This window comes from Rosa chinensis, chromosome 5, assembly GCF_002994745.2.
Source record: "Rosa chinensis cultivar Old Blush chromosome 5, RchiOBHm-V2, whole genome shotgun sequence".
NCBI classification, from domain to species: domain Eukaryota; kingdom Viridiplantae; phylum Streptophyta; class Magnoliopsida; order Rosales; family Rosaceae; genus Rosa; species Rosa chinensis.
In genome coordinates this window covers 22196099-22297942 of record NC_037092.1, presented here as the reverse complement: position 1 = coordinate 22297942, position 101844 = coordinate 22196099, and the positions used below count along the sequence as shown (strand labels likewise).

General features: G+C 38.5%; 10 protein-coding genes, 2 long non-coding RNA genes and 1 other non-coding gene across 24 annotated transcripts; 4 read left to right on the top strand and 9 right to left on the bottom strand.

Moving 5' to 3' along the window:
- Positions 1–22128: 22128 nt before the first annotated feature.
- LOC112164775 (F-box/LRR-repeat protein At3g26922) lies at positions 22129–24849 on the bottom strand. The gene is made up of 4 exons (XM_024301081.2): positions 24718–24849; positions 23381–24318; positions 22708–22839; positions 22129–22617 (listed from the first exon to the last, which is right to left on the bottom strand). The coding sequence occupies exons 2-4, from the start codon at positions 24311–24313 to the stop codon at positions 22303–22305; spliced, it is 1380 nt and encodes a 459-aa protein (XP_024156849.1). The 5' UTR covers positions 24314–24318; positions 24718–24849; the 3' UTR covers positions 22129–22302.
- Positions 24850–25215: 366 nt separating this feature from the next.
- On the bottom strand, positions 25216–26695 carry LOC112203440 (F-box/FBD/LRR-repeat protein At2g04230). Its single transcript, XM_024344406.2, has 3 exons — positions 26327–26695; positions 25660–25791; positions 25216–25568 (listed from the first exon to the last, which is right to left on the bottom strand). Exons 1-3 carry the CDS (start codon positions 26693–26695, stop codon positions 25263–25265), a joined length of 807 nt encoding a protein of 268 aa, XP_024200174.1. The 3' UTR covers positions 25216–25262.
- A 19-nt stretch (positions 26696–26714) lies between these two features.
- Positions 26715–30550, bottom strand: LOC112164773 (F-box protein At4g22280). Its single transcript, XM_024301078.2, has 5 exons — positions 30496–30550; positions 29340–30303; positions 29021–29152; positions 28887–28931; positions 26715–27239 (listed from the first exon to the last, which is right to left on the bottom strand). The coding sequence occupies exons 2-5, from the start codon at positions 30294–30296 to the stop codon at positions 26715–26717; spliced, it is 1659 nt and encodes a 552-aa protein (XP_024156846.2). The 5' UTR covers positions 30297–30303; positions 30496–30550.
- A 6492-nt stretch (positions 30551–37042) lies between these two features.
- LOC112164779 (cullin-1) lies at positions 37043–41241 on the top strand. 3 transcript variants are annotated; one of them, XM_024301084.2, is made up of 9 exons: positions 37043–37157; positions 37904–38047; positions 38225–38321; positions 38956–39141; positions 39285–39332; positions 39414–39617; positions 39694–39771; positions 40243–40329; positions 40958–41241. In XM_024301084.2, exons 2-9 carry the CDS (start codon positions 37920–37922, stop codon positions 41063–41065), a joined length of 936 nt encoding a protein of 311 aa, XP_024156852.1. In that variant the 5' UTR covers positions 37043–37157; positions 37904–37919; the 3' UTR covers positions 41066–41241. The 3 variants fall into 3 exon arrangements, with proteins under 3 accessions (XP_024156852.1, XP_040362139.1, XP_040362140.1); XM_040506205.1 differs by having other exon boundaries at positions 37904–38321; XM_040506206.1 differs by having other exon boundaries at positions 37052–37157; positions 37909–38321.
- A 316-nt stretch (positions 41242–41557) lies between these two features.
- On the bottom strand, positions 41558–45118 carry LOC112164776 (F-box protein At4g22280). Of its 5 annotated transcripts, XM_040506203.1 has the most exons (6): positions 44982–45118; positions 44408–44547; positions 43275–43524; positions 42538–43115; positions 42100–42231; positions 41558–42013 (listed from the first exon to the last, which is right to left on the bottom strand). In XM_040506203.1, the coding sequence occupies exons 2-6, from the start codon at positions 44522–44524 to the stop codon at positions 41729–41731; spliced, it is 1362 nt and encodes a 453-aa protein (XP_040362137.1). In that variant the 5' UTR covers positions 44525–44547; positions 44982–45118; the 3' UTR covers positions 41558–41728. The 5 variants fall into 5 exon arrangements, with proteins under 5 accessions (XP_040362137.1, XP_040362134.1, XP_040362135.1 ...); XM_040506200.1 differs by having other exon boundaries at positions 42538–43524; XM_040506201.1 differs by lacking the exons at positions 44408–44547; positions 44982–45118 and adding an exon at positions 44209–44384 and having other exon boundaries at positions 42538–43524.
- A 23-nt stretch (positions 45119–45141) lies between these two features.
- On the bottom strand, positions 45142–48730 carry LOC112164777 (F-box protein At4g22280). 2 transcript variants are annotated; one of them, XM_040506204.1, is made up of 5 exons: positions 48648–48730; positions 46917–47823; positions 46246–46374; positions 46019–46124; positions 45142–45275 (listed from the first exon to the last, which is right to left on the bottom strand). In XM_040506204.1, the coding sequence occupies exons 2-5, from the start codon at positions 47814–47816 to the stop codon at positions 45223–45225; spliced, it is 1188 nt and encodes a 395-aa protein (XP_040362138.1). In that variant the 5' UTR covers positions 47817–47823; positions 48648–48730; the 3' UTR covers positions 45142–45222. The 2 variants fall into 2 exon arrangements, with proteins under 2 accessions (XP_040362138.1, XP_024156851.1); XM_024301083.2 differs by lacking the exon at positions 45142–45275 and having other exon boundaries at positions 45574–46124.
- Positions 48731–49913: 1183 nt separating this feature from the next.
- LOC112167914 (F-box protein At4g22280) lies at positions 49914–52501 on the bottom strand. 3 transcript variants are annotated; one of them, XM_024305011.2, is made up of 4 exons: positions 52369–52501; positions 50905–51852; positions 50410–50544; positions 49914–50327 (listed from the first exon to the last, which is right to left on the bottom strand). In XM_024305011.2, the coding sequence occupies exons 2-4, from the start codon at positions 51841–51843 to the stop codon at positions 50004–50006; spliced, it is 1398 nt and encodes a 465-aa protein (XP_024160779.1). In that variant the 5' UTR covers positions 51844–51852; positions 52369–52501; the 3' UTR covers positions 49914–50003. The 3 variants fall into 3 exon arrangements, with proteins under 3 accessions (XP_024160779.1, XP_040375510.1, XP_024160780.1); XM_040519576.1 differs by having other exon boundaries at positions 50905–51880; positions 52369–52478; XM_024305012.2 differs by lacking the exon at positions 50410–50544.
- Positions 52502–57990: 5489 nt separating this feature from the next.
- Positions 57991–60194, top strand: LOC112167025 (chlorophyll a-b binding protein CP26, chloroplastic). Its single transcript, XM_024303980.2, has 6 exons — positions 57991–58287; positions 58403–58487; positions 58909–58959; positions 59068–59188; positions 59346–59480; positions 59691–60194. The coding sequence occupies exons 1-6, from the start codon at positions 58074–58076 to the stop codon at positions 59949–59951; spliced, it is 867 nt and encodes a 288-aa protein (XP_024159748.1). The 5' UTR covers positions 57991–58073; the 3' UTR covers positions 59952–60194.
- A 644-nt stretch (positions 60195–60838) lies between these two features.
- LOC112167026 lies at positions 60839–62435 on the bottom strand. Its single transcript, XR_002923561.2, has 3 exons — positions 62164–62435; positions 61608–61662; positions 60839–61096 (listed from the first exon to the last, which is right to left on the bottom strand). It is a non-coding gene; the product is annotated as an uncharacterized LOC112167026 (long non-coding RNA).
- A 9490-nt stretch (positions 62436–71925) lies between these two features.
- LOC121053068 lies at positions 71926–73465 on the top strand. Its single transcript, XR_005810639.1, has 2 exons — positions 71926–72236; positions 72951–73465. It is a non-coding gene; the product is annotated as an uncharacterized LOC121053068 (long non-coding RNA).
- Positions 73466–74473: 1008 nt separating this feature from the next.
- LOC112201579 (60S ribosomal protein L18a-like protein) lies at positions 74474–76572 on the bottom strand. Its single transcript, XM_024342487.2, has 4 exons — positions 76183–76572; positions 75637–75712; positions 74880–75000; positions 74474–74734 (listed from the first exon to the last, which is right to left on the bottom strand). The coding sequence occupies exons 1-4, from the start codon at positions 76385–76387 to the stop codon at positions 74675–74677; spliced, it is 462 nt and encodes a 153-aa protein (XP_024198255.1). The 5' UTR covers positions 76388–76572; the 3' UTR covers positions 74474–74674.
- An 11540-nt stretch (positions 76573–88112) lies between these two features.
- TRNAR-UCU lies at positions 88113–88185 on the bottom strand. The gene has a single exon. It is a non-coding gene; the product is annotated as a tRNA-Arg (tRNA).
- Positions 88186–90330: 2145 nt separating this feature from the next.
- LOC112201520 (C2 domain-containing protein At1g53590) lies at positions 90331–97604 on the top strand. Of its 3 annotated transcripts, XM_024342412.2 has the most exons (13): positions 90334–90940; positions 91251–91325; positions 91663–91806; positions 92481–92576; positions 92691–92822; positions 93615–93767; positions 93884–93925; positions 94284–94331; positions 94871–94919; positions 95215–95307; positions 95389–95572; positions 95963–96089; positions 96255–97604. In XM_024342412.2, exons 1-13 carry the CDS (start codon positions 90815–90817, stop codon positions 97224–97226), a joined length of 2241 nt encoding a protein of 746 aa, XP_024198180.1. In that variant the 5' UTR covers positions 90334–90814; the 3' UTR covers positions 97227–97604. The 3 variants fall into 3 exon arrangements, with proteins under 3 accessions (XP_024198182.1, XP_024198180.1, XP_024198181.1); XM_024342414.2 differs by lacking the exon at positions 91251–91325 and having other exon boundaries at positions 90331–90940; XM_024342413.2 differs by lacking the exon at positions 94284–94331 and having other exon boundaries at positions 90335–90940.
- The last annotated feature ends 4240 nt before the right edge of the window (positions 97605–101844 follow it).

Here is a 101844-nt window from a genome sequence, read left to right as displayed (position 1 = left end):
AGGGAGGCAGCATCCTTAATTGCATGAATAAAAGATATATGCATATCCAAGAGTTTAATTGCGTGTGCCACTAAGCTACGGAATGCTCGCGAAGGCAATTAACCTCTGCCTATATTCCAGCCATGTACAGAGTATCTATACGATAGTTATCAAAACTATTAAGAGTTTTGATTTGATTCAAGGCCAATAACTGTGGCCTAAAATATAGTATTTCATTCCTCTTAGGAAGGTGAATCTGCAGTAGCCTATATATAGAGGCTGAAAACGATACAGAAAAAGACCTCTCTGAACTCAACTAATCCCAGCGATTACAAAGCCTCCCCGGAGCAAACTTCCAACCTCATTGAACCCCGGTGACCGCCCTCCAGTCCTAGTCTCCTCGCGAGCCGACTGTCAGCATCTCCAGATCAACCCGGCGACCGTACTTCCAGTCCTAGTCTCCTCGAGAGCCGACTGCCAGTACTACTGCCACCGATACAACCAGCGAAGCAAGGGTAACGCCCTCGCAACCCAGCGAAGCTAAAGTCACGCTTTAGCAAAACCCGTGCTTCTCCAGACTTCCCAGTGATTGCTCTGCTTAACCTACAACGTTAAGTATCGATTCGGTGAACGCAAAGAGACCACAACCAAAGCCCTTACCAGTAAGGCAAAAAGTCATTTTCCGAAATGCATAGAAAAGAACCTTGTGACGAGGTTGGTGCTCTCCTCGTCCACATCGTTTGAGAAGAAGTCAGGTCAAGGGACGCCCCGACGACTGCACCCCACGGTGCTGGCACGCTCGCGCATTCAAAAGAGATAGTTTGCACCCCTACAGGATTTTCGCGTCAAATAGAAAGAAAGTATGTGACAAAGAAGCGCATCTGGTAATCCACTAATCCTATCATGTTCTGGTAATCCACTGACCCTATCTGGAACTCTCTGTTGACGCTTTGTCTTCGGTTTCGTTTCTCCCTGATGCTAAAGACACAGTCAAATTGCAGGAACAGTTTGAACTTTGGTAGCAGATGAACATACATTTCTCCAAAGTAAACCGCTACTTGTTTTGTTAGACGGAACAAACAGAACCGATAGTAAAAACAATATATTTGCGTACCATAAACACTTCTACCTATCGCCGAAAAAACATGCATGCATTTTATCAAAGTCAAGGAACAAAAAGGCCATGGGTAGGTATTGCCTCTTTTATTCCTATTTCGATCAATTTTGTTTGGAACCAAACACATGGCAAGGAAGAAAAGTACCCTTTAAGAGCTTCTAAGGTCGGCCGGGTACTCACGGATCGCCCTTAGGATCATCCTCACAAAATTATACAAAGATCCAACGGTTGGATCGTCCCGGATCCCCTTTAGAATCATCCTCACAAAATTATACGACAATCCAACGGTCGGATCCTCCCGAATCGCTTTGAAGGTGTATTCTGGATAGGAAAGATAAATACCCCGTATAAGTTTTCTGTTTTTTTTTTTTTAGAATAAGAAAATTATAAAAATGCCCCATATGTTGGTTGAAAAATAATAGTTCTCAATTAAAAAAAAAAAAAAAAAAAAGATAAACGGGGACCCCGCATGGGTAATGGGAAACCCCGCCCCCACCCCCGCAACCCCGCGGGGGAAATAAGTGCCCCCACCCCCGCCCCCGCACATGTGATGGGGAACCCCGCCCCCGCCCCCGCTTGACAAATGCGGGGAAAACCCGCGGGTACCCCGCCCCCCACCCCCGTTTGCTCATTCCTAACTCTGATCGGTTGCTAAAAACCTAGAGAGAGCAGAAGAGTTTTCTGTTCGTTAACGTTTCCCTAGTTTATTTTGAGGGCGAGGTTGTGTCTTCACTGTCTTGTGAAATAGAACACCTAGGATCATGAATTTTGTCTGGGTTTTGGGCCTCTCAAAGTTTATTTTATAGAGAAATCGTGGATATCATTCAAAATTGATATTGGGCCAATAATACCACATGGAGACCTATTAAGCCCTGCGTGACAATGTAAATTTATCTAGCTATAACACTTGGGAATGGACTCGGTTCAACGGGTTTCTATTGAAATTGGACGAAAATTTGGGTTGTAGTGATTCGGTTATGTTCTATTTTGGTTATTTTTTCACTGCATTAAATTTTACAGATTGATCCCTATTTTTGACGAAATATTTTATTCTTCATGCTGTAAATGATATGATTAGTACTTGTAAATTGGAGTGAAGAATATGCATTAGAAGATAAAAAGGCAAGCAAAATCTTCTACAATTGACTAAAGAATAAAATAAGTATAGGAATTGAAGAATAGTTGATGGTAATCCAATGTTTAAGAGCCTACCATTGAGAGTACTAAAAACAATGGGAATTGGTCAGTTATAATAAAATAGTTTGTAATGGTTCATTTTGTTGTAGAATGAACATAAAATAACTTTGGAATGAACATAAATTAACTAGAGAGGGAGAGAGTTTAGATGCAGAGAATGAAGTGTAATGTGTGTATTATTCTTCTCTCAAAGGAGGGTTTATATAGGAGTACAAACTAGTGTGAATTGCCTTATAAAAATTATCATGCTTGATACCAAACTTCTCCACTCATAAGTGTTTTCACACATAGCATTATCGTGCTTATTGATACGAAAATTCTCCACTCATAAGTGCTTTCACACATAGCATTATCATGCTTCATACCTATATCTATTTTCATGATATAGCCATTATACTACAACACTCCCCCTTGGATATTTCATGTCAATAGTGTTGTTTGCCTCGTTAAAAACATTGTCAAGTAATAAAAATCCTATGGGAAAAAAACAACCTTGGTTGAAGGAGAAAAAAAGCACAACGCGCGTTGAGTGTGGAGTATGTTTCTGGATACTCCCCTTGATTGCTACAATCGTGGGAGTTGGATAATTTTCTCAATCCGATGCTCTTCACATGTTTCTCGAAGGTGGATTTAGGTAACGACTTAGTGAATAAGTCCGCTATATTATCCTCTTATCGGATTTGATTCACTTCAATCTTTAGAAGTGATTGTTGTTGTTGATTATAAAAGAATTTAGGCGATATATTGTTGATAGCATCACAAGTATGAAAATATGTGCAAATTTGTGTATGATATGCCCTATTCCCAAGTATAGGAGGTCAAGTTTTAGTAAAGGGGAAAAGTAAGAGTATCATACCCATGGGATTGAGTAACTCTACCCTAGCTAGATTACCGTAAAAATAAACCTAGAAAACACATGTAAAGTCTACCTTTTTACAAGTTCACAACCTTAGCCCTTTGGAAGCTAAAGATCATGAGGATGATATTAACAATTGTGGTAGTGAGCGGCTTAGTTGATTTTAATTTGGATAAAGAAAATTAAACGCATAAAATAAAATAAACAAATAAAAATGTAGAGACTAAATCAATGAGAAGAATAGAGAATTAGACATCGCACCTAACCTTACTCATGCACAAAATGTAACCAATATTTGATATAATAACATGCTTTGATAAATTTCCCCTTAGTGCTTTGGTGAAGCTACCAAGAAACCAACTAGTCATGCAATTTAACAATCTCTTTTGAAGCAAAGCTAAATTACACAACCTTTATACCATTCAAATCTTCCGGATCCTAAATGGCCTATGGTGCCGTAAGCCTAAATTCTTCCGGAACCTAAACTCACAATATCATGCTTTAATTTCAAGGTAAGAAATTCAAGCAACTTAGTTCTTCCCATAGGAATAAGCTAAGCCACCACCCATTTAGCTACACATACTCACGGAATCAAGAGTTTATCAAGTTCATGTTTCCGATTCATTAATTTCCTAAAGCATGCTTCTAGGTGATAAATCTATAAACACAATTAGGATACATGAAAGTATAGTAGCCAAAAGATTCAAAACATGCATAAACATCAAAGAACATAAAGATTACATTGTTTTGTGCACAAGTTTGGCTAGGGCTAAGCCGTAACCCCAAATTCAACTACTCACAACTCATATTTACACAATTACAAGCCATAAACATCATAAATAACAAATAAAAGAGAGCAAAGAGTAGAGAACAAGTGATATACCCTTGGGTTTGGCTCTTTTTGGAGCCAAACCAAAAGCACAAGATGTCTCCCTTGCCTCCTAGATGCTATATGAGAAGAGAAATGCTTCAAAGTATAGGGATTTCGGTTTCTAGAACCCAAATCACTATACAAATCCACAAAATCTCAAGAACAAAGTAAGAACAAGGCTTGAATGTGTGAGAAACAAGAGAAGTGATTGATCAAAGTGTGTAGAAACTTCGGTTTTGGTGAAACCCAAGTGGCTACACACCTTTCTCTTACACAAAACTCAAAGAACTATGTACAAGGTATGAAAAACTAACCTAAAACTAAAGAAAAGAGAGATTTTGATGCTCCAAAATGAGGGAGCCAAGGGGGAGCACGGTTTTGGGGAGAGAGGAAGAGCTATTTAAAGGCCAAGGCAATTCAAATCAAGGGTGGAGATAAAAAGGAATGAAGGGCTAGATGTGATTGACAAATGTGTAAGCACAAAATGTGGATCTAGTTTTTAAATCCACATAGAAATGACTTAGAAAGCCCATAGATATTTTGGTGGAGAAGAAAAATTAAGGGTAGAATGGTCATTGTGTAAGGGAACAAGGTAATAAATGGGAGACAAAGGTGTAAGGTGTAAGAATTGGACCACTTGTTATCTTTCAACTTTTGAATTTCAAAATAGCCTAGACCTAAAGTCTCTAACCCTAATCAGCTCTTTCCTATCCTCCACACATGTTCGCGGCCGGCCAACTCGGCCGGAAATGTCTGGAATCCGGCGTTGATCACGGTTGACCCATTTTTTGTCCGTTTGCGCACTTTCTTCTCCTTTCTTCCTTCAATTGAATCTCCACCGAGAGTTTGGAATTAACCTTTTACTTCTTCATACCAAATGTTCCTTTATGAGTGTAGATCATCCTAGTAAAATTTTAGAGCTTAATTCATTATGCTTTTCCCGGAAATGCTGCCGGAATCCGTACAGGTCCAGTTTTGCAGTTTTTGTCTTCTAGTGCAGAAACTTGTACCTATCTTTTGAAGGCCTTCCACTCCGAACTAGCTCTTATACTATTCATAACAAATGATCCTTAGGATTTCTAGAATGAATATGGAAAGTTTCAACTCATTAGGAGTTCATTTAGTCAGTCTGAGGCTCCTCATTCCTTGCCTAGCTCGGTTTCTCCTAGCCGGAGTGGGAAAATATCCTAAGATTGACTTTTTAGTGCATTTCCAAGCTTCTCCATCATTTCTTAGCATGATAAGGAAAACATAATAAATAGATATAAATAAACACAAAGATTAAGCAAAAGTGCAAGATTAGGGGAATAATTACTAGGTAATTATGGACCTAACAAAATACCTCACACTTACACATTGCTTGTCCTCAAGCAAAAACATAAACTAAATTAGCATAAACAAACTAAAAGGCTCACTTGAATCCTTGATGAATTTCACCATTTTCTCGTAGAGAACCATGACTTAGTGGAATGACTTTCAATTGAGCAAGCTTAGAAACCAAATTTTCAAAATGCAAAGCTAATAATTGGATTTGGAAAGTCATGCTCAACAAAACAGATTGAATGCATATGCCATGTGTGCCACCGTAAATGATTCACATGGGATTAACTTGAACAGCATTTGTCTCGCCATCAAACTCACATGGATATCACTCATTTTTTCACTCAAGTGTTTAATGGTTCTTGTTTGCACTCAAAAGCAATTCAATTAACATTCTTTCCATAGGCTTGCTCTTCCATCTTTTCTCCACATGATCATTGCATGAGTTCTCTTGGATCACAAGGTCTTTTATTTAGGTTGTAATGGGGCTTAGGTGAGGGGTTAAAGAAATGAAGGGTAAGATAAGTACAAATTCTAAGTCTCCTAGTAAGCAATTCTCTTGTTGAGTTCCTCTTTCTCTTTCTCTTAGGGTAGAATTCCTCTTTCTCTAAAACTCTAGGTGCTTTGTAAAACCTTCTTTTTCTTTTCCACAAACCTAAACTAAAGGACTACAAAAAACTATTATTCCCCTTTTGTACAACCCACACTCTTTTTGTATTTTTTTTTTCACTCACACTATTTTTGCACAACACTTTTTCTATTTTTCCATTTTCTGTTTTTTTTTTCTTTTCTTTTCTTTGGTGACCCTAGTCCATATTGATTTTGAATAATTTGTTTGATATCTTTGAACATGTTTCTAGGGTCACCCTTTTCTTTTCTTGGCTACAACCCGTAGCTCTCATTCACACAAATATTCTATCCCACCTCACACTTATTCTTTTGTAATATCCTCAAACCCATTTACAAGCACCAAACTTCACATTACTTACCACTTGGCTTAAAAAGGGTAGGAAAAGTGTTTAAGTTTTATAAAGGTAGACATTTGTGTTGGTGGAGAAATGAAAAGGCTAACACTTTTTTTTTTTAAAGGCTCGAAATGGCTTACTAATGGATTTTTTTTTAACATCAAGAACAAAAGCTATTTGGCCATGGTGGATTCCTAATGCCTTGGTCTTCCCCAATAACAACTCATACTTTGGATATAAAGTCTTGAAATATTTGGAGCAAGTTCTAGATTAATTACATGCATAATGAATTGATCACACAATGAAAGAACTAGTGCATTTTGACTATGCATGCACTCTCTTAGGCTCAAAAGCTCACATAATTAGGCATAGATATTTTCAACAAATTTAGTCCTCATCTTTCCCACATGAATGCATCTAAAATTACATAGGCAATATGACTTTAAATGCATGTGAGCACAAAACGCCAAATCCATTTATTAAATAAGCATTGATCTTCAATCACTAAACATGCTCAAAATCAATCAAACCAATTAGGCATAAGTTTAGTCTCATCCTCAGGGGTTATTTCGGTTTAGGAACCACGCAAGCAAGCCAAAATCTTTTTGTATTTTTCAAAATTTTTCAATTTTTATGGATTTTTCAATAAGGGTAACAAATGAAGAAAAGGATAAGGAATGTAATTACTTAGTCTTACCACCTCACACTTAAATCACACATTGTCCTCAATGTGCCGTTATGAACAATTGTGAAACATGTGCAAAGCGTAGGACTAAATAAAAACTTCCTAATGCTAGTCAACATAATTTATTAACAAACTAAACATTGGCTTAATAAGCACCTCACACTTAAAACATCATATAGTCCTTAATGTATAATGAATCTATTAAGATCCTATCAACATTTTGGGGAGCATGCATCACTAAAGGCCAAGACTAGCATTCAAAACAATTAAACTCACACAAGGCAAGAGAGAAAGGGTAGCCACCTCACACTTGAACTTTGGATAATCCTTTCAATAAAAACTAAATCTTTTGTGTCTTATCCATTGACCAACGGTGAAATAACCATCCAAAACTCTTGAAGCCACAAGTATATTAACAGTTAAACAACTAAACAACAAATCATGCTAGGAAATATCAAGAGTAGAGTTAGAGAAATGCAAACTCTTTGAAGAACGATCCTCCACTTAGCTCCATTATCCAAAATAGGTGATAACCTCACAAGGCCAAGTTAGGCATTTGCCATCCCTAGCCCCATGCATCACCAATCGAAGGAACCTCACACTTAAGCTTTGAACACATCAACCCATGCTCTCGGCTCCTCCCAAACTCCCAAATTCTTCATCTTGGATTATTTTTTCTTCATTTTGGAGTCCGCCAATCCGGATTTAAGTTTAAGGACATTAACAAGGTCCATAATGCCTCAACTCAAAACAAACTACAAAATTACAACTTTAACAATTTCTAGAAAATTAGAACTCAAATTAGAATTTGTAAGTAGAAAAGCAAAAGGGAAGAGGAATCCAAATTTAGGTGTTGTCTAACACTCAACAGTTCGGTAACTCCTCATGGAATACGACCATGTAAGAGTAGGGAGAGATTTTGGTGGAGCCGAAGCTCACTTGAGTACACTTCTCTCATTCAAATCTTACCTAGACATCGTATCCAATCGAATGAACCTACTTGTGAAGAGTGAATAAACTCGACGTTACAAAAATGGAATCCAAATCCTATTTACTTAAAAACTACAAGCTCTAATCAAATTCCAATTGAAAAGAAATAAGTCAAAGCACTATTTATTTAAATAACGAATTTTAAATAAGTAACAAAATGGTGAAATTACACAAGTAATAAGCAAATAGTAAATAGGCAAGACATGCTTAAATTTTTCTTTTTTTTTCTTTTTGTCTTTTTCTTACCACAATTTACCAATTTACTTACCCAAAGTACTTATAGCAATTTCGAAAATTAAACTACCACAGAAAAAACTACCAAATAAAAACAAAGTAAAGATAAACTAAAAGAATGGGGTTCTCTAGTTCCACGGCAACCTAATAGAGATTGAGTTTTACCTCAATCCCCGGCAACGGCGCCAAAAACTTGTTGATAGCATCACGAGTATGAAAATATGTGCAAATTTGTGTATGATATGCCCTACTCCCAAGTATAGGAGGTCAAGTTTTAGTAAAGCAGAAAAGTAAGAGTATCGTACCCAAGGGATTGAGTAACTCTACCCTAGCTAGCTGGAGTAGGAAAATATCCTAAGATTGACTTTTTAGTGCATTTCCAAGCTTCTTCATCATTTCCTAGCATGATAAGGAAAACATAATAAATAGATATAAATAAACACAAAGGTTAAGCAAAAGTGCAAGATTAGGGGAATAATTACTAGGTAATTATGGACCTAACATATATGCTTGGTGTTGTCACCCTTGATGAAACCTAACTTCATTCATTTGCTCAATACAAGCTGCATTATCCTCATAAATGCATGTAGGTTCATCTGTGGTAGACTTCAAACCACAACTTCCTTGAATATGTCTAATTACAGACCTTATCCATATGCATTCACGCACAGCTTCATGTAGAGCAATAATCTCTGCATGATTTGAGGAAGTAGCAACAAATGTCTGTTTTGTAGACCTCCAAGATATCGCAGTACTTCCCATGGTAAAGACATAACCCGTTTGGGAGCGATCTTTGTGAGGGTCAGAGAGGTATCATGCATCAGCAAAACCCATCAAAACATCATTGTCGTTTTGATGGAGAGAAGTAGGGGGATGCCGGCCATCATGGACGGTGGCGGCGCCGGCGACGGTAGCATGGCCGGAGGCAAAGTCATGGACGGCGGCGTTTTGCCTCTTGGGGTCCAATCCCAAATTTCCGTCATTTCTTTTCTCTCTGTAGGGATAAAATAGGCCCATATCAATCGTACCTTTTAAGTATCGAAAGATTTTCTTTACACCGATCCAATGATAGCGTGTTGGCGCAGAGCTATGTCTATCTAACAAGTTCACTGCGAATGAGATGTCCGGTCTTGTGCATTGAGCTAAGTACAATAATGCGCCTATTGCACTTAAATAGGGCACTTCGGCCTCTAATAATTCTTTGTCCTCATCCTTTAGACGAAACGGATCTTTTTCGGGCTCAAGACTACGGCCAATCATGGGAGTACTCACAGGCTTTGCTTTATCTTCATTAAAGAGCCTTAGAATCTTCTGAGTACATGCAGACTGATGGATCAAAATCCCATCACTACGGTGCTTGAGTTCTAAACCAAGATAAAATCGTGTTTTCCCAAAATCTTTCATCTCGAATTCGGATTTCAAGTATTTAGCAGTTTCCTTCAACTCATCTAGAGTTCCAATTAGGTTCATGTCATTGACATAAACTGCTACGATTGCAAATCCGGAACTTGTTATTTTAATGAACACGCATGGGCATATTTCATTGTTAATATATCCCTTCCCAATCAAGTAGTCACTTAGACGGTTATACCACATCCATCCGGATTGTTTTAATCCATATAGTGAGCGTTTTAATCTTATTGAAAACGCGCTCGGTCGTTTAGAGCCACTTGATTTGGGTAATTGAAGTTCATCTGGAACCTTCATATATATCTCTGAATCTAGATCCCCATAGAGATATGCTGTAATCACATCCGTAAGCTACATGTCAAGTTTTTAGGAAACTACCAAACTGACAAGGTAGCGGAACATTATAACGTCTATTACGAGAGAGTATGTCTCCTCTAGTCGATTCCAAGGCATTGTGAGAACCTTGCGCCACGAGGCGGACTTTATATCTAACCACCTCATTTTTCTCATTACGCTTTCTAACAAAGACCCATTTATGGCCAACAGGTTTTACATCTGGGGGTGTCTGTGTTATAGGCCCAAATACTTGTCTATTTGCTAGTGAATCTAATTCTGCCTGGATCGCTTTTTTCCATTTAGGCCAATCCGCTCTTCGCTGACATTCTTCGACAGAGCGAGGTTCGATATCATCATATTCTATAATTCCTTTTGCAACATGATATGCAAATGCATCATCAATAGCCATAGAATTTCTATCCGTCATCTCATGTAGGGGTCATCATGGGCCGGGCTAGGGCCAGCCCTACCCTAAATTTTAGACCGGGCCGGGCCTAGTCAAAGTCAACAAAATTTAGGGCCGGGTAGGGTCGGGCCGGGGCTTAAATATGCTAACCCTTACCCGCCCTAAAAGCATTAGGGCCGAAAGGGCCGACCTTCCGAATATGGCCAAATAGAGCCGAAAAGGGCCTTATTTTGTTTAATAAAAAAAAAAACTTACATTATTTTTTTTCCCTCAAAATATGGCTCAATGGTTATATAGGTAATATAAGACATTGTTTTTAGTTGATCATATTTAATATGTGTGTGTGTGTGTGTGTGTGTGTGTGTGTGTGTGTATAGGAATTAACTTATAACATTTATTAATATTAGTTAAGGTGGTTATATTCAATTAACTATCTCGCTAAATCTCATAATATTAATTGTTATGTAACAAAGAAAATAAAAACTAAATAAAACAAAGCTTAAGAAATCAATTACAAAGAAAGAGATAAATTGCATATTGTAGAAAAAAGAGAAACATATTAAAAAATAGAAAAAATAGAAAATTATAAGGGCTTATTCGGGCGGGCCTAAAGGGTCAAGCCGGGCTTGGCCCTAAAGGGCTCAAACGGGTCGGGTTTCATTCTCATGGCCCATACCCTACCCTATTTTAAAAAGGGTCGGACCAGCCCTCCCTAATATAAGGGCCGGGTCGGGCTTAGGGCGGGTTTAGGGCCTAAGGGCCAAATGATGACCCCTAATCTCATGTACACTAGTGTAATTCATGGAGACCTCTCTATTCTCTGGAATTGGTTCTGACATTGGAGCGTCCCCCAATGATGTCTCTTGGACATAACCATAATCCAGAATATTCTCGTGAGATAGATTATTTACATCGATGATTAATTGATTATTTTGTGTCAAACTCGCTTTCTTTCTTGGGCGAGAATCCATCAAACCTATGGGCCTCCCGCGCTTCATGGCAGGAGCCGTGGGCCTAACCACTGCGTCACCCATATAGGGGACGTTGGCGCCATGCTCATGTACTCTTGAGGTGGCGTCATGTCCTCTAGTTTTAGGGACATCAATCCTTGCAGACACGTTTGCAGCATGTATGTGTGATATCGTCACTTTAGCGATATCAGAAAACGCATCAGGCATCGATTCTGCTACATTCTGAAGATTTAGAATTCTCCGCACTTCAATTTCGGATTGTGCGGTTCGGGGATCAAGATGAGACATAGTGGGGACAGACCACGACAATTCATGTCGTTCCTGTTAAACATTTATGTTCTTATCTCCCCCTAACGACGGGAAGACTATCTCATCAAAGTGACAATTCGCAAATCTAGCAGTAAAGAGATCGTTTGTCAAGGGTTATAAGTAGTGGACAATTGTTGGAGAATCATATCCAACATAAATGCCTAATCGTCGTTGAAGACCTATTTTAGTACGCTGTGGCGGCGCAATTGGCACATAAACTGCACACCTAAATATGCGTAAGTGTGAGACATCAGGCTCATACCCAGTCACCATCTGGGACGCAGAAAAGGGTTGATTGGCAGTGGGTCTCAGATGAATAAGCATAGCTGCATGCAATTTTGCATAGCCCCAAGCAGAAATAGGGAGATTGGTGCGCATTACCAATGCTCTAGTGACTATTTGTAGTCGTTTAATGGCGGCTTCTGCGAGACCATTTTGGGTGTGAACATGAGGAACTGGATGTTCAACTTCAATCCCAATGGACATGCAATAATCATCAAAAGTTTTTTATGTAAACTCCCCAGCGTTGTCTAATCTTATAGACTTAATAGGATGATCAGGGTGGTGAGCCCTTAACTTAATAATTTGGGCTAGGAGTTTAGCAAATGCAGCATTCCTTGTGGACAATAGCATGACATGTGACCGGCTTGTCGATGTATCAACCAATACCATAAAATATCTAAATGGTCTGCAAGGTGGTTGAATAGGCTAGGTCCACAAATATCACCTTGTATTCTTTGCAAGAAGGGTATATTTTCTTTAGTGACCTTTGCATAGGATGGTCTCGATCCTAATTTTGCTAAAGAGCAGGATTTGTAGAACGAATGATGGGCTTTAGAAACAACCAATGAGGATTTTGGTTGAGCCATGAAGTCACAATCGACTTTAGAAGTAGAAGGAGGAGTCAAAGAATGGTCCATGGCGTCAAAGCCATGTTGTTGCCGTAGGGGGTAGACGACGCCGGCCCTAAGTGGCTGGTCTTGCACAGTCTTGGCGCCGTGAGGTGTAGATGCATCTCCTCGAACCAATTTTTGGTTCTTACTTCTCTTTGTTCTGAAGAATGGATGTCCGTGTGAAGTCTTTAATATACGAATCATCATATCACGACCTGGGTGTCCCAGACGGTCATGCCAAAGCCTATATCTGTTAGAATCCCATAAATCATCTCTCATAACATGATTGGATTCAATGATTCGAATAGTGGTTGCATACAACCCACTAGAACGACACATAAGTTTCTCTAATGCTCGTTTATGTCCGTAGTCATTAGAGGTGATGTAAAGGAACTCTTGTCCATTCTCAAAGTGTGTTTCCACATGAAAACCATTGGCTCTTATATCTTTGAAGCTTAAAAGGGTTCTTTCAGCCCTAGGAGCGTAGAGAGCTTCAGTGACATTAATGATTGTGCCATGTTGCAACAAGAATTGAGCTGGTCCTCGACCATGAATCAATTTAGATGACCCTGCCATCATAGTCACTGAAGATCGAGTAGGCGTCTTCTCAAAAAATAACTGCCTATTTCGAAGTATGGTGTGCATAGTAGCACTATCCACGAGGCATTCTAGCTCTCCGGGAAACATACTTGAATGGATAAAGTTCGAATCAAAATCGACACTTTATTTCAATGAAAGCCAATGATTATCTCAAAGTTTCTAAATTTAATCCAAAAAGGATAATCAAGCTTAGACAAGTAGTAGTTACTCAATCCGTTTGGTAATTCCAATTTGGTTGTGACCAAGTAAGGTAAGGCGAGATTTTGGTGGAGCGTTGCTCACTTTTAAACCATTCTCTCAGTTCAAACTTTTCCTAGACATCACAATTACTCTTGAGTACGCCTAGTGAGAAAGAGTTATAACCACTGTCTTTGTTGATAGTTTCCAAATTTTTTGGATTTGGATTGAAACCAATGACGTTTATATGGTCAAATTTTTATGCTTACGAACGCTCTTAGTTTGTAAAAATTGATGCTCACGGACGCTCTTAGTCTGAAGATCATGAACACTCTTAGTTCATTGATTACGAACGCTCTTAGTTCTTTTAGCGTGAATCCCTATAATTCCGATTTTTGATTGCAAGTCCCGAGAAAAAGAAGAGAAAGGAACAAAAACTCAAAAACGGGAACTTTAATCTTTAAAACTTACTTGTTGAAATTTGGAGCAAATTCACTTCTGAATAGATCCCACTTTAAATGGTGTACAGGTCTCAAAGTGACTCCAACATGGCTGAAATTTGGAGATCAGATAGAAGAGACAAATATGAACAACTTTAATGAAGAAAGGATTTTGAATAGAGGTCCCAAAAAAGACGTATCTCGGCGTGCAAGCAGGCTGATTTGCACAGGAAGGAGCGTGCTGAACAGCTCCCACTTCGAATGGTGTTTAGGTCCCAAAACTACTCAAACAAGGATAAAAATTGTAGATCAGATAGAAGAGACAGATATGAACAACTTTGTTGAAGAAAGGATTTTGATTAGAGGTCCCGAAAAGGATGTTTCGGGGTGTGCAAGAAGGCTAGGGTTACAGCTCGTGCTGATAACGTGTTGTAGAATGAACATAAAATAACTTTGGAATGAACATAAATTAACTAGAGAGGGAGAGGGTTTAGATGCAGAGAATGGAGTGTAATGTGTGTATTATTCTTCTCTCAAAGGAGGGTTTATATAGGAGTACAAACTAGTGTGAATTGCCTTATAAAAATTATCATACTTGATACCAAACTTCTCCACTCATAAGTTTTCACACATGGCATTATCATGCTTATTGATACCAAACTTCTCCACTCATAAGTGCTTTCACACATAGCAATGTCATGCTTCATACCTATATCTATTTACATGATATAGCCATTATACTACAACACATTTTGTTTTTTGTTTTTTGTTTTTTTATTCATCATCTTAAGCACTATCTGAAAACTACGCTGCAAAGAGTCTGTCAGGTTCGACGAAAATGTTCACCTGGTCAGTTATTGACCAAGAAAATAATGCTCAACCACCCTTAGATGTAAATCCAAGGGCAGAGAAAATTATTATTAAGTTGAGGTGTTTTGTTTTTCACCATTGAATGTAAATCTAAGAGTTATTGAGCATAAATTCTTTGGTCAGCAACTGACCAGGTGAACACTACTGCAGGTTCGATTAGTTCGGTCAATTAGTTAGTTTTCAAAAAGTCCACCCTAGATGAAAAGGTGCGACCAGGAAAACTGAAAAACTGATAACCAGTATAGCAAGCGTCCTTGTCCTTGTTCATGTTTCTTTCCTAGGTAGGTGAAGCGCAATGGCACTGATTGTCTATTAGCCTTTTGTTTTGTTAAGGTTATGGAGTTTATGGACAGGAACAATCTATCTGATTGTATTACTGGCTATATCTGCTTGATGGATGGAATCAGAATCGAATTCCCAAAGAGTAGAATCAGATTCAAGAAAATTGCTAACAAATTTGAATTATTGGAAAGAAAAAGAGCACAGATCGATTCATCCTCAATCATTAATGGAGATGTTATTACAACTTCAAAAACAGAATCCTCTAAAACCAAGAATTGCACATAGAAAATAAAATCCAAAATTTTCATCTTAATAAATATCAACTGTACAAGCCTTTGAAACCCTTGGAACCATTAAAAGTTCCTCATATGGGGGCCTGATTTTCTTCACACAGAGGAGCTTTGGAAATTGTTATCTTCTTCAAAACTGCACCATTCCTCAGGAAATATTTTGCCACTTCCATTGCATGCACCTGTCCCTTGAATCCCTTGATGGAGACAGTCTTGAGGTGTGACACTAAACAAATAGGCAGAACCTGTGGGGGATGCCATCGAGGCTTGGAGGGTTCTTTATGTTCTGAGTCATACTTCGAGTCATCATCATCACAACTAGTGAGCTGACTATATGCAAAAGAATTAACGAAAATGATTGAGAATAACAACTGCATTTTGGTTTTATGTATCATAAGAGAAACACATCTTACACTATGCTCTAAGACAAGAAGCTCCAGATGAGGTGATCTCCTGAGTATCCACGTTAGCAATTCCCAGGGAAAGCATTCAAGAAGAACCAACTTCAATTTGGTCAGATTATTAAAATCAGGCAGATGACCAACCTTCACCGAAAAATTAGGTATCAATCAAACAGACTTAATGCAAATATTAAACGTGTACTAATTAATGAAGCATAATACAAATTCAGAGCACTATGGGTTGTACTTGCCTTAAAACGATGAACAAAGACAGACAGATACTTCACATTGGATACACCTGCCAGAAGTGCAGATACGCGAGTAGGAAAGGTGGGATTGACACTTGACATTGGATCATAGAGATCAAGAATAGCTTTGACTAGGGAATTTTCACTCCTCAAAAAATAATTTGACAAGAAATCCTCCGCAAGATCAAGGTATTCAAGCTTGGGACATCAAAAAAAAGAAGTTGTACGCCTCATGATCATCATTGCTGGCTTGCTGCCAAAGTTCATTCTTTGAATCTTCAGTCTAGGCGCCGAAAATGTTGACATTCAGAACAATATCTGCTTGAAGAAAACCCCGTATAGTAAACTCTTCAAGTATAGGACACTTTGTAAACAGCTTCAACATAAAGTCATTATCTTTACGCAAATAAACTGTAACAAGGAGACATTTCAGATTAGGGAAACACCACTCCTGCCTCATAAGGCAGGAGTGTTGGTAATAAAATGTGACATTAGCTTCAAAACTGTCAGTGTCTGGCACACAAAAAGGCTGCTAGGCAACTCAAAAATTTGGCTTCCTTGTGGATCAACACGGAGATCAAGTTCAACAACGTTACATCTAATGGAAGTAAGAATCCAACCATAAATACGAGAGTAATCCTTATCCCTGGAGCAGTGAAGCAGAAATTTTTGAATGTCTGATGAGTTGCGGAAGAAAAGTACACGCTCAACAAACGTCAAAAAACTGGCGGTCTTTAAAATCTCTATCATGGAAGTCTAGTTGTGAATAGAAAACCAAATGTTCTTCCATCTTGGTGACAAAATGCCCATCCTCACAGCATTTTTTGTTTGAAGGGAAGAAAGCGTGTGGCACAAAACTGCATCCGGTAATGCACTGATCGATCCTATCTTTAACTTCGGCTCCTGCTTGATGCTTTGACTTTGAATCCATTTCTACACTGATACTACGAAATACTGTGAAACTGCACACAGCCCTTGTAACTTCGATAGCTTAAGAAGCTTTCTATGCTTAAGAATTCAATGAAACTGAGCAGAGGAAAATGTATTATAACAAAATGGAGACAAGAGATTTACGCTATTGATTTCTCTCAGGAATTGACAAGTCAATAATAAGTTTAGCAAGTTTGCCTTGAATACACTAATGATTTCTTATCATTAACAAATCAGCATCGATCACATTCTACTTTCTTGAGGAAAGTTATTCAATGGAAACAAACAGAACCAAGAACTAGTAAAGAGAATAACATATTAGACATTACACTTTGATATACCCTAATTAACTCACATGTTCTCCATGGATGAATAAGAAATGTGCAACAGCTTTTTTCTGGGTAGTGGAAAAGAAAATAGAAAACCAGGTTTCATCTACCGAATGAAGGATTACAATTTTTCCAGAAATTATGAATTACACTTTGTATTACAGTTTTACTTTTTATCAGTCTAAAGGTAACCAAACAAATCGTGAGGAAGAAAGAGTACCTTACACGAGCTTCGGTTGAAAAATTCTAGTACCGAGTTCTAAATGTTTGATTCCTTGCAAAGAAAATGAGAACTAGGAGAGCCACCATCTCTTCATATGTAACTCTGAAATGTGGACCTTTCACATTCATTTTGAGTTGAAACTATATGTTTATATTTGTATATTTGTTAAGATAAAATTATCATTATGGTAATGTTTTATAGAATAGGTATTTATTTATTTCGTTAATTATATGTTATTAAAGTTCATTCCCATTGGATAGTTAACCAAACATGGGATGAACTGTAGGGCTGGGTTCAGATCGGTTCGATCTGAAAAAGATGGAAACTGAGTCCGAAACCAATACTATCGGTTCGGTCCGGATCGGTTTTTTTTGCATGTAAGAACTGATTAGAAACCGACCCGAACACTATCGGTTCGGTCTATCGGTTTTTCGGGCCAAGAAACCTATTTTTCCAGATTCATTGATTCACAGACTGCAAACTACAAACTGAAGCAAAAGCACATCCTTGCAAACTAAAGCTATCCAAATTACAAACTACAAAGTACAAAGTGCAAACTGAAGCAAAAGCACATCCTTGATCCTTGCAAAATGAAGCTATCCAAAATTCCAAATAACAAAGTTAACAAACTGTCCAAAGTCCAAACTGAAGCAAAGCAGCAAGTGAGCAAACTGCCATTTAAAATTCCAAACTATCCAAATTGAAGCAAAGCAGCAACTAGCAAACTGCCAAATTATGCAAGATTGCAAACTGAAGCAAACTATGCAAAATTGGAAACCAAAGCAGTAAAGCCGACTAAAGCCATCCAACTATGCACACTTAAGTAATTAAGACTGTTAAGTGACTTAAGTCATCCAAATCTGCAAACTACGTACAGCCATAAACAAATAACAAATAACTCAATATCTCAAGTAACTCAAATAACAATCTGCATATGACAAATTGACAACAACAAATCGACAATAAGCAACAAGTCAACAACATGACAATAACTCAATAAGCACTTCCACAGTAGGCACTTGGCAGTTCATTATTAATTATTTCACTCAAAAAGAATATTTAGAAAAAAGTTTAAAACAATAAGCACTTGCACAGTAGGTAGTTCTTTATTTTCTTGGCCTCTTTGAACTTCCAGCAGCCTTTTTTGGTGCTGCCATAGCTCCTTGCTTGTTCACTGGTGAAACACCTGCTTGCTTTTTTGTTGATGGAGTTGCTTCTTTGATTCCTTTCCCTTTGGCAGCTTTGACTTGCGCACTGTCTACTGTGTCTCGAAGCACATGGTCTACGAAAAAACAAATTCACATTATCCCGAAAGTGCAAAGTTGCAAACTGCAAAGTCATTAAACGCAAAACTCAAATATTCAAATGATTAAAAATTTGTACCTCTCTCAACTTCTTCATAGAAGTTCATATCCTCAACTGTTGGAACATATTCGATGCTTTGAATGCTTTCTGACCTCAACCAATTTTGGAAGCATATCAATGCTTCCACTGTTTTTGCAGATAGTGAACTCCTGAATGGATCGATTACCCTCCTCCCCGTGCTGAAACAGCTTTCACTAGCAACTGTGCTTACTTGAATTGCAAGCACATCCTTGGCGACTAATGCAAGATTGGGGTACTTAGAACCATTAAGCTTCCACCATATAAGAAGCTTCCAATCTTCATGTTCTGGAGGGTCTTCAATAGGGTCCAGCAAGTACCTATCCACCTCGTGTGAAACTACAGTCTGATCTGAGTCTTCCAACTCTTGTTGCCAATCAGCTTGCATGGCAGCCATCTTCCCACTCATTTGGGTTCTTGAACTTCTTGTGCTAGAGCTGCCGGTACCACTTGCTGCAGTATTCTCAGCCTCATTGCCATTTGGTCTCGACTTTTTAGTGCCCAAAGACGATGAATACAAGTTCGTGAGGTTCACCACCAATTCCTACAACTCAGCAGACCTACGCTTGATTGTTGCAGGATCAAGTTTAAGCCATGTTCTACATACCCTCTCAAAATTGCGAAGCTTGTATCGTGGATCTAAAACCAAAGCCACCAAAAGCAAGTGATTCATGTCATCGAGGCTTGCAAAATATTTTTTAAACTTGCATCTCAAACAAGATCTTTTCTGTATTGCTTCCATTACACGTCTCAGGCCGGTCGAAGAGGTCGTCAATCTCAGCTTCAATTGCCACGATATCATGGAATGCTTTCTGAGCCGTGGGACTGTTTGTGGCCGATATCCTCATTGTCACATCATAGAATACTTGCATATATAAAAGTGTAAACTAAAGCAGAAATGCAGAAACCTGTAAATTGAAGCAAATGCAGAAAGCTGAAAGAGTGAAAGCTATAAACTGAAGCAAAATGCAGAAAGCTGTAAACTGTAAAGTGTAAACTGAAGAAGAATTGAAATGCAGAAAACTCAAAACTGTAAACTAAAGCAAAATGTAGAAAGCTGTAAACTGAAGAAGAATTGAAATGCAAAAAAATGTAAACTGAAGCAGAAATGCAGAAAGCAGTATTGACGATTATAAACTGTAAATTGTAAACTGAAACAGAAATGCATAACTCAAATTTATTAAAGAAACTGTAAATCGTAAACTGAAACTGTAAACTGAAAAGTGGCCAACTACCTTGAGGAAATTCACAAAAACAGTTGCTCTTTCCCAATCAGTTTCGACAGGTGGCCCCACCCTTTTTAGCTTCTCTTTTGTGATGTTTGCAACTTCTGTTTCCGGCACTTCTAACCACTCATCATCCTCAACTACATCCTCAGCAAAATAACCCTTGTATTTCAAGTCTTCCTCTTCCGCCATGCGATCAAACCCTTTCCGAAGCTCAAGGGCTACATCCAACATTAAGAAGCTGGAATTCCACCGAGTTGGCACATCCAATATGCACACCTTCTTGCAATCCAATTGTTCTATGGCAACATATCACTTAAAAACATCAAGCCTTGCAGACGAACTCCTAACATAACGAACTGCGTTTCTAATTGCAGCCACAGATTTATCCATCATTCTTAACCCTGATTTCACAATCAAGTTGAGAATGTGAGCTAAACACCTCACATGAAGCCACTTGCCTTCTGAAAAAGGCTGTTTTTTCCAAGTCAGCATCTTTTTCCTAATGTAATCAATAGCAACTTTGTTTGCGGATGCGTTATCCACCGACACAGTCAACACTCTCTCGATTCCCCATTCAAGCAGGCATGTTTCCAACAGCCTTCCTATGGTCTTCCCTTGATGGTTAGAAATTACACAAAAGTTAAGAATTCTTTTGTGTAAATTCCAGCCACTATCTATGAAATGAGCCGTAACCACCATGTAATTTATGTTCTGCACCGATGTCCACGTATCGGTGGTTAAATTAACACAGTGGCTAGCTAGCTCCTGCCTAAGTTTCTTCTTCTCAACATCATACAATTTCCAAAATGTGCTTACAACTAATCTCCTAGAAGGAGTCTTAAACCTAGGACATGCAACTTTACAAAACCTCTGAAACCCTTCCTTCTCCGGGTGACTAAATGGCAGCTCGTCTATTACTATCATCTCAACACAAGCTCTTACACAAGCATCTTGACTAAATGCCTTCATAGTTAAAGAAGGTTCATTCAAGTTCCCTCCAGCTACATACACTTGCTGAAACTCTTCCAGATCTATCCTACTAGGGTATTTTATACACACAACCTCTATATGCCTCTTCAAGCTACTGGTACCATTATCGTATGGATTACAAGCAAGGTCTGTAGAGCAGTACCTGCATTTGGCCCGCTTGGTAGTCCCAACCTGGACCTTCTTTCCATCTTTGAACTCGTACAGTAGCTTGTCAATCTTCTCATAGTGCTCCCATACCATTGAACGCTCCCTCGACCCTATGGATGTACTATTTGTCCCTCTCTTTTTGGGTTTTGGTGGTCGTGACGATGTCATCGTAGATGGAGTTCCAGCAGAAGATAGAGTATCAGTACTTGCGGTTGCAGGGACGACAGCATTCTCGGCAACTTCGAGCTCGGGATCGGACTTGGAATTGGAGTTTGCTGGACTCGAATCGGAATTTGAATTGGGTTTGGAATGGCTTTGAGATTGGGATTGGGTTTGTTCTGTGTTTCCAGTGGAGGAATCCATGGGTGAATGGGTGATTGATCGAGAGTTCGAGACACAGAGTGACAGAGCCCAGCCCTAATCGATGGGTGAAGAAGTGAAGAACAGAAGGAATCAAGGAAATAAGGGCTGGGGTTTTGAGGTTTTCTCAAACTGAAGAGGTGATTAAGTGATAATTAGGTCGATATGTGATCTATCGAAGACTCGAAATGAAATTGGGATTATTGGGTGATTGCCTGCAAGTGAGTGTATGGTATGCTCTATACATACATATGACAACCAATTAAAATTTGACACGTATACATGTACAAATAATCGGTCCGGATCAATCCTAATCGGGCCTGGAAATATGAAAACTGAAACCGACCCGAGGAACCTTGTAATCAGTTTGGTTTAACCCGAACCGAGGAAATCTGCTTTCAAAACCGACCCGAATTGTCTGTTTCAGTCCGGATCGACCCGGTTTCTCGGTCTCTCGGGTGAAAACGCCCAGCCCTAGGATGAAGTATCCATCATTCAACCAAAAATAGGATAGATTTCCTATTTCATTGCGTTACACCAACCACAAACACAATTTGTATCTCATTAGTTTCAGAGCTCAAGATCCTACGTATCCACCTTTAAATTTCCTACTTGGCCATTTACATAAATGGAGAGGAAAATAATAGTTCAATGATATTGAATTTAACACTTGCTTTTTCCAACCACCACAAGTGGTCGAGTTGGTAAAAGCAAACATACTTTTTCCATTGCAAATTGGACCATGACATGTCACAATGAGTTACGAAGCTAAACAGAGATAGTTATACAAAGGAAAACGATCAACCACAAATAGATTCAACTTGTACCAATACTGACGATACATCTACCGTTGTGAAATTGATCCTAGAACATACCGAAAGAAGCACAATTTGCTTCTCTTATGTCTGAGAAAAGTTCAACTTGACAAGTCACTGAAGCCCACTGAAACATTGAGAATTGCTTGTGCAACTCTTCTTTCTTGCACAGATGATCATTATAGTAAATAGTCATCTTCTTCAAACCTTCGCCATTTTCCAACAAATACTTTGCCACATCCATCTCATCTACTTTGCCCTTGAATCCCCTTATAGAGATAGTCTTGAGTTGTGACAGCAAACAACTAGGCACGAACCGTGGTGGGATCCATTGATGATCCGAGGATTCTCCACACTTGCATTCCTGGAAATTATTTAAAGAATGGACTAAATAAGAATCATAAAGGGCTTGATGCAAATGGTATCATGCAGCATAAGTTGAAACTCAGCTTACATTAAGTTCCAAGACGAGCCTTTCCAGATTAGGCGATCTCTTGAGCACCTCTTTCAGCAGTTCCCAGTAATAGCAATTGTAAAGAATCAACTCCAATCTGCTCAACTTGTCAAAAGTAGGCAGACAACATTTCTACAGCAGAGAAAACTTATTAATAAGAATAATAAACTTATGCAGAAATTGAACATTTTCTAAGTTATGCACAATATACAACTTTAATCTTAATTGCCACAATCCAACAAACACTTGGTTGATATTTTTTATTATTTTACAAAGACTTTATAAGGTACAAAGAAAGAATGATAAGAACAATAAAGACACAAGTAGAGGAACCAATCTTAATGCAAGGGATGTGTTTGTCTCCAGTACTACAATATCATGGAAGGAGAGGTGCATATACCTTTACTCATTTGGTATTTAATGAAAAAAAATAATAATAAAAAGGGCAAATTACAAATTTAATACTTTCAAACCAACATCAAATTACTACTTAAATTTCTTTGATTCCATCAAACTGTACAACTTTTAAGGCAATAAAAATGATGTGCCTCACTCTTCCTGTTCCTGTTTATCAAAAGAAGGTAACTGTATCTGTTCTTCCTCTTTTCCAACCACACATTTTTTCCCTTCCTATACCAAATATAGTGCAAGGAAGAAGTTAGGGCATACTTACTTTCAAACGATGTGCTGAAAGATACAAGGACCTAGCACTAGATATTCCTGCCAGAAGAGCAGTTCCACGGATAGCAAAGCGATGATCTGCTTCTGCAGAATTGTCATGGAGTGGGTCACAGAGAGTAATAGTAACTTTGACTAACGTTTTTGAATTCTCCAAAAAACAATCTGTAGGAGGATCCTGCCAAAGATGAAAGTTTTCAAGCTTCGGGGCATTAATATGAAACTTGCAGCACTTCTCATAAACATCACATGAACTCCAATATATTCTTAACGTCTTCAATTCAGGCGCAGAGACATTAAAATTCAAAATCGGATCATCTCTTTGCATTCCATGTGATCCACCTATGCGTAAATTTTCCAGTACAGGGCAGCAAGAAAAAAGCTTCTCCACAGATTTATTGACTGGATGGTCAATCTGCACATTGAGAGACTTGAGGCTTGGGAAACACCCTGAAGTGGGAGGATTGGTAATAAAGTTTGAAGACAACCCCAAAACCATCAGTGTTTTGCATGTGAAAACACTCTCAGGCAACTCAAAAACCCGAGGGTGATCATCATCACCTGCAAAATCCTCTACAGAAAGATCGAGTTCAACAACATTACGCCTTATGGCAGTGCCAATCCAACCATAAATACGAGCGAAATCCTTAACACAGCAAGACTGAAGATGGAACTTTCTAATGTCTGTTGAGTTGCGAAAGAAGAGTACATTATCAACAAACCTCACAAAAGAAACACAGTCCGGGTTATCTTCATCGCAAAAGACAAGACTGGGTGCAGAGGCCCAGATTTTCTTCCATCTTTTGGACAAAACGCTGGTCGTCACAGCATCTTCTGTTCTATCAAGGAATGAAAGGATGTGACAAAGGACTGCATCTGGTAATGCACTGATTCTATCTTTAACTCTTTTTGCTTCAAGCTCTGACATCAAACCTGTAACCAGATTGAAATCCATGGTAACCCTCGAAACTTCAAAGAAGATTTCAACATTATGTTTTAGTACTGAGAAAATGAAAACATGATGAACATTTAAGCCCTTTACATGTAATGTCCCTTTATATTTCAATTGAAACTAACGGAATATGCATGAAACTCTTCTCATATTTTCTTATAACATTTCAAGTCCATCATTTCTCCTAGTGAATTGAAAAAGTTACAAACTTTGCATTTAACAATAAAATCTGTGGATGCCCATTTATCTTCACATATACTTAAGCACGAAATTCTACTTTATAAATGTAACAAATCCATAAAAACATAAAATGTCTTCCTTCAACTTTTCTGGGTAACCAAACAGATGTAAGAAAGCCAAAGAGTTATGAAGACAAGTACCTGATGTCAGTGAATACTGAAAACTCTGACAAACAGTCTCACCGTCTGTATGAAAATGAGAACCAAAATACCAATGCTAACCTCGGCGTTTCACCATTTCTGCAACTCTCGAGTGTGAAAGATTCTGAATATGAGGGTTTTGACTAACTGAGACTACCGGTGAAAAGAAGATCTTTACGGTCTTTATTCTTAGTTGGGCCTTGTGAGTTACCGGGCCACCTTGTTCATTTTTAGGTTTTGGGGCCTGTTTCAGTGAACAGAGTTCCCCAAGAAAATTTCGTTTTTGGAGAAACTCATGAATCAGAGAAAAATCAAACGATGAATGAATTGGAAAGAAATCATCTTCAGAAAAAGAAGATGAGAAATAATAGTTCGGTGAGATTGAATCAACCACATACATTTTCCATTTCAAAATAGACCATCACATGTCATAATAATCAAATTCCTACAGAATTATAATGCCAGAGAACAATCAACTACCAATATATTCAACCCCTATCCACCCGAGACACCTCTGTGACAATCCTAAACCCAAGAACGCATACCTAAAAATGACAAGCCTTCGTCTTTTTGGCCGGGAAAAATTCAACTTGGCAAGCCTTTGAACCCCATTGACACATTGACAACTCCATTTTTAACTCCTCTTTGGTACGAAAAAGATCCTCACTATAAAAAGTCGTCATCTTCAAGATTTCACCGTTGTTTAACAAATACTTTGCCACATCCATCTCATCCAGTTTTCCCTTGAATCCCCTTATAGAGACAGTCTTGAGATGCGTCAACAAACAGATAGGTATCGACTCTGGTGGACTCCATTGATGACTCGAAGGTGCCGTGGAGCATATGATGTCCTGAGGAGTATTAAAGACAATGGATGAAATAAGAATCATTAACAGCTGCATGTAATTCCTATTATATATATGTTGTTGAAATATATCTTACTTTCAGCTCTAAAACAAGATATTCCAGTTTAGGTGATCTCCTGAGAAGCTCTTTTAGCAGTTCCCAGTAATAGCAATTGCAGAGAGCAAGCTCCAATCGGCTCAACTTATCAAAGACAGGAAGACAACACCCCTACATGGAGAAATCATATTGATCATGCAAAAAGAAGCAGAAACTAAGTCCTTTTGCAATAAGTACTATTCGATCATTAATTGCCAAATGGAAAGATAGGCTTTCAGTAGCAAACACTATGTTTGGTATAAGCAAAGAGCCAAAGAATAATAAGAACAAATACAAATAGCAGTACAAGTGTGCAACAATCTAAAGGTTCAGGGTCCTAGTTCAAATGCAAGGGAAGTGTCTTTCCTCATGTACTTTAGAATATCATGGAAGGAGAGAAGCACAAATCTATCCTCATTTAGTTTTGCAGGGAAAAACAGAATGAAAAAAAAAAATTACTGCAATTCTGTTAGTTTATCAAACCAACATCTAATTTAATGTTTAATTTCCTTCATTCCTTCAACATGTATAAGTTTTACAGCAATAAAAATGATGGGCCTCATGCCCACCATTCCCTGTTCTTCTCTATAAAGTAAGGAACATATAGCTATATTTCCTCTATTTCTCTCTATCAAATTATATTTGGAAGAACTCGAGGCATACTTACTTTCAAACAATGTGCTGAAAGAGACAAGTATCTAACATTGGAAATTACTGCCAGAAGCGCAGTTCCACGGATAGCAAAGAGACGGTCTTCATCGGCAAAGTGGTCTTGTAGAGAAATAGTAACTCTGACTAGAGATTTTGCATTCTCCAAAAAACAGTCTGTTGAAGGATACTGCCAGAGATGAAAATTTTCAAGCTTTGGGGCAACAACATAAAAGTTGCACCTCTCATAATCACCATGCGTTGTCCATTGTACTTTCAGTGTCTTCAGTTCAGGTGCAGATACGGTGAAATTCAAACCATAAAATCCATGATTTCCATGTATGCTCAAATCTTCCAGCACAGGGCAGCAAGAAAAAAGTTTCTCCATTGAGTTAATAACAGGATGATCAAAAATGAACACAGAGAGATTTGAGATTCAGGAAACACCCTGATTCAGGAGCATTGATAATAAAATTTGACCACAATTTCAAAACCCTCAGAGTTTTACATGTGAAAACACTCTTAGGCAACTTAAAGATCTGCTGGTGATCCTCATCACCTCCATAATACTTAACAGAAAGATCAAGTTCAACAACATTGCGCCTAATGGCAGCGCCAAGCCAACCACAAATACGATCAAAATCCTCAACTCTAATGGAATGGAGACGAAACTTATGAATGTCTTTTGAGTCACGGAAGAAGAGTACATTATCAATAAACTTCGGAAAAGGAATAGTGTCAGGGTTTTCTTGGTCACAGAAATCTAGACTCGGAACAGAGGCCCAAATGTTCTTCCATCTTCTAGACAAAAAGATGGTCATCACAACATCTTCGGTTTTAAGGAACGAAAGGATGTGATAAAGGACTTCATCTGGTAGTGCACTAATCCTATCTTTATTAACTCTTTTTGCTTGAACCTCTGACATCAAATCCTGTACCAAGATGCTTTGTTAAAAACCTCCTCAATCCATGGTGACTTTGTAGTATTTCATACTACATTGTGTTTCAGTAACTGAGTAAAATGTTTAAGCCTTTCATGTCACTGAAAATATTAACATGTTCCCTTGCAGTATTTCTAGTCGGTAATTTCTAAACCAGTAACAAAAGTAACAAACTTTGCATTTAAAAGTACAATCTTTGCAATACCCATTTATCAAAAAGTTATGATAAATTGTACCACTTAGAATTTATCAAATAATTCTCAGTTTTCTTCGTAACCAAATTTAAAGGAAGCCTTAGGGTTATGAAGACAAGTACCTGATACTTTAGCCCGGGAAGAATATGTGATTGAATAATGAAAGCTGTGACTGATCGTTGAGAAAGGACACCAACTCTAAGAAAATGAGAACCGAACGGGCATTGCTAACGACGACGTTTTATCATCTCTGCAACAATGATGTGGGAAGCTACCGCACAGTAAATCAGGGTTTTGAGTTTTGACTATCCGGCCAGAGAGAAAAGGAAGATAAACTGTCTCTTATTTTATTTTATTTTTCATTGGGCATATGGGTTACTGGGCTTCCTTGATATTTGGAATTTGGGCCTGTTCAATTGAATGTCTGCTGTAGCGCAGAAAAAGGAGAGGGCAAGTGTGTAGGAACTAGTGAAAATTAGAATGTGAAGATAGTAACCCCCTTGTTCATAACTTCATATTGTTCTATTTGCTTATATTACAACTCAAATGGAAGTTCGTTGGAGTAGAGGGCACTGGTTGTGAGGTGATGAAATTCGTACTACAAGACGAAGTTATGTTCTCATCATTGTGAGAAAGATGAAGAGGAGCGTCGGCCGTATATTAATGGATTTCAAGGGCATACTTTTGTGAGAAGAAATAGTATGATGGAAGAAGTAAAAAGAGTCATTGCAATACATAACTTGAGGAGGTATAGGGATTTAGACCTTCTCGGCTCGTCTGAAGCTTGATGCGTCTGATACATTTTCTAATTTCAAAGGAATTCAACACACTTGGATATATAACAAAAACAACACAATGGTGGATTCTGCCAACCACTGAATCTGCATTGTATTGATGAGTCTTAGGTGAATTTGTTGAAAATATAACAAGAGTGAATGACTACAATTTCAAAGCATGCATGCTGTTGATAACGCAGGTCACCACAGTAATAATTAATAAAATTTCATAGTTATAGGAAGATACAAACAGTTGATAAGAAACTTATACAACAGAAAGCAAACTAACATAAAAAAGAGTCATCTTATTCTTTTACAATGTTAACAAGACGCACGTTTGAAAGTCTCTTATACTTCTGAACCGATTCCCTTATCTCACTACAGCTTATAACATTAGTATACCTTGTCCAATTGTCATCATAGATAACTTCAACTTGACAAGTTTTTGAACCCCTTTCATACATTAAAAGTTTATTGGATAACTCTTCTTTTGTAGGCTCACCTGTAGATCTAGGATTCATAATATAGATCTTCATTGTTTTCAACACCTCACCGTTCTTTAACAAATATTCTGCCACTTCCATCTCATCCTGCTGTCCCGTGAATTGCTTAATACAGATAGTCTCTAGGGATGAAAGCAAACAATTTGGTGACACTGGTGGACTAACCAGATTACTTTCAAGCTCATCTAATTCAAAATATGGTAAACGGCCCTGGAAATTATGCAGTGGAAGAATGAAATGAGAGTAAGTATAGAGATGCACATTGGTATTGCATATCTCAAGTGAAAACATTATCTTACTTTATTTTTTAAGACGAGATGTTTCAGATTTGGAGATTTCTTGAGAAACACTATTAGCAATTCCCAGTTATTGCAACCACCAAGACTCAGCTCCAATTGGTACAGAGTATCAAAAGTGGAAAGATGAAAATCCTTCATGAAAGATAAAGTATTCATTAGATAAAATCATCAAATAGAAACTCATGCAAAAAGGCTCCTTATGTCTTAACTATTATCAAGATTACCTCTCCAAAAAAAAAAATCATAAATTACCGAAATGGAAAAACTTTCAATCTCACAGAAAAATAGTGTGCAAGGAACATATTAAGAGATAGTTTACCTCCAGAAATGCAGCTGAAAAAGACAAGTATTCAACATTTGAAATTCTTCCTAGTAAGGCAGTTGTACGATCAGCAAAGTCGATAGGATCATAATCCTCTGAGTCGTTGAGTACAATTTTAGCTTTAACTACAGAATTTCTATTCTCCAAATGATAGTTTGAAAGAAACCAAGGATCCTTAAGACTGAAGTTTTCCAGCTTTGGAGCATCAATTTTAAAAGTGTATGCAGGGTCATACATATAATATTCATTGCAGCTCAAATGTATCTTTAATGTCTTCAATTCAGGTGCAGAGATAGTAATATCCAAAGCATCTCTTCCAGGATATCCATATATAGCTAGATCTTCGAGTACAGGGCAACAAGAAAAGAGTCTCCTAACTGGATCAGGACTATCAGGATTCGTAAATGAAACAACAAACACCTTAAGCCTTGGAAAACAACCTGTGATGGGAGGATCATAGGAAATACAATTTGATTCTACCTTCAAAACAACTAGTGTTGTGCACGTGTAAAGGCTCTGAGGCAAATAAAAATTCATTCCCTTGCAGTCTACAAGAGAAAGATCAAGTTCAACAATGTTATGCTCAATGGCAATGTCAATCCAGCGATGAATATGATATACATCCTCAACCACAAATTCAACTTCTCTATGCATACGAGAAAGAGAGAATTTTCGGATGTCTTTTGAGTCATGAAGAAGCATTACACGATCAACAAACGTCATAAAAGGATCACATTCATATTTGAGCCACGAATATGATGTAGGGAAATATTTGTCATAGAATTCAAGATTTGGAAGTGAAGTCCAGAATTTGTTCCATTTTTTTGACAGGATAGTTGTACGCACTGCTTCATGTGTAACGAGTAATGAAAGAATATGACAAAGAACATCATCTGGCAGTTTGCTGATCCTGTCTTCATCAGCTTCTTCTTGAGGCTTTGATTCGGAAGCCATTTGCAACCTTATTTTTTTTTTTTATGAACAAACACAGTAAATTACAGTGACTGTAATCAGTGCCTTTGTAGCTAAAGAAACTTTTCTATGTTAAACATAGGAGATAATCATGTACATGCACTCATGCAGATCAAGGAAACATACTCCTAATTAATGTGAAAACTTGGTTAAGTACATAGAAGTTAATGAAGAGTAATACCTGGTAAGAGCTTTTAAATGGCCCGAGCAGAAGATCTCCCTGCTACTGACTAGATGCTGAGAAACAGTGGGAATATTGAAGAAAATTAGAAGTGCGTTAAAAAGACTGTGAATTCATAAAGGTCATCAACTCCGGTTGAGATTTTTTCCGTAATTTATTTTCATTTGTGGGAAGTGTTCCAAGTTGTAACTTCTAAAGCAACATTAGAAAGTAAAAACCAATCTCTCATAACTAATCTAATCAAGAGATATTGCTGAAGAAAGTGAAAATAAATTCATAGGCTTAAAATAAGGAAGCATCTAGTTAGAATTTGTATGCCTTCTGATCTGAGAAAATGAGAGTGACAACTCACAAGTCACGATGCCTAATAAGCAGTAATCTTAGCCTATTAACAAAGTAACTTCCTGTAAATCATTCCTCTTTGAACACTAATTTGTTGAACTACCACAAAAACATGCAACAGATAACGCTAACTGATAGTTTCACTGCTTTGGAATGATGTCAAAGAAACAAAGACCCTCTTCCTGTTTTATACATAGATTAGAATTGTTTATAATGATCATGCTCAAAAGCAGAGCGTGAAGGAAACGCTTTCGGACGTGAGAGCCACTTGTCATTTCTCTATGGCGAGTGGTCTCGCAGACTCCAGTCGATAATCGGCTCCTAAACAAAGCGATTAGCACTATCTTACACAACGCATAAAGACAGAGAAATGATTAGATTTAATTAAAAGTGAATTAAAGATTTTCTTCTTGTGATGTAAATCTTTTAAAAATTAAGCATTTTCGTTGTTTTCAGTGTCTCAGAATATCGGATTTCAGGACATTGCTATCTAGTATCAAAGCAATTGGAAAGCCTAGGCAGTAGGCACTCTTAACTATTTTTTTCGGTCGAGGGAAATCCGGAACATGGGGCGTGGGCGTGGGCGTGGGCGTGGGCTTGGGCTTGGGCTTGGGCTTGGGCTTGGGCTTGGGCTTGGGCTTGGGCTTGGACAATTGGGCCAGAAGACCCAAAGCTGCCTCATTTGATCTCAGAAAAAGTTATTGTTTAGTTCTGAATCACAATCATGTGGGTTTAAGTTAGGGTTAATTACATATAAGTGCATCTTAGAATGTTTTTTTAGCCATAGGGCCACTAACTAGTTTTTTCCTTCATAAGGTCATTAGATTAAAAAATGTGTTATATTTTGGATATTAAAAATCAATATATTTACATAAATGCCACTAGAGTACAAAATCAACATTCATTCTCTCTCTCCCCTCCGGCGAGGTCTTCAGTCAATTCCGGCAGGTCTCCGGCCAACCTCCGGCGAATTCCGGCCGACCTCTGACCAACTTCCGGCGACCACAAAAGCCACTGTCACCAGCAACAAAAGCTACTCTGATAAAATTTCCGGCGAGATCACAAAAGCTACTGTCACTAGCAACAAAAGCTACTATGATGAAATTTCCCGCGATCTTATGTGAGGTCACAAAAGCTACTCTGATGAAATTTCCGACAATCTTATGTGAGGTCACAAAAGCTACTGTCACTAACACTAAAAGCTACTCCCACATACAACAAATATTACTGTCACCAGCAACAAAAGCTACTCTGATGAGTTCTCGAAGAGGTCACAAAAGTTACTGTCACCAGCATCAAAAGTTACTATCACTAGCAACAAAAATTGCTCTCAGCAACACTAAACGCTACTCTCACCAACAATAAAAAACTACTGTCACCAACATCAGAAACAAAAGTTACTCTCACCAGCAACAAAAACTACTGTCACCATAAACAAAAGCTACTGTCACCAGCAACAAAAAACACTATCACCAATATCGAAAAAACTACTCTCACCAACACCAAAAGCTAATTTAACCATCACTAAAAGCTACTCACAGCAACACCAAAAACTAGTACCACGCAAAACAAAATCTATTCACAAGATTGAAAAACTACTATTAGAGACTAACAAAGTTACTATCACTAACTGAAAAAGCTATTACCAACCAACACAAAAACTACTATGAAACATTAAAACAACTATTTACAATGTCGAAGGCTTGCAATGCTCAACCTTGCGTATATTGCACATATCATAATCCATCAACATAACTTGTATCCATGAGCATCATTCACTAGAGTAAGCCGTAAAATCCATAGGAATTACCAAATTGTAATACAAAAACTGTATCCATGAGCCTTCTCTTGCTCTATGCATGACTTGCAGAACTCCAAAACCCTCTTCTGCTCCACTTCGCGGCACGCAACACTAGAAACCATAGACAAGTGCAATGCCTCCTTCACTATCCTCATCTGCTCCTTATCTACAAATTCAACACAATTTGCTAATTTAAAAACAAAATAAACACATTTTCTCCCAAAACTCAATCTGACTTTGCTTGAACAAGGCTTGCCTCTGGGATTCCAGTTCGGCTTAACAACAACCAATGGCAATTGCAGTAGTTATTTGACAAGAAAATCATTCATCACAATTAGCAAATAAGATAGTAACTATCAAAAGCATCTCTATCCTAATGATCATAGTAGAACAGAACCAATTCAAATAATGCAGTAAACAGAGAAAAGAGTTTTCAATTCTATCATAGTCTAGACTTCCAATCAATGTATCAATAGGATCCCCAAATTTAATTATAATTATCCAACATTCTCACTCTATGCATATCAAACAAATTGGAGAGAAAACCCTAATATGCATCGTAGCTCCAGAAGAAAATTTAACTGAGATTCACAAAATTCCAAAACACAAATAACATCAAACTCGCCCAATATCAAATTCAAATGAGCATGTATATGTGCGCGTGAAGCTGTGACTATTAGAGAGAGAGAGAGAGAGAGAGAGATAGATAGAGAGAGAGAGAGAGATTGGAAATTACAAGCATGGTTGTGGCCAGCGGTGGAGGAGAAGGGTCGCTTGGGCGGAGCAGAGGACTGAGAGCCAACGCGCAGGGCGGTTCGGAGAGCACCAGATCGGAGCATCGCATTCACCATTTTCTCGGTGAACCATCATGCTGCGCCGTGAAGATCTGTGATCGAGGAGAGAGTGTGAGAGAGAAAGCACCGTGCCGGTGATCTGCGAAATTGGAAGTGGAGACCAAGAAGTGATCTGTGATCGAGGAGAGAGAGAGCGCCATGTCGGTGATCGCAAGAATCAGAGGCGGAGGCGGAGACCAAAGACGTGAATATCTGTGGTCGAGGAGAGAGAGACTGTGATCGGGTAGAGAGAGAGAGAGATTTGGGATCGATGTAAGTACCGTGCCGGCGTCATGAAGATCTGTGATCGAGGAGAGAGAGTGCGCCATGCCGGTGGTCGGCAGAGGCGGAGACCAAAGACGTGAATATCTGTGGTCGAGGAGAGAGAGACTGTGATCAGGTAAAGAGAGAGAGAGATTTGGGATCGATGTAAGTAGAATTTGGTTTCTTAAGTGGAGGGTAAAATTGTCAAGTTTGAAATAATTCGTGGCCTTATGTGTACAAGAAAAATTAAGTGGCCTTATGACTAATTAAAGTTTCAAAAGGTCACGTGTGTAATTTTCTTTTTAAGTTAATGCGATTGGTATATATGATATTTCATTATGGGAAAATTTTGCAAACAGTACACCAAGTAAATGCCACTAATAATTTCGATACATAAAGTTTCAAACCTAACATTTTGGTACATGGACTTTTGAGTCCGACCCACTATATGGACACGACGTCAATGATGTCGTTAACTCTTATGTCATTGTTCATTTATTAAAGGGTAATTTAGTACTTTCATACTCTTATTCATTTTTTTGGTGTAAAAAAAAAAGAAAAGAAGGAAAAACAGATCTCTCTCGCTCTCCCACCCCCCCCCCCCCCCACCCAAACCCAAACCCAGAAAGCTCAATCCCGGCGACCACCGCATGTCCTCCACATTCCAAATCCCAATCCTCTCTCTTTCTGATTCTCTCACCCCCAATGGCGTCACCCACTCCCGGCTCCTCCAGTCCATGAACTCCGCCACCAAAGTCACCGGCGACCACTGCTCTGCCCTGCTCCAAGTCATCGGCATAGTCCCCGCCCTCGCCGACTCAGACGACCTCTGGACCAACCAAGGCTTCTACGTCCAGCTCTCCGACTCCCTCAACTCCACCTACGTCTCCCTCTCCGAGAAAGACACCGATCTCATCCTCGCCAACTGCCTCCAGTGTCCAGCTCGGCCAGTTCGTCTACGTCGACTGCTTCGATTTCGACTCTCCGGTGCCACGCGTCGCCGGAATCAGCCCCATCGTTGGCCGCCACCCCTTTGTCAGTTCGCCGGAGCCTCTGGTGGCGAATTTCTCCAGGGAGAAGATTGTCTGTTGGGGGAGTGAAGGACTCTGCTGCAAGGAAGAAAATGGCTACAATTGTTGCCGGAATTTCGAAGATTTCGGATTCAATCGGGATGTGCCGGAGTAAGAGAGAGAGATAGAGTTGGGTGGCTAGAGTATGAGAGAGAGAGATAGACATGGGTGGCCAGAGTAAGAGAGAGAGATAGAGTTGGGTAGCCAGAGTAAGAAACAGATAGAGACCAATTTGCCCCTAAAAATATGCCAGCTGGCAGAGATTTCACGGTGTCATTGACGTCGTGTACGGAAAGTGGGTCGGTCTTCAAATTTCGTGTACCAAAATGTTTGGTTCGGAACTTTATGTATAGAAATTATTAGTGGCCTTTACTTTCTGTACTGTTTGCAAAATTTTCCCTTTCATTATATTTCTAGTTTGGGGACTTGTCAGAAACTAGTTTATTTCCCTGTTGTCTTGCTTGTATTTTTCTGCCACCTTTTTGTGGTTTCAAATGAAAATTTCTCCTGTAAAAAAAAAAATAAATAAAAAATGAACGTTACAATTGAGCTAGAAATGAAATATGTATCAACACCTATTGTTATTGTTTCTGGAGAGAATATCACAAATAGTCACTCAACTTTTATCTATTCGACACTTTAGTCACTCACCTTTTAAATATATCACTTTGGTCACTCAACTTTAACTCTGTTATTCACTTTAGTCACTTTGTTAATTTTTTTCATTAAAAAAAAATTATTTGCCATAATATTAATGATACTTTCGTTAAACCAATTGTGAAAACTTGAGAAATTTGTATTAGAATGATTGGAAGAAGTGATTAAAGTGAGATAAAATGCACTTTGAGTGACTAAAATGATTGGCAGAGTAATAGTTGAGTGACCAAAGTGATATATTTGAAAGGTGAGTGACTAAAGTTAGGGCTGGGCACGGTCCCAGACCGGCACTGCTTTTACAGGGACCGGGACCGGAACTGGCAGAGCTACTTCGGGCCGAACTTGTAGATGCAGAGAACGGGGACCGGCCTAAGCCCGGACCGACACAAAACAGGCTGGTTTATCCGGGCTATCGGTTCCTCCTCCTCCTGCTTCTTCTTCTTCTTAATTCTTCCTCCTCCTCCTCTGAAAAACCCACCAATAACAAAGACTCAACCTTTGCATCACACCCAACACCCAAAGACTCAACCTTTACGTAGTTTCCTCACCTCACGATGCGCCCAATCACCCAACCCCGTCACTCTCAGCCGCCGCAGCCCCATCGCACCCATCTCCTCGTCCCACTCGCCGTTGCCTTCTCCCTCCTCCTCTTCCTCCTCGTCTGCTTCCCCAAAATCACCCCCAAAAGCATCGCCTCCGAAGTCGACTCTAAGCCCCCTCAATCCCTCACCACTTCGCGGTCAAGCTCATGGACTTCGGCCCCCTTCAGGACAGAATAGAGGCGAGAGAGAGAGAGAGAGAGAGAGAGAGAGAGAGAGAGAGAGAGAGAGAGAGAGAGAGAGAGAGAGAGAGAGAGAGAGAGAGAGAGAGGAGAAAATAGGACAGAGAGAGAGAAGGCCATGTTGATTTTGTGAAGGATGGTTAATGATTAAGAGAATAAGATCGAGGTTTCTGTTGCTCTCTTCAACGAGAGATGGAGAAAAAACAGGAAGAGAGAGAGAAAGAAGAGAGAATAGGACAGAGAGAGAGATGGAAAGAGATGAAGGGAGGGAGAGAAAAAAAAAAAACTAAAATAGCACTCATGATTGAGTGTTGTCACCATTCACCAACTTGAGATTAATTAAGACGTGGGGTATAAAAAAATATAAAATGGTATCCAAAGCAATAATTCAAAATAAAAAAAAACCCACTAGTGGTGGTGTTCGGGTTTTTCGGTCCAAGAGGTTAGCATAAATCAAGGACAAGGACCGGACCGACAACTCTGATATTGAGACTGAACCGGACCGAAAATAGTAGTTTTCAGTGTAAAACCCGACCCGGACCCGACCCGGACCGTCCGGTCTGGATCGTTTCCTTCCGGTTTTTCGGTCATTTATGCCCACCCCTAACTAAAGTGTCGAATGACCATTTGTAGAATTCTCCCCTGTTTCTGAGTGAATTTTACAAGCTGAGCGACATGCCGTTTTTATCTTTCCCCTCCACTTTTCCCGCCCAAAGTATTATTCAGAGAAAGAAAAAAAAGAAACAAAAATTAAAGAAGTGACACTCTTTTAAGTAGAAATTATATAGAAAGATTAACAAAACGAAAGACTAAACCTCTGGAAAATGTGAGTACACTCTCTCTCGGGAAAGTGCATCACCAGCTTTGCTCTTCCAAAATCGAAAGGCAGGGGCTTCTTCTCCAAACCCATTTCGGTAACCCCAACAATTCTTACTCTCTCATGCTCCTCCTCTTTTCCTTTTTCATAAAACCCAATATTTTTTACATTTCGAATTTTCAAAATTGTATCACTGAGGCAATGTGGTTCTCAAAATCTTTTGGGGTTTCATGTTCTTGCTTTTGTCTTAACATGAGGGTTCTACTTTAGGTTGTGTTTCTTTGGTTGTGTGTGGTAAAATGCCTCAATTTTCAAAGCAATTTAGGGTTTTACCTTGAGAGTTTTGTTAGAACTGTATCTGTTTGACTTATTGTATGCATAATTGTATTATCTGATTCGAAAGTAACAATCTTTGGTGTGGTATGTGCTTGAAATTGAGTTAAAGTTTCCGGCTTTCGGGGTTTTGTGTGTTTGCGGCAGGAATGGAAAGTATTTTATTTACTTGTTTATTTTCACATGTCTGTTTGGAAAAGTGAATGTAAGGAATGTGTTGCCTTATTCTCAAAGATTTCGAGTCGTTTGATGGTTTCAGTTTGATAATTTCTCTTTGGTTTTCTTATTCTTTGGCAATGAAGTGTAGGAATTTACGTTTCCAATCTTTTTGTTTTGTTACACTGCCATACTGGGTTACATTCTCAAATGCAAGATTATCCAATGCTCTCTCTGGTTCGATGACTTTTTAGCATGAATCAACTTTATTATGTATTGAGGTGAAGAGATCTGTATAGATGTGCTTGATTGAAATTCATATCAACTGATCTAGTTATTTGTAATATACTGAAGTGAAGAAGCGGCAAAGATGAATAGATCTATGCAAGTTGATGAAGGGTTAATGATCATAGAAGAGGCAATTCAGAAAGCAAAGAAGATTGTGGAAGGATTCCCAGAGACAAAGTTCACCACGGAAGAATATATGAAGTACTATGCGTATCCTTTATCGTCTGCAAGCTTTACACCTTCATGCAAACACATAAACTATATGTTGCCATATATGTGTAGCTGTTTAGTGGACATTGTCATGCATGCATGCATTTTTTGTATAGGGGTTTATGTAATCCAAAACTGCTGGTTGAATGGAGGAGATTTCCTTCACCCTTTCCTTAGATGTGTTTATATTATGTGCGATAAGCCTGGGGCAGGAAATGAGGCGTTGCTATATGAGAAATTTAAGAACAGCTTGGAAGACATCATCAGCTCCTTGGTATGTGGTGTTCTGTTTGTAATGGTTTCATGTTGTGATACGGTTAAATGGTGTTTGACTGTGCTTGCTATCCTCCTGGGAGGTGTTGAAAAAGGATTTTGTTGATGATGATTGAGAGTTTCGATTCCAACAGGCAGGCAGTTGGCTTTCAGGTTCTTGAGAAGTTTCTTATTTCTCACTATAGGTACAGGATATCAAAAAGTTTACATTGAAGTTTTTTTTTTTTTAATAAACATTGAAGTTTTATAAGTCAATAATTGAGCATGCTTAAAAGCCATCACATACAAGACACAAAAGCTTTTGTTACACAAATATCAACTTTTGTCCTTCGCTTGATATTTTTAGAAAACTTCGGTGAGGTTGTCTAAAAGTTTTAATTGTTTAGGATGTCGGTGCAGTCCAGTAGTACTATTGCCATATTAGTATCTATTTTCCACGAGTTCCTTCTATAATAAGGGTGGAACGGAACAAATTTTTGATAGGAAACATATCATCATTATAAAGGGGAAACAAAAATTATTCAGCTATCCTTAAAATTGTTTTCTCTGTCTTGCCAACTACTTTGGTCATTACTTGTTCAGTAGCCCTCCTGTTTTTTTGGTCTATTGATCTTTCTCTTGTTTCTCACTCTTAGGCACTGCCCTCGTTGGCAGCGAAAGAAAATGAGCTTCTGTTAAGGGAACTTGTACAGATGTGGTCAAATTACAAGATAATGGCAAGATGGCTATGTAGATTCTTTGAATACTTGGACCGCTATTATATCCCCCGTCATTGTCTTGTTTCACTTACTGACACCTCAATTGATTGCTTTTGTAATCTGGTGAGTATTACAACTTATAAGTTTCAAAGCAGTTCCATTATGATTAAGTACTTTTGCAAGTATAACTTGACATACGTTTGTCCCTTTTCTGCCGTCGGAATTGAACTGGTTGGATGCAATCAATAGTTCTCTTTTGCTTTCAGGTCTTCAATGGGTTGGCTAACAGAATTCAGGCAGCTGCAATGTCTCTGGTTTGTTTATTTGCTTCAAGTATAATTTTCAAATGCCAAATGATCTTGTTGGGAGTTGTGTTTAACTCATATTTGCTGCAGATTAATCAAGAGCGTTATGGACAACTGATTGATGCAAAGATGCTTCAAGATGTCATGAGTATCTTTATGGAAATTGGTCAAAATAGATCACCATCATACTACGAAATCATTGAGCAGGCTGTGCTCGGAGAAACTGCCACTTTCTATTCCCAATTATCTTCACAGTGGCTTTTGTGCGATTCGTTGACTGATTATATCCGGAAGGTTTTCTTTTATTGAAGCTTCTGAGGTTTGATATTGACTATGATACATAATGTAAGCGATACCATGTATTCTACAGGTGAACTTGTGCATTTTGCAGGAGAAAGAAAGAGCTGGCCGGTATCTACATCCCACATCTGTGGTGAAGTTAATACAGGTACTGTCTTCTTGTTGGAGCTCTGGTTATTTGTAAAGGCTTTTTGGGATAAATTAGAAAGAAAAGATATAATAATAAATAATAACAATAACAACAACAACAACAACAACAACAACAACAACAACAACAACAACAACAATAAGAATAAGAATAATAAGACTGGCTGGTTGAATATATCTAAACCAACTGGTTATAATAGAGATGAAAATAAGAAAATGATGTGGAGCTGTCCAGCTTGAGCTGCAGCACTTGTGCTTTCTAGTGTGGGTTTATCATGTTGAATACATTCATTTTGATTGGGTTAATTGGGTTTCAGTTTTTCATTGCTCATTTAGTGGTATAGGATGGCAGCGTCATGGAGAATCCTACAGATTCATGTACAAAGAGAGCATTCATGATTATGAATGATTTTGAGTAGGCAGTTTAGAAATTTTTGCCATTCATTTTTGCTTAGTCTGATTCCTTGTGCAGGTTGTGCGATTCCAGTTGCTGGATCTGAATGCAAATAAGTTGCTTGAAAAGCAGAAGTCTGAAAACTGCAGTCAACTGGATTATCAGGTGTGGAAAAAACCTCCCAGATGTTTTCATAGTCACCAGTGACAGTATTTACTATTTAATAATATTTAGAAACTCTGGCACTAGTGATATAGGTTCTTACATCTGTGACATTTTGCTATTTGCATTGATGTCTCATTTCTCCAGTACAAGAATAGTAATCAACTAATGCTTCAAAACAAGCATATTAAGGGTTCAAAAAATAGGTGACACTGATCTATTTGCTCTAGTAGCGATCACCAAAAACATGATATCTAAACATGACCGGAGCTGCATACTAGTTAGTATGTTTCTTCTTATTGCTCAGATGATATGCCGAACTGTCCACTTAGTGATCTAGAAACTGTTGCTGCTCAGCTTGAGCAGAACCTTTCGAATCAATCATGTTCTTTCAGTTTCCATGATGAATTTTCTTCATCCTAGATATTTTTCATACTGTAATAGACAAAAGATAGTAGGTTTTGAGTTTGTTTCACTACTCCGGTTCACATTGAGCATTATTATTATTGGTCAAACACTCGAACTAGCTGGCTAGCTGCAATCTTTTTTCCTTTCAATCCATATCTAAATCGTGCCAAACTTTACAGAACTGATCATCTGTTTTATATCTGTTATTGTGGAAATTTGTTAGGAGATATTGTCAAAGTGTGCCTGCTTAAATCTTGGAGAGGACAGCTCTACATCAACACTAGTGGAAAATCTCTGTTCTTCAATGGCACAATCAGCTCATATTCATTAAGTTTACCCAGAATTTCTATGAAAAGATCACATCTGTTTGTATTTTGGGCAGAGATCAAATGATCATGATTCATTTGTCAGGGGGTGTAGAATGCTTTATGAAAGTTTTCATGTAGATTTTGGAACATGAAAGAAAGTTACTATTCTCCTTAATCAAATGACCCCCTTTCTTGTGCTTGTTTCTTTTCCTTAATGCTGTTAAATACAACTGCATTTGATTTTTCACTAAAATTTCAATAACCTATGAGCTGGATTCACCAAAAAGCAGTGGGCGTGGCTTATTTTTCATTAAGCGATGGGATTGGTTGACCTAAATCTTTGTTTTGTATTCAGCGAAAACAGAGTAATGAACTGGTATTGCTGCTGGAGCAAATAAGATTAGTGCAATTACTAGACAGTAGAATCATCAACTTTAGTAAAAGCTAGCTGATGTTAAGACAAGCAGTGAGAGCTAAGAGAGGAAACAAACTGGAGAAATACAAGTGAAAATTGAGAGTGACAGAACGTAGCGATTGAGAAACCAAGATCAACAAGGCACTTTTACATCCTCCAGTTGAACAATCTGTCTAACTGGATCAAATAATTGTAATTATTGTAGAAACTAAAATTGCATATCATGAATTCAACTTCACAAGCATTCAACATAAAAGAACTCACAAAGCCTTTAACTAAAGAGAACTTTACAAGCCTTTGAACCCCTTTGAAACATACCAAATTCCTCAATAAACTCTTCCTTTGTACACTGAAGATCACCTGTATAAATAGCCATCTCATTCAAAACATCACTGTTCTTTAGCAAATACTGCGCCACTTCCATCTCATCACGCTTTCCCTTGAATCCCCTTATTTTTATCGTCTTAAGGCGTGAGAGCAAACAAATAGGCACAAAGTCTGGTGGATTCCATCGACTTTCTGATTGCTCTGGGTATTTGTTATCCACATTGGTGTGCTGTTAAGAATTTCGAATTGAATGAAATGAGAACAGTTCAGAGCTATATGTTGGTATGATGTATCATAAGTGGAAATGCATCTTACGATATGCTCTAAGACAAGATATTTCAGTTTAGGGGATCTGATGAGCAACTCTGTTAGCAGTTCCCAGTGGTAGCAGTCATGAAGAACCAGCTTCAATTTGGTCAGATTATCCAAAGCAGGCACATAGCAAACCTAAGTGAACCATAATATCAATCAAACAGAAATTCAGTCAATATCAACATCATTTTGTTCTTAATAAACTAGTTCAATCATAAATTACCAAAATGTAAAAAATGCATCCATCAGAAATGTATCGTGTGTCTAATGTCTAGTTTGCTGTATCATGGAAGAGATTATTTCCTCATTTCCCTTAAGAAAATTCCTTTTCTTTATTAAGAACTAGTTGGTATTTAAAAATCATGGGTGATCTTCACCTTATGCATGCTTCACTATACTGTAACAACAAATTTAAAAGAACAAATAAGGAATAAGCAGTACCTCCAAACAATGAGGCTGGTTATCAAGAGACAGATATTCAACATTGGAAATTCCTGCCAGCAGCACAGTTGCACGATTAGCGAAGCCAGGATCTTTATCATAAAAGGCTCCCATCTCATCTTGGTATTGAATTTCGTCAAGAAAATGGACTTTGGCTTTGACTAGGGATTTAGTATTCTTGAAAATATAATTTGAGAAAGCATCCTCCTTGAGATCAAAGTATTCCATGTTTGGAGCATTAATAAAAAAAGTGTACCAACTATCATAATATTCATGGTAACAGCGCAACGATATTCGTAGCCTCTTCAATGCATGTGCAGTGATATTGATATAGTCAATGTCATGAAAACAGATGCTTCCAGCTATAGTTAAATCTTCAAGTACGGGGCAGTTCTGGAAAAAAGATTCTGGTGCATTCTCATCAGACCATAAAACTGAAACATGGAGAACCTTGAGACTTGGGAGGTTCCCTGTTGTGGTTGGAGCACAAGTATTAAAATCTGAGAAGACTTTCAGATCCTCCAGTGTTGTGCACATGAAAAGGCTTTGAGGCAGTATAAAAGGATCCTTCATATAATCTTCAGCCCAGAAAGAAAGATTCATTTCGACTACATTATGCCTAATGGCAGAGTAAATCAAACTATTGATTCGAGAGAGATCCTCAACACTGAAGTGTTCTACAGAAATAGAAAGACAAAACTTTCGAATGTCTGATAAGCAGTGAAGGGAAAGTGCACCTTCAACAGCACTCATAAAATGCTTGAAGGACTGGATTGGAGACATTGTATGATTTGTAGGAAAATCTTTGTTATCGAAGCTAAGGTTTGGAAGAGATGTCCATAAATTGTTCCATCTCCTAGACAGAACAGTGGTCCACATAGCATATATTGTAGGAAGAAAGGAAAATATGTGACAAAGAACTGCATCCGGCAATTCACTGATTCTATCAACTCCACTTTGACGCTTGGACTCGGAAGCCATTTGTACCTTGATAATTTTTCAAAAACATAGTCAAATTGAGATCACATTTTAATATTTGCTTAGAAAGATTCTCATCGTAAAATTTCAAATAGCATAGAAAGGAAAAGCTGCAATTAGTTGCTGAGAAAATGAGATGGACAGAGACAAGCATTCCTAAAAATTTTAACATAAGTAATTTGAAGTCCCACAAATGCAAGCAAACTAGAACACTAATTTTAACCCCACCCTTCTTGTAAATTTATTCAAGCTACCAAAGCCTTAAAATTACCCTGAAGAAAAATAAACAACAAAGCATCAGAAACTGCAATTGAGGTAGAATATGCTATCCATTTCTTCACCAGGATTTTCTCAGCTACTAGACAGTAACAGAAGAAAAAAAGCAAAAACAGATATTCCACGGGATTTTTTTAGGTTTATAGGAACTAGTAAAGAATAGATGATATAGACAACAGAAATTTACTAGATCAGCCAAAATTTGTTTCAGAAATCAAACATACCAGATTACCAGAAGGAGTACAGGTTGAGAGGAAGTCTAGCCCTGAGTCTTGGATTTGAGTAGAAGAGAGAGAAGGGTTTTTATATTAACTCTCTTCTGAGTCTTGTTTAGGAAGTTTTATAATACTACTATACTCTACTCTACAAGAAGCAGGGAGAGTGAACAACAAGAAGCAGAGAAAGGCTTTGAAGTACCTGAAAAGAACACCGTACCATGAAATGTGATGATCTTACTCCGTCGCAGCCATCAACCTAAAACAGGTCTAGGTTGGATGACGGAGAAAGACCACCACATGCATTATTTTTTTGGGTAGTCTTAACATGTAAGAAATAATGAACTATATATAATTTTTAGTTTAGGTAATGTATGGCATTTGAGTAGAGCCAGCACAACCTGATAATTAAACTCAGTGGAATTTGTGCTTTCAGTTTTCTTCTTGATCTGATCTGTAACATCATAGTCAGATGATGTCTTGTCTTGCTTGTTTCTCCTTTGTTCAACCAAAAACATCAACCAATGCCTCTGAGTCCACCCTGCATCAAATAATTTTGTTTCGAAGGATGCACAATCGTCTTACTCTACACAGAAATGTATGTGAAAAATACTAGTTTAGCATGATAGAAATTCCTTGATCTAACAAAATTCCATAATCCTTAATCTTCCTTTTGGACCAAGAGTTTATTATCTTACCAACAGGTAATAAAACAGAGCTTTAGACAGGGTATATGATAATTTAAGCAAATTAGGAAATCCAAACAGCACGGGAGACCAAAATAGAAGGCAAAGGCATATTACTTGAACCATTTATACAAATTCACATCTGCAGTAGCTGCTGAACAAAGAAATTATGGCAAACAAATCAAGCCAAGTTCCTTACTAGTAAAAAGCATGATTTAGAAGGAGATCTAAACAACCTTATCAGATAAACTCCGATTCCTGTAGAGCAGAATTTGTTTTTCGTACTTACAGAGTTCGTCAGATCGGAATCTCTAAGGTTTGCAGAATGACTAGGACAATTTTCCGTGCAACAAATATCGCCTACATTCATCCCCACAGGGAAAACCTCAACCTTCTATGGTATGCAGGAAGTCATGAGAACGGAAGAGAACTTTCAATTGTGTGTAGACCATTAGGATGCCCTGGCTTTTATACAGGTGAAACGCGACAATATGCATACAACAGACTGCCATGGTTATTAGACATGTCGATCACGGGGGAAAACACTCGACTGGTAAATGTCTGCTCTTCTCTAACGCATTCTCTGAAAAGACAGATAATGTAGATGAGTTTCTAATTAATGAATGTCCGTTACTCTTTGGGTCACAAAAACATTGCGTGAGAAACTGCACACCCACAAAACTCATCCTGCTTTCTGAAACTTGTGTTTTCATGATTTTCAAGCTCTAAAATATATAATCTGATCCTGAAGCCTTAATTAACCTGCCAAATAGATAAAGCTAGAGGGAAAACCATTGTATTTGACCTTCATAGGTCAAGAAAGTTTCAGCAATTAAAAGAGTTTTGGATGGCAAACTGCCATGAACAACAATTAGAATAACTTAAATCTCCTGAAAAGAGTTCAGACATGGAAAACATGTACATCATTATGTTACAGGATAAGTGCATTGGACAACGATAAATATTTGTATTACTTATGTCTCATGCCAAATCAAATTCCCAAGAGCTAAATAAAAAACTAAAAAAAATCTTAACAATTTTAAAAACAACAGACTGCACAGACTGAAAAAAAAAAAAAAAAAAAGAAAAAAGAAGCCTGCTTTATTCTAAGCACAGCACATATGGTGCTTAGAAAAAGTTTGTAACCATGCGCTGCATCTCAGATGTATTCAACTTTGCAAGTCTTTGAACCCCTTGTAAACATACAAACTTCCTTGTTTAACTCCTCTTTTGTATGCAGAAGACCACCAGCATAAATAGTCATCTTCTCCAAAACTTCACCATTCTTTAACAAGTATTTCAACATTTCCAGATCATTGGACTCACCCTTCAATCCCCTTATGGAGATACTTTTGAGGTGTGACCTCAAACAAATAGGCACAGACTCCGTTGGTATCCTTTGATACCCTGAATCTCCACCTATAAATATCACCTGATCATCATTTAGAAGAATCTATGATAAGTGAATCTCGAGCTGCATATTGGAATAACATAGCAAAACTGGATATACATCTTACTTTATATTCTAAGACAAAACTGGATATACATCTTACTTTATATTCTAAGACGAGATATTCCAATTTAGGAATTCTCTCGAGCAAGTCTGGCACTTCCCAGTAATTGCAATAGTTAGCAACCAGCTTCAAGTGGCTCAAATTACCAAAAGTTGGCAGACAAAGATCCTACGTGAAAGATAAAGTTCAGATTAAACAGAAACACGTACAAAAGTTAAATGTTTCCTATGCACAAGATATACTATTTCAAAAAATCTTTGAAATGGGATACATTGAGTACAGAAAAAAAAAATTAGTACGAATGATAAACACAACATCAGTAGCACCCTATTTTGAAAGCAAGGAATGTGTGTTTCCTTCATGTAGTTTAGAAAATCAAAAATGAAAGAAGCACTGGCTTTTGATAGTGAGATGGAATAGTGAAAAAAATGCCTAACTAAAACTCAGGTTCTTATCATTCCTTCCAAGCCACAACACTATTTAGATTTCTTTCCTTCCTTTAAACCTGTCTAACTATTAAAGGACTAAAATCATGAGCCCGCATGACTGCGTCACCCTTCAGCTCTTCCTCTCCTCAAAGAAGGCAACACATACGTTTCCTCCCTCATTCCCAACTGCCCCTTCTTTTCTTTCTACAATCTTCTCTACCATACACATTCTATATATTTTTTACCAAACATAGAGCAAGGACAATGATAGCACATACTTACCTCCAAGTACATAGCTGAAAGAGACAGATACTTAACATTGGAAATTGTTGACATAAGCACAGTTGCACGGTTAAGAAAGTCACGACCTCTAATTGTAGAATAGTCAATGACACGAGCATGGGCTTTCACCAGTGATTTTCCATTCTCCAACTTATAATTGGACAAAATATCCTCCTCAATATCAAGGTATTCAAGCTTTGGGGCATTAATCGAGAAGTTGTGTGCATCATGAAGAACATCTGTAGTGCTCCTCAATCTAATTCTTAAACTCTTTAGTTGAGCCGCCGAGACAGTGACACTACGAACATGATTTCCAAGAGTTCCATCTACAGTCAGATTTTCAAGCACAGGGCAGTAGGAAATGAGTGTTCCCATTGCATAACTATCTGGAGAATCAACTGTAACGTGGAGGAACCTGAGACTGGGGAAACTCCCTAATAGAGGAAGATTAATAACATAATTTGAGTCCAACTTCAAAACCTCTAGTGTTTTCGAGATTAAAAGCGGCTTAGGCAACTCAAAAATATGCTCTCCATGTGATTCAACACAAAGATCAACTTCAACAGCATTACGTTGGATGGCACGGCAGACCCAACTATCAATACGAGAGAAATCGTCAACAGAGGAACAATGAAGACGGAATTTTGGAATGTTAGATGATTGAGGAGAGAACAGTATTCGATCAACAAATGCCATAAACCCAGTTTTGTCAGACGTGGCTTCATCGCAGATGTCTAGGTTGGGAACAGAGGCCCATACGTTCTTCCATCTTGTGGATAAAATGCTGGTCCTGAAACTGTATTTTGTGGGAAGGAACGAAAGTATGTGACAAAGAACTGCTTCGGGCAATTCACTGATCCTGTCTTTAGTTTTTGCTCGACTCTTAGACTTCGAATCCATATGTAACCTGAAGCATTGTGAATAACTTGTTCAACACGTCACCATCATCGCAACTTTCAAAGCTTAGAAAGCCTTATATGAAGGGAAAGAAAAAAAATCCATAGAAAATTGTCATAAAATGTTCTGCGCTAGTTACATAGAATCTGAAGCAGAGAAAACACTTGATCAAGACTATGTCACTATGCAACTCGATCAAAACTTTCAAACAAATAATAATCACAGGAAATACTCTTTAGGGCCCCATTCGGATAAAGAGATGAAATTGGCGGTTAACATTAGATATTGAAATTGCTTGATTAGATCAAGTAAAAAAAAAAAAAATTTATGCCTTTCAACTGACAAATTCCACAATTGTGATTCGAGAATATTACATTGTTTATGAGTTTCAAATCCAATATCACTGGTGTTTTATATCTTTCAAAACTAGTGCCAATTATATTTCAAAATCCAATCCCCTTCTTCATAATGATCATATCCAATAAGAACCTCATAGTATAATGCACACACATTCACCCACAACACTTCAATCCAAAAATTTCCACTTGAATTAATGAAAGTATTTATTCTGAAAAGTCCTCGAATACCCATTTCAATTCAGAGATTCAGGCAACAAATTCAATTTTCTCGATCAATAAAAAAAGAAGAGAGATTTTTGCAGAAGCGATATTTCGCTTTAAAACTAGAAACAAAAGAAAATTCTACATCTTTTCTCTACAAATGAACAACAAAAGGGCGTAAGATTTCAAATTTGTATTGTTAGAATCAGTGTTCTCAGTTTTGTTGGTAGCTGAGATAACAACACGGTAAAACCAAGTTACAGAGGAAACGTACCTGAGATAACAAAAGCTGACGACTACCGAAATATACAGGTGCGGGTTCAGGAGGCGAATATAAACCGGAGGTTAACGACGTCGTTTCCGTGTAACTCAAATGGACCTCACGGCTAGGACCCGGGCTCAATAGCCCAACCATCTCTTCTTCTTTTTTTTCTTTTTTCTTTTTTCAATAAAGGTCCGAAACTTTGAACTATAAACGTTTATAAAATATTGTGTTGGTAAACCCAATTGCGAGCATAAGACACAAAGACAATCACTAATCCACTAAAATGTGTTTTGCTAATCCGAACAATATCTGAACGCAGTATTTGATGACTTGAAATTAGGGGTGGGCATTTTGTACCGAAAATGCAGTTACCGACTCGAACCGCACCAAAAAAAGGGTTCGGCAACCGCGCTGAACTAAAACGGTGTTGTAACATCACACCAAACAATATAAAAGCGGTTCGGTTGCGGTTTCGGGTCATAAACCGCCCGATCTAACCCGACCCACACCGAATTTATTTTAATTACATTTTATTTATTTATTATTTCTCTATTGATGGATGTTCGTTTTCAATATATAAGAAATTCATTTTTGATTAGGTTTTCAGTTTGTAATAAGTTGCTGTGTTTGCTTGATCATTGATATATATATATATATATATGTGTGTGTGTGTGTGTGTGTGTAATAAGTTGCTATGGTCTTTCTGCAAGTTGTTTGATATTTGGGTGACATTTGCCTATTTGTGTGGACTCTAAATGCAAGCAAAATTTATTTATACCTTATTCAAATTGTTAGGTAAAAATAAGCCTGATTTTGGCCCTCTCTTTCTAGTTGAAATTAATAAATCGCTTCAAACCGAAACCAACTCGCACCGAAAAATGGTGTAACCGAAATAATAAGTTCAGCCCTTTTGTAATGCGGTTGCGGTTTGATATATAGGCCAACCGAAAAAAACGATTTGATTGCCGTTTGGGGCTCAAACTGCACTGCGCCCACCCCTACTTGAAATACTCTGACATGACCTTTATACCAACATGTACTTATATTTTGCCACTTCCATCCCATTCGGTTTCACCACCGGAACCGTGGTACCTATGTATGACTAGTCACGTGGTTTTGTTGAGAAACAAATAGGCAATGCTGATGATCTCCTAAGAAAATCTGATAGAAATTCCCAGTGATGACATTTCATATCCAACCTTTATCAAGTTAGAAAATACAATCTTGTAAAAATGAAAACTAAGATTAAATGAATAATGATGAGGCACAGAACAATTACTGCAAAGAGATTCAGAATAATGGCGCTTTTACTACTTCGATGTCAATATCGTTCTAAAACGAAAAAAAATAGACTTAAAGAAAAGCTTAATAGTCTAGGGACCTACGAACTTTGTCCTTCACGAATTTAACTACACAGGTCTTTGAACCCTTTTGAAAGGTACATAATGTCTTCTGTAATTCCTTCTCTGTTGCATACACAGAAAGAAGATCCCTGTCACTTGTAGTTGAAACGGTCACTGTTTCCAGAACTTTACCAGTCATTAACAAATACTTTGCCATTTTCATTTCATCAGGAGCTCCTCTTAATCCCCTCAGGCTGATAGTCTTGAGCTGTGACAGCAAACAATTAGGCACCTTCTTTGGTTGACTCCAGCGACAGTTGTTGGTATGTTCTCCACAAGCGTACTCCTGAAAATTTAAAAGAATATATGAATGTGAATCTTATTAGCATATGCTGATTATCAGAAGCAAAATTGGAAATACATCTTACAAAATGATCTATGATGAGAGATTCCAGTTTAGGTGATCTGATGAGAAACTCTGGTAACAGCAATTCCAGGTGATGGCAATCTTGAAAAACCAGCTTCAATTTGCTTAAGTTACCAAAAGCGGGGAGATAACAAGCCTACGTGAATGATGAAGTAATGATCAAACAGAAACCAGTCCACGTGCATATGATTTTGGATTATAAGAAAATACAAAAGAGAACCTTCTTATGGAATTACAACTATATTTCTTTAGCATTTCCTTTCCAAACAAAACTCTTAATAGGACTTAATTCATTTCATCCTCACAATCTATCCAGCAATAAGTTAACTGAAATTAATGGACCTGCATGCATTCCTCACCCTTCCACTCTTCATCTGACTGGAAGAAGAAGGGAGCGCACACCTTTGTTTTTCATCCTCCAACACATCTATTTCTTTCCTTCCAATAATCTTCTATGCCAAATACTGTAAAAGGAACAAGTTAAGACATACTTTACCTTGAAACAATGAGCTGAAAGAGACAAATCCTTGACATTGGAAACTGCTGCCAGAAGTGCAGTTGCACAATTAGCAAAGGTACGCCGTTCACTTGAATCATGGACAGTGAGATTAATATTGGCTTTCATTAGTGATGCTGCATTTTCAAAGAAAAAATTTGACAAGATATCGGTATGGATATCAATGGTTTCAAGCTTTGGGGCATTAATGAAGAAGTTGTAGACATCAATGCATTCAGGAGCTTCATCTTCATCTTCGCTGTGATATTCATTTTCATCTTTATACGCATTGAACAAATCTACCTTAAATGTCTTCAGTTCAGGTGCAGACACTTTGAAATTCAAAACCTCATCTCCAATAGTTGCCCTTATAGACAAATATTCTAGTGCAGGGCAGCAAGAGAAAAGCTTCTCCATTGAGTCATTGTTAGGATGATAAAGACAAGCATCGAGGACCTTGAGACTGGGAAACCTCTGTGATGGAGGATCAAAAGTAATACATCCCGATACCACCTTCAACACCTCCAGTGATTTACACATAAAAAGGCTGTCTGGCAACTCATAAACCTGGTCTCTGTTGGATCCAAAATTAAGATCAACTTCAACAACGTTTTGCCTAACTGCAGTACGAATCCAGCTATAAATATGAGAGAAATCCCCAACATTGGAACATTCGAGACGAAACTTTTGAATATCCGTGTCACGGAAGATAAGTACCCTATCAACAAAATCCACAAAACCAGCTTTGTTCTTCGTAAATCTATCGCGGAAGTCCAGATTGGGACTAAAGGCCCATATACCCTTCCATCGTGTGGACAAAATGCTGGTCCTCACAGCATATTTCGTTTCAAGAAACGAAACTATATGAATAAGAACAAGATCTGGCAATTCACTTATCCTATCTCTAACTCTTTCTTCAAGCTTTGATTGAGAATCCATTGGCACTACCTAGTATATTCGGAAAAAGAGAAAATGGCTGCGAATGTTATAACTTTGGTTCATCAAGAAGCTTTTATCAACAACAAAAAGAATCACAAAGGTTATAAACATCCTCAGCATAGAAACTGAAGCAGAAGCAAATGCATGAAATTGTCTAAACCTTGATGTCTCTATCTATCTGTGCATAGTAATAACTAATAAGAATACTCTTAGTCATTTTACTCACAAAAATAGAAACTTCTTGTTTCACCATATTTTAAATTCAAGATTTTCCAGATGGGTAGCAAAACTGTAAAAGTATTCTTGGCATTTATCAGCAGTATCCTGTAATACCCACTTGTATTAACATATATATATAAGAAGGAAATTCTAATATCTCCATGAATCAAACAATAAAGATTGAATATTATCCCTTACACATAGAACTACGGAAATAAAGACCACTTTTTTCGGCAGAGATAAACATCCCAAAGAATAAGACTTGAGCGTTCTCAGTAATCTTGGTATAAAAACAGAGATACTTACCTAGAAGAGATTCCGAGAAAAACCCGGAAAATGTAGTGAGGCCCTGAGAATGAGTCGGAGTTTGAAGCTATGAAAACAGAGAGAAGAATCCTAAACGACGTGGTTTCACCATCTCTGCAACTCGCTCTCCGACTTTGAGAATTTATACGAGGCGTAGCGTATTAGAGATGGATTGGGCTTGGGACGATTTGTGGGCTTAATCACTACGGGCCTAAGTTGTAGAACTCAAATCTTTTTATTTATTTATTTTTATTGAATAAATAGAACTTGACCTTTTGTGAACTTCAAACAAACGAGATTTCATGACACTTCGACAACCTACTTCCATCCAACTTAAGAATGAGGTTCTTAAGACTCATTAAACAGATTTTTCAAGATGCCCAAACTGCAATGAAATTTTTGTGGGGGATTTCAAACGTCTAGTTTTTCTTAACACTTTTTCCCTACAGAGCCAACCTCTCGTCATTTTCTGGTCGACGAACACCAAGGATATATGTGTAAAGTTTTAACAAAATCTTGCCATACATGATGCAAGATCGAATAATTTGGTGGGTGGTAACAGAAAACCTATTTGCATTGTCAAAGTCATACATTTGTTGAGAAGACAGCAAAATCTTGCATAATTCTTGAAAGAAATTTATATTACCTTTTCGGAGGTCACTCAAGCCCAGTTTGGCAAAGCATAAAAAGCTGCTTAACTTATAAATTAAGTAGCAAAAGATGTTTGTTAAAATAAATAAAGCAGCGTATTTCAAAAGTTACATCATTAAGCTGATGCTTATAGAAATTGGTAAAAGAAACATTCATAAGCTAAAAGCTACATTGGCTTACCATCTAAATCAGAATTGGGAAGGCAGTATGAAAAGAAATAGGGTAAAATGGGAAGTTCAAAAAACCAAAACAAAAATAACAGTTGAGAGTTGCACAAAGCTACTCACTTAAGGGTCAATTTTTAAGGAATTCTCAAGAACAAATGAATTTATTCTAAGCCATCTGATTTGGTAACCTCTCACATTTCCTTAAAATTGTTTCTTATGTTAGCAAGACTGGAGAGTTGCAAATGTATAAGCCCTAAACCCTAAAACGAAAGCCATGTAAAAGAGGTATATGTATCGAGCTTGCCAATAGAACCTACCCTTCCGAAAATTTGATGCAATGGAAAAACAGAAACATCGTTCACCAATAAAGAAAGGTTTCACAGAAAAGATTCTATGGAGGGAGATAGAAGTATTTGTTTCATTCGATCACATTTGTAATTTGTGTCACGTTTTGAAGACGGTTGTGCTTTGTCCAGTTTCCCTGCTCATGACGGTTCCAGACGTTCACTCACGCAAAGTGGCATGGTAACCATCTTCAGGTAACTATGAATAAAGTCTCTTTTACACCCCTTGACTACCACGTTTCATATGAAAAAGTTTAAATTCTAATCCCTATGTATGCTTCAATTGAAAAGGAAAATGCTTCCAACTAAATCTTGGTTCATGGGTCCTTTTTCTGATTAGTAACAAAGTTTCTCAAATCTTGGTTGATTCTGAATCTCTGATCGATATATTGTCATTAAAGAAAGCAATTGCAAATCAGTTCAAGCTGGAAACTATCCATTCATGTGCACAGAAAAGGAAAAAAGCCATCTTGAGCCATTCAAGTTGTTCATGTTATTTGTTCATTCAAACTTTGGTATAGTTGGTGCTCAGTGCTTACCCATATAACTTATTCTTGTATATATTCATTCATTTCAGGCCTTTCAACTTTGGGTTTGTTTATATTCATGTATCAAATGTGTGAACATCCCATGCCGTTATGTTTGAAGTACGTTTACCACTTGCCAGTTGCCCAACTGATTGTCATATCGTTGTGTGATGAGTTATAGAGTTTTTGAACCCTATCGATTTTCCACAGAAGTTGACAGTCTTTTGCTTCATTGCTTGAGAAATCTGTAAAATACAAACTTCTCATTTTTTTTCCCCACACTTGATCAGCAGGTTTTCTTCTCCATTTTAATCATAGTTCAGAAACATGACACAAACTTCTCCTTTTTTCCCCCACACTTCATCAGCAGGTTTTCTTCTCCATTTTCATCATAGTTCAGAAACATGCATATATGTTACTTTTGAGACATAGTGGAGAATGGAATGTTAATACCTTCTCCTGGCTGTTGTGTTATCTGTTAGTCTTGTGATGAGACTATATAGCTCTGCATCATGCAAAATTTGCTTCTAACTTACAAGAAGATTGTAAAAATGTGAAGGACTTATATGAAGGACTTATATGACCTAGTCTCTAATGAAATCCGCCTTTGAGTAGTAACTTACTTGTATACAAATTTCTGAAAATAACAAACTTGATTTAGGATATGCTAATTTCTGTGCTGCCATTTGTTGTTAACGTAGTTCACTCATCTTGCTAGCGCTCTTGAGTATTTTACTTATGTAAAAGTACATATCCAGATCCTTCTCTAAAAGAGCATTTAGCTCAAATTCATATTCCCCAACAATGAAATGTCACTAGTGAATATAGTTCCAAAACCAACTCAGGAATCGTTTTTACATCTAATAACCCTTGTTATACTTTTCCAAACAAAAATTATGTAGCCTTCTAATGTTAGGCTAGCTAGTTGGCCAATGCACTTACTGATGTTTTCCATATTGAAACTTTTTCCAGAGACTGATGTAAAACTAATCCATATAAGATGTACCATTCTTGATCCTATGTCTTCACTCATGCTTTATTATTTTTGGCATATGTTGAATCCTGTTCTTGAATAAAGTGAACTAAAACGTAATAGAATGGCTTATGATCAGATTATAATCTTTAAGTGCCTGAAGGCTGACTGGATGGCCAAAACATATTTAATTTCAGAAAGCAGGACAAGTTTCGTAAATGTTCAGTTTCTCTTACGCAATGCTTATGTGATTAAAGGAAGAAAGAACATAAATGATAAATTCAGTTACTTGCGCTATTTGTCTTTTCAATGTATGCGTTGTTCCACGTTTTCCAGGTCGAGGATTTTCCTCCATTGGCGACACCTCCATAACCGTTGAGGCAGGTGTAAACACATAGCCATGGCTGGTTGCATGTAATTTGTCGATTATCTCGTTATGAACTCTTTATAAAGCCAGGTTATGTTAAAGGGTTTCTTCACAATCCATAGTTCACGTTTTCCTTCCTTGTGTTGCTATCGAATTTAGTTTCATATCTTCCTATAGATCCTAGAAGCAGCTGAAATTTTTGTTGTGGTGATGAATCAAGCGATACTCTTTGTCATATAAATTTCATTGTTAATCTGCACAGAATTGTGATTTTTGGCGATTTCTGTAAGTACTAATAACCAAGACTCCTTCTGATCTTATAGTGTTGTGTTCCTAACCTTCTAAGCATCATGATTCTTCCTGATGAGAAGCAAAGGTTGTCTTGGTTTTTTCAGCATTGATATTATAATCTTAATTACTCAAGTTATCAGGATCTCCGGCCAGCTGGTCTTCTGTGTGCTGTTTGGATTGCCTTATTTACTCGAATTATTAACCATAGGTTCTGTCTACGGTCCTGTTTAATGTTCTGTTTTATGGGATCGTCTACAGTACATTAATATACCGATACATCAAGTAGACTACGTTCAATATAGAGGTAGACTAGCTCAGTACATGAGTAGACATGCATAGAGTTAGTCTACCCTTGCACCGAGCTAGTCTACATCTGTATTGAACCTAGTCTACTTGATGTATCGGTACATTAATGTACTGAAGTATTTTCCCTGTTTTCTTACCATTTGATAAGATATTAAAATCTTATCTTGCTCTAAAAGGAAGATTATGAATTTTATCAAAACTTTTATAGTTACGTTTGTCTTTGCTGAATAGCCATAACAGTAATAATAAAATCAGTAATCTGTCTTTATATTGCAAATATATGCAAAAATTATGCCAAAGTTGGAGATTTTAATTTAATATCTTTGTTATAAATGCAGGCTTAAGTTGAAGTGTGCAGCAAAGATTGCAGAAGCATGTTTCCACCGAGCCGTATGTTTTTGCTCTTCCAATTCCAACAGCATCTTTGGTTTCTTTTAAGAGAGGGCATCATATTAGTATGGATTTTCGCACAAACCAACTTCCAAACAGAAAATGAACATTGGAACATCATATACTCCTCTTTGCTGCTGTAGCCATAATATGTGTAGTGTTTTGCTTATCATGTGAGCAAAGTTTGTAATAACAAGCAAAATAATGGTGTTTTTTTTTTTTTTTTTTTTTCATCTCTATGCAACTGTTTCCTTGTGTGAGATTGTATTTAGTGCTGATAGTGGTGTAACGACTGCTCTAGTCGCTTGAAGCAACATTAATAAAAAATAAAAAAAAAGCAACAGTTTCTTCTTCGATTCCTGTTGGTTTAATTTGCTTCCAGAACAGTATCTCATAGCACCAAACATGTATGTATGGGCTTTCACAAGTTAAAACACCGGTAGAGAAAAATTGATCCCTGTGGTACTGCGTTTAGCAGCGCATTTGTAGAAGGGTAAAACAACAGAATTAGCAGAGCTGCAGAGTAAAACCGTTGCCACTTCCATCACATGCCTTTCACCACCGGAGAACTGACGTGTACACACCAACTTTTGTTGAGAAACAAATAAGCAATGCTGATGATCTCTTAACAAACTGTTTGGTTTCACAATAACAGCAATCATGATCGGAAACCAGATCCGGGCTTGTTGAAGTTACAAGTCAATATGTTTTAATGTATCGGTATTGGCTCTCAGTCTGCCACTTTTCAATTCCTTATGTTGCCATGAAGTTATGGAGCAATTAGTAGTACAAAATTTACTATGTTATAGTTAGTAGTACGTAATTCATTTCTATGTTGTAGTTAGTAGTACGCATTTCACTTCTATGTTGTAGTTTATCACGTCACTTCTTTGATGTGAGATTTTTTTCATTCTTTTACATAAACAAGGTTAATAAGAAAAATATACAGATTAGAACAGATATACTTCAAATAAAATATTAGTAAAATTCACGGGGATGTTGCTATATGCTTTTGCAACTTTTTTTTATTAAAAAAAAAAAAAGAGAATTCTTATAGAGCACCAAATTTAAATAGTAGTTTAATGAGGCTTTTTCTTTTGTTTTTGATTACATTGGAAGAGAACAGATCGAGTCTAATCCTACCTCAATTCTCAACCCCCTACTGTTTGAGTTAACTCTAAAGGCTTATGATTTTACAGTTCAATAACAGAATCCTTCTAAAACCAAAATTTAAAAGTTTCAAATAAAATTACCGTACAATTAATTTTCAGTGTGTTTCTGTGAGTTGTCTTATTGATTGATTTACTCGTCCATCTGTGTGTAGGGATCACAAACATTTTCAGGACAGACTAATGACAGATGAGAAAGACATTTATTTGAGACTAACAAAGAAAAATAGTCCATAAACATTGGATAGAACATGTTATCCAATAAATTCCACACCTCGGCAGCATCATCTGCCAAATCAGCAAATCCACCCTATGAAATCCGAGCAATGGATTGCGTAAGTTCCATAGAAACCAATCACCGGACACGGACAAGAAATCCAAGGTGGCAGGTCCACATCCACCAGCTCAAGCTTATAGCATAACGTTTCTCAGCCCCATAGTTTCCACTACTAACACTTAGTCACGTACCACCACAACCTTGCTATCACTTGCAGCTTCAACACTCCACTCAGTTCATCAAATGGCTTCTCTTGCAACATCGCCGGTTGGTATGTCGGAGTTGCTCGGAACTCCCTTGAGCAAGAGCAACTTCAGCGGCGCAGCCCGGTCAGCTCCCACAGCCACCACCCCAGCCACCTTCAAGACCGTCGCTCTTTTCGGAAAGAAGAAGGCTGCACCTCCCAAGGCCAAGGTAGCCGCTGCTCCCGAGAGCGATGAGCTCTCAAAGTGGTATGGTAAGTACTCTATGAACACACTTCACTTCAAACATATATAATCACTATGGTTTTGGTTTGGTTGGTGTAACGGTAATTGACGACAATGCACATTATGGGGGTTTGTTTGTTTCAGGTCCTGAAAGAAGAATTTACTTGCCTTCGGGGCTCTTGGACCGATCGGAGATCCCAGAGTACTTGACCGGAGAAGTTCCCGGAGAGTAAGATTCTACTGGCTACTTTGTGAATCTGTTATCTTTATTTCTTTTTAAGTATCGCTGGCTATGTGAAGGGTAAACCATATAATTATGATCAAAGAAATGTACTGTTCATCATGGTAGATTAACTCCTTGAAGCAAATGACCAGCTCCTTATAGTTGTATACTAGCTCGAGATCTAGCCAAACTAGTCTATGAATGCATGGAGCTGGTCTACTTTTGTGTATCGAACTAGTCTACTTAATGTATCGATACACTAATGTACCGAAAACGAACCCGGCCCCTTCATCTGTAATTAAGCTATGTTAAAGTTAAACCATAAAACTAACTTGAATAAATGTACTATTTAGTCTATGAATAAATCTGTAATATATCTTGGATTGTCTTGTTGTTATAACGTTTGTGCAACTGTGGATATATGCAGTTATGGTTATGATCCTTTTGGTCTAAGCAAGAAGCCAGAAAACTTCAGCAAGTATGTAACACTATACTTATCCTCTGTCTTTCTGTCCTTAAGAGTTTGTTATATGTAATCTATAAATAGAACAGTTTAATTTATGAGGACTACTCTATTTGATTGCAGATACCAAGCATATGAGTTGATCCATGCTCGTTGGGCTATGCTTGGTGCAGCTGGGTTCATCATCCCAGAGGCCTTCAACAAATTTGGTGCTAACTGCGGGCCTGAAGCCGTTTGGTTCAAGGTTGGCTCTGAATTAGAAATCTGCATGTAGATTCTCAGTTTTTAATTCTCAAGTACTAGGACTAATTAAGATGAAGTTAGAAACAATTTGATGACAATCTCATTAATCAAGTGTACCAACTTAAATCATGACTTTTGTATACATGACATGAACGCAGACTGGAGCTCTACTCCTTGATGGGAACACATTGAACTACTTTGGCAAGAGCATACCTATTAACCTGGCTGTTGCTGTTATTGCTGAGGTCGTTCTTCTTGGAGGAGCAGAATACTACAGACTCACAAATGGTTTGGTATGTTACTAAAACATTTAGTACTTACCCTTATCTAAATCAATTATTCTCTTCAAACCAAGAACAGGATGTTGCATCTCTTGAATGTTAGTCCAACTATTTCGGTGTTCAAGACAAGCATATCAGAATCAGAAAATAAGTTGGTCTGGTTATTGTTTACTTACCTGTGGCCTTCAATCAAATCTTATTGTTGTGTTATTCTCCTGGTAGGATTTGGAGGACAAGCTTCACCCAGGTGGTCCATTTGACCCATTGGGGCTCGCAAAGGATCCCGACCAGGCTGCACTTTTAAAGGTGAAGGAGATTAAGAACGGTAGACTGGCCATGTTTTCCATGCTCGGTTTCTTCATCCAAGCTTATGTGACCGGAGAAGGTCCTGTTGAAAACCTATCTAAGCATCTCAGTGATCCTTTTGGCAACAACTTGCTTACTGTGATCTCTGGAAATGTTGAAAGAGCCCCAACCCTGTGATTTCAAATTTTCTCTTGCTCTCTTGCTCCACCAATCAAAATTCAAATGCATTGTATATCACATTGAGTCTTTCTTAAGGCATTTAACCTTAATCCATGAATGAAATTGCAACTCTGTTCAAATATATATAGCTAGAGACCTAGCTATATATATAACCTACGGGTGCACTGTCGTAGGGCTAGTGCTGTTTACATATGTAATTCCTGAGCACTATCAATCCAACCATGCATCAACATAATCATCTTTTACCATTTTCATTGCACTAGTTCACATGCAGTTTGAGCTATATAAGTATATATCACAGTATCCAACATCAATCCTCAAGACCATACTGGCTTTAACAAGTTCAAGCAGTGTTATAAGATAATTGAACAATTATCTTCTCTCTTTGGTACGTTTAGCCAGAGTATTGAAGAGCAAAATAACTCAATTATCCGAGCAATCAATGCTTTGCCACTTTTATCGCCTGCTTCCACGGTTTCACCACCAGAGTATTAACATCTCTAGAGTCTTGAGGTTCTGTTGAGATGCAAATAGGCAATGCTATGGTCTCTTTAGAAATTCTGTTACGAAAATTCCAAACAGCAATCATGAAAAACCAGGCCAGGCTTGTTCAAGTTAAAGATCCAAGGCAACCAAGTAAGCCAATGTGTTTGTGCCTTCGAGTATGGAAGCTTAAGGTAAGCATGTCATCATGATCAAATTTCCGATAACCTAATTTACACAATTAAAAACAAAACGACTGCAAATAGATAAGGTCAAGATGGTCCTTTTACAACTTCAATACAGAATTAATCCTCTGAAAACAAAAACTTCAATAGAGACTTGTTTTAGGCCTCGGTATAACCTGAAGTTGCAGCTCATCTAAACTCAACCTGACAAGTATCCGAACCTCTTGGAAACATATGTAAATTCTTCTGCACCTGCTTTGCATCTCCACAATTCCTTACCGTAGAGATGGTCATCGTCTTCAAAGCTAGACTATTCTTTAAGAAGTACTTTAGGACTTCCATCTCTTCTCGGTGTCCTTTGAATCTGATTATGGCGATAGTTTTCAATTTTGACGTTAAACAAAGAGGTACAGCTTCTGGAGTTTCCAATGGATTCTCCAAGCATTGTTCAGTAGTAGAGGCATAGCTTTCAACCTGATGGTCATTTAAACAATGAACGCTATTAAAGAGATTTGTTAAGAGCTGTGTGTAAATACTACGCAGTCATCCCAAATTGGCCAATTCTTAAAATATAAGATTAAATATGAAGAATAGAGAGGAAAAGGATTATGACATAAAATGAATGTCTGATATCAAAATGTGGTGCATGGATAACTAATATGACCAATCCAGAAATGCACATTACACAGCCCATTAATCCACTTCAAATGAAAAAAATAAAATGCATACTATATTGGCCAAGCACGTACAAAGGAACAAATGTGTAATGAAACCTTGATAACCGGGTGAAGAATATGATTCATATGCATAAGTCTAAGTTATATGTACTGTAAAAGTAGGAAGGACTTACATTTAAGTTCATTGACCCAATTTATTCAAAAACAGTATACATGTCAGTGTGATGCCACTTACAATACCAAACTTATCTACCTTTGCTTCTCCTAGGGGAAAACAATATATGCCACAAACTACAAAATTAACATACCTTCCACCTCAAATGCTCGAGCTTTCAGCAACTCTATTGCCCTCATATAAAGTCCCTGTCAATAAGGTCATGGAAATAAACATTATTGTAGTAAGAAAATGGCAAGAGGCATTTCGACTTATAGAAAAACATGTGGATAACATGCAATTTGTAGTTCTACTAATGGATCTATCTACTACATGTATAGCACAAAAAGACACTTACAACAGAGTATGTTTAGTGAAAGTGAAACTAAAATTAAGTGGAATAATAAACAAACAATGGTTCCTATACACTTCACATTTCTTTTTTTATTTCATTCTTAGCATAGCTAGTCACTTTCTTATAGGGTAAGCGCAAACTGCTTTTACAGTGTTCATTATATTTGAAATGAATCACCAATAACAAACCTATAACTATAAGGCTATGGAATCTTGGGCTAGAGCATGCATTGGTTTCTTCTACTTAGCAAACCTGAGAAGTGCCTTCACTTGGACTGGTATTAACAACCACATGTCAACTCTTCAACTTGACCAAGCAAAAACCTATAAAAGAAAGAGAGTAAGAGATAAATTACCAGCATTTTAGCCTTATCCCGAGTTAATCCTGTTTTCCAAGATGTACAACCTGAAATATGAAACCAAGAGAATTAGAAAGAAAGGGGAAAAAGTAAAAGCAAGAAACATGCCAAGGAGATTAGAAGTGGTCCTTAAAATCATACAACTCCCATGATACCACTACTGCCAAATCATATAGCAAATACATATAAATGCATCGATAGCATATCAATCAAATCCGAATCAGAAACATTCCCAAATCTTATGAATTCAAGAGGGAAGAGAAGAGCAGTTACTACTCACTCCAACTAACATACGACATCAACAAATCTAGTATTCAGTCCAGAAGCCTGTCTGGATTATCCAAATGCCAGATTAAGAATTAATGATCATATCTACACAGTTAGCATCGAATTGAGAAAAGAAAACATATATCACTTTCAGACATTTGTGGAATCATCCATCCCTTCTGTTTCTTTATCAGTGTATTTTACAAGGGTGTTCTGTGATTATTTATCCATGTTCATAGTTTACAGATTATCATTGCCCAGAAAGAACTAAACTTGAATTTAACTACACCATTCTAAGCTTAACCTCTAGCATTGCTTACCAATGAAATTGGCAACAGAAGTGAAACAACGAAGCAACATCACCATCCAATCACTCTAACAATAAAATAACCAGAAAAATTCAAAATAATTTTAATTACATTATCAAATTCAAAGCTTTAAAGCAACAAAGAGAGTACCTTAAATGATCAGTCTGACCCAGTGCCCTTTCCTACAGAGAACAACCATGAATTGAAAAACTTTTAGTTCTGAAGGCGTCATTTTTTTTACTAGCCCAACCGTCACAGCAGCGAGGATAAAGATGAAGGAGGAGGTTTGTGATGCTGACAAGGAGCTCAAGTTTGGGTATGGGTTACCCCAAAACTAAAACAGGAACCCTAAGCTCAGTCTCGAGCTCCTTCCAAACTTGAGCTTCTTCTCTTCCTCACTGAAACTCGCCGCCATCGTTACCCTCATCGCCTCCTTCATCTACCTCCTCTGCTTCTTCAGCATCCACTTTGTTCAGTCCTTCATCTCACGACTCCCGCTGCTACGACGCCTGGGACGACGATGACGACCTCATTGGCTCCTGCTGCTGACCTCATCGACTCCCGCTGCTGCCCTCCCCCGACGACAACGTCGATGCCGACCCTGAGCCGTATTGTGCTTTGAGGAGGATGCTAACATCATCCAGGCCGTTCTAAAAGGCACCATTGCATCTTACTCTCTCGAATCGAAGCTCGGCGACTGCAAGAGAGAGGCGGTGATTCGGCACGACTGGCTTCTCATCTCTGATCGGTGTATGAATTTCTAAACCCACCCCCTTTTTTTCTTTTTCGTTCTTCCATGTTTTCAATTGTTGAGGATCTGATTGTTTTTGTTTAGAGTTTACGAAAATTGGGTTCCTGCAAATTTTAAAACAAAAATTTTAACATCGGTCATTTTAAGAACTGATGTTAATGATATAGGTTTAAATCGGTATTTTTCTAAAACGATGTCAACTTACTTTTTACATCATGTGCAAGTTTGACCGATTTAAATTAGGTGATGTCTATGAACAAAATTCTAGTAGTGAGGAATCAAATCTTAGGTCTTAATTAAGGTCAACAATTATTTTCAACCCCGTATATTATTGCTTTCTATAATATGATATTATTTTTTTGGAAATACAATAAATTACTTCTTATTTATGTTTGTTTCATAATGTTTTCAATATTTGGCAAAATTTATTGTTCACATATGGCAGCCAAGCACAATTACGGTAACCTACTTGCCAGAAAGAGAAAATGATCCTCAAGAAGGATTGGAATTTTTAGCAAATACTAATTAATGCTCTAAATTTGATTTAAATACATGAATCTGTCAAAACTAAGTACAAGTACATAGAGATATGTTCTGACTTTTTGATATAATGAAGGGTGGTTCTATTCAGACCTCCTAATTTGCTATTTGAACCTATCAAAATTTTTGTCAAAATTTAATCCCTATTTTAAGTTTTTAACCTTCTTTTATTAAAAAAAAAAAACTGAATATATAGAATGAATGTCATCGATACGCAAGAGTCATTATTCTAAAAACACTCTCTTTCTTCGCAATTGTTCTTAGCCAATTGACAAATATGAATCATAGAGTTTTTATTTTTTTTATTCAAAATTTGTGATGCACTTCATAACTCCGTAGCCATGAGAAATTAAAGAGAAAAAGTAGGATGAATAAAGAACAGATTACATCACTTGAGATGTGCATGTGGTTTTAAATTATGCAAGAACCCAGAAATTTTTGTGGGTTTTTGGGTTGAGAACGTAGCCTCCAACTTGGCCCTTCTTCTGTACTCTAACACAATTGCACTTGTAGTTCTCAATTAAATACTCTGTTGTATGCCTGTATTTATCCCTTTTGACAAACATGTCAATGGCCCTCCACGCCATGTATAGAATTTAGACTTTAAAGTTGGTAGTGTGGTCATATATTAATCCTTCCTCTCCTCTCTATGTATATAGTTCCTTACTGGACAAAGATAAAAAAAATTGATGTTCAAAGGAACTGCACGTATCATAATAGGAGGTATAAAAAAAAATTAAAATTAAAATACAAACAAAGACAAAATAGGAAGTTTGTTGAAAAAAATTGGGATGGGAGATCCAAAGAGCAAATTAGGAGGTCTAAGTAGAACCATCCTATAATGAAATATCTATTTCTTCTTCTTCTTTTTTTTTCTTTTTTTTTGAAACAGAAGTTGAATTCATTAGATCAACAGCCAAATGCTAGAGTCTACCATAACTTACATAAGCAAAACTCGAAAGAAAATCCGAACAAACCTATCTAAGTTAAAGCAGATCATTAAATCTCTGGAATGCTCGCTTTTAAGCAAGCCTATCTAAGAATGAATAAACCACGTCCTCTACAGAAAGGAAATCATTCAACTAGCTCTCTCTTGCCAATCACGCAATTGTGGTACAAGCAAGAAACTAGAAATGTCATAGAAGACTCATAGAAGCTTATCCAAACTCACAAAGGCTTGCGCCAATCTTATTCCAGATAATTACCAACTCTCGTAGCAGTCTTGATCTGGCAACAATTGGTCCTGGACCATTGCACGACCCAACTGCCCAAGAAGGTCCACCTCTTAGGCCAGACCCACCCTCATCAGTCATCAGTAAGTGATAAATGAGGGTGGTAGGACACCTTTCTCTAAAGCCCATTGATCTAGCCCAAGAAACCCATATCGAAGCTCAGGCCCAACAGTCAAAGCTCAAACATGAGCAACCCTAGCAAAGGCACAGGCCATTCTCTGCCACGCAGCCATTGATGCCGCTGCCGCCGACCAGACCTCCAGTGGCCTTCCTCGCCACAGCATCAGTGGCCTCTCCAAACCGGTGCAACATAAAACTAGAACTACCAGTCAAATCAATCCTGCAAATATTACAAAATAGACGCTCTACAATCTGAGCACTTGTAAACCAACCAGCGATTCGATGCTGCCTCCGGCGACTCAATGACGCAACTCTGCAAATTCTAATCACCAACACATCGGCCAAAACCAAGGAGATCGAAGTTGCCCTCGACCCACCTCCTCCAAACCTATCGAAACCAGCCACCCAGAATGACCCTCGGCTACTAAATCTGACAGAGATCAGAGAACAATCGCCGCTAACGCAGCAGGACACTCAAGGGTTGACTCAAACCCAGAAAAAACATGGTTAGAGAGGCCTCCAATCAGAAACCTCTTGCCGCAACCCACGATCAACGTTGAGGACCGCTGCGCTCAGCCATCGTACCTTGCCGCTCCACTGACACCGCCTTACCTAAAGGAATAACGCTGCTGCCAGTCGAAACCTAAGTTTAGAATCCAAAGTCGCTCCAAGAAGCTCGGAGACGCTTTCTCTTATCCCATGAAGTCTTTATTTCTTCTTAAAGAAATAAATACATGAATGTGTCAAAACCAATGTCACCCTTTGTTTTTAATTTATCAACCAATTCAAAGTATATAGAACACCCTTTTTTACTTCCAAAACCATTGGTTCTAGAACCCTCTCAGTTCGCCTATAAAAATGACCTAAAGACAAGTCACATTCATTTGTGCACAGATCTTATATACTTCTCAATTCTTTATTCAGTTAGATAGGTTTTGAATTTCATAAAGGGACTTGCCAAATCTTTTGGGGCATTGTATAGGAAAATGTTGCTAAGACCAAAGAATCAGATTATGTTTCTAAATTACTCATCGAATCATTGATTTATCAGAGGTAAATTCTATAACCAATATCTTCTAAATCATCATTTTGCAATCATTTTGTAGCTCTAGCCTTCTACCTTTCAATTCCTTAAATTACCACGTAACTAATATATACTTCAATTCTTCATCTTCACTTTCAATTTCAATTTCAGTTTCACTGCACTTCCTTATTTTTTTATTTTAAATATTCTAAGCTGAGGCTCAATGATGTTCAATTTCACCACGTCTTCTCCTATTGTTCATCGATACTCAGATCTTGAAGTCTAGAGGAGCATGGATAAGAAAAGTCTCCATATCAAGTTGTTTTGGATCTGGTTGCAGATTTGATCTAGTTCGGAGATGGAAAAGCGTAGGTGGTTATGGTTGGAGAGAAATGCTCCAGATCGGGTAGAGTGGGTGTTGTTAGTAATTGTTCACGGGTGATGGTTGTTTGACTATAGCGGTTGCGATACCAAAGGGGTGGGCTGGCCCAATGGGTTATTTTCTCAACAATATGTTGGATAGTTTGTGGTCCTGAACTCATACTTTGGGCCCAAATTGGGGTGAAGTATTGTCTTTACTGTTTTTATTTATTTATGTTTTTACTTTTAGTATGATATGGCTTTAATTAAGTCGGCCTCTACTGAGTTGTGGTAAGGTGATGTGGGCTCTATGGCAGAATACGCACCTTGTGTGCCCTAATTAGGCTGTGAATTCCTTACTTTGTCAAATGGTTACAACCTCCTAGTGACAGAATAAAACTAAGTGTCAATGGATTTGTTTTTTTTCGGTGGCTACATAGTGAAAAAGCTGATCTTATTAGTATATTATGGTTTCGAGTAAGCATTTACTTTTCGGTATGTTACCACCTTTGTAAAGCGAATAGAGTTGCGAAAAGTACATTCTTCGCTAATTATGCATGTTAGAATACATACTTTTTGTACAAACTCTCATAATTATCTCAGGATTATAATTTGCACTTTCATTAATGATTAAGGCTTGAGAACAGTCGTACTGGCCTGGTTTCAAAAATATAAAAGAATATAGAGATCAAGCTCAATAACATTACACATTTAGCTTTGTGCAAATCCAGCTCTCAATGTGAAAGAAATCCTCAACATAACTACATAGACAATCTTAATGTTTGAATTATGTAAGGAAAGTACTTTTTGTCATTGAAGTCTAGAATAGCGCGCGCGCACGTATATATAGTCATGGATTTTTGTTTACTTGGGAGGGCAGAAAGATTCGAAATTTAGACCTCCACCAACTTATTGTTGGAGATCAAGAAATGTCATATACACAAAACGAGTGCTAATTAGTATATTTTCTTCCATCTTATGCACAAAATGCTGGTCCTCACAACATATTTTGTTTAAAAAAAAAAAAAAAAAAACATGTGACTAAGAATTTCATTTGGTAATTTACTTATCCAATGTTTCACTCTCCGTTAAAGATTTGAACTCATCTATAGCTATTTTTTAAGGGTAAAACGGTTCATTAGATAAATGAAAACAACCTCAAAGGCTGGAATAGTACATACACCAATACAAGACATAGGTCTACACCTACTTTGGTACATAAACTACTCCAACAAACATTAAAGCACAAGAGCCCAAAACTAACAAAAGAAACTTCGCCTTCAAAGGAAAATATAGGTTGTTACTTAATATGCGCTGAGCACGCAATTGTAGTACACATATTGTGCAACATTTCTAAGAAGACTCATAGAAGATCTTCAAGTAGGATAGACTAAACCAAGACTAAACCTTAGGCAAGCACTATCTCCTTCGATTCCCCTTAGGGTTGGAGTGCCTATCCTCACCAACATTTCTCTTCAAAACCTTGCGCCTAATCGGCATAGGACCCCAACATCAAAATTGTTGAGCCCAAAATCGTTAGACCCCCTAATGGACCCCACAATCCCTAGCCCTAGATATTTTAGGCCCCAACCCAATAGCTCTGAATTGGCGGTTGCAACACCACTACCGCCATAACCCATGACACCGCTGTCAAATGGTAGGAAGAGGATCAGACCTAAAAGTCTTGAGATTCGAAGCTGGCCACCTTGTTCATCGTGGACACAAGAAGGCGGCGATAATGTTAGCATGAGAACGAGCGCTGCTAGAGAAAATAAGGTTTCCTCCTATACCAAATAATTCTAAAAAAAAAGTTAATTATATTATTTCCAATAATAATTTACTAAACAAGCCAATACTTAAACTTTTCAACTTGTATGCGCTCCACGTGCCTAAACCCTAGAAAACTTATAGCTGGTTTTACTGGTTCTCGTCCGGCTGTGTCGTGGAGTGGGAGCAAGCCTTTGGCCTCGCCGACATACGTCGAGTGTGGCCGGACGGAATGTTGGTGTAGGAGGTTGGTCTGGTAATCGAAGTTTATGGCTGAAAGGTTTGCTCTTGCCTGGGTTCCAGTTGAAAGTGACGGAGGCACAGAAGGAAGGTTCATGGCTGAAGAAGGTGACCGGTTGCGTGGCCGGCGTTCGCATCTGATCTGGAGCTTCGGTTTGTAGGCGGATCCGATCGAATCTTGTAGCGGTCGGCGTCGATGAGAGGCTTGGTACTGGATCTCTACCGGAGATGGCAGTTCCTCGTATCAAACCCTCGTGGTTTGGGGTTGTGATGGTGGAGGAGGAGATCTGTCGGAACTGTGATGGAGATGATGAGTTGACAGTAGTCGGGGTCTGAAAGAGGCGACTGCGTGCTGATCTGGGAGACGCGATGGTGGTTGAGACAACTATGCCCAAGTCGTATCAGGCTGGAATCAAGGTTTGGGCTCTATTGGCCATTATCCGATGTTGGGACTATCCTGGGCTTGGTGTGGCTTGGGCCTGGGGTTTTACTCTAGGTCTAAGTTTGTCACATTGGGCTGGTAATTTTGATCTCTGTTTTAGTTTTATTTGTTTTAGTTGGTTAGTGTTGTCTCGCCTTTGACGTGAAATAAGTCGACCCAACATATATTTTGTAGGGTTAGTCGGGTTAAATGCCTGTGTATGCACTCTAAGTGCCCTGTCTAGCCTAACGAAGTGACGATTCATTGTTAAATGGTTGCAGCCTCCTTGTCGCAGGATGAAATTGAGTGGTCGGATTTATTTTCCGGAGGTAACATAGTGGAAAAGCTGTGATTTTGGTAATTATACTTCATTGTAGTCGGGTTATCTTTCTGGTATGTCATTGCTCTGTCAAAGAAAATGGAGTAGCCAGTAGTGCACTCTTAATTTGCTAATTGGTGCTTGTTTGAATACATGTATTTTGTAGAGACTTCTGATATTATTTCGGGATGTCCTCTAAATGCTTATTGTAATCAGGGGTTTAGGCTCCATGCCCCTCTTGTGTTCAACAGTTTCATTAATTAATGCTTGAGGGAAGTCGCATCATCCATTCTTTCCAAAAAAAACAAAAAAACCAATTTACTATTAACTTTTTTCTCATTCTAGTCATAATATTTCACGTTAGGGATATTTTTCATTTACGTGCTTATTTTTCTTTAAAAAGTAATGTTATAGCCATCAAAAGTTGTAGTAACACGGTAAAAAGACAGTAAACTTCTATAGATGACATTCCCTAAAAAAGATTGATAAAATTAGCTAAATTTACAATAAAAATAGCAACGAAATAGACCCGACCACCATTTTTGTGAACATCATTGAAGTACATCTTCATGTGTTTGGCCTAAAAATATTAAACTCAACTTCAACTCTACACTATTATTAAGAGAGTATTGTTCACTTGAGAGATAGTTTTTCAGGTACTATGAGGGATAAGTGAATCTAATAGCTGAAAATAAATGCACAGTTTTAAGTTATATATAATTTCAATTTTAAATTTAGAGTAATGCTAGGTGAACCACCTTTTGGTGTACCACCTAAAGCCCATCTTTTGTGGCAGCAGATCGATATGGTATAATCATTCACGAATTATAAACTTTCATTAAATGATATGACAATGTCAGATATGTTGCCACATAAGATAAGCTCTAGGTGGTATACCAAAATGTGGTTCACATTACTCTAAACTTAAAACATATGGCTAAATTCATTTGTTCCTCATAGTTCCTTAAACTGACACTTAGGCGAGCATAACATACCATTTTCCCAAATATAGATCTCAACTTCCAAATATTAAAAGAAAAAAAAAATTAATTAATGTCTATACTATTATTAAGAAAAGAGGGCTTGTCACCCAAAATTGAATTTTTTTACGAAAGTAACCCTGAAAAATTTAAATACTTTATTGATAGTGAACAATAAAGTCAATCCTCAAAATAAAATAAAAAATGAAAAGCAACCACAAGATTCATGGTCATTAGCGACCAGGGTTACATCCTTATCAAAACCGATGACCACACAGATTTGATTTGTTACCCCGTTGTTTTTCACCAACCAATTTAAAGCATATAAGAAAATCCATTCTACTTTCCAGAAACGCTTGTTCTTGAATTGTCTCAATTTGCCTATATAAACGACCCAAAGATTATTAAGTGTTTTAATCTCGACCATATATTATTCGTCAAGGGTGGGTAACAACAAGATTCATGGTCATTAGCGACCAGGTTTATATCCTTATCAAAACCGATGACCATACAGATTTGATTTGTAACCCCATTGTTTTTCACCAACCAATTTAAAGCATATAAGAAAACCTATTCTACTTTCCAGAAATGCTTGTTCTTGAATTGTCTCAATTTGCCTATATAAACAACCTAAAGATTATTAAGTGTTTTAATCTCAACCATATATTATTCGCCAAGAGTGAGTAACCACAAGATTCATGGTATTAGTGACCGAGTTTACATCCTTATTAAAACCGATGACCACAGATTTGATTTGTGACCCGTTGTTTTTCACCAACCCATTCTACTTTCTAGAATTGTTTGTTCTCATATTGTCTCAATTTGCCTATATGAACAACATAAAGGTTATTAAGTATTTTAATCTCAACCATATATTATTCGTCAAGGGTGAGTAACTACAAGATTCATGGTCATTAGCGATCAGGTTTACATCCTTATTAAAAGTTCAAAACCGATGACCATACATTTGATGTGTGACCCCATTGTGTTTCATCAACCAATTTAAAGCATATAAGAAAACCCATTCTACTTTCCAGAAACGCTTGTTCTCGAATTGTCTCATTTTGCCTATATAAATAACCTAAAGATTATTAAGGTGGCGTTCGGTAAGGTTTTCAAGTCATCTTTTTCATTTTATAAAATGAAAATGGCTTGAAAATGCGTTCGTTGTTCTGTTTTCAAAAATGCAGAAAATAATTTTTGAAAATAATTTTTTATTTTACTCGTAAAACAGGAAAACGACAAATAGACGTTTTCACATTTTCATTCTCATATTTTAGAAAACACGGAGATATATCTTCCAAAACAAAGAAAAAAAGAATGTGCTCTCTTCTTCCATATTCTCAAGTCGCTATCTTCTGCTCAGGTCTCTCTCTCATCTCTAGTCGCAATCTTCTCTCGTTTTTGAAAATTGTTTTCGGAATAAGCTACCGGACACATTTTTGGATCTCAAAAATCCAATCTTGTTTTCTTGTTTTTATTTTCAAAATTGGTTTTTGAAAAATCATTTTTAAAAACGTTACCGGACAAGAAGTGTTTTAATCTCAACCACATTTTATTCGCCAAGGGTGAGTAACCACAATATTCATGTTCATTAGCGACCAAGTTTACATTCTTAGCTAATGTTCGGATAGTGCATACAAGAAGAGATGCAAATAAGGCAGCGAATCTAATGGCTGCACAGGCATCTGCTACGGGCCAAGCTTCCTTTTATTCTTTTGTTCCTTCTTTTCTTCATAAGGTAATTACTCATGAACTTTGTAATCACTAGCTACTTCTTTTTAATAAAGTTTGACACCATTCATCTCAAAAAAAAAAAGTTTACGTTCTTATCAAAACCGATGACCACACAGATTTGATTTGTAACTACAAGATTCATGGTCATTAGCGATCAGGTTTACATCCTTACTAAAAGTTCAAAACCGATGACCATACATTTGATTTGTGACCCCGTTGTTTTTCACCAACCAATTTAAAGCATATAAGGAAACCCATTCTACTTTCCAGCAACGCTTGTTCTAGAATTCTCTCAATTTGCCAATATAAACAACCTAAAGATTGCCCTAAATTCATCCATGTCAATCATTCCCAATTCTCTATATACTGGATAGCCTTTTGATTTCATATGGGACCTTCTGCTGCATTAGACCATGGAATATGGTTCTGAAATGCTCACCGAATCCATGATTTACCAGAGGAGGTAAGTTTTGTATATATTATACACAATTATCTTTTCAATCACCATTTCACTTGGTCAATCCTTATGTTGCCATCTAAGTAATTAAAAAGAAGGCTTGACAAGGTGATAAGAAAATATACTATTGCAAATAGATTCATAGTAAAGCTGAACAGAGATGGTGCATGCGTGCCTACTTATACAATATGATATAAATATACAGCTCTTAACAATTCAGGTTTTGTTCATTCTATGAATTAATCATCATCAGTTTGACAGCTGTGACTGTACTACTCAACAATGCTCGGAGAATCCATTCGAAACTCTACAAGCTGTGCCTCTTTGTTTAATGTCAAAGCTGAACACTATTTGCACAAGGACATCCGGAAGAGATGTAAGTCGTGAAGTACTCGTTGAAGAATAGTGAAGTTTTGAGGACGATGACCATCTCTACGTTAAGGAATAATTGTGGAGAAGCAAAGGAGTTGCAGAGGAATTTACGTATGTTTCCAAGAGCTTCAGAGACGTGTGAGGTTGAGTCTATATGAGCTGCAACTTCAGGTTATAAATTCACTGAGGCCTTAAACACGTCTCACAGTAATTTTACTTTGAATTGTCCAGCTTTTGTTTTCAGAGGGATTAATTCTCTATTGAAGTTGTAAAAGCACCAAGTTGACCGTACTATATATGACTTTGAATGGTCCAGCTATTGTTTTCAGAGGGATTAATTCTTTATTGAAGTTGTAAAAGCACCATGTTGACCTTACTATATACGAATCTATTTGCAGTCGTTTTGTTTTTAATTGTGTACGTTCTTACCAACCTTGTTTAGCTTTATCGGAAATTTGATCATGATGACATGCATACCTTAAGCTCCTACTCAAAAGAGCACAAACACATTGGCTTACTTGGTTGCCTTAGATCTTTAACTTGAACAAGCGGCACAAGCCTGGCCTGGTTTTTCAGGATTTCCAAAACAGCATTTTCGTAAAAGAGTTTCTAAAGAGACCATCGGCATTGCCGATTTGTATCTTAAAACTCTAGAGATGTTAATACTCTGGTGGTGAAACCGTGGAAGCAGGTGATAAAGGTGGCAAAGCATTGATTACTCGGATAATTGTGTTATTTTGCCCCTTCAATACTCTGGCTAAAAGTAACAAAGAGAGAAGATAACTCTTCAATTTTCTGCAACTTCAGGTTGTTTGGGCCTAAAATAAATTTACTGAGAACCAACACAGGTCTCAAAGTAATTTTACTTTGAACAGTCCAGTTTCTGGTTTTAATTCTCCAAGTTGTAACAGCACCATTGTTGTTTACAGTACTAGCTCCTAACCTTCTTGTCCTTTGGTCGGCATCGTAGCCCAACCAGTGTCTAGTTTGAAGTGGTGTGGTGACTTTGTCTTAATGAAGGAGGCATTATCCGGTCTGTTGCCATGGCTCATTGACAGCTCATACATCTGGGGAAAGTGAATAGTATATGATCCTCGACAGGTCAAATATGTTCGGCGATGTATGAACAAAAGAATAATTGAATTCCCAACACTATTTGACTGTGTATCACAACTATATTTGGACCCACGGGGAAAGATTGATTTAAGCAAATCCTTGCAACATTTCCTTATGGTGCAGACTGCAGAGTAGGAACCATAGCGGAACAAAAAGGGCTACAATTTAACAAATTGGTGTTTCAGGAATCTGATGCTCTGTTACCAAAAGTATCCTATCTAAAGCAGCTGGAACTCAGGCACACAACCCAAGTTGTGATCATGTGTATTTTCTGATTTATTAAAGAACAGTATCAATATATCAACATAATCATCTTTTAACATTTTCATTGCACCATTCACAGTTTAAGCTACATATTACAATACCAACATGAATCCTTGAGGTTACAGTGAGTTCCACAAGTTTAAGCACTAGGTATATAGGCTAATTGACACCCCTCATAGTCTTTCAAGGAATCTGAATACGCATCAATAGCTATATAACTCTTCTCCGTGAGACTACCAGTCATCACTTCCCTTTGTGGCACCAAGGACAATAGCAATTGTAGCAAGAATAGCCTGCGCATATACCAGTATCAGAAAAAGTGTTTGTGGCAACAATACACAATTAGCACGGCAATGAAGTAAATACTATGCCCATACTCAATGATCAGATTTAGATGAAGGATAGGTAACAAATTATAAAGGTAATGAAGTTACTCACGGCAACTGAGCAAGCGATATATCCTGGTTTCTCTCGGTAGTCCATCCTATTCCTGGAACAAACTAGAATAATCACCCCAACATACCATGGAATAGCAGCAAGGAAGAAACCAATGATAAACCTGCAAAAGAAGCAGAGTTTTGTTACAATTAACAACCTAACCACATCCTAGCTAGCAACTGATTTCTGTTCTTGCTAGCAGTGAAAAGAATAGATCCTCAGAATCAATAGTGTGAAGGTGAGGAAAGGGTCCCAAGGCAACATATCAAGATCAGTGATGATAATGTAATGATAGTTAAAATTGTCATGTCTCGCAACAATACTGATAGTTATGTTATCATCACCGATCATCATCAAGATACTATTAAAGTTCCATATGTGTCAGTTGAACATTTCCGCAGAAAAGATTTTTCTCAATATTATTAATAATCTATTCATTGATGTTGTCGATTTCATGTCAGCTTTTATGTTTTGTAACTTTAGAGCATTATGAAACCTTCATCAATCTTTACCATTATTCGATTAAGATTTCTAGTACCTAAGAACACTACTAAACTAGTTCAAAATATCAGATGATCGAGGATCAGAACTGAACCCTTAGCCCACATCTCACCATAGAACCTCCCCAGTGTTGTCCAGTCCATTCAAAAATTTTACATTCAAGGATATAAGAGCCAAACACAGGAAAGAAATACAGCACTATGTCATTTCTATCATCTAGTGCAAATCTATTTAAACATCTAGCGGAACAACTTACAGGCACCAGCCGAGACCCAAACCACAACAAGGCAGGCGCCGCTGTCTTACAGGTCTTCCCTCAGCAACTGCATAACCTAAAACAACAATAAAGATATTCACTTTAGCTATGTTATCAATAAGAAAACATAATCACAAATGAAGATCCAATCAACATACCAAATACAAAATGGATGCAAACAACAACCAAATATAAATCAAGTCAACCCACTAACAAACTTCCCACTAAAGAAATATGGATCTTTACAACCACTACCGAACCGAACCGATCCAACCATACCACTACATAACTGATCTAGTCATTCATTACATGCTCTTAGTACCATTTTGAGTATCTAATAAAAAAACAGCATCTTAACGCTGTTGCAGTGACTAGTAAGTCAATCAATCACAACCCAATCAACACAAACAGGTTCTCTGATCCTGTGATCCATTTACAGTCAATCCCAGTTTAACATATACTTAAAAATCCAATCTTTGATCTGATTACAAGACAAACTCACAAAAGCATGAAAGTGGTTGTGCTAATACAAAATGAGAGATTTACCGGGAACGGTCTGATAGCCCTGAGGGTAGTACGGAGGTGGTGGGTCGGTGGCTCCCGGAGGAGGAACTGGCTGAGGGAAGCCGCCGGGCGGCGGTGGAGGAGGATAGTTGGCAACGCCTTGGAAGGTTCCATACTCGGGAGCCGAAGGAGGAGGATGACCACTGGTGGATATACCTCTCTTCTTGTCGTCTTCGCCACCGCCCATGTTTAGTTTTCTTTCTGTGAAAGGTTTCTACTTTTTTGTTGTATGAGTGATTTGGGTTTTGGCTTGGGAGTTGAGACTTGAGAGAGATTCAGATTGGGACTGTCAGATGAGTCAACAAGTCAATGCGTTTCTATATCCACTTTGTTGCTTAAATCTTCTCAAATAACTTTGCAAGTAGAGTCATGTTTTAGGATTGGGAGTTAAGATTGGTTAGTAACTTGTATTGTTGTTGACGATCGTGTATTCAAGATATTTGTAGAGTGACAAGATGTTTGCGATTTCGTTGAGAATAAGATTCTTTCTATTGTATGTTAACGTTGATCGATAATTTCATTTAATTTGAATGAATTTAGTCTCCAAATCGCGAATCAAATTAATTAAAATGAAAATAAAAATATCTATTATTTGAAATGAGATTCAATTCACCTCACTTTTTTTAGTTTTCATTGAATCGAAAAATCGGTTTGATTGTTCATTTAGATATAACTACTTATCTAATTTTTTTTTTTTTAAGAATCATCTCAACTTTGATTAATTTTATGCTACGTTTGGTTCCTAGAAAGTAAGTATCAGGAAAGGAACTTCTTGCATTTGGGATACAAAATGAAATGAAATGCTTTCCAGAAGGAAGGGAAAATAAGAGAAAAAGTGGTTCCTTCCAACACCAAATGAATCACTTTACCTCCTTCATTCATTGTATAACTCACAACACTTTATTTTATTGCATTAATTACAAACTTTTTAACAACTTTCCTGATAATTTTTTTAATGTTACCAAATATTGGAATGGAAAGTTTTTGAGAAATTTTATTTTCCTTTTCGTAGAAAAAACAAAGGAATTATATTTCATTCCGTGAACCAAACAAGGCCTTAGGCTAGAATTGTCATTATATAACTTTTCACTGACATTTAACTATTTATCTTATATACATTGAATGAAAACCGAAGAAAATTGTTTATGATCAAGATACAAAAATCTTCTACAAGACTAATTTCTCCACCGCTCGAAGCAAACAATGAAAACAGAGCAGAAGATATCAATATTCACAAAAAAAAAAAAAAAAAAAAAAAAAAAAAAAACAGTAGAAGAGAGCAATGGGGTAATTTCTTTTATTACTTTTTGCTCTTTCATCCTCTTCATCAGATTAATTTATTGTTTTATTTTTTGAGGAGCGATTTTAATTAGGTCCATGTTTATCCACCTATCGTCCTTTTTCGTTTTCATGTATCATACTCCTATTCCTATCTGTCTTTGCCTAATGGCCAACCTAATAATGACCTGTGACTACGACTATTTGTCTAGATAAATTATCAAGAAAAGATCTAGATCGAAAAGAGAAGGGAGAGTTATGTTCATTTACTCATTTTTCATAGTCTATAAATTACCGAGTAATGTAATTTGAATTTCATGCTATGGATATGACGAAAGTCTGCATGAAGCCATGAACAGGCTAATTTGCTAGAGAAGGCTGACATCGACAAAACCATAGAAGCACAGAACGTACAGCAATTTAGACCTAAACAAATAAGTCTAGCATTGCTGGTAAAGCTCATATGAGATGAATTGAGAGCGATCTGCCAGTTACACATATCTTTCCTTGTCTTTACATTTCACCTTCGTTCAACATCCACACCACCTAACTCCGGTGATTACCTCCAGAGACACCTCTAATTGCTGCATGGGCTGAAGGCCGGAGGCAACATGGTACCAAAGTATGCAAACAAATACTTTGTTCGGTACTGAATATAAATAGTTAATTTGTTCGGTCTATTGAATATCCGTTTGATTTGCACACCCAAACATACTTTCGTGATGCTTTCATTTTGTTTATGTTGAATTTAAAGATGTCATGCTATTTGCTACTATAACAAAATGGGGATTTCATGAATTAATTGTTGTTAATGAAGAAGAAATTTGCACTCCCACATATGAATTTCTAACTTCGCCACCGCTGGCTAGATCTGATAAGGCCAACTTTTTAGTGGACATCATGAGAGAAATCAAGACATTATGACCCGCCGAACTGCCACCATTTATTGAAATTCTATGGCTTCCCACTAAGTGTTATATTTGATAGGACTAGGCCTGGGCACGGGCCCTGATAATGTCTGAGATTCAGTGGTAGCCAAATATTGTTTAACACTGATCCGGGTTCGGACTGCTGCTGAGGAGGTTACAACGCTACCGCTACCTGTCAAGTAAAATACAAAGGGCGTCAGAGGGAGACAGCGGTTAGCGGTCTTCTCTACTCCGATGCCTAAGTCAGCCAATGTATTTATGTTGACAGAATAACGTTACATAAGTAATGAATGAGCAGTTAATGCATGCTCGTCTCTTCGCTATAAACTCGGGTAGTGGGTGTGGGAGTGGGGCACGTGTAGGCATCTTGTGCAGTCTTTCATTAGGATGGACGGCTCGGATTTATCCGATGTTGACATAAAAGAGGGAGAAACAAGAGAGGTTAACACTTTGCTTCGTACTTCAAACTTTGGTCTTCATCTTCAACCTTGTTCGCCTGTGAGAGACTGTAGCAGAGAGGTTTTGAGTTTGGAGCGAAAGCATTGAGTGAGGAGAAAAGAGATGGAGACAAAGATTAAACTAGACATCTGCAAGCACACGGAAAATTTGCACTTCACATATTCAAGGTTAGTGACATCAGACTTTTGAATCGTGTTCCCGTGCGCTTTGTGTTCTGGTTCTATGCTTACTTTCGTGTTTGGAATTTACGATAATGTTGTTGAAATGTGTTTGAGGGTCTAGTGGGGTTTAGGAACTAGTTTTGGGCTGTTTGGTGATTGAATACAGGATTCTTGGTGGATAATTTTCTAGATGGCCGAATGTAAGTTTAAGGTTTTGTCCTGTTGGTTTTTGGGTTTTGTCGTGCTTTTGTTCTTGGTGTTCTTGGATAAAATCTAATATAGGGGTAGTTTAGATCCGCTTGGAACTAACAATTTGGTTTTAGGGTGTTTGTGATGGCTAATGTCATAGAGATTTCGAGCAGTGAGGATTCTCGGTCTGACGTGTCACTTAGCGCTTCCGATAGGATATTTATTGACTCGTTGCATCCGTCCACCCCTGCAGGAACCTCACTGTCTGATTTGCTAGACATCAAACCGCTACAAATGATATATCCGAACATGGGTGTGAATGCACAACGCAGTAACGGGCGAGCAAGGACTTCAGCGGTAGTGGGGGAGGACACCATTGCTAGCCGTCAGCGGGAGGAGCAAGGTGGCTAGCCACAACATTGCTAGTGGTTCGTATGAAGATAACAGCAATCCCGGCGATGAAGGTAGTATGGAGTCGTCGTGGGAGTTGTCCGATTAGACTTCTGTGGATGAGTCGGGGGGGGGATGCAGGCGGCGATTAACAAACTTACAAGCTCTCGGGGTGTCGAAGTTAAGGTCGCCATTGATGGGTGAGAAAGTGTCTTTTCTGCTGGAGGCGTGTGCCGCCGTTCACGAGGCAGTGTTTCGCAAGGGAGTAAGGTTTCCGCTGCTGCTGAATCTCCATACTCTCTTGTGCGAATTTGGCATCACTTTTGGGCAAGTTTACCCAAACATGTGGGAAATACTTATGGGGCTAAATGCCCTTTCGAAATTATCCGGCTACGAGGGTCCTACCATGGACGAGGTGCTCCATTTCTACGAGCTAGTGTACGTGAAGAGGAAGGGCTGTAGTGGGCAAGTGAATCTGATTAGTCGCGCCGGGGCCCCTCAGTTGATTGAGAATCCGCTGGACTCCATGTTCTCTTACCAGGCAACTTTTTGTGTCACGACTGAGGGCTGGGAGTACGACGCGACGGTAAACATGGAGGAACCAACGTTTAGGATTAAATCTGAATTCCATCCTACCCTAGGTTGCCGCTGAACCTGTTGCCGTGGTTTTTTTGGCTTGCTTCATTTCCAAAGTATGCGCAGCATGAATAATTTTTCCCTTTTCTTTTTATTTTGTAGCGGGATTGCGCTTTGTTCTGACGTCGGAGGTGGAGTGCCGCGTAGCGAGGATTCTTGGTTACTGGAAGAATCGCAATCTCCTTGATTCGCGTTTACTGACCGGCTGAGACTTGCTAGCTGAGTTGAAGTTAACTCGACTCCTAGGTATGCGCTTTATGTTTCTTGTGTGGCAGTCTGGACTTCGAGGAGTATGGTTTGTGACTTATTGGTTTAGTTTCTCTTTACTTTTGCAGATCCCCTTCCTGGTAACAAGTTGAGTCGTGCGGCGTTCGAGAAAGCAATGGACAATGCGGAGTTGGAGAACTACCTCGAGGGTATGTTTACCGCAGAGCTCAATGCGTGGAAGACAGATGTTGATCCATAGACCAAGAAGGTCAGTCCTTCGGAGGACGAAGTTCTTTTGGAGATGTCCCACCATTCCCATATGTTCGCGTTGGGGAGATAGTGGTCCAGCCTACCGCTGTTCAATTAGAGCGAGGGGCTGTTGGGGGGACGAGATTTAGCTGTTGGAAGGAGAAGCCTGCCAAGAATCTCTCACCGGGTGCTTTAGAAGGAGAAGGTTGCGCCACGGAAGGAGCCTGGTGCCGAGGAGGTCGCCACCATAGCGGGTCTGGAGCCCGAAGCCTTAACTAGGACGGCTGTTACATGTGTAGCTCAGGGTGCTACTCTTAAGAAGAAGCAGCGACAAAATGAGGTTGATCACGCGGTGTATAATATCCCGCCCGCAATTTGCCAACAAAAGAAGGCAAGGAACGATGCTCAGACGGCCACCATTGCCGTTCTCGAGGAGACCTCGCTCGGTGGCCTGGACTCATTCACGGCTTAAGCCAAATTCTTGACTGACACTGAGCAGGAGCTACTATTTCATATATGTGAGCGGCTCAGATTCGATGGGATAGATGGCACGGAGCGTCCTACCGTCCTTCAGCAGTCAGTGTTTAGCTCAGCCTTTGGTCATCTGGCAATTGGCCTCAACGAATTGTTTCTAGCGGCATTGAGGTCATCGCCCGCCGAGCACCAACTGCAGGAAGAAGTTAATGGTCTCCGGCGTGAACTGGAGGAAAAGAAGAAGCAACTGGAGGACTTCGATCGCACATTGTCGAAGGCGGAGTTGGACCTGATAGATGTCCGAGGCAAGTTGGACGTCGCCATTTCCAGGGACATAGAACGGAACTCCAGGTTGTCGTAGCCGGAACAGAAAATTGCCCGCCTGGGGGAGCAGTTGGGGGTGAAGGTTAAGCTCATTGACATAGTACAGTGCAAAGTCGTGGCCAAAGGTGATGAGATCATGCAGTTGGAGAGCGAGGTTGCCCAGGCAGACTCTGAAAAGCAGAAGATTGGCGCCGCTTCCGTCGAGGCTTTCAAGCGGTCTCAAGAGTATGAGGATGCACTAACGACAGCTGACAAATAAGGTGGTGCTATAAACTTTCGGCTATTGAATGCTAAGGGCGTGATCAACTAGGGTAAAGCCGCTATCCTATCGTTGGCCGCTGGTCCCTCTAGTCAGGAGAGTGAGGTGGGCGGCGCTCAAGAAGCAGTATAGCAAGGTACCGATTCTGTGAGTGACAAGTCCACCCAGCGCAACGCCTTCTCAACAAACTCCGCCGCTAGCAGCCTCCGATGCATCCCTTACTCGATTCATGGCCGCCCACACTTGAGAAGACGAGACCTTTATTACACCGAGTCCTAATGCTCACGGCCAACAGTTGGACGAAACAAGTCAATCAATGGCGCAGACTGCTCAGGAGGACCAGGATAGTGGTGCCCAGAAGGGAGTTGTGGAAGAATGACTTGCCTGCTAATATACACGTGTTTTTTTTTTTTTTACTGTTGTTGTTCAGGCGTATGTAAATGTAACCAGACATCTTTTGGTTGGGTAGTCTCGACCTAACTTAATATGAAGTTATGCTTGTGCTAGCATTTGTGAAATTTTCTAAGTGTTAAGTTGCCGCTGGCAAACTCTTGTTGTGTTTGTAATTGTTGGTAGGCCGCTAGACTTCTTGTTACATTCTTTTGTCTCTCCATGAAACATTAAAGGAATTAAAATTATTTGAAGTGCACGAAGTAGCTGACGTGGTCAACTAGACCTTGATAGCGTTGCCAGTTAGTTTTATGGGCTATGAAGAATAATGGTTTGAATAATTCCTCATTTCATTGATAGTTGATTGGTCAGTGTTTACAAAAGAATGAGAGCACCTGTTGGGTAGCTTCTCTTAGCTAAATATTATACAAAAATTTAGCCAAGTCAAGATGCTCGTGGGTTGGTGGTGGAATTACTTGTTGTAATAGCGGAGATGTTCGATATTCCAAGGATGGGTGGATGTGACACTATCCTTGTCCCTTAAGTAGAAAGTGTCAAGGTTGACCACTTCCACTATTTGATATGGTCTTCCCCAACATGGATGAAGGGCGGTTGGCGGTGGAATGACCTCCTTGATGACCCAGTCCCCCAGTTGGAGGTTTTTGGCCTTGACTCTAGCGTTGTAGAAACGTGATACCCGCTGTTTGTTTTGCAAGTTGTGAAGGTGAGCCTTGTGGTGTTTGTCTTCGAGGAGACCTTTTCCGAGGCTGATGTCGTCACTGTTAGTTTTGGTGTGTAGCCCTCAACTTTAGCGATTGGTTGTGTGACCTCAATTGGAAGGATTACCTCTATGCCGAACATCATGTAGAATGGTGTTTCTCCGTTGGCAAATGCTGGGGTTGTTCTGATGGCCCATAAGACTTCTGAGAGCTTTTCAGCCTATAAGCCCTTCGAGTCATCTAGCTTCTTCTTGAGCAACTTCTTGATGATCTTGTTTGTCGCCTCAACCTGCCCGTTGGTTTGGGGGTGTGCCAAAAATGCGTAGTGTATCTTGGTGCCTAGCTTAGCGATGAAGTTGATGATTTCCTCATTGTTGAACTATGCTCCATTGTTTGTGATGATAGTGTGGGGTACGCCGTAGTAGCAGTAAATATTTTTTCAGAGGAAATAGGTCACCTTGGCGGTTGTGATTATCGTTAATGGTTCAACTTCCATCCACTTGCTATTGCAATCGATGGTGAAAATGATGTACTTGAACTGCCCCTTAGCGGTTGGCAATTTGCCGATGAGGTCGAGGCCCCAAGTTGCAAAGACCCAAGGACCAATGATTATTGAGAGGGGATCTGCTAGTGCGTGTGGGAGGTCAACGTATTGTTAACACTTGTGGCATGACTTGGAGACTTCCTTGGAGTCGTCGTTGAGTGTGGGCAAAAAGCATCCTTGCCGCATGGTTCTATTTGCCAAGGATCTGGCGCTTAAGTGATTTCCACATTCACCTGCGTGCATCCTTGCGAGTACCGCTCTTCCCTCTTCTGGGGTTAAACATCTGAGGTTTGGGTGGGTAAAACCTTAGCGGTAAAGCTTACAGTTTTGGATGTTGTAGCGGGTCGCCCTCCACTTGAGTTAACGTGCCTCGACCTTGTCGGTTGGCAGCGTTCTGTTGCGCTTGTACTCCATTATTTCATCCATTCAGCTAGGATTGACCTCAATGTTGGATATTTCAGCTAGGGTTTTGGTGATGCTTAGTTTGTCAAGGCATTCGACCATGTGTCCACTGGGCTCTGGTGAGGTTAAGCGGTTGCTAATCTTGCCAAAGAATTCGCTTTGGCGTTCTTTTCTCTAGGTATTTGCGTGATGGTGTGAAACTTAAATTTTTCAAGTAAGGTTTTTACATACCATAAGTATGCCATTAGTTGCTTGTCTTTGGCCTGAAAGCTGTCGTTGACTTGGTTAACGACGAGTTGGGAGTCGTTAAAAATGTTGATGCTATCAGCGTCTGAGTCTATAGCGAGGAGTAGTCTAGCGATAAGTGCCTCGTACTCAGCCATGTTGTTCGAAGCTTTGCAGTTGAATTTTAGGGCATACTCAACGTTCAATCCTTCTGGCTCTGTGAGGATGATTCCAACACCACAAGCGTTGGTGTAGGTTGAGTTGTTGACGTGGATGTTCAGTTATGGCGGTGTCACCTGAGGGCTCATCCTAATACTCAGTGAGCTCAGCTATGAAGTTTTCTACTGCTTGGCCCTTCATGGTAGTTCGTGGTTTATAGTCGATGACGAACTCGTTGAGCTTTATTGCCCATTTGCTTAGGCTTCCAGAATGCTCTAGACTCTACATGACTTGTCCCAACGGTTGGTTTGTCAAAACATGGATGGTGTGAGATTGAAAGTATTGGCGGAGGCATCTAGCAGCGACAATGAGGGCTAGAAGTAGTTGCTTTATGGGGTGTACCTTGTCTATGCTCCGATCATGCCTCTGCCAGCGTAGAAGACCGGGAGTTCCTCTTGTCCTTCTCTCTGTACAATGGCACAGCTTACCGCTAATGCGGATACCGCTAGATATACATATAGTATTTTACCTTGTACATGTATGGAGAGAAGTGGGATTGTCGCTAGGTTCTCTTTCAAACTCTGGAACGTGGCTCACAATCTAGTGTCCAATCCACCACTTTTTGGTGAGGCCTCTTCATAGCTTTGAAGAACAGGAGGCACCTATTGGTGAACTTTGACATGAAGCAAGATAGTGCAGTTAACTTGCCTTGGAGGCTCTGAACATGCACCTTCCACTCAAGGGTCTTCATGTTGAGGATGACCTGCACCTTGTTAGGGTTAGCCTCTATGCCCCACTCGCTAACGATGTAGCCTAGGAATTTACTATCAGTGGCACCAAAGAAGCATTTCTCGAGGTTGAGGCGCATACCATAGACCAAGAGAATGGCGAATATAATGCGGAGGTTTGCCACATGTCCGCTGACTTTGATGCTTTTGACGAGCATGTCGTCCACATATACCTCTATAATCTTGCCGAGATGTTCAGTGAATATGATGTTCATTAGTCGCTGATATGTTGCACCTGCATTCTTGAGGCCAAAAGCATGATATTGTAGCAGTTTAGGCCTTTGTTAGTTGTGAAGGTGGTGCACTCTTGGTCACCTGGGTGCATCTTGGTTTGGTTGTAGCCGGAGAAAACATCCATCATGCTAAGCAACTCATGTCTTGTTGTTGCATCAACCAGTTGGTCGATACGCGGGACCAGAAAACTGTCCTTGGGGCATGACTTGTTCAGACCCTTGAAGTCTGCTCCAATTAGTCATTTGCCGTTGGGCTTTTTTACCATTATAAGGTTAGAGATCCACTGGGGATAGTTGACTTGGCGGATGAATCTAATGTTCTGTAGCTTGGTTACCTCTTCCCTGATGTCACGATACCTCTCCTCATGAAAGGCCCTCCTTTTTTGCTAACTGGATAGAAGGATGGTTTGATGCTTAGTTTGTGTGTAATAATGTCAGGGGAGATGCCAGGAATGTCTGCATAAGACCATGCGAATACAGCGGCATTTTCCTGCAAGAACTGTGTGAGCTCCGCTGCTATCTTAGGGGAGAGTTGGGTGCCGATGCGGACTGTCCACTCATGGCTCGTTAGAGATGCCGATGACCTGTAGGGACGCCTCCGGGTTGACATGTTCCTTTTTTACATATTTTTTCTCGTCATCTCTAGGGTCGTCGATTTTGTCCTTTAGAGGTGGCTGACCTCCCACTGTTAGGGTTTCATGGTGGTGCATCGAGCGTGTCTCCGTTGTTGAGTAACACTCTCGGCAGAGCGTGTTCCCACTACGACACCAATGTTAATGTCTGAGATTCAGCGGTAGCCAAATCTTGTTTAACACTGGTCTAGGTGAGGACCGCTGCTGAGGAGGTTGCAGCGCTACCGTTACTTGCCAAGTAAAATACAAAGGGCGTTAGAGGGAGACCGCGGTTGGCGGTCTTCTCTACCCTGATGCTTGAGTCAGTCAATGTCTTTATGTTGACCGAATAATGTTAGGTAAGTAATAAATGCGTAGTTAATGTGGAGAGAGGAGTGAATCTTTTATAAGAGAGGAAGAGACTGATCTCTTCCTTGTTTTCGATATGGGACTGAAATGCTTCAATTCCCAGCTTCTGATGCTTCAGCTAGGCTGTCTTGGCGCGGCGTGTGACGGAGGGACAGAGGTGGTCTTGGGCTGAGCCGGAGCTCAGGCGATAGCCTGTTTGGCGGTGTTTCCATGGGTCACACCCTTGATAGCAGTTGGTACCGTTGGTGGTAGTATGAGTGTGGCCCATAGAAGCTAATTATGGTTAGGCAAATGCTCATGTAAGGCAAATGCTCATGTAAGTATAGGCCCAGCCCGACATGGTATAAACAAGCCCGGGACCGAGCCCCAATTGAACGGGTAGGGCTCAAATCAAGTTTTTCAGTTGTAGGAACCGGGAAGGCCCGGACCGTAAATGAATGGGCTGGCCCTGTGGGTTTTTAAGGTCCAAAAGTCCAGTTTGGCTGAACTTGAGTTTCTCCACAATTTCATCCTCAGTCTCACTCAATCTTCAGCCTTTAATCAATTGAAGCAATCCATCACTGAGGTTTACATTTTTCATCGATATGTGACGGCAATGATTATGTATTTGGTGATTTGTAGTGGTTCTGCAACAGTCAAAGCAGATAAGAGAAAGAAGAGAAAAGGCACAGAGCTCGACCAAGTGCATCTGGGTTCGACCATTTTTTTATGTTTCTAATTGTTTGAGTTTAGAGCACATCCTAACCCATCATACAAATTACAAACTAAGCTATAAAATGAAGAAATAACATCCAAACTTCAAAGTTACAAACCCAGAGTTTCAAAGAATCAAAGTTACATACCAAATAAAGTTCCAACGCCTTCAGACTGGCTGGAATGAAGGGAAGCCACCACCATCTCACTCCAATAAACCGGAGCTGTGTTTCCATTTAGGAATTAGGGTTCTAAGGCTCTGTTCTTCGAGAAGAGGCTTGGGGTTTTTGACAAAGGGTTGGGGAAATCAGCTTTTTGACGAAGGGATTGAGTGGGTTGATTGATTGAAGAAGGATTGAATGGGGTTGATTGATTGAATTAGAGTTATAAGGCTCTGCACAGAAAAGAGGCTTGGGGTTTTTGACCAAGGGATTGGGGAAATCAGCTCTTTGACAAAGGGATTGAGTGGGATTGATTGATTGAAGGGGATTGAATGAGATTGATTAATTGATAGGTGGAAGGGATTGGGGAAAATTGAGTAGAAAGTTAGAAACTAGAAAGGGATGGGGGAAAATTGAGAAAAAACAATAAGGTATGGGGATAAAATGAAAAATTGAAAAGGGATGTTACTTGTTAGGAGTGTTCGGGCCTTCGAGCTTTACATTCACTGGATCCTAGGGCTCGGGATCGGCCCGTTAAAAGGTTAACGGTCCGGGCCTTTAGTAGTTTTTTTTTTTAATATTTTTTTTAATTTCAAAGCCCGGCCCCAACCTAAAGGTCCGAATAGATTCCGTCCGGGTTTTCAGACTTTCGGGTTAAAATGCCCAGGCCTAGGCCTAGATAGGACAGTACCAAGAATAACAGTTTGATGAAGCTCTTCGACCCAATTAAGTCATGATGAAACTGCCCAACCATAGCTGTTTATGTACAAGAGCATGATCTCTCTAACTACTACAATATAAAATTTTCGAGCAAAAGGAGACCAGTTCGAATGGAATATGATTCTCATATTCCATTGAAAGAAGACAAAATTGCAAAGAAAAGAAAAAGGAGGATATGCCTATTTTGGAAAAAATCAAAATGAGAAACCGAGTGTTCTCACTTTTTGGATGAGCAGCCCCCACGTGTTGGATTAGGACAAGCTTGTATCTGTTGAACTTTTCAAGTCAGTTTAGCAAACAATATAAAAATGAAAAACCAGTAAACCAACCAATTAAACCTGGACACGCCCAGTGGGACTCGAACCCACAATCGCCTGATTAGAAGTCAGACGCCTTATCCATTAGGCCATGGGCGCCACTTGATGGTGATTTTGAACTTCCTCTATAAGTCTCAAAGATCATGCGTCTCATCTTAAATTAGGGTTTGACTGAAGATTAAAAAATATAACCAACGAGATAATGACGTCTATCAATAATTGACAAGCATATTTGGTCAATCAATAAATGGGAGTGACAACTTGAACTGACCCGGCCCTGATGTTTGTCACATTCACCTTATATTGGTTGGCCGACTAGATTTCTTTTAATTATTTTTTTTAGATAAATTTTTTTTCAATGTACGAAAAAAATATATTGGTGAGATAAAATTTAAATCTCGAGAAAATTAATAATTTGACATCAAGGAGGTTCATGCTAGAAAGGTACTTTTGTGTTAAACATATGGCTCACCTTGAACATGATAAAACACCTCATAAGAAGTTTGCCTAGTGCCAACAAGTATTTGATACCAACACGAAATGATGTGATATAAATTTTAGGATGACCGCTCATGATAATAGGTATTCACACCTATACACCACTTTAGTAAAGCCAAAACCCAGAAGTACAATATTTTTACGTACTGTATTTTTACTATTTTACATTAAAGTGGTTTAACTGAGCTAGTTGGTGAAAACAGTGCTTTCAGAATTCACACATGCACTTATAAATGCCAAAACACATTTGCAGAAGCAAGCGGCCTACTTCATGATGACCTTGCACGAAGTTTTGATCGATCTGAACAACCCCAAAACCACTTTTGGAAAGTAGATGCATTATCATTTTCGACAATAATGAAGGTACCATAACCTCTTGATTCTTGCAACTGGCAATTTCATATAGGACCAAAACCCTAGTTCATAGATCTCAATGCATCGTTTTCTCCATCTGCGGATTAAATAAGGCAGCAGAGAGGCAAAGAAGGTCGATCTCTTCAAGTTAAGGGAGGGGACCAAGTGAATCATGCTGAATAAGTACCATTGGAGCCAGGTTACTCAGTTCTTCAATGCCGATCCTTTCTGATTCATCTTCTTCCAACTAACCCACCAACCATAATTAACGAACTCCATAGACAAGTCATTAAGTCCGATGTAAGTTAGCTATATGCGGTTATGCTTTATATTTGTAAGGATGATCGATAGCTTTCTTTGTTGAATTAATATATAAAATTTGTTCTCTTGTCAAAAAAAAGAAAAAGAAACAAAAGAAGGCTAGGGTGTTCTCACTTCGATCAGTGATCCTAAAATGCAACTCAATTACAAAATGTTTCTCACCGGCAAGTCTCACCAACTGTTCTGTGAAATATACAAGATCATTGGATGGATGTCCTAATTTTAGTTGGTGTCCTAAATGCATCTCCGGTAAAAAATTAGACACACACAACACTAAAATTTTGGGATGTCCATATCATTTCTAACCGATAAGTTAAAAAAAAAGGCCCCTTAAAAAAAAAAATTGTTCTTCAGAAAGTGTAGTCAGTTGTTTTTGATAATTTGGTGGAAAACTTCAACAATAATTGTTTGCATACGTTATACATTTCGCACGTCGGTTAGAGTTATGCTCTACGCCTAAAAACCAGTTTATCCAAAAACTTATTTTTTGACGAAGGGGTTTAATTATCTGTTTGCTATGGTCTCTCATGAATAGAATGGGCCCAGTATGCATTGCACGTGTTTGTGCCTTAATCCAGTTGTGTTTATCATTTAAGCTTTCAAACAACTTCACTTCCCCATTATTATAAGTTTTATGACCAATCTTCAAGCCAAAAGAGAGAAGCCCAAGAAAAAAGGCAAAAAAAAAAAAGGAGAAAGGGAGAGACTGAAGGTGACAGAAACAAATCAATGCATTAAACTATTTTATCCCAAAAGAAAAAGCGAATTAAACTACTGCTGTTGCCTGTTGGTGGAAGGCCAGAATCACCAACAGGCCAGAATCATGAATAGGCTGCGAGTGCGAGAATGGTGCCGTGTCCAAATGGAGGCATGTGAGATTAGTACCCCCACTTAAGCACGAGGCATGTGGGGATTAGCCTCCTTAATTGAGATTACTCGTTTATTTAATCCAACGCTGTGAATTGGTTTACTGAAAATCGAAGGAAGGTGATCTATCTAGTTCTATAGTTATAATCCATAATGCCGACACACGTATTTGACGTGTTTTTTATACGTGGCTCCCCAAAACCTCTCTCTCTCTCTTATTCATTCATTCTGTCATTCCCACCTTCCCTATATTACCCTGCTTTACTTCTCTCTTTTGTCTCTTGTCTCTCTGCTCCTTCCTCTCCGCCGGTTACTTCATCCTTACGGTTCCGTGTTGCCTGAAAAACACCAAAACGTTCCTCCTTCTAGCTTTCTTCCTCTACTTTGGTTTCATTTATTCTCTATCTCAGTCCTGTCTTCCTATTGGGTTTTGCTGAAGGTGGTCAATGCTGTTCTGGGAAGCTGTAAAAATTCAATCTTGCATTGAGAGTTGGTGAATTTCTCTTCTGGGTTTTGCTTCTTTTCTGGGTTTCAAGGGTTTTTGGGATTCTCTTCAGCTTTGAGTTTTAAATTTTGTGAGATATTTGGAGATGGGTTTGTGGGTGAGTTGAAGTTTGGGGCAGAAGAAAAGAGAGGAAAGTTGTGTGAACTGTAAAGTGGTGCTTTTGGGGTTGAAGAAGAAGGAGGGATGGATATTACAGAGGTCACACTGATACACCATGTGGGCCTTGTGTTAGCTCTGCTTTGGTTGCTCTCTCACTACAATTGCTGCCACGCATTGGCATACTTTCTCTCTCTGATTTATCTCTTTGTGGTAAGGATCACTGCTCTTCCCTCACTGTTGATTTAAGTTTTGTTATCTTTCATTGTTCATTAGTAAAAGATTAATTCTGTTCTAAGAGATTAAAGCAAGTAGAGAAAGAAAGGAATTTTCTTTATGCAAGGAATTAGAATCAGTTACAGTACAGTTTGCAGCATTTTTATAAAAGATTGTGGATTTTTTTGTTGTTGGTTGGATGGTCCCCTATTGCAAAGTTGCTTCTTTCTTTCAAGGATGTGCAATGTAATTTGATAAATTGGAAAAAAAATGCTAAAGGGGACTCTTTTGCTTGTGCTTTTGAAAGGTTCATGAGCGGTATGTTATGCGACTGCGGAAAAAACTACAATTCGAGGAAAGAAAGCAGGGGAATCAGAGAAGGGTAATGTCTATTTTTCCCTTGTGCATTGATTGCTTTATCATTGTTTCACTAATCAGTCGGTCGATTAGAAGAGTCTCTGTTGATCTTTTTAGCCTTAGAGAGAATTGTTCTAAATAAAGTGATGCAAAGAAAGAAGGCCACAGAAAGAAAGGTTCTTGGATATAATGTCAGATTAAAATCTTTGAGCATCTATTGTTTGCACTTTTTGTTGGTAAATTTTCCTTGTCACTTATCTGAAGAATCAGTTGGGCTTTTTGAATGTATTCTTGAGTTATCATGGCAGTGCAATACTCTCACTACATCGTTTTTTTTTTTTTTGTCCTTCCCGATTCTTCAGGTACTTTCTGATTCTGAAACAGTGCGTTGGTTGAACCATGCAGTTGAAAAGATATGGCCTATATGTATGGAACAGATTGCTTCCCAGAGAGTTCTCCTCCCCATCATACCTTGGTTTTTGGAGAAGTACAAACCATGGACTGTTGTATGACTTTACCTTCTGATTTACATTACGCTGGTTTTGTTGCTCCATTGATCTTGGGTTGGTCTTTTGGTCCAAAATGCCCTGTTTAAAAGATCTTTGGATTTCTGATAGTATTTTCTTACAAATTGATGTACTTTAGTCTTTACTCTTTCCTCTATGGGTGCAAGTGCAAGTTTTAGATGCTTGATCTTTAGAATGCTTTTACTTTTTAATCTTTGGCATATGAATATCTATAAGACTAGAACTAATCATGTTTGAAATAGCTGTTCATCAAATTTAGTTGTAAAATTTAGAGATTTTTATTTAGATTTTTGGGATGTTAATAGCTAGAGCTACTCGGATGAATTTAATTGCTACAGTAAGCTTCCACGTTAAGTTAGTGGCAATAACTTTTTGTTCTATGTTGCATCAGCATCTCACAGAAGCATTCAGAATTTTGGTACCACTTATATTAGGTTTGCATTGGTAATTACTATATTGATTAAAGGGGATTGTAAACTAATCTTGAATTCTGAGCTGAATTTTGTAGTGGTTCACTTAAGTTGCTTATATGTGTTTAAACTACCCATAAATCTTTATCTGGTGATACCTGTAAATTACTTTAACATGGTGGTTATGTTTTGATAAACTGTTTCATTCTTTATTTTTTAATGATACTTATTCTATGTTTCCAGAGTAAAGGTGTAGTTCAGCACCTTTATTTGGGAAGGAATGCACCCATGTTCACAGAGATGAGAGTTCTCCGCCAGTCTACTGGTGATGACCATTTGGTATGCCTTACTTTCTCCAGCGTGCTGGACAATTGTTTTCATGTGCTCTCTGTGGTTGCAGTGTTAAAAGTTAGAACTCAGCCAAGCTTAAGTATTATAATCTACTGAATGCAGGTTCTGGAGTTGGGAATGAATTTTCTGACAGCTGATGATATGCTTGGAATACTTGCTGTCAAGCTAAAAAAAAGGCTGGGCTTTGGAATTTGGGCAAAATTGCATATTACCGGTATGCATGTTGAAGGGAAGGTATGAATTTGACTAACATGACATTGATAATGTGATCTTTAGTCCTTGGTCAGACAAAAGCTTATAGGAGTAAATTTGTATATAGAAAGCATATGCAGAATATTTTTTATGTGGCGCTAAACTTTGTATTCATGTTTTCTACTCCTGAGTGCTGATTACTTGAATAACTACTTGTAAGCATAGCCAAGTTATATGTGTAATGTATTTTTGGTGATACTGAGCATTTAAACACCAAACAAAATTTTCTTTTTGGGTTGCACATGCCTTGTTTGATTGCCTATATTAAGGTTTGTATATGCTTCTTTATTTGTTCGTGGTACATCCTATTACCGTATTACTCTTTTCGAAAGTGTAGAAGTATTTTGTCATCAGGTGTTCTACTGCATTGTTCTTAAATGTCGTATTAGTAGTTTATAGCTTTATATATCACCTTTCCAGCCAAATCCCATTAATTATCATTATTATCCATTATGCATGTAGGGGTTTCTATGATGCAATCCTTATTTTCTGTAGTTAACCAAAGTAGCCATTTTGATGGTAAATGTATTTTCCCCTTGTTGAGAATTTTTCAAAACTATTGTCCTCCACCACCCTTCCCCCCCCCCAAAAAAAATCTATAGTATGTTTGAAAGGAATGTGACTTGTGTTTTAATGTCCTATTTTCAAAAGGCTAGGTCTCTCCCATGGATGCCAGAATGAATAACCTTGTTTTCAGGGGAATAAGATGTCCACAAGGACGTGCACAAGCAGATTTCATGTTCTGATGAAGCTGATTTTCTTTTTCTTTTGTAGGTCATGATTGGGGTGAAGTTCCTTCGCAAGTGGCCTTTCCTTGGCCGTGTGCGGTTATGCTTTGTCGAGCCTCCATATTTTCAAATGACCGTTAAGCCTATTTTTACTCGTGGGCTTGATGTTACAGAAGTCCCAGGGATTGATGGATGGCTGGTAAATCTATTCATATTTTAAGCAGATAAATTCTGGAATGTTCCCTCAATTCCCACTCTGTGCTTCTTTGTGTCTTTTCATTTCTGACTTGCTCATTTGTTTGTTCTGTCTTCCAGGATAAGCTTCTCTCAATTGCCTTTGAGCAGACACTTGTTCAGGTAAAATTTTGTACTTTTGGCACTAAAATATGTAATTCTTTGATATTCAGTGGCTATGCTTTACAATGCCCTTTACATATTGCCTAGTTTTGAATGCACATTTGAGAAACCTCCTTGCATTTTGCAAAGGAGGCCTTTGTGATTAAGCCTAAGAGCCAGTGGCCTAAGATTCATCTGTATCTGTCAGATTTCATCTGTATCTGTCAGATTTCAACATTGGTAAAATATTTTCCTTATTTCTCCTTCGGTAGGTAAATTTTTTTATCTACCCTATGTATGTTTTCATGTCATAGTAAAATCCCATTTCTCTTCAAAAATAAAAGATAAAAAATAAAAAATAAAAATTCTCCATCCATAGGTATTTGGTAAGCTTGTCTACATTGCCTTGAAGAAGACCCTTATTCAGGTAAAGTTTTGAACTTTGCCACTGCAAATGTAATTCTTTGATAAAACTTTCGCAGCGATTCTTTGATATCAAGGGCTGAGCTCTACAAAGCCCTTACATCTTCCCTGGCTTTAAATGCAACACTTGTGACACCTCTTGCAGTTTGCACGGGCGGTCTTTGTCATCAGACCAAAGAGACATTGGCCCAAAATTTTTGTATCTATTGCAAACTTCAGTAATGGTAGAATTGTTCTGTTTATATCTCTATCCATAGGCTGAAATATTCGTTATCCACCCTGTATATAGTTTTCTTGTTTAAATAAAATATCGTTTCTCTTCCAACAAAAAAGAGCAGAAAAATCCCTCCTTAGGTGTTGGATAACTTCCTATTATTGAGGAGCTCGGTACAATTTCATGTGACTTACTATACAGAATATAAGCTTCTTCATTGCTAGGCTGATTCATATTGCACGATCATCCAGCTTTTGGTTGATATAGTTGCATATGTTCCTAAGAAGTATATACAAGTTTTTAAAATCTAATTATTAATATTTTTGCAGCCTAATATGCTGGTTGTTGACATGGAGAAATTCACTTCACCGGAACAGGGTAAGGATCAGAGAAATATATTCCTATTTTTGTGTGGGTTTAGTTCTTCATCTAGGAAGTGCAATTAATTTCTTCTTGCCCAACAAAGGTAGTCATGAAGGACTTGGCATTAAATATATATATGTATATTTTTTTTTCCCTGCATGTTGTGGATGAGACTATTGAAAGATTCTCTTGCATTTACTCTCCTGATAAAAGCTACTCAGTAATCATCCATCCTTTTCTTAATGCAGTAATCATCATTCTCTCTTTTGCTGCCAAATGTTTCGACTTATTGTGTTCCTGTGTATGACAGAAAATTGGTTCTCTGTGGATGAGAAGGAGCCTGTTGGGCATCTCAAAGTAGAAGTTATTGAAGCATCTGACATGAAAGCCTCCGACTTAAATGGTTAGATTCTTTTTTTTTTTTTTTTTTTTGAAGTACAACAAGGTTACTAATACAAAATACAACTTTTTAATCTTTTTTCAGGATTTTCTGACCCTTATGTGAAGGGCCAATTCGGCGTTTACCAATTCAAAACTAAGATACAAAAGAAAACGCTGACCCCAAAATGGTTTGAGGAATTTAAGATCCCGATTATTACATGGGATTCACCTAATGTGCTAGCTATTGAAGTTCATGACAGAGACATTTTTGTTGATGATACCCTTGGGTTTGTTTCTGAACTTCCTTATTGCATTTTGCTTTAGTGTTCAAATAAGTTTACAAACAATACTGCTATGATGCTGGTAGAGGAATACTAATCAACAGATTAGTTGATTACTAAACAGCGACGACCCTCTTCCACCTCTACCAATCACTGTTTCTCATTATATTGGTTTATTTTTCAAAGACCTGATCATAGTGCAGGTTTTAGATTTTACGTGCTGTGGTTAGCAAACTTTACATGATAGTTTCCTAGAACTGAAATTATCTTGCCAACCAATGATACTAGTGTCCATCTTAGTTTCACTTGTTTCGAATTTTGTTTTTCTTCTTTTCTGATTTGATTTTCTCAAGTGCTGTATTATTTGTAGAATTAACCGACTCCTTCTATATCCAGAAACTGTTCCATTAACATCGGTGACCTTAGGGATGGTGTGAGACATGACATGTGGTTGCCTCTTCAGAACATCAAAACAGCAGGGAGGCTGCATCTTGCAATAACTGTGCTTGAAGACAATGGGGAGGTACCGTTTACTTCTTCCAAACTGTTCTATTGATTGGTTCAATTAGGAAATGGAAGCAAAGAGATTGATTACTCTATCTAGCTTTTGGAGAAACTAAATTTCAGCACTGCATAAAATGCTTAATCGTGCATTCCAAGTTTTTGACTTGAGCTCATACATACGCAGAGCAGCGATCCTCCAGATGTTCGGGAATCGAAAATGCCAAATATGGAAGATAAAAGAAATTCCTTTTCCAGTGAGACTGCTAATAAAAATTCCTTCTCGTCTGTCTCATCTGAGAAATCTCCTAGGGTGGCAGATAATTATGAGCCCATTGATGTTGAAGGGCAAAAAGAAACTGGTATATGGGTCCATCACCCAGGAAGTGAAGTTTCACAAACTTGGGAGGCTAGAAAAGGAAAGGGTCGACGTCTTAGTACCCAAATTCAAGGGGAGCCTAATGGGAGCAGCGTCACTGATGAAACTCAGGATGATAAACATCCAATGCAATCAGTTCGCCGGGGTCTACGTAAACTTGGTTCAGTATTTCAGAAGAATCCCAAAAAGGAGGATAATTCATGCAGTTTTACAGAGTCTGTCCAGAGCCCAGTTACTCCACGTGTCAATCTAAGGGCAATTAATGAAAAGGACATTGCGGTAAAATATGTTGTGGAAGATGAAATTTCTGGCAAAGTTTCAAAAGAAGGGGCTTCAAGTTCTGGAGAGAGTAGCTCAGGTAGCCCAGGAAAGGGCAAGGTGAAAGGCATGGCAAAGAGTTTCTTTAAACATGCTGAAAGATCAGTAAAGCATGCACTTTCACGTAAAGGTTCTAGAAAGTCACAGACAGATTCTTGTGAAAGAGAAATTATAGCAGGTTCCGACTCTTCTGACGATGATGATACTCCTCCCTCCCCAATAGTTGAAATGATACCAGTTGTCTCCAGGGACATACCTCATCCCCCTGTTAATGATTCGTTCAAGTCAGATGAGCATTTGACTCAGCTGCATGCAAGTGCTCTAAGTAACATTCCAGAGGACACTGAGGATTCGGTGAAGAAGGTTGAACCTGAAGACACAGAAAAGACGCTTGAGAAGCCGGATGACCCTGAAAAAAATAATGAGGGATTGCCTGAGCCGTTAAAAGTTGAAGCTAGGTGATGCAGATTCCAAGAGAGAGAAGATAAAATTGTGACAAGATTGTTGTAAAAGGATAGCTCATACCATCCTACTTGTGGCTGAATTAAGAACTTGAGAATTCGGTTTGCATGTCCAGGCACATATCAATTTTCATGTATGAACACATACCAAAATAGGTACTTTGGTTTTAGGTTTGTGAATCATGTGTGAGAGATCTGGCTTTTATATTCTGCAGTGAAAAGAGATCAGCTTCTATGTAAGATTTGGAGAATTTATAGCAGCTGTAGGCTGATCTTTCAGATTTGTAGATTGTTGGAGGAAGAATTTGATTTCTGTTTGTATATATGTTGGAAAATATTCCATATATATGAAGTCGTTTTGGTTTGTGGGGAGAAAATATTTTCATTGTCCAGAAATATGCATATAGACAAATGATTAACTCTGAATTATATCATATCACGAAAGACGCCACAAATCAAAAGAAATTCCTGAAACACGTACTACAATGGCGAACATGATGATTATAGTGATGGTGTCTTGCCTTCTTGAATAATGAATGGTTTCTAATTTCTGCTGCGCAGAGGATGGTGAAGTGATAGAGGGCACTTAACAGAACTCGTTCATATTTATAGCTAATCTTCAGCTACAAGAAACTTAGCTAAATCTAATTAGTAATTACAAGACAAGTACGTAGTAACCTAGTTAATCTGAATTAACACGTAGGATCCATTCTGGAGCTAGCTTAATCATGTGGATGTGATCGATCTGCTTGACATACATTGAGATCAAATGATCAATTAGTGGAGTGGCATGCCGTACGTACATCAAATGCCACATGCTCATTCTCTATGTTGCGTATGTGCACCACAGTACGTACGCACTAGAATAAATCCATGATAAGCTAAGCCAATGCAATAATAATTCATTCGTTCATCGATTTACACAAATATGTTTTCGATGAGCTAGCAACAAGCCTACAATAGTATTCCTCAAGTCATCATCGATTTGCTCATCTGCATTCTCTAATTGTAGATATTCTCTAATTGTAGATATTTTTGGTCTGATCTTATTGCAGACGATGTAAGAAAATAATTATAATCACTTGTTCTGTGTGATAAATGAATCGAACATGCTGCTCTTGTTGTAAAATGAAAGCAAAAGTGCTTCAAAAAAAGGAAGAGTTTGGACACATGGAGATAGAGTGTGTCTATTCATCTCACCATGAGGGGGTTTATATAGGAGTACATGATGTATACAAATAGGCAACGTCAATTACTCCTATTCACAATCCTATCAATCACTAATCTATAGTGAAAGGTATATATGACTCTCCATCTATTTACATGATATTAGCCATAACTATTTACAACACTCCCCCTTGGATATTTCATGTCAATAGTGTTGCTTAGGCTGAGCGCTTCTAAGTTGCCTCGTCAAAAACCTTGCCAAGTAATAAAAACCTTGTAGGAGAAAAACAACCTTGGTCGAAGGAGAAAAAGAGCACAACGCGCGTGAATGTGGAGTAGTCGTATCACAACAGAGATAGGTGAAGTCTTTTTATCAGCATCATAAGTAGATAGTATGTCTACGAGAGGTATGCATTAGAGTTGCTACACCAAAACCTTGCCCGGTAAACCCAGTGGGAGAAACCCGTGGTCGAAGGGAAAAGATGAGCAAATGCATATATGTCAAATCAAAGCATCTTCAGGATGCAGTAAGTGGGGTGACCATGCCAAAGATGTGCCTCGTCAAAACCTTGCTAGGTAACAAAACCCAGTGGGACAAAAATAACCCTAGACGAAGGAAGAAAAGAGTACACGATGGTCAAGTGGGTATGCTTCAGGATACTCCCCCTGATTTCGACTCCCCCTGAAAATTACATGTTAGGTAATTCAGATAGTTTACGTAGACCAATACCTTGAACATGCTTCTGGAATGTAGACTTTGGTAGTGACTTGGTAAAGAGGTCTGCACAATTGTCTTCAGATCGAATCTGTTTGACTTCAATCTTCTGATGCTCCTGTTGTTGCTGATTGAAGAAGAACTTCAGTGCAATATGTTTGGTGTTGTCTCCTTTGATGAAACCCATCTTCATTTGCTCAATACAAGCAGCATTATCTTCGTGGATAGTGGTTGGTTCATCAGTAGTGGAATACAGTCCACATGTGCTTCGAACATGCTTTGTGATGGCTCTCAACCATATACATTGACGTACTGCTTCGTGAAGAGTTAGAATCTCAGCATGATTCGAAGAGGTAGCAACAAGAGTCTGTTTTGTAGACCTCCGAGAAATTGCAGTATTCCCAATGGTAAAGACATAACCAGTTTGGGAATGCGCCTTGTGCTAGTCTGATAGATAGCCTGCATCAGCATATCCAATAAGGCGAGCATCATTCTAAGGATCAAGGGGGTTTGATCCATTTCTTGATGCATAGGGATAGAATAAGCCCATATCGTTCTTACCTCTAAGGTAGCGAAAAATGTCTTTTATGCCATTCCAGTGGCGGCGTGTTGGCACAGAGGTATATCTAGCTAACAAGTTCATAGAGAATGAAATGTCTGGTCTAATGCATTGAGCCAAGTACAATAATACGCCTATTGCACTTAGATATGTAACTTCTGGTGCCAATATCTCTTCGTTATCATCTGCAGGACGAAACAGATCTCTCTTAGGATCTAGACTTCGAACAACCATTGGAGTGCTTGAGGGCTTTACTTTATCCTCATTAAAACGTCTTAATATCTTTTGGATGTAGTTTGATTGATGAAGCAGATTGCTATCAGCACGGTGCTCCAGCTCCAGGCCAAGGCAGTAATTTGTTCTCCCAAGATCTTTCATCTCGAATTCAGACTTCAGGTGCTTTGCGGTTTCTTTGATCTCTTCAGGAGTACCAATCAGATTCATGTCATCGACATAGACCGCCACAATTGCAAATCCAGAACTTGTTTTCTTAATAAACACGCAAGGGCATAGTTTATTATTCGCATATACCATCCCGATCAAATATTCACTTAGACAGTTATACCACCTCAGTCTAGATTTTTTCAATCTATAAAGTAAACGCCTCAAAACTAATAGAGAGCGTGTTCCGTGGTCTAGAACTATTTGCATTGGGTATCATAAGTCCTTTAGGAACTTTCATGTATATCTCTGTATTGTGATCCCTATAGAGATAAGCTGTGACCACATTTATATGCTGCATATTCAGTTTTTTCGGAAACTACCAAACTGATAAGGTAACGGAACATTATGATGTCCATTACGGGAGAATACGCCTCCTCGTAATCAATCACAGGGCATTGAGAAAATTCTTGTGCCACTAGACGAGCCTTGTGTATCACAATCTCGTTTTTCTCATTACGCTTCCTTACAAATACCCATTTAAATTCTACGGGTTTAACATGGGGAGGTGTAGGAACAACATGTCCAAACACCTTTCTCTTTGTCAAGGAATCTAATTTTTCCTGGATTGCTTATTTCCTTGTTAGCCAGTCGTCTTTTCATTGATATTGATCAACAAAGCAAGGTTCGAGATCATCGCATATTATAGATTCGGTGGCCACCGCAAATACTAATATATCATCGATGATAATCTCAACCCGATTCCAAATCTCACTAAATTTACCTAGTTTCTCTATTCTCGAGAGTGAGTTCAAATGTTGGAGCGTCCCCCAACATCGTCTCTTCTAGGACAGACCCATAATCCGGATTTATCTCATGAGATGGATCGGTTTGAGATTGTGATGTTAAGAGGATTCATTTGTGCCAAGTTTACCCTCTTCTGGGGATAAGAATCCTTTGAACCTGATGGTCTACCTCGCTTCTGGGCAGGGACATATGACTGGTTAGCCGCCATGGTCGTACCTAGTCCATCTGGGACGACGCATCCTACAGGGACGTCTATCCTTGCAGGCACATTTGCAGCAAGTATATATGATCTCATCACTTTAGCTAGATTAGAGAAACTATCTGGCATATTGTATTCTATACTCTATAGATCTAGAATTGTCCTCACTTCAGTACTTTCGTGCGGTTCGGGGATCATGATGAAACATAGTGGGGACATTTCACGTTAGTTCACGCCGTTCATCAGGAACGGTGACGTTCTTATCTCCCCCTAACGGCGGGAAGACTGTCTCATCAAAGTGACAATCCGCAAATCTAGCGGTAAAAAGATCGCCTGTCAAGGGCTCTAAAGAGCACACAATGGATGGGATTCATAATTGACATACACGCCCATCCTTTGTTGAGGACCCAATTTTGTACGTTGTGACGGCACAATTGGCACATGGACTGCATACCCAAATGCGCATAAGTGCGAACATCAGGTTCGTACCCAGTCACCAGCTGTAACGCGGAGTAAGATTGGATAGCAGTGGGCCTCAGCGGGACCAACATAGCTGCATGCAAGATTGCATAGCCCCACGCAAAAACTAGAAGCTTGGTGCGCATTACCAAGATTCTATTTACGAGACCATCTTGGGTGTGAACATAGGGAACTATATGTTCAGCATCAATCCCAAGGGATATGCAATAATCATCGAAAGACTTCGATGTAAACTCTCCGATATTATCAAGCCTTATAGACTTTATGGAATAATCCGAGTGGTGAACCCTCAATTTCATGATTTGGGTGAG

Coding starts and splice junctions, on each gene's coding strand:
- LOC112201579 (XM_024342487.2), bottom strand. CDS start 76,387: ATGGGCGGTGGCGAAGACGACAAGAAGAGAGGTATATCCACCAGTGGT. Junction 75,713..76,182: donor GGGCTATCAGACCGTTCCCG/GTAAATCTCTCA, acceptor TTGTTGTTTTAG/GTTATGCAGTTGCTGAGGGA. Junction 75,001..75,636: donor TTGGGTCTCGGCTGGTGCCT/GTAAGTTGTTCC, acceptor CTTCTTTTGCAG/GTTTATCATTGGTTTCTTCC.
- LOC112201520 (XM_024342412.2), top strand. CDS start 90,815: ATGGATATTACAGAGGTCACACTGATACACCATGTGGGCCTTGTGTTA. Junction 93,926..94,283: donor TTGAGCAGACACTTGTTCAG/GTAAAATTTTGT, acceptor CTCCATCCATAG/GTATTTGGTAAGCTTGTCTA. Junction 96,090..96,254: donor TGCTTGAAGACAATGGGGAG/GTACCGTTTACT, acceptor ATACATACGCAG/AGCAGCGATCCTCCAGATGT.
- LOC112164776 (XM_040506200.1), bottom strand. CDS start 44,524: ATGTTTTTGGTTGAACAAAGGAGAAACAAGCAAGACAAGACATCATCT. Junction 43,525..44,407: donor CCACTGAGTTTAATTATCAG/GTTGTGCTGGCT, acceptor AAAATTATCAAG/GTACAAATGGCTTCCGAGTC. Junction 42,014..42,099: donor ATCTTGTCTTAGAGCATATC/GTAAGATGCATT, acceptor AATTCTTAACAG/CACACCAATGTGGATAACAA.
- LOC112164777 (XM_024301083.2), bottom strand. CDS start 47,816: ATGGATTCGAAGTCTAAGAGTCGAGCAAAAACTAAAGACAGGATCAGT. Junction 46,375..46,916: donor TTTCAGCTATGTACTTGGAG/GTAAGTATGTGC, acceptor TCTTTCACGTAG/GATCTTTGTCTGCCAACTTT. Junction 46,125..46,245: donor ATCTCGTCTTAGAATATAAA/GTAAGATGTATA, acceptor AATGATGATCAG/GTGATATTTATAGGTGGAGA.
- LOC112167914 (XM_024305011.2), bottom strand. CDS start 51,843: ATGGATTCTCAATCAAAGCTTGAAGAAAGAGTTAGAGATAGGATAAGT. Junction 50,545..50,904: donor TTTCAGCTCATTGTTTCAAG/GTAAAGTATGTC, acceptor TCATTCACGTAG/GCTTGTTATCTCCCCGCTTT. Junction 50,328..50,409: donor CTCTCATCATAGATCATTTT/GTAAGATGTATT, acceptor TTAAATTTTCAG/GAGTACGCTTGTGGAGAACA.
- LOC112203440 (XM_024344406.2), bottom strand. CDS start 26,695: ATGGAGAAACTTTTTTCTTGCTGCCCTGTGCTGGAAGATTTGAGCATA. Junction 25,792..26,326: donor TTTCAGCACATTGTTTGAAA/GTAAGTATGCCT, acceptor TTCTCCATGTAG/GGGTGTTGTCTTCCTGTCTT. Junction 25,569..25,659: donor ATCTTGTTTTAGAGCTGAAA/GTAAGATATATT, acceptor AATACTCCTCAG/GACATCATATGCTCCACGGC.
- LOC112167025 (XM_024303980.2), top strand. CDS start 58,074: ATGGCTTCTCTTGCAACATCGCCGGTTGGTATGTCGGAGTTGCTCGGA. Junction 58,288..58,402: donor TGAGCTCTCAAAGTGGTATG/GTAAGTACTCTA, acceptor TGTTTGTTTCAG/GTCCTGAAAGAAGAATTTAC. Junction 58,488..58,908: donor ACCGGAGAAGTTCCCGGAGA/GTAAGATTCTAC, acceptor GGATATATGCAG/TTATGGTTATGATCCTTTTG.
- LOC112164773 (XM_024301078.2), bottom strand. CDS start 30,296: ATGGCTTCCGAATCAAAGCCTCAAGAAGAAGCTGATGAAGACAGGATC. Junction 29,153..29,339: donor TTTCAGCTGCATTTCTGGAG/GTAAACTATCTC, acceptor TCTTTCATGAAG/GATTTTCATCTTTCCACTTT. Junction 28,932..29,020: donor ATCTCGTCTTAAAAAATAAA/GTAAGATAATGT, acceptor CATAATTTCCAG/GGCCGTTTACCATATTTTGA.
- LOC112164779 (XM_040506205.1), top strand. CDS start 37,920: ATGAATAGATCTATGCAAGTTGATGAAGGGTTAATGATCATAGAAGAG. Junction 38,322..38,955: donor AAGACATCATCAGCTCCTTG/GTATGTGGTGTT, acceptor TCTCACTCTTAG/GCACTGCCCTCGTTGGCAGC. Junction 39,142..39,284: donor TTGATTGCTTTTGTAATCTG/GTGAGTATTACA, acceptor TTTTGCTTTCAG/GTCTTCAATGGGTTGGCTAA.
- LOC112164775 (XM_024301081.2), bottom strand. CDS start 24,313: ATGTCAGAGCTTGAAGCAAAAAGAGTTAAAGATAGAATCAGTGCATTA. Junction 22,840..23,380: donor TTTCAGCACATCGTTTGAAA/GTAAGTATGCCC, acceptor TCTCTGCTGTAG/AAATGTTGTCTGCCTACTTT. Junction 22,618..22,707: donor GGCTCGTCTTGGAACTTAAT/GTAAGCTGAGTT, acceptor AATAATTTCCAG/GAATGCAAGTGTGGAGAATC.